The following is a 144,179-nucleotide window of genomic DNA, read 5'->3' as shown; positions in this document are numbered from 1 at the left end:
CACAGACAGACACCTTTAGTAGGCCGGAAAAGCCTATTGCATTTTTTAAAATGGTAATTTGGAGCAGAAGGTTGAAGCTCAGCTTTATTTAGTTGAGGACAACACCAGGCAGGGGCACACAGACAGACACCTTTAGTAGGCCGGAAAAGCCTATTGCATTTTTTAAAATGGTAATTTGGAGCAGAAGGTTGAAGCTCAGCTTTATTTAGTTGAGGGCAACACCAGGGAGGGGCAGAAGCCGTTAGTAGGCCCTAACCACCATTTTTTTTTTTTAAAACCACTTAATGAGAGCCGGAAGGTTGAAGCTCAGCTTTATTTAGTTGAGGACAACAACAGGCAGGGGCACACAGACAGACACCTTTAGTAGGCCGGAAAAGCCTATTGCATTTTTTAAAATGGTAATTTGGAGCAGAAGGTTGAAGCTCAGCTTTATTTAGTTGAGGACAACACCAGGCAGGGGCACACAGACAGACACCTTTAGTAGGCCGGAAAAGCCTATTGCATTTTTTAAAATGGTAATTTGGAGCAGAAGGTTGAAGCTCAGCTTTATTTAGTTGAGGACAACACCAGGCAGGGGCACACAGACAGACACCTTTAGTAGGCCGGAAAAGCCTATTGCATTTTTTAAAATGGTAATTTGGAGCAGAAGGTTGAAGCTCAGCTTTATTTAGTTGAGGGCAACACCAGGGAGGGGCAGAAGCCGTTAGTAGGCCCTAACCACCATTTTTTTTTTTAAAACCACTTAATGAGAGCCGGAAGGTTGAAGCTCAGCTTTATTTAGTTGAGGACAACACCAGGCAGGGGCACACAGACAGACACCTTTAGTAGGCCGGAAAAGCCTATTGCATTTTTTAAAATGGTAATTTGGAGCAGAAGGTTGAAGCTCAGCTTTATTTAGTTGAGGACAACACCAGGCAGGGGCACACAGACAGACACCTTTAGTAGGCCGGAAAAGCCTATTGCATTTTTTAAAATGGTAATTTGGAGCAGAAGGTTGAAGCTCAGCTTTATTTAGTTGAGGACAACACCAGGCAGGGGCACACAGACAGACACCTTTAGTAGGCCGGAAAAGCCTATTGCATTTTTTAAAATGGTAATTTGGAGCAGAAGGTTGAAGCTCAGCTTTATTTAGTTGAGGACAACACCAGGCAGGGGCACACAGACAGACACCTTTAGTAGGCCGGAAAAGCCTATTGCATTATTTAAAATGGTAATTTGGAGCAGAAGGTTGAAGCTCAGCTTTATTTAGTTGAGGGCAACACCAGGGAGGGGCAGAAGCCGTTAGTAGGCCCTAACCACCATTTTTTTTTTTTAAAACCACTTAATGAGAGCCGGAAGGTTGAAGCTCAGCTTTATTTAGTTGAGGACAACACCAGGCAGGGGCACACAGACAGACACCTTTAGTAGGCCGGAAAAGCCTATTGCATTATTTAAAATGGTAATTTGGAGCAGAAGGTTGAAGCTCAGCTTTATTTAGTTGAGGACAACACCAGGCAGGGGCACACAGACAGACACCTTTAGTAGGCCGGAAAAGCCTATTGCATTTTTTAAAATGGTAATTTGGAGCAGAAGGTTGAAGCTCAGCTTTATTTAGTTGAGGACAACACCAGGCAGGGGCACACAGACAGACACCTTTAGTAGGCCGGAAAAGCCTATTGCATTTTTTAAAATGGTAATTTGGAGCAGAAGGTTGAAGCTCAGCTTTATTTAGTTGAGGGCAACACCAGGGAGGGGCAGAAGCCGTTAGTAGGCCCTAACCACCATTTTTTTTTTTTAAAACCACTTAATGAGAGCCGGAAGGTTGAAGCTCAGCTTTATTTAGTTGAGGACAACACCAGGCAGGGGCACACAGACAGACACCTTTAGTAGGCCGGAAAAGCCTATTGCATTTTTTAAAATGGTAATTTGGAGCAGAAGGTTGAAGCTCAGCTTTATTTAGTTGAGGGCAACACCAGGGAGGGGCAGAAGCCGTTAGTAGGCCCTAACCACCATTTTTTTTTTTTAAAACCACTTAATGAGAGCAGGAAGGTTGAAGCTCAGCTTTATTTAGTTGAGGACAACACCAGGCAGGGGCACACAGACAGACACCTTTAGTAGGCCGGAAAAGCCTATTGCATTTTTTAAAATGGTAATTTGGAGCAGAAGGTTGAAGCTCAGCTTTATTTAGTTGAGGACAACACCAGGCAGGGGCACACAGACAGACACCTTTAGTAGGCCGGAAAAGCCTATTGCATTTTTTAAAATGGTAATTTGGAGCAGAAGGTTGAAGCTCAGCTTTATTTAGTTGAGGACAACACCAGGCAGGGGCACACAGACAGACACCTTTAGTAGGCCGGAAAAGCCTATTGCATTATTTAAAATGGTAATTTGGAGCAGAAGGTTGAAGCTCAGCTTTATTTAGTTGAGGGCAACACCAGGGAGGGGCAGAAGCCGTTAGTAGGCCCTAACCACCATTTTTTTTTTTTAAAACCACTTAATGAGAGCCGGAAGGTTGAAGCTCAGCTTTATTTAGTTGAGGACAACACCAGGCAGGGGCACACAGACAGACACCTTTAGTAGGCCGGAAAAGCCTATTGCATTTTTTAAAATGGTAATTTGGAGCAGAAGGTTGAAGCTCAGCTTTATTTAGTTGAGGACAACACCAGGCAGGGGCACACAGACAGACACCTTTAGTAGGCCGGAAAAGCCTATTGCATTTTTTAAAATGGTAATTTGGAGCAGAAGGTTGAAGCTCAGCTTTATTTAGTTGAGGACAACACCAGGCAGGGGCACACAGACAGACACCTTTAGTAGGCCGGAAAAGCCTATTGCATTTTTTAAAATGGTAATTTGGAGCAGAAGGTTGAAGCTCAGCTTTATTTAGTTGAGGGCAACACCAGGGAGGGGCAGAAGCCGTTAGTAGGCCCTAACCACCATTTTTTTTTTTTAAAACCACTTAATGAGAGCCGGAAGGTTGAAGCTCAGCTTTATTTAGTTGAGGACAACACCAGGCAGGGGCACACAGACAGACACCTTTAGTAGGCCGGAAAAGCCTATTGCATTTTTTAAAATGGTAATTTGGAGCAGAAGGTTGAAGCTCAGCTTTATTTAGTTGAGGACAACACCAGGCAGGGGCACACAGACAGACACCTTTAGTAGGCCGGAAAAGCCTATTGCATTTTTTAAAATGGTAATTTGGAGCAGAAGGTTGAAGCTCAGCTTTATTTAGTTGAGGACAACACCAGGCAGGGGCACACAGACAGACACCTTTAGTAGGCCGGAAAAGCCTATTGCATTTTTTAAAATGGTAATTTGGAGCAGAAGGTTGAAGCTCAGCTTTATTTAGTTGAGGGCAACACCAGGGAGGGGCAGAAGCCGTTAGTAGGCCCTAACCACCATTTTTTTTTTTAAAACCACTTAATGAGAGCCGGAAGGTTGAAGCTCAGCTTTATTTAGTTGAGGACAACACCAGGCAGGGGCACACAGACAGACACCTTTAGTAGGCCGGAAAAGCCTATTGCATTTTTTAAAATGGTAATTTGGAGCAGAAGGTTGAAGCTCAGCTTTATTTAGTTGAGGACAACACCAGGCAGGGGCACACAGACAGACACCTTTAGTAGGCCGGAAAAGCCTATTGCATTTTTTAAAATGGTAATTTGGAGCAGAAGGTTGAAGCTCAGCTTTATTTAGTTGAGGACAACACCAGGCAGGGGCACACAGACAGACACCTTTAGTAGGCCGGAAAAGCCTATTGCATTTTTTAAAATGGTAATTTGGAGCAGAAGGTTGAAGCTCAGCTTTATTTAGTTGAGGACAACACCAGGCAGGGGCACACAGACAGACACCTTTAGTAGGCCGGAAAAGCCTATTGCATTTTTTAAAATGGTAATTTGGAGCAGAAGGTTGAAGCTCAGCTTTATTTAGTTGAGGGCAACACCAGGGAGGGGCAGAAGCCGTTAGTAGGCCCTAACCACCATTTTTTTTTTTTAAAACCACTTAATGAGAGCCGGAAGGTTGAAGCTCAGCTTTATTTAGTTGAGGACAACACCAGGCAGGGGCACACAGACAGACACCTTTAGTAGGCCGGAAAAGCCTATTGCATTATTTAAAATGGTAATTTGGAGCAGAAGGTTGAAGCTCAGCTTTATTTAGTTGAGGACAACACCAGGCAGGGGCACACAGACAGACACCTTTAGTAGGCCGGAAAAGCCTATTGCATTTTTTAAAATGGTAATTTGGAGCAGAAGGTTGAAGCTCAGCTTTATTTAGTTGAGGACAACACCAGGCAGGGGCACACAGACAGACACCTTTAGTAGGCCGGAAAAGCCTATTGCATTTTTTAAAATGGTAATTTGGAGCAGAAGGTTGAAGCTCAGCTTTATTTAGTTGAGGGCAACACCAGGGAGGGGCAGAAGCCGTTAGTAGGCCCTAACCACCATTTTTTTTTTTTAAAACCACTTAATGAGAGCCGGAAGGTTGAAGCTCAGCTTTATTTAGTTGAGGACAACACCAGGCAGGGGCACACAGACAGACACCTTTAGTAGGCCGGAAAAGCCTATTGCATTATTTAAAATGGTAATTTGGAGCAGAAGGTTGAAGCTCAGCTTTATTTAGTTGAGGACAACACCAGGCAGGGGCACACAGACAGACACCTTTAGTAGGCCGGAAAAGCCTATTGCATTTTTTAAAATGGTAATTTGGAGCAGAAGGTTGAAGCTCAGCTTTATTTAGTTGAGGACAACACCAGGCAGGGGCACACAGACAGACACCTTTAGTAGGCCGGAAAAGCCTATTGCATTTTTTAAAATGGTAATTTGGAGCAGAAGGTTGAAGCTCAGCTTTATTTAGTTGAGGGCAACACCAGGGAGGGGCAGAAGCCGTTAGTAGGCCCTAACCACCATTTTTTTTTTTTTAAACCACTTAATGAGAGCCGGAAGGTTGAAGCTCAGCTTTATTTAGTTGAGGGCAACACCAGGGAGGGGCAGAAGCCGTTAGTAGGCCCTAACCAAAGTTGAAGGCCAAATGCAGTTTAATTTCTGATACTATAGGCCGAAAGCCAGAAGGTGGAAGCTCCAATTTAGACAGTGGAGGACAATTTGAATTAGGGACTGCAGACAGACTTAGTAGGCTGTCCCCTGTGGACCATGCATCCACCACATTAACCCATTGCGCCGTAATGGACACGTAATCTTCCGTGGCCATGCCTACAGGTCCATGCATCTGTTGTCAGGTGCACCTTTGTACTCACAGATTGCCAGAGTGCATGGACAATGCGGTCTTCTACATGCTGGTGGAGGGTTGGGATGGCTTTTCTCGCAAAAGAAGTGTCGACTGGTTAGCTTGTAGCGTGGTACAGCGTAGTCCATCATGGCCTTATTAATAGTAAATAAAATATATAACTAGGCTCTATGAACTTTTAAATAGGTTCCAGGGGTACACGGGCAGCATTGGTGTGGTCAGTGGAGGAGTATTGCAAGTAGGGGCTGCAGACAGGCTATCAAAGGCCTAAAATAACAAACAGTAGGCAGTCATGGCAGTTTTACATCGGTTACATGGATACACAGGCAGGCACTCCAGGCAGCATTGTGGTCAGTGGAGGAGTATTGCAAGTAGGGGCCGCAGACAGGCTATCAAAGGCCTAAAATAACAAACAATAGGCTCATTGCAGTTTTACAGCGGTTACATGGATAGACGGGCAGGCAGCTTGGTGGTGAGTGGAGGAGTATTTAAAGTAGGGACCGCAGACAGGCTATCAAAGGCCTAACATAACAAACAATAGGCTCATGGCAGTTTTACAGCGGTTACATGGATACACGGGCAGGCAGCTTGGTGGTCAGTGGAGGAGTATTTAAAGTAGGGACCGCAGACAGGCTTCAAAGGCCTAACATAAGAAAATGGGCTGGCTGTAGGCACTTTATAATTGGTTCCAGGGGTACACGGGCAGCAGTGGTCTGGCCAGTGGAGGACTAGTGGAAGGAGGGACCGCAGACAGGCTTCAAAGGCCTAACATAAGAAAATGGGCTGGCTGTAGGCACTTTATAATTGGTTCCAGGGGTACACGGGCAGCAGTGGTCTGGTCAGTGGAGGACTAGTGGAAGGAGGGACCGCAGACAGGCTTCAAAGGCCTAACATAAAAAAATGGGCTGGCTGTAGGCACTTTATAATTGGTTCCAGGGGTACACGGGCAGCAGTGGTCTGGCCAGTGGAGGACTAGTGGAAGGAGGGACCGCAGACAGGCTTCAAAGGCCTAAAATAACAAACAATAGGCTCATGGCAGTTTTACAGCGGTTACATGGATACACGGGCAGGCAGCTTGGTGGTCAGTGGAGGAGTATTTAAAGTAGGGACCGCAGACAGGCTTCAAAGGCCTAACATAAGAAAATGGGCTGGCTGTAGGCACTTTATAATTGGTTCCAGGGGTACACGGGCAGCAGTGGTCTGGCCAGTGGAGGACTAGTGGAAGGAGGGACCGCAGACAGGCTTCAAAGGCCTAAAATAACAAACAATAGGCTCATGGCAGTTTTACAGCGGTTACATGGATACACGGGCAGGCAGCTTGGTGGTCAGTGGAGGAGTATTTAAAGTAGGGACCGCAGACAGGCTTCAAAGGCCTAACATAAGAAAATGGGCTGGCTGTAGGCACTTTATAATTGGTTCCAGGGGTACACGGGCAGCAGTGGTCTGGTCAGTGGAGGACTAGTGGAAGGAGGGACCGCAGACAGGCTTCAAAGGCCTAACATAAAAAAATGGGCTGGCTGTAGGCACTTTATAATTGGTTCCAGGGGTACACGGGCAGCAGTGGTCTGGCCAGTGGAGGACTAGTGGAAGGAGGGACCGCAGACAGGCTTCAAAGGCCTAAAATAACAAACAATAGGCTCATGGCAGTTTTACAGCGGTTACATGGATACACGGGCAGGCAGCTTGGTGGTCAGTGGAGGAGTATTTAAAGTAGGGACCGCAGACAGGCTTCAAAGGCCTAACATAAGAAAATGGGCTGGCTGTAGGCACTTTATAATTGGTTCCAGGGGTACACGGGCAGCAGTGGTCTGGTCAGTGGAGGACTAGTGGAAGGAGGGACCGCAGACAGGCTTCAAAGGCCTAACATAAAAAAATGGGCTGGCTGTAGGCACTTTATAATTGGTTCCAGGGGTACACGGGCAGCAGTGGTCTGGCCAGTGGAGGACTAGTGGAAGGAGGGACCGCAGACAGGCTTCAAAGGCCTAAAATAACAAACAATAGGCTCATGGCAGTTTTACAGCGGTTACATGGATACACGGGCAGGCAGCTTGGTGGTCAGTGGAGGAGTATTTAAAGTAGGGACCGCAGACAGGCTTCAAAGGCCTAACATAAGAAAATGGGCTGGCTGTAGGCACTTTATAATTGGTTCCAGGGGTACACGGGCAGCAGTGGTCTGGCCAGTGGAGGACTAGTGGAAGGAGGGACCGCAGACAGGCTTCAAAGGCCTAAAATAACAAACAATAGGCTCATGGCAGTTTGACAGCGGTTACATGGATACACAGGCAGGCAGCTTGGTGGTCAGTGGAGGAGTATTTAAAGTAGGGACCGCAGACAGGCTTCAAAGGCCTAACATAAGAAAATGGGCTGGCTGTAGGCACTTTATAATTGGTTCCAGGGGTACACGGGCAGCAGTGGTCTGGTCAGTGGAGGACTAGTGGAAGGAGGGACCGCAGACAGGCTTCAAAGGCCTAACATAAAAAAATGGGCTGGCTGTAGGCACTTTATAATTGGTTCCAGGGGTACACGGGCAGCAGTGGTCTGGTCAGTGGAGGACTAGTGGAAGGAGGGACCGCAGACAGGCTTCAAAGGCCTAAAATAACAAACAATAGGCTCATGGCAGTTTTACAGCGGTTACATGGATACACGGGCAGGCAGCTTGGTGGTCAGTGGAGGAGTATTTAAAGTAGGGACCGCAGACAGGCTTCAAAGGCCTAACATAAGAAAATGGGCTGGCTGTAGGCACTTTATAATTGGTTCCAGGGGTACACGGGCAGCAGTGGTCTGGCCAGTGGAGGACTAGTGGAAGGAGGGACCGCAGACAGGCTTCAAAGGCCTAACATAAAAAAATGGGCTGGCTGTAGGCACTTTATAATTGGTTCCAGGGGTACACGGGCAGCAGTGGTCTGGTCAGTGGAGGACTAGTGGAAGGAGGGACCGCAGACAGGCTTCAAAGGCCTAAAATAACAAACAATAGGCTCATGGCAGTTTTACAGCGGTTACATGGATACACGGGCAGCTTGGTGGTGAGTGGAGGAGTAGTGCAAGGAGTGTCTGTCCCAGTACTCCCAAAATATAAATAGATGTTAATGTCTCGCAAAACAACCAAAACAAAAAAAAAGGTGGCATACTTAGGTACAGGGGTGGGCTCATCTGCTGAGTTTCTGACATAGTAATTTGGCAGTAACTATTTAATGGTGCCAATATAGGACACAGACACAGACTACTTTAAGTTGCATCGTAGATGTCTACAAATTTGTATTGTCAGTGCCAGACATTGAATGATGTCAGCGAATAGACTAAAGATTGGTGGAGCTGTGCGACATAATTTTGCATGTGGTAGAGCACATTTTGAGCTGGGGTAGGGGGGAACTCTCTAGAGGCCGGCGGGACCGCCCCAGGGCCCCTCATGTTACAACGGTGTGTCTGACGTTGGGTGTGCACCACCACCGCCAGAGACACTACATTGTACTATGAGGGACCCAGTAGCAATGCCGTCAACCAAAAGCGAGCACACCCACCTCTTCAGACAAACAGCAGTCTCACGGGTGCTTGCGCCAAGTCGCGATACCACGGCCCCGTGTGGGGAGTTTGGCCATTTAGGGAGGTGTAAACATGTCGTATGCTGTACAATCAGCTGCAGCAAATTAGACATTAGAAAAGTAATTCACAGGCAAGAGCCTTTCATAGGAAAGCTAGGTGTCGGCCGGGCAAGGTGGGGCAAAAGATTTCGAAATCCAGTTGTGGTTCATTTTAATGAATGTTAGATCGTCAACATTTTGGGTAGCCAGACGAGTCCTTTTTTCGGTTAATATTGAAACTGCAGCACTGAATACTCTTTCTGATAGGACACTTGCTGCCGGGCAAGCAAGCTCCTGCAATGCATATTCTGCCAATTCTGGCCAGGTGTCTAATTTGGAGGCCCAGTAATCAAATGGGAATGACGGTTGAGGGAGAACATCGATAAGGGATGAAAAATAGTTAGTAACCATACTGGACAAATGTTGTCTCCTGTCACTTTCAATTGATGCAGCAGTACCTGTCCTGTCTGCGGTCATAGCAAAATCACTCCACAACCTGGTCAGAAAACCCCTCTGTCCAACGCCACTTCTGATGTGTGCACCCCTAACACTCCTAGTCTGCTGCCCCCTGGAGCTCGTGTGAGAACGATCACGTGCGCTGTGTGCTGGGAATGCCTGAAGCAAACGGTCAACAAGAGTTGATTGTTTGGTTGCTAATATTAGTTCCAAGTTCTCATGTGGCATAATATTTTGCAATTTGCCTTTATAGCGTGGATCAAGGAGGCAGGCCAACCAGTAATCGTCATCGTTCATCATTTTCGTAATGCGTGTGTCCCTTTTTAGGATACGTAAGGCATAATCCGCCATGTGGGCCAAAGTTCCAGTTGTCAAATCTCCGGTTGTGATTGGTTGAGGGGCAGTTGCAGGCAAATCTACGTCACTTGTGTCCCTCAAAAAACCAGAACCCGGCCGCGACACGCAACCAATTTCCTGTGCCCCCGGGAAAGGTTCGGCATTAAAAATATACTCATCCCCATCATCCTCCTCGTCCTCCACCTCCTCTTCGCCCGCTACCTCGTCCTGTACACTGCCCTGACCAGACAATGGCTGACTGTCATCAAGGCTTTCCTCTTCCTCTGGTGCAGACGCCTGCTCCTTTATGTGCGTCAAACTTTGCATCAGCAGACGCATTAGGGGGATGCTCATGCTTATTATGGCGTTGTCTGCACTAACCAGCCGTGTGCATTCCTCAAAACACTGAAGGACTTGACACATGTCTTGTATCTTAGACCACTGCACACCTGACAACTCCATGTCTGCCATCCTACTGCCTGCCCGTGTATCCTCCCACAAATAAATAACAGCACGCCTCTGTTCGCACAGTCTCTGAAGCATGTGCAGTGTTGAGTTCCACCTTGTTGCAACGTCTATGATTAGGCGATGCTGGGGAAGGTTCAAAGACCGCTGATAGGTCTGCATACGGCTGGCGTGTACAGGCGAACGTCGGATATGTGAGCAAAGTGCACGCACTTTGAGGAGCAGGTCGGAGAACCCAGGATAAGTTTTCAATAAGCACTGCACCACCAGGTTTAAGGTGTGAGCCAGGCAAGGAATGTGTTTCAGTTGGGAAAGGGAGATGGCAGCCATGAAATTCCTTCCGTTATCACTCACTACCTTGCCTGCCTCAAGATCTACTGTGCCCAGCCACGACTGTGTTTCTTGTTGCAAGAACTCGGACAGAACTTCCGCGGTGTGTCTGTTGTCGCCCAAGCACTTCATAGCCAATACAGCCTGCTGACGCTTGGCAGTAGCTGGCCCATAATGGGACAACTGGTGTGCAACAGTGTCATCTGCCGATGGAGTGGTTGGCAGACTGCGTTCTGTGGAAGAGCTGTAGCTTCTGCAGGAGGACGAGGAGGAGGAGGAGGAGGGGGTGCGAACGCCTACAGCCAACTGTTTCCTAGACCGTGGGCTAGGCACAACTGTCCCTAAATTGATGTCGCCTGTGGACCCTGCATCCACCACATTCACCCAGTGTGCCGTGATGGACACATAACGTCCCTGGCCATGCCTACTGGTCCATGCATCTGTAGTCAGGTGCACCTTTGTACTCACAGATTGCCTGAGTGCATGGACGATGCGCTGTTTAACATGCTGGTGCAGGGCTGGGATGGCTTTTCTGGAAAAAAAGTGTCGACTGGGTAGCTCGTATCGTGGTTCAGCGTACTCCATCAGGGCTTTGAAAGCTTCGCTTTCAACTAACCGGTAGGGCATCATCTCTAACGAGATTAGTCTAGCTATGTGGGCGTTAAAACACTGTGTATGCGGATGCGAGGATAAGTACTTCCTTTTTCTAACCAGAGTCTCATGTAGGGTGAGCTGGACTGGAGAGCTGGAGATCGTGGAACTTTCGGGTGTGCCGGTGTACATGGCAGACTGAGAGACGGTTGGAGACGGTATTGTTTCCGCCGGTGCCCTAGATGCAATATTTCCTCCTACAAAACTGGTGATTCCCTGACCCTGACTGCTTTTGGCTGGCAAAGAAACCTGCACAGATACTGCCGGTGGTGCGGAAAATGGTGGCCTTACAGTGACGGAAGGGATGTTGCGTTGCTGACTAGCTTCATTGGCCGAGGGTGCTACAACCTTGAGGGACGTTTGGTAGTTAGTCCAGGCTTGAAAATGCATGGTGGTTAAGTGTCTATGCATGCAACTAGTATTTAGACTTTTCAGATTCTGACCTCTGCTTAAGCTAGTTGAACATTTTTGACAGATGACTTTGCGCTGATCAGTTGGATGTTGTTTAAAAAAATGCCAGACTGCACTCTTCCTAGACTCGGATCCCTTTTCAGGGATTGCAGACTGAGCTTTAACCGGATGGCAACGCTGTGCTCCAACAGGTTTTGGCTTTGACACGCGTTTTGGGCCAGATACGGGCCCGGCAGATGGAACCTGTTGCGATGTTGATGCCTGCTGCGGCCCCTCCTCCACCTCCGCTTCTGAACTACTGCCGCCTGCACCCTGTTCCCCCAATGGCTGCCAATCGGGGTCAATAACTGGGTCATCTATTACCTCCTCTTCGAGCTCGTGTGCAACTTCGTCTGTGTCACTGTGTCGGTCGGTGGTATAGCGTTCGTGGCGGGGCAACATAGTCTCATCAGGGTCTGATTGTGGATCTGTACCCTGAGAGGGCAATGTGGTGGTCTGAGTCAAAGGAGCAGCATAGTACTCTGGCTGTGGCTGTGCATCAGTGCACTCCATGTCAGAATATACTTGTAATGGGCATGGCCTGTTAAATGTTTCACTTTCTAAGCCAGGGACGGTATGTGTAAAGAGCTCCATGGAGTGACCCGTTGTGTCGCCTGCTGCATCCTTCTCTCTTGTTGTAGTTTTTGCTGAGGAGGACAAGGAAGCGACTTGTCCCTGACTGTGAACATCCACAAGCGACGCGCTGCTTTTACATTTACCAGTTTCGGAAGAGGAGGCAAAAGAGCTAGAGGCTGAGTCTGCAATGTAAGCCAAAACTTGCTGTTGCTGCTCCGCCTTTAAAAGCGGTTTTCCTACTCCCAGAAAAGAGAGCGTTCGAGGCCTTGTGTAGCCTGATGACGAAACTGGCTCCACAGCTCCAGACTTAGGTGGAATATTTTTATCCCCACGACCACCTGATGCTCCACTACCACTACCATCATTACCAGCTGACAATGAACGCCCACGACGACCTCTTGCACCAGACTTCCTCATTGTTTTAAAATCTTAACCAAAGTAACTTTATTTGTTGCTGTCAAACAACTTACACGGTGAGCTATAACTTCAGTATGATTTCAATATCCCTTAACAGGTTGGTGAGACCACAAGGAAAATCAGGCACAATGTTACACACTCTGTTTTCTGTGGCACAAAATCACAGAGATGACACACACGCAGGACTGTCACTCAAGCACTAATGTCAATATTAATCTCCCACCTAATTTATTTTTTTTTTTTTCTCAGGGAGACTTTAGAAACCAAATAATATTAAAAAAAAAAAAAAAAAAAGGCTTTCTATGGCCCACAATTAGAGGGAGAGAGGTGGCACACCCAGGAGTCAAGACTGGCGCACAAGCTGAAAGGGCAATATTACTCTCCCACTGTTTTTTTAAGTTTTTTTTTTATTTCAGGGAGACTTTAGAAACCAAATAATATTAAAAAAAACAAAAAAAAAAATGGCCTTTCTATGGCCCACTGAATGAGAGACAGAGGTGGCACACCCAGGAGTCAAGACTGGCACACAAGCTGAAAGGGCAATATTACTCTCCCACTGTTTTTTTATGTATTTTTTGTTTTTTAAGGGAGACTTTAGAAACCCAATAATATTTAAAAAAAAAAATAAATAGGCTTTCTATGGCCCACTGAATGAGAGGGAGAGAGGTGGCACACCCAGGAGTCAAGACTGGCACACAAGCTGAAAGGGCAATATTACTCTCCCACTGTTTTTTTATGTATTTTTTGTTTTTTAAGGGAGACTTTAGAAACCCAATAATATTTAAAAAAAAAAATAAATAGGCTTTCTATGGCCCACTGAATGAGAGGGAGAGAGGTGGCACACCCAGGAGTCAAGACTGGCACACAAGCTGAAAGGGCAATATTACTCTCCCACTGTTTTTTTATGTATTTTTTGTTTTTTAAGGGAGACTTTAGAAACCCAATAATATTTTAAAAAAAAAATAAATAGGCTTTCTATGGCCCACTGAATGAGAGGGAGAGAGGTGGCACACCCAGGAGTCAAGACTGGCACACAAGCTGAAAGGGCAATATTACTCTCCCACTGTTTTTTTATGTATTTTTTGTTTTTTAAGGGAGACTTTAGAAACCCAATAATATTTAAAAAAAATAAATAAATAGGCTTTCTATGGCCCACTGAATGAGAGGGAGAGAGGTGGCACACCCAGGAGTCAAGACTGGCACACAAGCTGAAAGGGCAATATTACTCTCCCACTGTTTTTTTATGTATTTTTTGTTTTTTAAGGGAGACTTTAGAAACCCAATAATATTTAAAAAAAATAAATAAATAGGCTTTCTATGGCCCACTGAATGAGAGGGAGAGAGGTGGCACACCCAGGAGTCAAGACTGGCACACAAGCTGAAAGGGCAATATTACTCTCCCACTGTTTTTTTATGTATTTTTTGTTTTTTAAGGGAGACTTTAGAAACCCAATAATATTTAAAAAAAAAAATAAATAGGCTTTCTATGGCCCACTGAATGAGAGGGAGAGAGGTGGCACACCCAGGAGTCAAGACTGGCACACAAGCTGAAAGGGCAATATTACTCTCCCACTGTTTTTTTATGTATTTTTTGTTTTTTAAGGGAGACTTTAGAAACCCAATAATATTTAAAAAAAAAAATAAATAGGCTTTCTATGGCCCACTGAATGAGAGGGAGAGAGGTGGCACACCCAGGAGTCAAGACTGGCACACAAGCTGAAAGGGCAATATTACTCTCCCACTGTTTTTTTATGTATTTTTTTTTTTTCAGGGAGACTTTAGAAACCCAATAATATTTTAAAAAAAAATAAAATAGGCTTTCTATGGCCCACTGAATGAGAGGGAGAGAGGTGGCACACCCAGGAGTCAAGACTGGCACACAAGCTGAAAGGGCAATATTACTCTCCCACTGTTTTTTTATGTATTTTTTTTTTTTCAGGGAGACTTTAGAAACCCAATAATATTTAAAAAAAAAAATAAATAGGCTTTCTATGGCCCACTGAATGAGAGGGAGAGAGGTGGCACACCCAGGAGTCAAGACTGGCACACAAGCTGAAAGGGCAATATTACTCTCCCACTGTTTTTTTATGTATTTTTTTTTTTTCAGGGAGACTTTAGAAACCCAATAATATTTAAAAAAATAAATAAATAGGCTTTCTATGGCCCACTGAATGAGAGGGAGAGAGGTGGCACACCCAGGAGTCAAGACTGGCACACAAGCTGAAAGGGCAATATTACTCTCCCACTGTTTTTTTATGTTTTTGTTTTTTTTTTCAGGGAGACTTTAGAAACCAAATAATAAGAAAAAAAATAAATAAATAAATAGGCTTTCTATAGCCCACTGAATGAGAGATAGCACACACAGCAGTGGCACACAAGCCCTGACTGAGGCCAATATTTTTCTCCCACTGATTGATGTAGTGTTTTTGTGTTGAGGTAGATTTTAGAACACAAATCAAGGAAAAAAAAAAAAATGCTTTCTATGGCCCACTGAATGAGAGAGAGGTGGCACACCCAGGAGTCAAGACTGGCACACAAGCTGAAAGGGCAATATTACTCTCCCACTGTTTTTTTATGTATTTTTTGTTTTTTAAGGGAGACTTTAGAAACCCAATAATATTTAAAAAAAAAAATTAATAGGCTTTCTATGGCCCACTGAATGAGAGGGAGAGAGGTGGCACACCCAGGAGTCAAGCCTGGCACACAAGCTGAAAGGGCAATATTACTCTCCCACTGTTTTTTTATGTATTTTTTGTTTTTTAAGGGAGACTTTAGAAACCCAATAATATTTAAAAAAAATAAATAAATAGGCTTTCTATGGCCCACTGAATGAGAGGGAGAGAGGTGGCACACCCAGGAGTCAAGACTGGCACACAAGCTGAAAAGGCAATATTACTCTCCCACTGTTTTTTTATGTATTTTTTGTTTTTTAAGGGAGACTTTAGAAACCCAATAATATTTAAAAAAAAAAATAAATAGGCTTTCTATGGCCCACTGAATGAGAGGGAGAGAGGTGGCACACCCAGGAGTCAAGACTGGCACACAAGCTGAAAGGGCAATATTACTCTCCCACTGTTTTTTTATGTATTTTTTGTTTTTTAAGGGAGACTTTAGAAACCCAATAATATTTAAAAAAAAAAATAAATAGGCTTTCTATGGCCCACTGAATGAGAGGGAGAGAGGTGGCACACCCAGGAGTCAAGACTGGCACACAAGCTGAAAGGGCAATATTACTCTCCCACTGTTTTTTTATGTATTTTTTGTTTTTTAAGGGAGACTTTAGAAACCCAATAATATTTAAAAAAAAAAATAAATAGGCTTTCTATGGCCCACTGAATGAGAGGGAGAGAGGTGGCACACCCAGGAGTCAAGACTGGCACACAAGCTGAAAGGGCAATATTACTCTCCCACTGTTTTTTTATGTATTTTTTGTTTTTTAAGGGAGACTTTAGAAACCCAATAATATTTAAAAAAAAAAATAAATAGGCTTTCTATGGCCCACTGAATGAGAGGGAGAGAGGTGGCACACCCAGGAGTCAAGACTGGCACACAAGCTGAAAGGGCAATATTACTCTCCCACTGTTTTTTTATGTATTTTTTGTTTTTTAAGGGAGACTTTAGAAACCCAATAATATTTAAAAAAAAAAATAAATAGGCTTTCTATGGCCCACTGAATGAGAGGGAGAGAGGTGGCACACCCAGGAGTCAAGACTGGCACACAAGCTGAAAGGGCAATATTACTCTCCCACTGTTTTTTTATGTATTTTTTTTTTCAGGGAGACTTTAGAAACCCAATAATATTTAAAAAAAAAAATAAATAGGCTTTCTATGGCCCACTGAATGAGAGGGAGAGAGGTGGCACACCCAGGAGTCAAGACTGGCACACAAGCTGAAAGGGCAATATTACTCTCCCACTGTTTTTTTATGTATTTTTTTTTTTCAGGGAGACTTTAGAAACCCAATAATATTTAAAAAAAAAAAATAAATAGGCTTTCTATGGCCCACTGAATGAGAGGGAGAGAGGTGGCACACCCAGGAGTCAAGCCTGGCACACAAGCTGAAAGGGCAATATTACTCTCCCACTGTTTTTTTATGTATTTTTTGTTTTTTAAGGGAGACTTTAGAAACCCAATAATATTTTTTAAAAAAAAATAAATAGGCTTTCTATGGCCCACTGAATGAGAGGGAGAGAGGTGGCACACCCAGGAGTCAAGACTGGCACACAAGCTGAAAGGGCAATATTACTCTCCCACTGTTTTTTTAGGTATTTTTTTTTTTCAGGGAGACTTTAGAAACCAAATAATATTAAAAAAAAAAAAAAAAAAAATAGGCTTGCTATAGCCCACTGAATGAGAGATAGCACACACAGCAGTGGCACACAAGCCCTGACTGAGGCCAATATTTTTCTCCCACTGATTGATGTAGTGTTTTTGTGTTGAGGTAGAATTTAGAACACAAATCACGGAAAAAATAAATAGGCTTTCTATGGCCCACTCAGTGAGAGATGGCACACACAGGGATGGCACTGTAGCAGAAATGCCAATCTTAATCTCCCACAAAAAAAACAAAAAAAAAACAGGGACTGTCCTACAATTACTATCTCCCTGCAGTAATGTAAGCCAGGTATGGCAGGCAGCAATAGGAGTGGACTGATGCACAAATTAAATAAAAAGTGTGGACAAACAAAAAAGATAGCTGTGCAGAAAGGAAGGAACAAGAGGATATGTGCTTTGAAAAAAGCAGTTGGTTTCCACAGTGGCGTACACACAGCAATACAGCTATCACGGAGCCTTCTAGGGCAGCCCAATGAGCTACAGCGCTGAGGGGAAAAAAAAAAAAAAATAGCTTCCACAGTCCCTGCACACCGAAGGTGGTGTTGGACAGTGGAAATCGCTGCAGCACAAGCGGTTTGGTGGTTAGTGGACCCTGCATAACGCTCTCCCTGCTTCTGACGAAGCGGCAGCAACCTGTCCCTAAGCTCAGATCAGCAGCAGTAAGATGGCGGTCGGCGTGAACGCCCCTTTATAGCCCCTGTGACGCCGCAGACAGCAAGCCAATCACTGCAATGCCCTTCTCTAAGATGGTGGGGACCAGGATCTATGTCATCACGCTGCCCACACTCTGCGTTCACCTTCATTGGCTGAGAAATGGCGCTTTTCGCGTCATTGAAACGCGACTTTGGCGCGAAAGTCGCGTACCGCATGGCCGACAAGCACAGGGGTCGGATCGGGTTTCATGAGTCGCCGACTTAGCCAAAAGTCGGCGACTTTTGAAAATGATCGACCCGTTTCGCTCAACCCTACCTATAATATCTAATGTTTGCAATTTCAGTGCTCTAAAAGTGATCAGTGACCTTCATAGGGATGTAATAAAAGAGACTACACATAATCAGTTGCAAAAAAAAACATTTACTTAACATAAAACTAATAACTATGAAATACAAACTTTTAAAAACTCCCGCCAAATAGTCCCCAGTTCGACTCTCTCAAAAAAATGTACAAAGAAAATTTTTGAACACAAACTTAATTTTAAGGTACCTTAAGTACTATTAAAAACATATTCAATCAGAAGTAGATGCTGAGGTTTCCCCAGAAAAGTCACACTTGCAGAGCAAATAGCAAGAATTACACACCATTTTTGCATGTGTCAGGCAAATTGCTTTATGACATTTGAGACATTCATAATTTGAAAGCCTTCTGGTTCCGCTTTCCGTTTGGCAGGTGGTGCATCTCCTTCTTTTGTGAGGTGGTGCAGATGGTGACTTTTCACCATCATCTTCTGGGCGGAACCTTTTGAGCTGAACTTGAAGGCGAGAGGGGATACCAATTGTTTTCACGCTTCTCCTGCGTAGCTCTCCAAGTACTAGTTCATGGGCCAATTTTTTCAGATACAATCGTCTACGGAGTGGTTCAAGCTTGTTTTCAAGATAAATCACTTGTGAATTTATACCACCCAAATTCAACATAGCAAAAAATATGACCATTGGCCAGCGTTTGATGTTTCTGCTGACGTTGAAAGTGGAGCACATCTGATCTGCTGTATCCACACCCCCTTTGGTGGCATTGTAAAATGTAATTATCTCCGGGTTTTCTGCCCCAGTCCCAGGATCGATGGCAGCATCATCATGAAGTGTTGATAGAAGAAGTACGATTTTTTTGGCATGTGGTACATAGGAAACTAAAGCCTTTCCATTATGGAATGCAAACATACTGCTGTACTGTTGTCTCTCTTTCACACTTACCTACTGTGGCGGCAATTCCCTTTTGTTTTTTCTTACAGTTCCCACATATGACAGCTTCTGAATTTTCAGATAATCAATCAGATCACAACTTGTAAACCAATTGTCAGCTGTAATATTGCGACCCGATCCAAATAAGGGTTCAGCCAGTCTTTTTACAACATCAATGGGTTTGTTGCTCACACAGTAAGGACCTTCTGGTTGTTTTCCTGCATAAACTTCCAGGTTGTAAGTGTAGGTCTTACTGGCATCAACAAGGGCATACATTTTTATTCCATATTTGTTTGGCTTTGATGGAATATATTGACGAAAGGCACATCTACCACGAAAACCAGGGAGCATTTCGTCAATAGTGAGATTCTCTCCAGGGTAATAACTTTGTTTACAGTTTACAACAAATCTTTGAAATATATCACGAATTGGAGCAAGTCGGTCATGTGTTTTGCGTTCGGTTCGGGTAGTTCTGTCGTCAAACCGAAGGCAACGAATTAGAATCTTGAATCTGTTTATGGACATAACAAGGCTAAATTTTTCAACTCCATCCCCATCTGTACCCCAAAGTTCCTCCAAACTTTGTCTATTTGCCCTATAAGCTCCTGCAAGGTACAGTAATCCAAAAAAAGCACGCAGTTCTATTTCATCTGTGGGCTTGATGGGTCTGTTGCAGATGTACTTGTCCTTTATAATGTCTATATATTGGTTGGTATATGTGACAATAGAGTCCAGAATGTCATCTGTAAATATACTGTTCCAGCATTCAACTGTAGTTTTTGCATTACGTTCAGTTCCTATTACTGCAGGAAGGTGAGTAATAATGTTTAAAGGTTCCCTACGTTTTTTCTGGAATGGCTTCTTGTTCCATTTAGTATTTTTATCTTTTCCAATATAATATGATCCAACTTCTTCATCCTCACCACTGTCACCATCTTGCTCTGTTTCAGAATCCAGGACACATTCTTCCACCTCATCATGAGAATCAATCTCACTTTCCTCTCCTAAATCCTCATTCAGTGTGAGCTCTCTATCATCTAACAGCATGTTTGTTACTTCCTCAACATCAAGTTGTTTGGATAAATTGTACATTTTCCTCTCCATTTCAGCAGATAATCTGAAGCAAGAGAAGGAATATGTTAGGGAACTACTGTATATGCCTGAGCAGCACACTTTCTTTTATAAAATCTCCCTTATTTCTATGAAATATCCTCACATTTTGTGCTATACATTCATAAAACAAGCTAAATAAACTATTGTGATGAATAAAAACATAAAATACCAACCTTACTGAATGTGACGTATTCACATACAATGAGCCTGAGAGATCTGTGAAGCTATATCCTCTCCCCTGAAGCTCTGAAATCCAACTGTGATATCAGGTTTCACAGACCTTCAAGAGACAGGAGACTACCTGGAGGGAGGGGCTTTCCTCACAATCTGGTGAGGAAGGAGAAATGAAAGTAAAAGAGAAGCGCCTGTCAGATCAGTTGTATGTGACGGAGGGATATTGAAACAGTTCATAGATATGGAGTGTGATTGTTTTATTGTCCTGTGATTGGGGTCTGGTTCTGTGTTGTGATGCCCCCACAAGGTCTGAGGGGCAAATTCCTTAATTGATGTAAAAAGACATAGATCCATGTGACACATTCATTCCTGCAGTTAGAGTGTCAAAGGTTGTTATAAGTTTATACTCCCAGACTCTTCTGTCTCTCTGAGATTTGAAGTTACCTTTTAATACAAGTAATCTCATGTCCATGGTGCTGTGATCTGGGATACAAAAATGTATTTCCACAGGTAGAGCCATTCTTTTTTCTCCTATTGTGTGGCGGTGAGAATTCATCCTTGTTCTAAGCTTTTGCCCTGTCTCCCCTACATACAGACCCCCAGCTGGACATTTAGTACAAATAATTAGGTACATGACATTAGATGTGATGCAGCTGAAAGCACCTGGGATCTTGTAGTCCTGATGTGAATTGGGGATCTTTATCTTGTCCATGGTCATTATAAATGGACAGGTTTTATATATTTTTCTGGTTGAAAGGAAAGGTTCCTGCAGCTGTTGGAGAGGACTAGGAGCTTCTGACAATGATGCTTCTTAGATTTGGGGGCTGCCTAAAACACAGTAGTGCGGGGTCTGGAAAAATGGATTGTAATCGGGCATCTTTTTGTACTAAAGGTTGTAATTTCCATGCAGCTGCCCTTAGCACCTCTATATTTGGATTGTAGGTGACTACTAGAGGCACCCGCTTATTTTCTCCTTTAGCTTTGTAATGTAGCAGGCGATTCCATGATATTCTAGTTGCTCTTGTAATTTGTTTTTGAATTGTTTTTGGATGGTAGCCCTGATTCAAAAAGGTCTTTCTGAGGTGACCAAGTTGTTCATCAGTATCCATGGGGTTGGAACATATATGATTGTATCTGATGACTTGGCTGCTTGGCTGTAGACAATAGAGTTTTTTATGTGTTTTGGATGGAAACGGTCCCATTTAAGGTTTGTTGGACGGTTGATTGGCTTCAGATACAGGGATGTCTCTATTTCATTGTTCTGCAGTCAGTTCTCCAGATATCTCAGGATCTGAATGCAGTTATCATTGCAAGCAGTGCTTTACTTGTGTGTGACCAGAAAGCCTCTTTTGGGCAATCTAACACTAAGCAATCACCCCCTCCATGAATTGTTGTGAGTGGTTGTCTTATCAGTATTTTGCCCCTGTGGTGTCGCCATCTTTATTACATGGGTTTGTTGCATTCTGGGAGTGCATTAGTTCTGTGACCTGTGCTGTATTAATTCTTGAACTTTTGGAGGATTTTTAGTCTTCTTTTTGTGGATTTTCTATAAAGTTTAGTGTTAGGACTGACAAATGTGAGGACCCTTGACGCAGGTTGCAAGCTTACAAATCTTGGCCAAAATATTGACCAATACCTCATATATTATTTATACAGTGCCTTGCGAAAGTATTCGGCCCCCTGGAACTTTTCATCCTTTTCCCACATATCATGCTTCAAACATAAAGATACCAAATGTAAATTTTTGGTGAAGAATCAACAACAAGTGGAATACAATTGTGAAGTTTGAATGAAATTTATTTAGTATTTTACATTTTTGTGGAAATTCAAAAACTGAAAAGTGGGGCATGCAATATTATTTGGCCCCTTTAACTTAACCCCTTCCCGACATGTGACGGTATAGTACGTCACATGTCGGGACCCCCGCTTTGATGTGCGCTCCGGCGGTGAGCGCACATCAAAGTCGCGACATGTCAGCTGTTTTTTACAGCTGACATGTGCGCGCAATAGCGGCGGGTGAAATCGCGATCACCTGCCGCTATTAACTAGTTAAATGCCGCTGTCAAACGCAGACAGCGGCATTTAACTACCGCATCCGGCCGTGCGGCCGGATATGAGCGCATCGCCGACCCCCGTCACATGATCGGGGGTCTGCGATGCTCCTCCATTGTAACCATAGAGGTCCTTGAGACCTCTATGGTTACTGATTGCCGGTGGCTGTGAGCGCCACCCTGTGGTCGGCGCTCACAGCACACCTGCAAATCTGCTGTGTAGCAGCGATCTTATGATCACTGCTGCATAGCAGAGCCGATCGGGCTGTGCCTGCTTCTAGCCTCCCATGGAGGCTATAGAAGCATGGCAAAAGTAAAAAAAAAAGTTTTTAAAAATGTGAAAAAAATAAAAAAAATATAAAAGTTTAAATCACCCCCCTTTCGCCCCAATCAAAATAAATCAATAAAAAAAAACCCAACCTACACATATTTGGTATCGCCGCGTTCAGAATCGCCCGATCTATCAATAAAAAAAAAGCATTAACCTGATCGCTAAATGGCGTAATGAGAAAAAAATTCGAAACGCCAGATTTACGTTTTTTTGGTCGCCACGACATTGCATTAAAATGCAATAACGGGCGATCAAAAGAATGTATCTACACCAAAATGCTATCATTAAAAACGCCAGCTCGGCACGCAAAAAATAAGCCCTCACCTGACCCCAGATCACGAAAAATGGAGACGCTACGAGTATCGGAAAATGGCGCAATTTTGTTTTGTTTTGTTTTTTGCAAAGTTTGGAATTTTTTTTCACCACTTAGGTGAAAAATAACCTAGTCATGTTAGGTGTCTATAAACTCGTAGTGACCTGGAGAATCATAATGGCAGGTCAGTTTTAGCATTTAGTGAACCTAGCAAAATAGGCAAGCAAAAAACAAGTGTGGGATTGCACTTTTTTTGCAATTTCACTGCACTTGGAATTTTTTTCCCGTTTTCTAGTACACGACATGCTAAAACCAATGATGTCGTTCAAAAGTACAACTCGTCCCGCAAAAAATAAGCCCTCACATGGCCAAATTGACGGAAAAATAAAAAAGTTATGGCTCTGGGAAGGAGGGTAGCGAAAAACGAAAATGGAAAAACGGAAAAAGCTCCGGGGGTGAAGGGGTTAATACTTTGTTGCGCCACCTTTTGATGCGATTACAGCTGTAAGTCACTTGGGGTATGTCTCTATCAGTTTTGTACTGTACATCGAGAGACTGAAATTCTTGCCCAGGGTATAGGTCGGGTCATTATGGACGCGGTGATACTAAATATGTATACTTTTATTGTTTTTTTTATTTAGATAAAGAAATGTATTTATTGGAGCAATATTTTTTTTCATTATTTAGGAATTTTTTTATTTTTTATTTTTACATATGTACGGTAAATATATATTTTTTTTACTTTTTTACTTTGTCCCAGTGTGGGACATCACAGTATTGTGTCAGATCACTGATCTGACACTTTTCAGAGCACTGTGTCAGAACAGCAATCTGACAGGCAGTGCTCCAGGCTTGCCGGCACCTGCTCTGAGCAGGCGCTTGCAAGCCACCTCCCTGCAGGACCCGGAAGGAGCCCCGCAGCCATTTTGGATCCGGGCCTGCAGGGAGGAGGACGTAGGAGACCCTCTGAACAACGCGATCACATTGCGTTGTTCCGAGGGTCTCACTCAGGGAAGCACACAGGGAGCCCCCTCCCTGCGCAATGCTTCCCTATGCCGCTGGAACGCTGCGATCATGTTTGATCGCAGTGTTCCGGGGGTTAATGTGCCGGGAGCGGTCTTTTACCGCTCCTGACACATAGTGCTGGATGTCAGCTGTAATAATCAGCTGATACCTGGCGGCGATTGGCCGCGCTCCCCCGGTGAGCGTGGCCGATCGCCTATGACGTGCTATCCCGTTCCTGGGAATTAAGTCCCAGGTCACCTCAAATGGATAGTGCATCATATGGGATTAAGGGATTAAAGTTTTGGAAATCATTTTGTATCCAAATCTGGCTTTAAACTTCTCCACAACAGTATCACGGACCTGCCTGTTGTGCTCCTTGGTCTTCATTATGCTCTCTGTGATACAAACAGAACCCTGAGACTATCACAGAGCAGGTGCATTTATACGGAGACTTGATTACACACAGGTGGATTATATTTATCATCATTAAGCATTTAGGACAACATTGGATCATTCAGAGATCCACAATGAACTTCTGGAGTGAGTTTGTTGCACTGAAAGTAAAGGGGCCAAATAATATTGCACGCCCCACTTTTCAGTTCTTGAATTTCCACAAACATTTAAAATAACCAATAAATTTCGTTCAACTTCACAATTGTGTTCCACTTGTTGTTGATTCTTCACCAAAAATGTACATTTGGTATCTTTGTGTTTGAAGCATGATATGTGGAAAAAGGTTGAAAAGTTCCAGGGGGCCGAATACTTTCGCATGGCACTGTATATATGTTTTTTGCACTTCATTTTTCAGGGTGCAGCCATGCCCAATGTAATTGTCCATCAGTTGTGTGTGGATGAGGTGGAGCCCAGTGTAATATGACATGTTGGGAGAAAGAAGCCTGTAGACGATGGCAAGTGGGTAACTTGACAGTGATCGTTAGAAGAGAGGAGGCGCCGGATCAAGACCAGAGACGCCCATTGGACAAGACCATCTGTAAGTCTAATAAAAGCTATTTTTTGTGCCTTGCAGAGTGGATTGGGGACGTATATACAGTATTATAGTTTGCTGTAACAGAGGGCGTAAAGGCGCTGTGCTTTATATGAGAAAAACATGGTGACAAGTTCAGTTTAAGACTGGCACACAAAATACCAGTCTTGATGAATCAATGGCCTACATGTTTTATAAGTAAGCAATTCTTAAAGTGTACCTCTTGCTTAAGGTATCTTTTCAGAATAAGTTCTGTGTATGTACATGAGGAATAACACAATTTCCATCCGTTATATATGACTTAGAGGCTGCAGAGGAGAAACTGTTAAAAAATACAGGATACATCCCTTATTTTCAGTTCAATTTAAACCATTGTGTGGAAACTAGGTGCTATGCTGTCTCCTATACACAGTACACACAAACACTGGGATTTCTTTCTCTGCAGCACACAGACAAAAGCAGATGAAGCATGGAGGACACTATAAAGCAGTACTGATCAGTGTGACAGTGAATTCTTCCCTCTCCATGAAATTTAACCTACTGTGCATTGGCATTCTGCCTTGCTTTGACCAAAATGAATTTGAGCTCTTTTTCTGAATGGTTGATGAGTTTGAGATGCAGTGGGGGAGAGAAACATGTGGCTCAAAAGTGGAGAAAGAAGCATATTTCTCTAATAAGCTATAATACAAAAATTCTTACATTTACCTGTATTTATATTTGCCCTACTTATGCAAACTTTGTTGAAATTTTGTACAATCCCAATTCCAAAAAAGTTGAGACACTATGTAAAATGTAAAGAAAACAAAAATGCAATGATTTAGAAATCTTTATAGAGTTTTGGGAGAGGAATGTTGCCCCATTCTTGCCTGATGTATCTATCTAGTCGCTCAACAGTCCTGGCTCTTCTTTGCTGGATTTTACATTTTATAATGCACCAAACGTTTTCTATTGGTGAAAGGTCTTGACTGCAGGCAGCCGATTCATCACCCAAACTCTTCTTCTGCGAAGCCATGCTGTTGTGATGGATGCAGTATGTGATTTAGAATTATGTTACTGAAATATGCAATGTCTTACCTGAAATAGACATTGTGTGGATGGGAACATGTGTTGTTCTAAAACCTTTATACAATGCTTAGCATTGATACTAATGCTAACTTTTGCTGTCAAGGAGATCGCAAAGATATCCAACTGCTGCTACCTAATTGTCAGCGACTGGCACTAGCGATCCCACCACTGCCACCAAATTGTCAGGATAACCCCCCAGTTGACCTATGATTGATGGACGAGACAATGACTTTTATTGCTACTAGGCAGGTTATTGAGCGGTTTCACAGTGAATGTAAAGTACACTGCTCAAGAAAATAAAGGGAACACTTAAACAACAGAATATAACTCTAAGTAAATCAAACTTATGTGAAATCAAACTGTCCACTTAGGAAGCAACACTGTTTGACAATCAAATTTCACATGCTGCTGTGCAAATGGAATAGACAACAGATGGAAATTATTGCAAATTATCAAGACACACTCGATAAAGGAGTGGTTCTGCAGGTGGGTACCACAGACCACATATCAGTACCAATGCTTTCTGGCTGATGTTTTGGTCACTTTTGATTGTTGGTTGTGCTTTCACACTCATGGTAGCATGAGATGGACTCTACAACCCACACAAGTGGCTCAGGTAGTGCAGCTCATCCAGGATGGCACATCAATGCGAGCTGTGGCAAGAAGGTTTGCTGTGTCTGTCAGCGTAGTGTCCAGAGGCTGGAGACTCTATCAGGAGACAGGCCAGTACACCAGGAGACGTGGAGAGGGCCGTAGGAGGGCAACAATCCAGCAGCAGGACCACTACCTCAGCCTTTGTGCAAGAAGGAACAGGAGGAGCACTGCCAGAGCCCTGCAAAATTACCTCCAGCAGGCCACAAATGTGCATGTGTCTGCACAAACGGTTAGAAACCGGCACCATGAGGATGGTCTGAGTGCCCGACGTCCACAGATGGAGGTTGTGATCACAGCCCAACACTGTGCAGGACGCTTGGCATTTGCCACAGAACACCAGGATTGACAAATTCGCTACTGGCATCCTTTGCTCTTCACAGATGAAAGCAGGTTCACACTGAGCACATGTGACAAACGTGACAGTCTGGAGATGCCGTGGAGAGTGATCTGCTGTCTGCAACATCCTTCAGCATGAACGGTTTGACAGTGGGTCAGTAATGCTGGGGGTGGCATTTCTTTGGAGGGCCGCACAGCCCTCCTTGTGCTCGCCAGAGGTAGCCTGACTGCCATTAGATACCTAAACGAGATCCTCAGACTTTTTGTGAGACCATATGCTGTTGTGGTTGGCCCTGGGTTCCTCTTAATGCAGGACAATGCCAGACCTCATGTGGCTGAAGTATGTCAGCAGTTCCTGCAAGATGAAGGCATTAAAGCTATGGAGTGTCTCGCCCGTTCCCCAGACCTGAATCCAATTGAACACATTTGGGACATCATGTCTCACACCATCCACCAACGTCACGTTGCACCACAGACTGTCCAGGAGTAGTCCACAGTCCAGGGTACCAGGCACGGATGGTGATGTGGTCCGGCCGGCTTGGAGGCAAAGGTGATCTCTCTCCCAGGTGAGGTCCATAAGGCTTTCCTACTTGTGCTAAGATGTTGAGGTCCCTGCTGCTTGTAGCTTGCTGGCCAGGAATCCTCTCTCTCCTGTCCTGGGACAGTTGCCTGCTTGGTAGGCAGTTTGAGCCTTTTTAAAGGGTCTCTACCACAACCCGGGCTCTTAGAATACTGCTGTACCTCATGATTGGTGCAGGCATTTAACGTGTAGTCTAGTGCCCTCCGGTTCTGCTCTGTGTCTTAAAGTCCCACAAAAGCCTTGGGCTCCCGGTACCCGGTTTCTGCACTCTGGCTCAGAGGGTGCCCAGTCACAGTTCCCCTCTGAGCCCTGTTCCACTCCTGTACTCCTTTCCTCAATGCTCCACTGCATGCAACAACCTTTCAGGTTATCTCTCTTCCCAGCGGCTGCATTTCACACGTGGCTGCTAGGCCTCTCTGTCTGTTCCACATGTCCTTCCTCTATCTCTCCCTCCTGGAGACTCACTAGCTCCTCCTCCAGGCCAGGATACATAAAGCTGAGGGAAGCTCCCCTGAATCCGGGTCCTGGGCTCCTCCTCCTGGCCTGAATTCAGAATGTGTTGCATGTGTGTGCTTACCTGGTAAAGAGAATCCTCTTTGCCTCCATGCATGATATCACCCTCCCCGAAAGGAAGGTAACATCACTGTAACAACTGGTTACCTGAGGTGTTATACTTATAAAAATATACAAAAGATGTTGCAAATGGGACAAGACAATACACTATACATAGTCACATAACTATAAAAAGGATAAACAAAAGACCTGTTGTCATAGGAACGGCGCAGATCTTGCCAACGGTAGAAAATAGTACAGTCCTTACAGCACGCTGTATCTCTCAGCACTGAACAATGTTTTTAGGTCAGAACCTGCTTTTTTCCAAGTAATAGCCACTCCCACCTACCTCCCCAGTGACTTCAGATGGCGGCTGGCAAATAAGATGCGGGCTCAGGTACCAAAAATTGATATCCTCACTCTTAAGTATATTTGCTCCCCTGGAGGTCCCAGGTGGAAGATATTAATGCCATATTTCCTATCACCATGTTATCTTTCTTTACATACCACACATGAATAGGACATACAGTATCCACATGGTGATATTGCGTTCCTGTGGGTTTCCAACTACCAAAGCTTTTATAATTTTATGTGCCGATACGAATATGTTACCTGATCATGGATATATCAATGGATTGTGAAACTCAGATTATATAGATATTGTTTGGAAAATATTGTACTTTCATTGCCATATAACGCCTTCTTACATGGAGCGAATATGTCTGCCTGCGAAGCAGTGTTTGTCACCTTGCATTGATTAGCACATTTATAACTACACTTATGACTTATGACATATGCCATCAATGATGCAGACTTTTGAAATGTGTGCTGATAAACTGGATAGTCCCTTTCTTTTTCAGTCAGCAGGACATGACATTCATGGTTTCCATAAAGAATTTCACATTTTGATTAATCTGACCAAAGAAAAGTTTTCCATTTTGCCTCAGACTATTTTAAATGAGCTGTGGCTCAGAAAAGACGGCAGCATTTCTGGATAGTGATAGGCCAAACCCCAATGATCGGGATCGGCGAGTTCACCCAAGTTTTTTTGTAAAGTTCGAACTGGAGGCCGGAGATGACACGAACTCGCATCCGAACCCCAAGCTTGGACTTTACAGATATGTGATGGGGAGGGGGGGGGGTGTTATGACCCCAATGGCAGAGGATCTCAGAGGTTACAACAAAGTCTGCAAACACAAAAAACCAGCTCATAGGGAAGTGGTAACTAGGCTGACCGTATACCTGATCCTAGCACAACAACTAGCAGTAGCCGGGGAACGTACCTACGTTGATTCTAGACGTCTCGCGCCAGCCGGAGAACTAACTAACCCTATAAGGGAAAATAAGACCTTTCTTGCCTCCAGAGAAAAGACCCCAAAGTTGAATACAAGCCCCCAACAAATAATAACGGTGAGGTAAGAAGAAAAGACAAACGTAAGAATGAACTAGGTTTTAGCAAAGAGAGGCCCACTGACTAATAGCAGAATATAGGAAGATGACTTATACGGTCAGCAAAAAACCCTATCAAAATATCCACGCTGAATATTCAAGAACCCCCGAACCGACTAACGGTGTGGGGGGAGAATATCAGCCCCCTAGAGCTTCCAGCAATATCAGGAATCACATTTTGTACAAGCTGGACAAAAATTAGAACAATGCAAATAACCAAAAAATAAGGAAGCAGGACTTAGCTTATCTTGCAAAGAACCAGGACCAGCAGACAGGAGCAAACAGAAATGAACTGATTACAACGATGCCAGGCACCAGACTGAGAATCCAGGAAGTTTAAATAGCAACACCTCTGGCCTAACGAACCAGGTGGGTACCAAGCTGGGGAAAGACAATCCCAGTGCCATACCACTAGAGACCACAAGAGGGAGCCAAGAAGTATAGTTCACAACAGTACCCCCCCTTTAAGGAGGGGTCACCGAACCCTCACCAAGACCAACAGGGCGATCAGGATGAGCAGCGTGAAAGGCACGAACCAAATCGGCCGCATGAACATCAGAGGCGACCACCCAGGAATTATCCTCCTGACCATAGCCCTTCCATTTGACCAGATACTGAAGCCTCCGTCTAGAGAGACGAGAATCCAAGATCTTCTCCACCACGTACTCCAACTCGCCCTCAACCAACACCGGAGCAGGAGGCTCAACAGAAGGAACCACAGGCACAACGTACCGCCGCAACAAAGACCTATGGAACACGTTGTGAATGGCAAACGACACCGGAAGATCCAAACGAAAGGACACTGGATTAAGGATTTCCAAAATCTTATAAGGACCGATGAAGCGAGGCTTGAATTTAGGAGAGGAGACCTTCATAGGAACAAACCGAGAAGACAGCCACACCAAATCCCCAACACGAAGTCGGGGACCCACACCGCGGCGGCGGTTGGCAAAACGCTGAGCCTTCTCCTGTGACAACTTTAAGTTGTCCACCACATGATTCCAAATCCGCTGCAACCTATCCACCACGGAATCCACCCCAGGACAGTCAGAAGGCTCAACATGTCCCGAGGAAAAACGAGGATGAAAACCAGAGTTGCAGAAAAATGGCGAAACCAAAGTAGCGGAACTAGCCCGATTATTAAGGGCAAACTCAGCCAATGGCAAGAAGGTCACCCAATCATCCTGATCTGCAGAAACAAAACACCTCAAATAAGCCTCCAGTGTCTGATTAGTTCGCTCCGTTTGGCCATTAGTCTGAGGATGAAAGGCAGACGAAAACGACAAATCAATGCCCATCTTAGCACAAAAGGATCGCCAGAACCTGGACACAAACTGGGATCCTCTGTCAGACACGATATTCTCAGGAATGCTGTGCAAACGAACCACATTCTGAAAGAACAAAGGAACCAGATCGGAAGAGGAAGGCAACTTAGGCAAGGACACCAAATGGACCATCTTGGAAAAACGATCACACACCACCCAGATGACAGACATTCCTTGAGACACCGGAAGATCTGAAATGAAATCCATGGAAATGTGTGTCCAAGGTCTCTTCGGGACAGGCAAGGGCAAAAGCAACCCGCTGGCACGAGAACAGCAAGGCTTAGCCCGAGCACAAGTCCCACAGGACTGCACAAATGACCGCACATCCCGTGACAAGGAAGGCCACCAAAAGGACCTAGCTACCAAATCTCTGGTGCCAAAAATCCCCGGATGCCCTGCCAACACCGAGGAATGAACCTCGGAAATGACTCTGCTGGTCCATTTATCAGGAACAAACAGTCTGTCAGGTGGACAAGAGTCAGGTCTACCAGCCTGAAATCTCTGCAACACACGTCGCAAATCAGGAGAAATGGCCGACAAGATTACTCCCTCTTTAAGAATACCAGCTGGCTCTGAGACTCCAGGAGAGTCAGGCACAAAGCTCCTAGAAAGAGCATCAGCCTTCACATTCTTCGAACCAGGCAGGTACGAGACCACAAAGTCAAAACGGGAGAAAAACAATGACCAACGAGCCTGTCTAGGATTCAGGCGCTTAGCAGACTCGAGATACATCAGATTTTTGTGATCAGTCAAGACCACCACACAATGCTTAGCACCCTCGAGCCAATGACGCCACTCCTCAAATGCCCACTTCATGGCCAACAACTCCCGATTCCCAACATCATAGTTTCGCTCAGCAGGCGAAAACTTCCTAGAAAAAAAAGCACATGGTCTCATTACAGAGCAACCAGAGCCTCTCTGCGACAAAACAGCCCCTGCACCGATCTCAGAAGCATCCACTTCAACCTGAAAGGGAAGCGAGACATCAGGCTGACACAAAACAGGCGCCGAAGTAAACCGGCGCTTCAGCTCTTGGAAGGCCTCCACGGCTGCAGGAGCCCAATTAGCAACATCAGAACCTTTCTTGGTCATATCCGTCAAAGGTTTAACAACGCTAGAAAAGTTAGCGATAAAACGACGGTAGAAGTTAGCAAAACCCAAGAACTTCTGAAGACTCTTAACCGACGTGGGTTGAGTCCAATCATGAATAGCTCGGACCTTGACTGGGTCCATCTCCACAGCAGAAGGGGAGAAAATAAAACCCAAAAAGGGAACCTTCTGCACTCCAAAGAGACACTTTGAGCCCTTCACAAACAAAGCATTCTCACGCAAAACCTGAAACATCATCCTGACCTGCTTTACATGAGAGTCCCAATCATCAGAAAAAAACTGAATATCATCCAGATAAACAATCATAAATTTATCCAGATACTTCCGGAAGATGTCATGCATAAAGGACTGAAACACTGAAGGAGCATTAGAGAGCCCAAAAGGCATCACCAAGTACTCAAAATGACCTTCGGGCGTATTAAATGCAGTTTTCCATTCATCTCCCTGATTAATGCGCACAAGGTTGTACGCACCACGAAGATCTATCTTGGTGAACCACCTGGCACCCTTAATCCGGGCAAACAAGTCCGACAATAGAGGCAAAGGATACTGAAATTTAACAGTGATTTTATTCAGAAGCCGATAGTCTATACAAGGTCTCAAAGATCCGTCCTTCTTGGCCACAAAAAAGAATCCCGCACCAAGAGGGGAAGAGGATGGACGAATATGCCCCTTCTCCAAGGACTCCTTGATATAAGAACGCATTGCGGCATGCTCAGGTACAGACAGATTAAATAATCTTCCCTTAGGAAATTTACTACCCGGAATCAAATCTATAGCGCAGTCACAGTCCCTATGAGGAGGAAGAACACTGGACCTGGACTCACTGAATACATCCTGATAGTCAAACAAATACTCAGGAACTTCTGAAGGAGTGGAGGAAGCAATAGACACCGGCGGGGAATTGCAATGAATTCCCTGACAGCCCCAACTAGACACAGACATAGCCCTCCAATCCAAAACTGGATTATGGGTCTGTAACCATGGCAGACCTAAAACGACCAAATCATGCATTTTATGCAGAACAAGAAAACAAATCACCTCCCGATGTTCAGGAGTCGTGCACATGGTCACTTGTGTCCAAAGCTGCGGCTTATTTTCCGCCAATGGCGTAGCATCAATTCCTCTAAAAGGGATAGGATTTACTAAAGGCTCCAGAACAAAACCACAGCGCTTGGCAAACGACAAGTCCATAAGACTCAGGGCAGCACCTGAATCCACAAACGCCATAACAGGGTAGGAAGACAATGAGCAAATTAAAGTCACAGACAAAATAAATTTAGGTTGCAAATTACCAATGGCGACAGGACTAACAACCTTTGTTAGGCGTTTAGAGCATGCTGATATAACATGTGTAGAATCACCACAGTAAAAACACAACCCATTCTGACGTCTATGATTTTTCCGTTCGATTCTAGTCTGAATTCTATCACATTGCATTAAATCAGGTGTCTGTTCAGACAACACCACCAGAGGATTAGCGGCTTTGCGCTCCCGCAAACGCCGGTCAATCTGAATGGCCAGCGCCATAGAATCACTCAGACTTGTAGGAATGGAGAAACCCACCATCACATTCTTAATGGCTTCAGAAAGGCCATTTCTGAAATTTGCGGCCAGAGCACACTCATTCCACTGAGTAAGCACGGACCATTTCCGAAATTTTTGGCTATACACTTCAGCCTCATCCTGGCCCTGAGAGATAGCCAGCAAAGCTTTTTCTGCCTGAATTTCAAGATTGGGCTCCTCATAAAGCAATCCGAGCGCCAGAAAAAACGCATCAATATTTGCCAACGCCGGATCTCCTGGCGCCAACGAGAAAGCCCAATCCTGAGGGTCGCCACGCAAAAAGGAGATAACAATTTTAACTTGCTGAGCAGAGTCTCCAGACGAACGAGGTCTCAAAGATAGAAACAATTTACAATTATTCCTAAAATTCCTAAATTTAAATCGATCTCCAGAGAACAGCTCAGGAATAGGTATTTTAGGTTCTGACATAGGACTACTAGTAACAAAATCCTGAATGCCCTGCACACGTGCAGCAAGCTGATCCACACTAGTAATCAGAGTCTGGACATTCATGTCTGCAGCAAAGCTTTAAGCCACTCAGAGAAAAAGGGGAGGAAGAAAAAAAAAACAAAACTCAGAATTTCTTTTCTTTTAATCCCACTTCTGCAATGCATTAACTATTCACTTAGGCCTGGCATACTGTTATGACCCCAATGGCAGAGGATCTCAGAGGTTACAACAAAGTCTGCAAACACAAAAAACCAGCTCATAGGGAAGTGGTAACTAGGCTGACCGTATACCTGATCCTAGCACAACAACTAGCAGTAGCCGGGGAACGTACCTATGTTGATTCTAGACGTCTCGCGCCAGCCGGAGAACTAACTAACCCTATAAGGGAAAATAAGACCTTTCTTGCCTCCAGAGAAAAGACCCCAAAGTTGAATACAAGCCCCCAACAAATAATAATGGTGAGGTAAGAAGAAAAGACAAACGTAAGAATGAACTAGGTTTTAGCAAAGAGAGGCCCACTGACTAATAGCAGAATATAGGAAGATGACTTATACGGTCAGCAAAAAACCCTATCAAAATATCCACGCTGAATATTCAAGAACCCCCGAACCGACTAACGGTGTGGGGGGAGAATATCAGCCCCCTAGAGCTTCCAGCAATATCAGGAATCACATTTTGTACAAGCTGGACAAAAATTAGAACAATGCAAATAACCAAAAAATAAGGAAGCAGGACTTAGCTTATCTTGCAAAGAACCAGGACCAGCAGACAGGAGCAAACAGAAATGAACTGATTACAACGATGCCAGGCACCAGACTGAGAATCCAGGAAGTTTAAATAGCAACACCCCTGGCCTAACGAACCAGGTGGGTACCTGTTATGGTTCTCAATGGCAAGAGAACATAGCCCCGCAAACATAAGAACTAGCTCTTGGAAGGATGGAAACTAAACTGACCATGAACTAAACCTGCCGCACAACTAACAGTAGCCGGGTAGCGTAGCCTGCGTTTTATCCCTAGACGCCCAGCGCCAGCCGGAGGACTAACTAATCCTGGCAGATGAAAATACAGTCCTGGCTCACCTCTAGAGAAATTTCCCCGAAAGGCAGACAGAGGCCCCAACATATATTGGCGGTGATTTTAGATGAAAATGACAAACGTAGTATGAAAATAGGTTTAGCAAAATCGAGGTCCGCTTACTAGATAGCAGGAAGACAGAAAGGGCACTTTCATGGTCAGCTAAAAACCCTATCAAAACACATCCTGAAATTACTTTAAGACTCTAGTATTAACTCATAACATCAGAGTGGCAATTTCAGATCACAAGAGCTTTCCAGACACAGAAACGAAACTGAAGCTGTGAACTGGAACAAAATGCAAAAAACAAACAAGGACAAAAGTCCACTTAGCTGGGAGTTGTCTAGAAGCAGGAACATGCACAGAAAGGCTTCTGATTACAATGTTGACCGGCATGGAAGTGACAGAGGAGCAAGGTTAAATAGCGACTCCCACATCCTGATGGGAACAGGTGAACAGAGGGGATGATGCACACAAGTTCAATTCCACCAGTGGCCACCGGGGGAGCCCAAAATCCAATTTCACAACAGTATCCCCCCCTCAAGGAGGGGGCACCGAACCCTCACCAGAACCACCAGGGCGATCAGGATGAGCCCTATGAAAGGCACGGACCAGATCGGAGGCATGAACATCAGAGGCAGTCACCCAAGAATTATCCTCCTGACCGTATCCCTTCCATTTGACCAGATACTGGAGTTTCCGTCTGGAAATACGGGAGTCCAAGATTTTTTCCACAACGTACTCCAACTCGCCCTCAACCAACACCGGAGCAGGAGGCTCAACGGAAGGCACAACCGGTACCTCATACCTGCGCAATAATGACCGATGAAAAACATTATGAATAGAAAAAGATGCAGGGAGGTCCAAACGGAAGGACACAGGGTTAAGAATCTCCAATATCTTGTACGGGCCGATGAACCGAGGCTTAAACTTAGGAGAAGAAACCCTCATAGGGACAAAACGAGAAGACAACCACACCAAGTCCCCGACACAAAGCCGAGGACCAACCCGACGCCGGCGGTTGGCAAAAAGCTGAGTCTTCTCCTGGGACAACTTCAAATTGTCCACTACCTGCCCCCAAATCTGATGCAACCTCTCCACCACAGCATCCACTCCAGGACAATCCGAAGATTCCACCTGACCAGAAGAAAATCGAGGATGAAACCCCGAATTACAGAAAAAAGGAGACACCAAGGTGGCAGAGCTGGCCCGATTATTGAGGGCAAACTCCGCTAAAGGCAAAAAAGCAACCCAATCATCCTGATCTGCAGACACAAAACACCTCAAATATGTCTCCAAGGTCTGATTCGTCCGCTCGGTCTGGCCATTAGTCTGAGGATGGAAAGCAGACGAGAAAGACAAATCTATGCCCATCCTAGCACAGAATGCCCGCCAAAATCTAGACACGAATTGGGTTCCTCTGTCAGAAACGATATTCTCCGGAATACCATGCAAACGAACCACATTTTGAAAAAACAGAGGAACCAACTCGGAAGAAGAGGGCAACTTAGGCAGGGGAACCAAATGGACCATCTTAGAGAAACGGTCGCACACCACCCAGATGACAGACATCTTCTGAGAAACAGGAAGATCTGAAATAAAATCCATCGAGATGTGCGTCCAAGGCCTCTTCGGGATAGGCAAGGGCAACAACAATCCACTAGCCCGAGAACAACAAGGCTTGGCCCGAGCACAAACGTCACAAGACTGCACAAAGCCTCGTACATCTCGTGACAGGGAAGGCCACCAGAAGGACCTTGCCACCAAATCCCTGGTACCAAAGATTCCAGGATGACCTGCCAACGCAGAAGAATGAACCTCAGAAATGACTTTACTGGTCCAATCATCAGGAACAAACAGTCTACCAGGTGGGCAACGATCAGGTCTATCCGCCTGAAACTCCTGCAAGGCCCGCCGCAGGTCTGGAGAAACGGCAGACAATATCACTCCATCCTTAAGGATACCTGTAGGTTCAGAATTACCAGGGGAGTCAGGCTCAAAACTCCTAGAAAGGGCATCCGCCTTAACATTCTTAGAACCCGGTAGGTATGACACCACAAAATTAAACCGAGAGAAAAACAACGACCAGCGCGCCTGTCTAGGATTCAGGCGTCTGGCGGACTCAAGATAAATTAAATTTTTGTGGTCGGTCAATACCACCACCTGATGTCTAGCCCCCTCAAGCCAATGACGCCACTCCTCAAAAGCCCACTTCATGGCCAAAAGCTCCCGATTCCCAATATCATAATTCCGCTCGGCGGGCGAAAATTTACGAGAAAAAAAAGCACAAGGTTTCATCACGGAGCAGTCGGAACTTCTCTGCGACAAAACCGCCCCAGCTCCGATTTCAGAAGCGTCGACCTCAACCTGAAAAGGAAGAGCAACATCAGGCTGACGCAACACAGGGGCGGAAGAAAAGCGGCGCTTAAGCTCCCGAAAGGCCTCCACAGCAGCAGGGGACCAATCAGCAACATCAGCACCCTTCTTAGTCAAATCAGTCAATGGTTTAACAACATCAGAAAAACCAGCAATAAATCGACGATAAAAGTTAGCAAAGCCCAAAAATTTCTGAAGACTCTTAAGAGAAGAGGGTTGCGTCCAATCACAAATAGCCTGAACCTTGACAGGATCCATCTCGATGGAAGAGGGGGAAAAAATGTATCCCAAGAAGGAAATCTTTTGCACCCCAAAAACGCACTTAGAACCCTTCACACACAAGGAATTAGACCGCAAAACCTGAAAAACCCTCCTGACCTGCTGGACATGAGAGTCCCAGTCATCCGAAAAAATCAGAATATCATCCAGATACACAATCATAAATTTATCCAAATAATCACGGAAAATGTCATGCATAAAGGACTGAAAGACTGAAGGGGCATTTGAAAGACCAAAAGGCATCACCAAATACTCAAAGTGGCCCTCGGGCGTATTAAATGCGGTTTTCCACTCATCCCCCTGCTTAATTCGCACCAAATTATACGCCCCACGGAGATCTATCTTAGAGAACCACTTGGCCCCCTTTATGCGAGCAAACAAATCAGTCAGCAGTGGCAACGGATATTGATATTTAACCGTGATTTTATTCAAAAGCCGATAATCAATACACGGCCTCAAAGAGCCATCTTTCTTAGACACAAAGAAAAAAACGGCTCCTAAGGGAGATGACGAAGGACGAATATGTCCCTTTTCCAAGGACTCCCGGAATCAAATCTATGGCACAATCGCACTCCCGGTGCGGAGGTAATGAACCAAGCTTAGGTTCTTCAAAAACATCACGATAGTCAGACAAGAATTCAGGAATCTCAGAGGGAATAGATGATGAAATGGAAACCAAAGGTACGTCCCCATGCATCCCCTTACATCCCCAGCTTAACACAGACATAGCTTTCCAGTCGAGGACTGGGTTATGAGATTGCAGCCATGGCAATCCAAGCACCAACACATCATGTAGGTTATACAGCACAAGAAAGCGAATAATCTCCTGATGATCCGGATTAATTCGCATAGTTACTTGTGTCCAGTATTGTGGTTTATTAGTAGCCAATGGGGTGGAGTCAATCCCCTTCAGAGGTATAGGAGTTTCAAGAGGCTCTAAATCATACCCACAGCGTTTGGCAAAGGACCAATCCATAAGACTCAAAGCGGCGCCAGAGTCGACATAGGCGTCCGCGGTAATAGATGATAAAGAACAAATCAGGGTCACAGATAGAATAAACTTAGACTGAAAAGTGCCAATTGAAACTGACTTATCAAGCTTCTTAGTACGCTTAGAGCATGCTGATATAACATGAGTTGAATCACCACAATAAAAGCACAACCCATTTTTTCGTCTAAAATTCTGCCGTTCGCTTCTGGACAGAATTCTATCACATTGCATATTCTCTGGCGTCTTCTCAGTAGACACCGCCAACTGGTGCACAGGTTTGCGCTCCCGCAGACGTCTATCGATCTGGATAGCCATTGTCATGGACTCATTCAGACCCGCAGGCACAGGGAACCCCACCATAACATCCTTAATGGCATCAGAGAGACCCTCTCTGAAATTCGCCGCCAGGGCGCACTCATTCCACTGAGTAAGCACAGACCATTTACGGAATTTTTGGCAATATATTTCAACTTCATCTTGCCCCTGAGCTAGGGACATCAAGGCTTTTTCCGCCTGAAGCTCTAAATGAGGTTCCTCATAAAGCAACCCCAAGGCCAGAAAAAACGCATCCACATTGAGCAACGCAGGATCCCCTGGAGCCAATGCAAAAGCCCAATCTTGAGGGTCGCCCCGGAGCAAGGAAATCACATTCCTGACCTGCTGAGCAGGATCTCCAGCAGAGCGAGATTTCAGGGACAAAAACAACTTGCAATTATTTTTGAAATTTTGAAAGCAAGATCTATTCCCCGAGAAAAATTCAGGCAAAGGAATTCTAGGTTCAGATATAGGAACCTGAACAACAAAATCTTGTAAATTTTGAACTTTCGTGGTGAGATTATTCAAACCTGCAGCTAAACTCTGAATATCCATTTTAAACAGGTGAACACAGAGCCATTCCAGGATTAGAAGGAGAGAGAGAGAGAGAAAGGCTGCAATATAGGCAGACTTGCAAGTGATTCAATTGGAAGCAGACTCAGAACTGAGAAAAAAAAAAAAAAAAAATCTTCAGCAGACTTCTTTTTTCTCTCCTTTCTCTGCCAATTAATTTAACCCTTTGCGGGCCGGTCAAACTGTTATGGTTCTCAATGGCAAGAGAACATAGCCCCGCAAACATAAGAACTAGCTCTTGGAAGGATGGAAACTAAACTGACCATGAACTAAACCTGCCGCACAACTAACAGTAGCCGGGTAGCGTAGCCTGCGTTTTATCCCTAGACGCCCAGCGCCAGCCGGAGGACTAACTAATCCTGGCAGAGGAAAATACAGTCCTGGCTCACCTCTAGAGAAATTTCCCCGAAAGGCAGACAGAGGCCCCCACATATATTGGCGGTGATTTTAGATGAAAATGACAAACGTAGTATGAAAATAGGTTTAGCAAAATCGAGGTCCGCTTACTAGATAGCAGGAAGACAGAAAGGGCACTTTCATGGTCAGCTAAAAACCCTATCAAAACACATCCTGAAATTACTTTAAGACTCTAGTATTAACTCATAACATCAGAGTGGCAATTTCAGATCACAAGAGCTTTCCAGACACAGAAACGAAACTGAAGCTGTGAACTGGAACAAAATGCAAAAAACAAACAAGGACAAAAGTCCACTTAGCTGGGAGTTGTCTAGAAGCAGGAACATGCACAGAAAGGCTTCTGATTACAATGTTGACCGGCATGGAAGTGACAGAGGAGCAAGGTTAAATAGCGACTCCCACATCCTGATGGGAACAGGTGAACAGAGGGGATGATGCACACAAGTTCAATTCCACCAGTGGCCACCGGGGGAGCCCAAAATCCAATTTCACAACAGGTACCAAGCTGGGGAAAGACAATCCCAGTGCCATACCACTAGAGACCACAAGAGGGAGCCAAGAAGTATAGTTCACAACAGGGGGGGCTGTAAAACAAAGCATAAAATGAATAATATACATTATAATTATACTTACTGGTCCAGCGACACGTCTTCCTGTCTCGCTGTCTCCCGCCTGCATTTACTTCTGGGGCCGCTCATTAACTTCTGGGTGATTCACTGCACTGCTCGACACTCAACAATTTTCGGCCGGCGTCAGCACTGTTCGTGCAATGACATCACCACACAAACACTGCCGGAAAAATCCGAAGAGTGCCGAGTGCAGTGAATACTGCCAGAAGTTAATGAGCAGCCCCGGAAGCAGATGCAGCTGGGAGAAGGTGGGATAGGAGGATGCGTCTCTGGACATGTAAGTATAATTATAATGTTTATTATTAATTTTATGCTTTTACAGGCCCAGGACCCGAACTGGACCCGAACTGTAACACGGGTTTCCCATGGAAACCGTTGTTCGGGACCTTGTGACTGAACACTATGTGTTCAGTACGGGTCCAGAACTTTACAGTTCAGTTTTGCCCATCCCTATTTCTGGATTGTGTTGATATATGGGTTTTTCTTGACTTGATATAACTTTAACTTACATTTGTGGATTGCAACTGTGTTTTAAAGGCGGTACTTAAGGGTGCTTAAACCACAGTCCGGTAATTAACGGCACTGTGGAAAAAGTGCATAGTACCCCCCCAGAGTCATATTTTCTCCAGGGTCTCAGCTGTTGGGGGTAGCCGAGACCCCAGAGGACATGATTCGGGTCGGTTTTTACCGACCCCAGGGTTGCGATCGCCGGTATTAGCCATATACTGGCGACCGCAAAAAAAAGCAATTTGCCATTTAATTTCTCTGTTCTCCAATGTGATCACACTTCAGAGGACAGATAAATAGGGTGTCTGATCGCCCCCCTATACTTACCAGTGTCTCCCGGTGTCCCTGGATCCTCCTGCTTCTCCCCACAGCCGCTGGCATCTTCTTCCGGTAAGAAAATGGCGGGCACAAATGGCCGGCACCCGGCAACAATAGGAAGATTTTTCCTATTGGTTCATTTTGGTCACTGTGATAGACCCTATTACAGTGATCAAAATAAAAAAAAATTGTAAATAACCCCCTTCTTTATCACCCCCTTAGTTAGGAAACAATAATAAAATAAAGAAAATATATTTATTTCCATTTTCCCATTAGGGTTACAGTTGGGCTAGAGTGAGTTGGGCTAAAGTTAGAGTTAGGGTATGTTTCAACGTTAAGTATTCGTTCAGGATTTGCTGCGGATTGGATGCTGCACACAGCCACAGCGTCCAATCCGCAGTGTCCAAATGTTACAGCATAGTGGAGGGGATTTTATGAAATCCTGTATCCACTATGTGTGCAGGGCCACATCCGGCGGCCTTGGGTAACCGGATATGCAGCGCATCTTTCCTGACTGCAGCATGTCTATTTATAGTGCGGAGACGCTCCATCTCCTCAAGATAAATAACCCAGTCTATGAATATGATGCGGTGATTCCGCATATGTTCAATAAACACATCCGGAACCACCTCACGTACAACAGGGGGTGGCGCTTTGGGCGGAGCAGGATATCCGCTGCATCCAAAGAACAGAGATTACACCCCATGGAAACATGCCCTTAGGTTTGGGGCTAAAGTTAGGGTTTGAGTTGGGATTAGGGTTAGGGTTGGGATTAGGTTAGGGTTGGGATTAGGGTTAAGGTTGGGATTAGGGTTAGAGTTGGGCTTAGGGTTTGGCGTAGAGTTAGGGTTGGGATTAGGGTTAGGGTTGGGATTAGGGTTGAGATTATGGTTAGGGTTAGGATTAGGGTTAGGTTTGTGGTTAGGGTTATGGTTAGGGTTGAGATTAGGGTTAGAGGTGTTGGGATTAGGGTTGTTATTAGGGTTATGTTAGGGTTGGGATTAGGGTTAAGGGTGTGTTGGGGTTAGGGTTATGGTTAGGGTTGGGATTAGGGTTAGGGGTGTGTTGGGGTTAGGGTTGTGATTAGAGTTATGGTTAGGGTGGGGATTAGGGTTAGGGGTGTGTTGGGGTTAGGTTGGAGTTAGAAGTGGGGGGTTTCCACTGTTTAGGTACATCAGGGGGTCTCCAAATGCGACATGGCGCCACCATTGATTTCAGCCAATTTTGCGTTCAAAAAGTCAAATGGTGCTCCTTCCCTTCTGAGCTCTGCTGTGCACCCAAAGAGTGGGGCATCAGCGTACTCAGAACAAATTGGACAACAATTTCTCCTGTTACCCTTGGGAAAATAAAAAATGCAGGCTAAAAAATCATTTTTGTGGAAAAAAATGATTTTTTATTTTCAAGGCTCTGCGTTATAAACTTCTATGAAGCTCTTGGGAATTCAAAGTGCTCATCACACATCTGGATAAGTTCAATGGGGGGTCTAGGTTCCAAAATGGGGTCACTTGTGGGGGGTTTCTACTGTTTCAGCATATCAGGGGCTCTGTGCTCACCACACATCTAGATAAGTTCCTTATGGGATCTAGTTTCCAAAATGGTGTCACTTTTGGGGGGGTTCCACCGTTTAGGCACATCAGGGGCTCTCTGAACGTGACATGGCGTCTGATCTCAATTCTAGCCCATTCTGCATTGAAAAAGTCAAACGGCGCTCCTTCCCTTCTGAGATCTACCATGCGCCCAAACAGTGGTTTACCCCCATCCGCGTACTCAGGACAAAGTGCACAACAACTTTGGTAGTCTAATTTCTCCTGTTACCCTTGTGAAAATAAAAATTTGGGGTCGAATAGATGATTTTTGTGGAAAAAATATGATTTATTATTTTCACGGCACTACATTATAAACTTCTGTGAAGCACTTGGGGGTTCAAAGTGCTCACCACACATCTAGATAAGTTCCTTTAGGGGTCTGGTTTCCAAAATGGTGTCAGTTGTGGGGGGTTTCCACTGTTCAGGCACATCAGGGGCTCTCCAAACACGACATGGCATCTGATCTCAATTCCATCCAATTCTGCATTGAAAAAGTCAAAACGGCGCTCCTTCCCTTCCGAGCTCTGCCATAAGCCCAAACAGTGGTTTACCCCCACATATTGGGTAGCAGCGTACTCAGGACAAATTGCACAACAACTTTCGGGGTCTAATTTCTTCTGTTACTCTTGTGAAAATAATAATTTGGGGAATAAAAGATCATTTTTGTGGAAAAAATTTTTTTTTAAAGACTATGTGCACACATTGCTGAATTGCAGCGGAAATTTCAGGGCCAATTCCGCAACTCACAGTCGTGGGTAAAACGCATAAGGAATTGACATGCATTTTCCCGCTAAACACTAGCGTTTTGCAAGCGTAATTAGCTTGCAGAATGCTAGCGTTTTTGAAGCGATCTGTAGAATTGCTTGGAAAACTGAATGACAGGTTGGTCATACTTGTCAAACATAACGTTTGACAAGTGTGATCAACTTTTTACTATTGATGCTGCCTATGCAGCATCAATAGTAAAAAGATATAATGTTAAAAATGATTTTTAAAAAAATCGTGATATTCTCACCTTCTGGTGGCCCCCGCAGCCTTCCCGATTCTCCCGATGCTCCTGGCAACTCCCGTTCCCAGTGATGCTTCGCGACAATGACCCCACATGACGTAGCATCACGTGAGACCGCTACGTCATCACAGGTCATTGTCGCAAAGCATCACTGGGAACGGGAGCTGCCAGGAGCATCGCTAAGGCCTGGGCTGGATCCGGGGGCCGCCAGAAGGTGAGTATATAGCTATTTTTTATTTTAATTGTTTTTTTTTACAGGGATATGGTACCCAGGGCCTGGAGGAGGGTCTCCTCTCCTCCACACCCGGGTACCATCCGCACATGATCCACTTACTTTGCGCATGGTGGGCATAGCCCCATGCGGAAAGTAAGAGGATCAATGCATTGCTATGTGTGCGGAATCGCCACGATTCCGCACAAAGAATGAGCATGCTGCGCATTTTTCCGCGATACGATTCTGCCGTGGAAAAATACGCAGCATTAGCACAGCAATGCGGAATCCCATTGAATTCAATGTGTTGTGTATGTGTTTTCGCAGCATTTTTGCCATGTTTTGGGGTCGAAAAATCGTAGCAAAAACGCATACAATCGGCACCGTGTGCACATAGCCTTATTTTTCTTCTGTGAAGCACTTGGGGGATCAAAGTGCTCACCACACATCTAGAAAAGTTCCTTAAGGGGTCTAGTTTCCAAAATGGTGTCACTTGTGGGGAGTTTCCACTGTTTAGGCACATCAGGGGCTCTCCAATCGCGACATGGCGTCCGATCTCAATTCCAGCCAATTCTGCATTGAAAAAAGTCAAACGGTTCTCCTTCTCTTCCAAGCTCTGCCGTGCACCCAAACATTGGTTTACCCCCACATATTGGGTATCGGCGTATTCAGGAGAAATTGCACAACAAATTTTGTGGTTCATTTTCTCTTTTTGTACTTGAGAAAATAAAAACAATTGGTTCTGAATAAAATGCTTGTAAAAAAAGTGAAATGTTAATTTTTTCCTTCCATATTGATTCAGTTCCTGTGAAGCACGTAAAGGGTTAATAAACTTTTTGAATGTTTTTTTAGCACATTGAGGTGTGCAGTTTTTAGAATGGTGTCACTTTGGGGTATTTTCTGTCATGTACACCCCTCAAAGTGACTTTAAATGTGAGATGTTCCCTAAAAAAATGGTTTTGTGAATTTTGTTGTACAAATGAGAAATCACTGGTCAACTTCTAACCCTTATAACTTCCTAACAAAAAAAATTTTTGTTTCCAAAATTGTGCTGATGTAATGTGGACATGTGGGAAATATTATTTATTAACTATTTTATGTGACATATCTCTCTGATTTAAGGGCGTAAAAATTTGAAGTTTGAAAATTGTGAAATTTTAAACTTTTTTGACATATTTCCGTTTCGATCCGTTCCAGAGTTATAACCTCATAAAGTGACAGTGGTCAGAATTGTAAAAATTGGCCTGGTCATTAAGCTGCAAATTGGCTCCGTCAAGGGGTTAAACACAGTCATGTGACATAGTTGAAAATTGACCACTTCCTTTTTGTTCACCATGTTCTAATGTTTTGGGATGTGCTGCTGCATTTCTAAATATATATATTTTTTCAAATGAAATGGAAAATATCTAACGTTCGTCTTCTGACACGGGTTCTGTTATGAATAATCTACGGCTACAAGAAATTTCCAAGTCACTGCATTCTTGTTTTCTTTACACAGTGATACTTTTTTGGGGAATTGGGGTTGAAGATGTAGCTGAGCAGCAGTACCGGACATAGCCCATAGACATTGTGTGTGAATGTTTAGGGACCAAATACATTAGCATTATAGGATGTATATGGTCCCTGTGGTGCAAGACAATAAATCTTTTAGATGTTTTTCCATTGTAAAAATTCTGTTTTTGCCGTTAAAGGATTTAGATACACCTAATAGCACGTTTTGGATGAACCTGAGGTGGGTTTGTCCTGAACAAGAAGAGCTTATGATGGGGGAAAGCAGCAGCCTTTTTCACAATAGGACACACATTTCTGATTTCGCATTACGCTTAAAAGCACAACCCACAGCAATCGCAGAAAAAAAATACACCCCAACTTGCTTTATTCTTTGTTTGCGCAAAACTTATTCTTTCAGTTATTTATAAAATAATCATTTACATAGATTTACATTTAGAGGAACAATAAAATAAGGTCTTGGTGGCATAACATAGTACAACCACACAACTAAGGACAGTTTAAAGGGAACCTGTCATGTTAAACCTGCAGTCCAAACTGCAGATATCATGTTATAGAAAGGAGGAAATGTGAAGATTTAAAAATAGCTTTTGTGAGTAAAGATTCTGTATAACTTCTAATTTATTGCTCTAGTTCTCTGCTCTATGATCAGGAGTCCAGTGGGTGGTCCTACATAGTGTCTAAGTGCTATATCTCTGTAGGCTTATTCATGCAGGTTGATGGTTCCTGAGCAGGACCACTCACTGGAATCTTGACCATAGAAAGTGCAGAAGACTTAAAGAATAATATACCAATTATGAAGAATATTAACCCATAAAACTATCAAGATATACTAAATATCAATCTTTTCGTCTCCACCTGCTCTATAAAATGCTAAGACTTTTTTTAATGTAACAGGTTCTCTTTAATTATTGTGAATTGGAGATAAAATACAAGCACACTTAAATTACAGTTTAACAAAGATGAACGTTATCAATGGTGTCTTTCTATAAATTCTTTGCAAGAACTAATAAAGGGAATAGAAATGGTGAGGTAAATTTGCAAAAATGTGTAGATTGCAGAAGAAAAAAGACATTTCTAATAAAATATGTTTTAATGACAATAGGGCCTAATGAAGAACATTTAGCTTTGACCTCCTAAAACACAGACTTCAGGGGCCTGACCTCCCACATCTTATCACATCCTTGAAGACATACAGTTTCATTTATTTCTAATACACAGACACAAGTTCACGAAGCACCTCCATTTCATCTCACTGCAAACTGGGACACAGCCACCCCTTACTATTTGGTTTTTACAGTATATCGGTAAAATCTACTTTGGCACATGCCATATATTTACAGATTGATTGCCTTCTTCTGAATGATTATTTCACATTATAATATTACAGCGACACATGAGGCATGTAATTCACATATATAATGACATTAAGCGAATTTGCATACACTATATAGAGTTAATGTATAGGCACAGACATTATGGCATGGGAAAGACAGTCAACATGGGGGAAGATGCCAAGCAGAATGAATAAAAACCTAAGCGCCTCCTAGTAGAGTACAAAAACACTGCACAACAAAAAAAGAGGAAAAGCAGAAGATTTCAAGCGACTTTATACACCAAATACAGTACGTACGCCACATTTTCCAAAAGGCATATAACAAAAAAGGCACGGAATTGTGACAATACGACAGGAAACACACACCTAGAAGCAAACTAAAGCACATAAAAAACACAAGGACCAGTAGACATGAAAGCAAGTCCAGACATGAAAAACTCAAGAGGACAACAGACATACAAAAGAAACATGTAGCACAAAGAAACATGTAACCACTGTAATACATTACTCTGTAGACACAAAGACAGGGACAAAAATGTCATAAGAACAGATAAAAGTAATACACATAACACATACAGGAGACAGCTGATACAGAACATAGCACACACATACAAAAGAAAACACAGATACATACATAACAAGACATGCACAAATCCTGCTAGAAGACTAAACAGCCATGCTTCACAAAGTCAGAAATTAGCATATAAGCACAAAAGTTAAGATTCTGTGCCTGTAATATTATCTCATGAAGAACAAATCTCAACAGAAGACATATCACATTAGTTACTCTCAGGAAATATATAATTCACAATTCTGAAAATATGCTAAGCTTCCTCACAATGGAAGAATCTCTAATACTGGTACAGAAAAGAAATATATCTTTGTACCGTGTTAGCCATTAGATAGAAAAATATTTAGATTTGGGAGTCCTCAGTGGTTGATACCTTTCAATGGCTCACTGAAAAGATGGTAATAAATAGCGAGCTTTCAGGACTACTCAGGTCAGGCATAGACTAATACAGCATCTGTAGAGTCACATATTTATACACAACACAGCACAGAAATAATGCAATAGATAAGACAAGTGACGTGAAGCAGAACTGTCATTATGGGAGAGGGATAAGCAGTGTTGGCCGTAAATATTGGAACAGTTCATAGATAAGGAGTGTGACATTTTTATTGTCCTGTGATTGGGGTCTGGTTCTGTGTTGTGATGCCCCCAAAATGGTCTGAGGAACAAATTCTTTAGTTGACATAGAAAGACAAAAATTAATGAGACACATACAGGAATGAATGTGCCACATCTTTCTACATCAACTAAGGAATTTGCTCCTTAGACCATTGGGGGCATCATAACACAGAATCAGACTCCAATCACAGGACAATAAAACTTTCACACTCCTCATCTATGAACTGTTCCAATATTTATGTCCAACACTGTTTATCCTTCTCCCATAATGATAGTTCTATTTCACGTCACCTGTCTTATCAATTGCATTATTCCTGTATCCTATTGTGCATAAATATGTGATTCTTCAGATTTTGTGCTTCACTATGCCTGATGAAGAGACCTGAGTAGTCTGGAAAGCTTGCAATTTGTTACCATCTTTTCAGTTAGCCATTAAAAGGTATCAACCACTGAAGACTCTGAAATCTAAATATTTTTCTCTAATACTGGTGCATCAATGGTGTAGCGCCCCAAAGTAACCAATTCAACTTAATGTGTCCAAAAATTGTGACTGTGGATATTGCACTTTTTTATTATGCACTAGTATCCCTCTATGCTCCACTGTTGGTTATTTAATTTCGTAGATATTACCCACTACTTGCAAATTGGACTAAATAAGTACTAAGGGTGGTCTGATATTACAGTGTCCAGGAGGTCATTCTCATAATGTTAGTTAAGTGCTTGCACATACTAATGCAGGTAAGCTTGGTCCTCTGATACAGATCTTTACTTTCTAGACATCACCTGAATTTAGCGGATAGGTGATTGCTACCATAACAGGTGTCCAGACTGTAAAAACAGCATAAACCACTCCTGAAATAAACCACATTTTGACTTATACTCCCTGAATAAATGATGGTGACTATAACTTGCCTGTCTGTGTCAGCTCATTTACAAAACATAGTGCTAAATGAAAAATCACAGAAATAAAGCAAAACCCATCATGACTTAAATAACATTTTTTTTTCAGCTTCAAAACCATTGTACATTGACAATTATGATTAAGACATTTCTTAACGCCCTTTAGTGGAGTGGGAAAATACAAGGGTGCACTATGGCTTCATTGAGGTCTGCAGTATCGGAAACAAACATACATTGCATTCTATGTCCGGTGGTGGGCATGACTCGGTGAATATACATCTTCCAAAGCCATAATTGAAGTCAGACACATCTTCACTTATCAAAAGAATGTGGAAAAGAAAGGAAAGTGTTGAGGTCAGTGTTTAGGAGGAAAGTGGTCGATAGTACATGGTCACTGAATAATTATAATGACTTCTAGAAATTGTCATCTGTTCCTCCCAAAGTTAATAGTTATGTTGCTCACAAAAACCTCCTCTCTGCTTGTAAGGACCCATTGGGATGGTTTATTTGGGGTGTGGGTCCATCCAGCAGGAAATTGCCTCCATATGATGTCAATTTTCAGTTTCTCTCTTAAGTCCTGGGAAATACTTTAAAAGAACAGTATTATCATTAACCTTTGATGGCGCCAGGTTCAGTTAGAGAGGCGGGAGCATATGCGGATGCTGCCAAACATGCTGCTGCTTCACAAAATCCTGTCAGACCTGGTGGTCCAGGCAAGCCAGGTCTACCAGGTTGGCCTGCAGCACCTTCTGGGCCTCTTTCTCCATCTTTTCCATCAATTGCATAACCAGGAATGCCAGGAAGACCTGAGAAAGAGAGAATTATCTATTAATCTGGTATTAAACATCTCCCGTCTTCATTCCAAAGAATTGCTGCTTATAAATGTAGCATAACCCTATGAGGTCTAGCTTGTTGGATGAGATTCAAATTTTGTCCGAAAAGAAGGTTGCAGAATAATCATAGTATAATCAGGCCAGACAACATCTGTACCAGTCTCACCTGTAATTCCATGAGGTCCAGGAAGACCTTGGTGGCCACGGCCCTGTTCTCCCCGGTCTCCCTTTTCTCCTCGCTTACCTGGAACAATTCAGAAAAGTCTTTACTATTATGCAAATATAGTAATTTCTCTATATTACATATCTGAACTGTAACTGATTAGGTTTTCCAGAGCGATTTCCTACTAGTAGCTCTGGTGCAAATGCAAATTGAAGAAGTGAAAATTGCACATTATTATTATTTATCCTGCAGGAATAACCAGACTATGCAAACAAAAAACAGCTTCTCTAGAGAATATCTGCTCACTCAACTTTATTGCTTCTTTGTTAGCATCAGGGACAACAATACAAATCTACAAAGATTAATTTATGAACATTAAATTACTATAATTTGTTTATTAGAAAACATGTTCTATCTTACCATAAATTCATTTAATTAGAACACTTATCTTGAAAACATATATTTTCTATATTTTTGTATTGTTTTGCCAATTCTAGGTACACAACTTTACAAACCTTTGGGTCCTGTATTTCCAATTTGGCCCATAACTCCAAAAATTCCAGGGATACCCCGAGGCCCATGTGGTCCATGTGGCCCTTGTTCTCCAGGTGGGCCTGGTGGGCCTGGAGGTCCAGGGGGTCCCATAACGCCAGCTCCACCAAGGGCTGCTCTCTTAGCACTGACGGCTACTGCTGATAGTTGTTCTATGGACAAAAAAGTTGCTTAAATAACACACAATATTGTCTTATCCCCTACGTCTACCTCCAGGTGAAGTGACATCAATCATTCTTGATAATTAAATGTTATGTTACTGAATATCAATACTAGAAACAAGACAAAATCTATGCTAAAAACCGTGACAAGAAATTGTGCCTACTATGCACTTAGATTTCATTACTCACCTACATATTCCCTATTAGTATGTATAACTTATCAAAAAAATGAAATAAAAAACAAAATGAAAACTGTCATTTTTATAAAGTAAAAATGTCAGTGTTTTTATGAAGCCTAAAAAGCATGCAAATGCATACATGATCATGGACAGATTCTATCAGAAATACTATTGAAGATTCTGAATCATCAATTCTGCACTAACGGTAGAGAAAATAGTAGACAGGAAATTGAAGGTCAACTTGCTGGATAATATGCCAGCCCCAGTAACAGGGGAAATCAGCAATAAAAAAATATTTAAATGTTGAATTGATCTTAAAAGACATTGTATCACATAGTAGATGGGGGGCACAATGGTTATGAATAATAACTAAGAAAGCAGAAAAAAATAAATGAAACAAAGTTAAAAAAAAGCCACTGCCAGTCTGAAAAAAGTGTCCAAAAATAAAAATAATTACAACAGGAAGGAGAACACACTTTTAAATGCATTTTAGTGTTTTGCCATGATTATAAAAATAAACTCTTAAAATGTGATAAATAGAAAAGCTCTTCTTTTTTTTTGTCTACTTTTTCCTGATATAGTAAAAAAAACTATAAATATCAGACATAAAAATTAAAAATATGTGCCTGGTCATGCACATATGAAAAGGGCCTGGTTTTGAACTAGTTAAAGGGAAGCTGTCATCAAATTTTTGCTACTTAATCTGAGGGCAGCATAATGTAGAGGCAGAGACCCTGATTCCAACGATGTGTCACGTACTGGGCTGCTTAGTATAGTTTTAATAAAATCACTGTTTTATCCACAGCAGATTATCATTAGAGGACTATTAAACCTGCTGCCATGTTGTCTTCCATATTCATAGGCTCTGTGTTACCCCACCCCATCATTGATTGGCAGCTTTTGTGTACACTGTGCATAGGCAGAAAGCGCCAGTTGTGTGGGTGGATTATACAGAGGTTAGTAATGAGAGAACTGGTAGATCTGCAGCAGAGAAAACCGTGATTTTATCAGCATAATAGCCAGCAGCCAGGTAAGTGACACATCGCTGCAATTAGGGTCTCTTCCACTATATTATGCTGCTCTCAGATGGGGTAGCAAAAATCTGCTGACAGAATCTCTTTAAAGAGTAACTACAGATTCACGAGAAAATTATTATAGTGCAAAACTCTGAAGTATACCTGAATCTGTGCAGAAAGTCACTTATAGGATCTTTGGATGTGACTTATTTTAGTAATACTCACCTTGCAACATTTTCAGCACAACTTCAATTATGTGTTGATCTCCTGCATCTCTTCCCTGAAATGAGAAAATATTACTGGAACCTTATCAGGCAGAATGCTGTGAAAGTCATGATGTCACTTTGAGATTCGCTTGTCCTAGACATGACTGTCTGGCTTCCTTACAGTCGGATTAATATTTATGAGAAATCACTTAAGATGATATTGTACTGGTCATTAAAGAACACTTTGATAATACTCACAGGAACCCCTGGGCGTCCGGGCATCCCAGGAACACCTCTTTCTCCATTAAGTCCTCTTGGTCCTGGTAGTCCAGCAAAGCCTTGTATTCCAGGCTGCCCAGGATCTCCAGTGGGTCCTGTATAACCAAGTTCTCCATATACTCCTTGCTATAAAGATGCATAAAAAACATTCAACATATGAGCTGCCATTGTAAGAAAAATATTAAACTAAATAACATTAAATGCCTTAACGAACTAACCTGCCCCTTGGGACCTGGTTCACCTGAGTCACCCTAAAAACAACAGAAATATACTTGAGACATATTTGAAAACACTGTTCAATGTTACCCATGTCGTTACTGTATATTATGAAAGTTCTGAAAGTTTACCTACATAATGCTGTATTAATTATAAAAAATTATACTTATAAATAAATGTTCTTTTCTATATAGGGATATGACCAAAACTTCTACTCCTAATTATAATGTCCAGATATTATGTGGCTAGAAAAAGTATTTGACTCCACTATTGCGATTTCTACGTATGCAACACCTATATCTAAAAGCATCTGCTACAGTTTACCTTTCATTCCATGTGACTTTAAGGCCTCTTTCACATGTCAGTGTGTCCAGTATGTGCGGTGACAGTTTTCACACGTACCGGAGACTCTTACACACGTAGTCCCATTCAAATGAATGGGTCTGTGTACATGTCAGTGTATTGCGACGGATCGTGTATCCATGGACAAAATACGCTGATATGTCCATTTTTTACCATCAGAACGGGCCACAAAACGTCCCACACACGGGCACACAGATGACACACTGGGATATCATCCATGTGACATGTCCCGGTGTCTGAGAAGCAGCGATTCAGTAAGCGCTGTACCCCGGCGCCAGGTGCTGAAGACGGCTCTCCTCATTCTCCCCTACTCTGCCGGCGATTAGTGCGAGCTGGGGAGAATGATGAGAGTTATATTCAAGTGACAACAATGACAGCAGGGGGCGGTTAATGGGATTATTACTCCCATCAGACAACACATACTGCCACTAATAACAGTGACAGTAGGAGCGGCTGATGGGAGTATTTATCACCAGATGCCTGCGCTATAAATAAATAAAAAATTTGGCGTGTGTTCCCCTCTCTTTCCGTGAGAATTTCTCTACAGTGAAGTCACTGAGCTGAACTGCGGTGACCTCATCACTGACTTTTTCCCACTGTGCTGAGGTCACCGCAGTTCAGCCTGGCTGGGAAGCCAGCCTCACTGACCGGTGGTAACCATGATGATGTCACTGCTGGTCAATGATGCTGCGCTCGCAGCAGTTCAGTCACCAGTGGTTCTCAGCCTGGACAGTTGCATCTTGGCACTGTCCAGGTTGAAAACTATTGATCCCCCAGACATGGATTACGGTGTGGGACAGGACAATGGACAGGTGAGGGATATTGTTGTTTTTTATTTTAGTTTTATTACAGGAGACGAGGGATTCAGTGGAATTAGGCATTAGGGGAGTATAACTGTGTTTATTATTTTTACATAAAAATGGAAAACTGTGTTTTGTTTTATTTTTAATAAAATACTTTATTCTGGTGGTGTATTTACAATACAACTATAGGATTAGTAATGGATGGGTGTCTTGTAGATAATTGTCCATTACTAAGCCGTGGGCTTCATGTCACCTGACAATACAAAGGTAACATCAACCCCACAAATATGAACCCCACTTGCCACCGCTACAGGGCAATTGGGAAGAGCCGAGCAAAGCACCAGAATTGGTGCATCTAATAGAAGTGCCTTTTCTGGACAGCTGTGGGCTGCTATTAATAGGCTGAGGGGTCAATAACAATGGACCCTTACCAGCCTGAGAATACCAGCCCCCCAGCTGTCAGCTCTAGCAGTAATTTAAAAAAACAGCGTGGGGACCTCTCTATTCTTGATAACCAGCCTTGCTTTGAAGCTGACAGCTGAAGGTTACAACCCCCAGCTGTGAGATTTTTATAGAAAATACAGGGGAACCCACACCAAATTTTTTATTTATTTATAGTGCAGGTGGCAGGTTCTGAACACTCTCATCAGGCGCTACTGCTGTCACTGCTATTAGCAGCAGCAGGTGTAGGCTGATGGGAGTAATAGTCTCATCAGCCGCGGTCTGCTGTCATTGTTATATATTTATATTTCATAAGATATTTTGTCTTTTGAATGCTCCGCACAGTCAGTCAGTAATGTGTGATGAAAACACTAAAGATGTAGCAAAGTTGAGTTTGTGTAATGTAGCAAAGCTAAGTAAGAAGGATACAGCAGGCTTGATAGTGGCCTTACATAGGTCAATAAACCTACTGATTTGTCTTGACTAAGCCTTGAAAACCCTGCTCTGCTTCATTAGCAAGTAACAAGGACAAAGAAATGTGAAAACTTTGTCTAACCCTGATGCAGAAGATTCACTCACCTTCTCTCCCTTGTCACCAGCTAATCCTGCAACTCCGGGATCTCCCTAAAAACATACATCATTTTATTGGCAACTGTGAACATTAACAAGGGAGAAGAAAATAATTATGGAATGTGTGCATGGTGCAATATGTGCATAAGGTTGTATTCACACATCTGACAAACATGGAGTATGTTCGATTCATAAGACTCAGCCAGACTGGCAGGTCTCCTCACCCGAGCGAACTGCCTCATAGGCAAACATGAGGCAATTACCTTGGGTCAGAAGACAGGCAGTCAGGTCAGGTTTTGCAATCTGAACATGGCCCGTGTCACGAATATGTGAAACCAGCCTAAGTACTACATATAAACAGTGAACCAGACACATAATTACATTTAAAAAAAAACCATGAAAACATACATACCAGTTCGCCCTTCGCGCCAACTTTTCCTGGGAAGCCCTATTGAATAAATGAAGCCATAAGTGGATAAAGGGCATCCAATGCATTTCAGGGTATTGTTTGTTAATATAATATATCATGCCCAGAAGCTTTGCTTCCTTTTAAAACCTTAGCTACATTTACTTACTAATTCTTTTAAACAATAGAGAAGTAAAGCAAATAAATGACAGATTGTCTGCACTCCATATAATCCCAACTTCCCACGTGTTTACCTTGTCTCCTTTTACTCCAGGAATACCCTGTGGTCCTGGTATGCCAGGAGGACCCTGTTCACCCTTTGCTCCCTAACAAAAAAAATAGAAAAACAAACAATTTAATTCAGCTCAGAACATAAAATATTTTAACTGCCAACTTTAGAGAATGGGAAAGAAAACATTTAACCAGTTTGATCGTCATCCGCATGATACCGTTATTCAGTGTTGTCATCGGTCACATATGCACCTGACTGTGAAGTGTTGGCTCAGTACTTATACAACCATACTCCCTTACCTACTGCACAGTATCTGCTTTATTCTGCAGATCACTTGTCATTAAAGGGGTTATCTGGTCTCGTGGTGAAAGCCCTTTTAGACTGTATCATATGGCTAACAATGCAGTGCAATTAGAAATGGTCAGAGGACATGTTTGAAAAGATGTTTTGATCTCCCCGAGGTCATTCATCCTTATGTTTATAGTCTTTTCACTAGGCACTGCTCCTAATAGCCAGTTTCCTACTCCACACTGATGAGGGGCAAATACCCCGAAACAGCTGTCTGTGGATGGATACCATGTTTTGGCATAGGTGGTTTTCCTTTATTGGATGCTGCCCTTCCCGTGGTTGTTCCTTCCCGGTGAAAGACCTGGCTATTCATTGCTTGCGTTGAGAAACAAGTGATGGTGTCTCCGCGGCTTTTCTACAAGTTTTTGGTTGATGACTTTTAAGTTTTGGGCAATGATAAAGTGGATAAAGAAACCCAATTTACTAAACATATAGAAAGAATTTTTTAATGAATTGATGACTTTTATACAATCTTTCAGGGTAAAATAAACAGAGCTTTTCATATAAGCAATGTTCACTTTCACAAGAAAACATGGCATTAGAACTAAAGGAAAGCGCGAGTATTCAAGTAGCTAGTCTAAGCAAACAGAGATAAATTAATCTTTTCAAATTGACATTCACCAGCTTCGAAGAATTTTCCCAGGAAATTTGATTGCAAATGTATCAATTCACAACAATTCAATAGTGAATTAAAAGTATTCCAGAGCCTCCAATTGCCGAGACAACACACAAATGACACTCTCTGGTCTCCTAGGGTTGTATCCATTCCCTTTTCAAGCCAATTAACACAAACACAGCCTTAGTAATGCCAAATTAACCTCAATGTATATGGCTAAATCAATGGAACCAGTGTTAACTAGCAGCCTTTTTAATAATATAGTGCACTTCAGACTTTTGATGCTTTTCAAAATTAAAAAAACATTCCAAAAGTGATCCATTTATGGTGGCAGATGCCTGCTGTTTACACACATGGGGTTAATACGGAGGAAGCGATGACTTTTTAACAACCAAACCAAAAAGTATCTTTTTTTTTAGGGAGTAGCAACTGGTTTGGCGTTTGCAAACTGAAGATGAAATGACTTGACTTCTTTTAGCTGACAAAACATTATTAATTATCTGATTTGTAGAGTAGCACAAGTTTCCTGCTTGTTCATAAAATAATTAAGCAGTGGGGAAGCAGAAAGCCCAGACAGTAGGGCCAATTAAGAAGCAATGGGAATGACCAGTTGAAGATATATACAACATATACATTAGATTAGTTGAAATGTGATAATTTTGAAAAAATATATATATTTTTTTGGCAGCAGTAAGGTTCACTAAAACTAGGGAAAGATGTCCTCTTTTTAGAATGACCAATTAATTTGTTGTTTGGAAAGTGAAAAACAATGTTTTTTACAAGCAAAAAAGATTCTTTTTTGGGATCAGCTACAGGCTTTTTGTTTAGAAAGTCAAAACACAATGACTATTCAATATACTATCCAAAACTTATTCTTTTTTTTAGGCCAGCATCAGGTATATTATTTTGAAAGTGAAAAGGAAATGGAATTTTACATGCTTTCCAATAATTATAATAATTATACCTTTTTGAGATCTGAAACAGGTTGGTTGTTTGGAAAGTGAAAAGGCCATGGCTGTTAAGGTCTCTTACATTCACCCAGCAATAGTACAGTATACATATAGAAAATAAATGTAAGGTTCCCACACTTAATCCACTTAAGTGAGATGGCATGTTATCTGTAAAAATACATTTTGCAACATCTCCAGATACAGTAATTGCTACTACTGTTGTGACTTCTTCCAGTAGTAGAGCAGGTACAGGTGAGAAAGCGTTGACCCAGCGTGGAGTGAAGAGGGGTCCTCTAGTCAGACTCGTGCTCGGTAAGCATCTGCTTGGCAAAAACTCCAACAAGCAGAGAACGCAGCTTATCCTGTTGATATACTAATTTTTTACTCCTTTTGCAAGTCAAAATAGATTCATTCATTTTGCTTTTACAGTAATGCATAGGAAAGCAGAGCAATCCAATAGTCATTCCTTCGCTTGATGCTAATGTTTAGCCAACAAGTAATTAAGCAAGCAGTTTGCCATGCATTGCTCACCAACATGATTGAGGTCCCTAATGGTTCACTTATATAACCATTACGTTAGTTGGTCACCATAGTAAGCATCATCAGCAATTTCACACTGGCTGTCAGCCCCGTCCCATACCTGTACCTTGAATAACTCAATGTCCCGCTTCACATCTCCCTTAGTATGTGCATGAAGAGTTGCTGCTCGTCCTTCACATACTGCTGAAATGTTACTGAGGGTCATCAGTAGCTCAGGTACGTAATGAACATGTGAATGTTACTAGTCCACTTAGAAGATTAGACAACAAATATAACATCTGATGACTGATGATTTACATCTGTTAGCCAGGCTAAGTACATGTGGGGGTAGCCTGGTTGCTAGGGAATCCCCACATGTAATCATTCAGCTGAGGCAATAAAAACTAAATCTCCAAGCACTAAAAAATACTCGGAGGTCACCCGAGCGTGCTCGGGAAATCTCGAGTAACGAGTATATTCTCTCATCACTATAAGGCTATGTCTCCACGTTAAGGCTACGCGGCGGTATCGCCGCAGCGGCGAAGCCGCTCGGCGCTAAGCCCCGCCCCCTTAATGGGACACGATGGTGCCGGATGTGTACAGTACACATCCGGGATCATCGCACCCCTCGCTATAGGGCCCTGTGACATGCCTTGCGGGGACGCTGCGTCCCCGCAAGGTGTACGGACATGCTGCGTTCTGAAAAGACGCGCAGCATGTCCGGAGTCGCAGGGCCGCCGCGTGCGGGTTTCCACGCATAGTGGAGACGGGATTTCATAAAATCCCCTCCACTATGCTGGAACATCTGGACGCTGCTTGTTTGACGCTGCAGCGTCAAACAAGCAGCGTTTACTGACCGTGGAAACATACCCTTAAAGACCTCTTCTAGGTGGTGCTTACACATAGAGTAATGGTATATTGCACAGACAAGAAGAAAATAAATGGAGCACTCACCCGGTCTTTCTTGTTGAATTCCTTTAATCCATATTAGATGATATCAACATCTCAATAAAGTGCAAGGTGCGGTGTGCAGCAGAAAGGGGAGTGAGCAGGCAAACAAGCCTGATGGACGATGGCCGTTTTGCGCTGTTACTGCGCTTCTATGGGTCCATATACTGCACAGTCCATAGTCATCCATAAAAAATAATGCACAACCCATAGTCCTCCATAAAGTATAATGCACTTGATCGTCATCGATAAAGTATAATGCAGAACCCATAGTCCACCATAAAGTATAATGCACCTCATTGTCATCGATAAAGTATAATGCAGAACCCATAGTCCTCTATAAAGTATAATGCACCTCATAGTCATCCATAAAGAATAATGTACCTTATAGTCATCCATAAAGTATCATGCACTGCCCAGGGTCATCCATAAAGTATAATACATGGCCCCTAGTCCTTCATAAAGTATAATGCCCAGCCCATATCCTCCATACAGCCCATAGTTATCCACAAATTATAATGCGCAGTCCATAGTCATCCATTAGGTATAATGCACAGCCCATAGTCATTGATAAAGTATAATGCACAGCCCATAGTAAACCATGTAGTATAATGCATAGCCCATAGTCAGCCATGTAGTAGTATGGCCACTGATTAAAAAATAAATAGTAATCTTCCCTTCGCTCCCCCCGCTGCATGGCATCCTTTTCTGAAGCTGGCAGCTGACTTCAGCTTGTGATGGAAGAGCATGATATCACTGTCATGTGTCCCCATTCACGTGCACGCCGATGTCAGTGAGTCAACTGCCAGGGCCGTTGGGTTCTCAGTACCGGGTCCGGTACTTAAAGGGGATGTTGCGGTGGCTGCCACCTGTGGTGTTTGGTCACTGGGGGCCGACGCTGCTTAAAGGTGTCCTCTGGGGTGATGTTATGGCAGCTAGATGGTATAACTTCCCACAGGTGAAGTAGGTCCCCAGAGCTCCCGGTGTATAGATGAGGATGGTGATTGGTGCAGTAAAGAACGGAGGACACAGGTTTGCAGTCTCTTTACCTGGTTTACTGAAGGCTTCAGGCAACCGCAGTCCAGGGCATCAGATTACAGGTACAGGCAGGGTCTGGCCAGCTTGGAAGTAAATTCAGAGTCCCCTTTACCAGGTGGAGTTAAAAGCCTTCCTATTAGCGCAGCGATGTTGTAGTCCCTGACTGCCTTTGGCTTCTGGCAAGATCCTCACAATTCTCTCTGTCTTCCATGAAGGTTAGGACACAAACCCGTATGACAGGTGGCTCATGCTTTTTTATAGGGTCTCTATCACTACACGGGCTCCATGTGCCACTGTGCCTCCTGGGTATTATGGCGGACAGGTTACTTGTAGTCTAGCTGTCCTGCCAGTTTCTGCTGTGCTTCCTAGAGTCCGACACAACCTCGGTATTCCGGCTACTGGTATCTGCGCTCTGCCAGGGGAGGTAACCCAGTCACAACTGTACTGCCCAAAGGTCACTCTCCTGTGCTTTGCCCTCATGCATGCTCACTAAACACTGCTCTCCCTTCCATACTCTCTCAATCCTGGAGCTGCAGCACCTCAGGCTGCACGACCCCTCACACGTCTCTCTGCCTCCGACTGCTCCATTATGCTGTCAGGCACTAACTAACTGAAACTCCTCTCACCAACTGCCTTTCCTCCCAGACCAGAATGTATTTATAGGGAAGTTCCCTCTAAACCAGGTTTAGAGCTCCCCCTTCTGGCCTGGAGTATGAACATGTTGTGTGCTTTGTGATTACCTGATAAAAGGAATCCTTCATCGCTTCCAAGCATGACATCACTCTCCCCGTGAGGAAAGCAATGCCACTGTGACAAGCAGGACCCTAGTGTGTCACATCAGCTACTGGCCTCTGATTGGCTGGCAACGTGTATTGCCGTTCAAGGACCAAGTGGGTCTGTGTGCTGCAGTTCACTTCAGCTGCATGTGTGCCCAAGGACGCATATCTAGTTTAAGCTTCTGTTGGTGTTGGAGATTTCTATACTTCATAACATTGACCAAGTTTGCTGTGAAATGCAGTGCTTAGCATACATGGTTACACCCTAACAGATTTGTAGAGAAAATCTTTAATTTCATTTCAGGATCAACATTTTCAATGGGATGCCATACTACAAAATATTTCCACAAAGGTATGCCATTGATTGCTAAGAAGATTTGTTATTTTGCACACCCAAAGAAGTAATTTTTCTAAAAAATTAATTCAAGATTATGTTGCAAAAATGAGTACACACCAATGAAATTTTTAGTAACAAAGGTAAATTTTCAACTAGAACATTCTAATTAACAAGAACTCAATCACAGGTAAGTCTAATTAATAATTACACAAGTGTCCAGCAAAATAGTTGACTTCAAAAGGTGCGTTACTTAACAAAGAAACCACTTCCCATTTAATACAGTGGCACCACATGGAAGAGAAATGTCACCAGAAAATAATTTATTTACGCTGCAAGAAGATCAGCAAAGCTTTACTTAGCAGTCAGAATACTGCAGCAAAACTGATTACCATTTACAGTTATATGAAAAAGTTTGGGCACCCCTATTAATCTTAAGCTTAATGTTTTATAAAAAAAAATTTCGCAACAGCTATTTCAGTTTCATATATCTAATAACTGTTGGACAAAGTAATGTTTCTGCCTTGAAATGAGGTTTATTGTACTGTAACAAAACACTCCGGGATCGCCTTTGCCGGGGTCAAAGGTCATGTGGTTTGTGCATTGAACTCTGAGGCGACAGCAGGTTTCCAAGTTAACTGACCTCAAGTCAGGTTTATTAAAGTGAAAGCAAATACAGAAAACAAAACATAAAAATAAATCCTAGCCTGTCCGGCGCTAACTAAACAAATACGTTCCTATCTAACAACTGGGGGGGCTTCTCCCTCCCAGCTAACATTACATAGATCATGAGCACAGCTCTCACTCACGTTTGTCTCACACAGACAGGCATTCTGTGTGCCCCAGGCTGACACCTGAAACCTCCAGCTGGTCAGCCTTTATTCCTGCACTTATTAACCCCTCGGTATCCTGAAGATACTGAGCGGCCTAATTCACATAGGACAAATACCTGGGTGAGATATACCTGCCCCCGACTACCAGACCGACATGACTCTTACAGTACTAACAGAAAAAGTGCAATCTGCATTCAAACAAAATTTGGCAGGTGCATAAGTATGGGCACCTCACCAGAAAAGTGACATTAATATTTAGTAGATCCTCCTTTTGCAAAAATAATAGCCTCTAGTTGCTTCCTGTAGCTTTTAAAGAGTTCCTGGATCCTGGATGAAGGTATTTTTGACCATTCCTCTTTACAAAACAATTCCGGTTCAGTTAAGTTTGATGGTCACCGAGCATGGACAGCCCTCTTCAAATGATCCCACAGATGTTCAATGATATTCAGGTCTGGGGACTGTGATGGCCATTCCAGAACAGTGTAATTGTTCCTCTGCATGAATGCCTGAGTAGATTTGGAGCGGTGTTTTGGATCACTGTCTTGCTGAAAGATCCATCCCCTGCGTAACTTCAACTTTGTCACTGATTCATGAACATTATTGTCAAGAAATCTGCTGACACTGAGAGGAGTGCGTTGTATAGTTGACCGATGCACAGTTACACCATCTGCAGCAAGTTGATGCTGCAGCTCTCTGGAGGTGGTCTGAGGATTGTCCTTGACTGATCTCACCATTCTTCTTCTCTGCCTTTCTGATGTTTTTCTTGGTCTGCCACTTCTGGCCTTAACAAGAACTGTACCTGTGTTCTTCCATTTCCTTACTATGTTCCTCACAGTGGAAATTGACAGGTTAAATCTCTTAGACAGCTTTTTGTATCCTTCCCCTGAACAACTATGTTGAATAATCTTTGTTTTCAGATCATTTGACAGTTGTTTTGAGGAGCCCATGATGCCACTCTTCAGAGGAGATTCAAACAGGAGAACAACTTGCAAGTGGCCACTTTAAGTAGCTTTTCTCATGATTGCATACACCTGGCTATGAAGTTCAAAGCTCAATGAGGTTACAAAACCAAAAAAAGTGCTTTAGTAAGTCAGTAAAAAGTAGGTAGGAGTATTTAAAACAAGAAAATCATAAGGGTGCCCATACTTATGCACCTGTCAAAATAAGGTTTGAATGCAGATTGCACATTTTCTGTTACAATAAACCTCATTTCAAGGCAGAAACATTACTGTGTCCAACAGTTATTAGATATATGAAACTGAAATAGCTGTTGCAAAAAAAACAATTTTTATAAAACATTAAGCTTAAGATTAATAGGGGTGCCCAAACTTTTTCATATAACTGTATTCTACAATACCCGATGCGTTAGAATCGGGCCACCATCTAGTATATCAATAATATCCCACAATACAAAAAAAATCCTATTTACTGAGAAATCTAAGCCCATGTGCACAAGTTGAGCATCTGGTGCATTTTTTACCTCAATATTTGTAAGCCAAAATCAGCAGTGGAACAATCAGAGGAAAAGTATAATAGAAACACGTCACCACTTCTGTATTTATCACCCACTCCTGGTTTTGGCTTACAAATACTGAGGTAAAAACTCATCAAATACTCAACATGTGCACGTAGTAAGAGTTATAGCTGTAGCAGAAGGATTACCAAACCATAGGCAGCATAAATTAGAACTTGTCTGAAAGATTGTAGCCAGGTATATTATTCTCTGAAATGTTCTGGCATTTTTAGAGAAGATATAGTTAGAAAATCTTGCAGGGAATCTGTCACATGATTCACGCAACCCAACCCACTCTAATAAACTCAAGATGAATTACCGTAGTTGCATCCACATGATTATCAGGTGGACCAAAAGGGATCACATCCTCAGAAAACCAGAATGCCAATTGTCCAGGATATTTGGGGACTGCTTGGCCATCATAAATCAGAGCCTGGCTGCATGATTGCATCCAGGTATGTTCTTCCCTGAAATGTTCCGATGTTAGAAGGTCCAGCTGGGGTCCATAGCCAGAGATGGGACTAGTCTGGCTCCATCTCTTTCTAAGAACCCCAGCTGGGGTCCATAGCCAGATATGGGACTAGTCTGGCTCCATCTCTTTCTAAGATCCCCAGCTGGGGTCCATAGCCAGAGATGGGACTAGTCTGGCTCCATCTCTTTCTATCGTCCCCACCTGGGGTCCATAGCCAGAGATGGGACTAGTCTGGCTCCGTCTCTTTCTAAGATCCCCAGCTGGGGTCCATAGCCAGAGATGGGACTAGTCTGGCTCCGTCTCTTTCTAAGATCCCCAGCTGGGGTCCATAGCCAGAGATGGGATTAGTCTGGCTCCATCTCTTTCTAAGATCCCCAGCTGGGGTCCATAGCCAGAGATGGGACTAGTCTGGCTCCATCTCTTTCTAAGATCCCCAGCTGGGGTCCATAGCCAGAGATGGGACTAGTCTGGCTCCATCTCTTTCTAAGATCCCCAGATGGGGTCCATAGCCAGAGATGGGACTAGTCTGGCTCCATCTCTTTCTAAGATCCCCAGCTGGGGTCCATAGCCATAGATGGGACTAGTCTGGCTCCGTCTCTTTCTAAGATCCCCAGCTGGGGTCCATAGCCAGAGATGGGACTAGTCTGGCTCCATCTCTTTCTAAGATCCCCAGCTGGGGTCCATAGCCAGAGATGGGACTAGTCTGGCTCCATTTCTTTCTAAGATCCTCAGCTGGGGTCCATAGCCAGAGATGGGACTAGTCTGGCTCCGTTTCTTTCTATCGTCCCCAGCTGGTTCTTTTAACTATGTATTCTCTGAAATGCATTTCAGATAAAAGATATACTTTTCTACAATCTTGCTGCCAGTTTCTGATTCATGCTTCCCATGGTATGGGCAGCATGAATAGCGTGATAGGTTCCCTTTAAGGTAAACATACATAATATATCAAAACAGTAGAAAGATAATGGAGCGAAAATTCAAGTGTGGAAGAAATTTACCAATTCTTGACTCTGTGAATTTGACTCCTGCAATTTTTCTTTCCCACATTTCTCTTAGGGTACGCTAACACTAGCTTAAACAAAATCGCTCCCATTCTCATCCAGAAGAGTGGTATGATTTTTTTTTCTCACTTGTCATCCGTATGCAATAGTTTTTTTTACTCAGCAGCTATTAATCATTTACAGGACCATTTATAGTTTCCTATATTACAGAACTGTAATGTATCCATAAAAATCAGATGCCGTACTGATGGTCCGTATGGCATGCAATTTGTTTTCTCACACCCATCAGATTTCGGAGTGAAATCTCAGCATACTGTGATTTTTTTTTCATGCCTAATACAGCTGAAAATACAGCCCGAGAGCAATACCTTTTTTATCAGTTTGAACTCATCTGATTTACACACTAGTATGAGCGAGCCCTTACACTCACTTTCCGCACCCTGCATTACTAATCCTAGAAAGGGGTCTAAGCACGCTGAGAGGACAGCGATCATCTTCCTTCGTCTTCTTCACCATCCATGAAATAGTGATAAATCTTTAAATCTTGCATGTGAAAGTGCTTTTATGAACACAGAATTTTACAGACACAGGTTGTGAGTTACTTTGCACTAGTTACAGCACCATAGGGAGGTGTCGTGGCTGCCAGCTTTTGTTACTTTTCAGTTTCCTGTTATTACACCCAAAAATACAATAATCTGCAATATATTTCAAAAACAGCCCTCATCAAATTTTTAGATAGTAGTAATATTTTATTGAGTTTTTACTTTATCTATACAAATATGAAGAGTCCAAAGTATTGTTTACTGTGTGTCCTCCTTATATTCATATCCCATACAGCTGCCTATTATCCTAAGGGGAGCGTACTGCTATAAATTCTTATCATAACAAGCTGTCTAGAGTTCTGGGAAAAGATGGCCTAGAAATATATTATTATGGTCTGTGGCCACCCGAAGTTACTTTGTGAAGTGTCCTAGGTGTACATAAAATACACATTCAAAAACTGAAAACAATGACATGATTGTAAAAGTGTCAGGAAATATTTTAGAAATTGGATGCATTTTTTTCTCGTATTTTTAGGATATTCATATATTGATTTGATATGTTTTGCCATATGTCCTCAAAGCTAATTCTTCTATACATCCTTCCCAATAAAGGCAGACAGTCTTTTATTTTAATGCAAAAATCTTTACACTGAAGGTTTCTTTAGCTACATGCCATCATTGCTGAAAATAAATTGGCAATGAAAAATTGGTAATATGGTAGATTTTCACACAAATAGCAATTGCGTAGGCTACAGCCCTTTAATACAGTATATTTGTATAAGTTAAAATTGACTAAGTAGTGCCCTCTAGTGGCAAACAGCACTGCAGCAGCAAATATGCATTGCCGCTAAAGAAAAGCTACGCGCTGCATCCTAAGGTCTGTTAGAATCACTGAATGTTGACTTGCAAAAATCTCCATCTAAATCCATCTGGCTGTCTATTTATCTATCTTGCCAACTTCATTTATTTTCTATTCTCCATATACAGATTTCAAATCAACAAATACTTACTACTTTCCCTTCCACTCCAATAGGCCCAACTGGCCCCCTTTCACCACGGTCTCCCTAAAAAGAAACACAACACTGAAAGTCAGCTTGCAATATCATTTATACCAATTTCTTCTTCTATTTTCAACCATATAGAGTCTAATGAAGACCAATTTTATTCATTGTTTAATCTCATCAAATATTATAAGAAAGTCAAGTTGTGCTAATCATGAGTTATGTATTTATTATAATGAATGTAATGATATTCACTTACCTTTAATCCAACAATGCCTCTGGGACCTGCTTCTCCCGGAGGTCCTCTCTCTCCCTAGTAAATACAGATGAACTAAAATTAATTATCCATTTTATTAGAGAGATGATGTTATGCGATGCTCCCTCTATTCCCTTGTAACGATTGGGCAGGATAGCGACCAGGGCAATCTTCTTTCTAAACTAGGTGATCAAAAACAGCAGCAGGTGATTACTACTAGTTTTGGAAATTGCTAGACCAGTTAAAGAAATTATAGTGGCATCCCAAGGTTCTAGGGTTTTGAAGGGTTGATGTCAGTATCCTTAGTGGTCTATGGCAGAAGAAGGGTTAATATTGCATACCTGGTAAAGGAATATTCACCTCTACACATACCAGCTACATGAAGGAAGGTTGAGACTAGAACCCCTCAAACAGTTATCTGCTTCTCAAAGTCCTCCATCTTTACAGTAGACAGTTTGCTCCCCATGACCCCTCTTCACACAAAATGCTCCCCATGATCCCCGCTGTACAGACTGCTCCCTCCTCTACCATTACAGACTATTCTCTATGGTTTAATCTCAAAGACTCCTTAACCCATTACTTGCCAAATTAGCAATTTTCATTTTTTTATTTTTTTTAATGACAGATTTTTAATGATTTGGGTCCTAATGAATCAGAAACATAATTTGCAAAAATTTTTCAAGTACGGATTTTTCAGAAAAGGGCGTCCCAATATTCAATTAAAAATGACAATGACATGATTTCCTATTTTGAAAACATTCATTTTACAAACACAACACAAAAAATTGGACCTACCGTATATACTCGAGTATAAGCCGACCCGAGTATAAGCCGACCCCCCTAATTTTGCCACAAAAAACTGGGAAACCTTATTGACTCGAGTATAAGCCTAGGGTGGAAAATGCAGCAGGTACCGGTGAATTTCAAAATTAAAAATAGATGCTCCATACCGTTCATTATGGCCCCATAGATGCTCCACATAAAGCTGTGCCACATATAATGCTCTGCACCGTTCATTATGGCCCCATAGATGCTCCACATAAAGCTGTGCCATATATACAATGCTCTGCACTGTTGCCCCATAGCTGTGCCATATATATAATGCTCTGCACCGTTGCCCCATAGCTGTGCCATATATATAATGCTCTGCACCGTTGCCCCATAGCTGTGCCATATAGTGCTCTGCACCGTTGCCCCATAGCTGTGCCATATAGTGCTCTGCACCGTCGCCCCATAGCTGTGCCATATAGTGCTGTGCACCGTTGCCCCATAGCTGTGCCATATAGTGCTCTGCACCGTTGCCCCATAGCTGTGCCATATAGTGCTCTGCACCGTTGCCCCATAGCTGTGCCATATAGTGCTCTGCACCATTGCCCCATAGCTGTGCCATATAGTGCTCTGCACCGTTGCCCCATAGCTGTGCCATATAGTGCTCTGCACCGTTGCCCCATAGCTGTGCCATATAGTGCTCTGCACCGTTGCCCCATAGATACTCCACATAAATCTGTGCCATTGCTGCTGCTGCAATAAAAAAAAAAACACATACTCACCTCTCTTGCTTGCAGCTCCTCAGCGTCCCGTCCCGGCGTCTCTCCGCACTGACTGATCAGGCAGAGGGCGGCGCGCACACTATATGCGTCATCGCGCCCTCTGACCTGCACAGTCAGTGCAGAGAGACGCCGGGAAGATGGTGCGCGGCGTGTGGATCGCGGACAGGTGAATATGACATACTTACCTGCTCCCGGCATCCCGCTCCTTCCCCTGGACAGCTGGTCTTCGGTGCCGCAGCCTCTTCCTCTATCAGCGGTCACCGTTACCGCTTCATTAGAGAAATGAATAGGCGGCTCCGCCCCTATGGGAGTGGAGTCCATATTCATTTCTCTAATGAGCGGTCCCACGTGACCGCTCAGGGGAAGAGGCTGCGGCACCCGGAGACCATGTGACGGGCAGGGGGAGCGACAGGAGCGCCGGAACTAGGTGAGTATATGACAGTCCTCACCCGCCGACCCCACCACCGATCATGACTCGAGTATAAGCCGAGAGGGGCACTTTCAGCCCAAAAATTTGGGCTGAAAATCTTGGCTTATACTCGAGTATATACGGTAATTATAAAAATTACAAAATCTTAGTTGCTAGAAGCTAAAGGTTAGGCATTCCCAAAAAAAGGACATTGGTAGTTAATGGGTTAATATGTAGCTCCTTCTCCACATAGACATTCTATTGTATCCATGGTCTGTAGGAAGCAGAACAGTGATAGTTTAATTTCCTATTTTCTGCATCTTAATATATACTTACCTTGTAATGTCTTCACATCCTGTTCTGTCCAGATGTGTCCGGATCCCAGAATTCCAAATGGCGGAAGTTCACCGACCGCCATATTGGGACACCCAAGTGTTGGGTATCTCAATATGGAAACTGCTGGTGGTACCAGCCTCTTACATGGTGCAACCAGTGGAACACCGTCGCACCACACACACACACTGTATACACATAGGCACCACACAAACACACACGGTATATGCCGTACGCACCACACACACTGTATATGCCGTTGCAGCCTCTTGTGCGGTACCTCCAGCGGAACACAGTCGCGAACACGCCGCCGCCGGGATTAGCCGAATGATTCACTGACCATCGCCATCTTTGTACAGAAGTAGCGCATGCTCAGTTTTAATGTGACTGCCGCTATCTGTCTGCACAAAGATGGCGGCGGTCTGATTTACTGCGCTTGCGTGAATTCCGCGTGAATCATTCTGCTGATCTTGGCGGCAGATGCACAATGTGTCTACAGGCAGAGGAAGCCGGTCACATTAAAGGGGTTTTCCCACGAACGAAAGTTCATTTTAAAAATTGTCTGTTTCTGACCGTGTACAGAGCATACCACATCTTCTGGGTAGGGGAGGAAGCAAAAGACAATACTGACATTAAAGCAGGGGATCACAGAGGATTCATTGTGTCAGGTAAAATATTTCACTGACTGTTTTTAAACAATATTTTACCTCACAAAATGTATCCTCTGCGATCTCCTGCTGTAATGTCAGTATTGTCTTTTGCTTCCTCCCCTGCCCAGGAGCTCTGGTATGTTCTGTACACGGTCAGACACAGACAATTTTTAAAATGAACTTTCGTTAGTGGGAAAACCCCTTTAAAAAAATATCAACGCCAAAATGGCTCTTCCTAAAAAGTACACCAATGACAATGAAAGGAAAGCAGCAAAGGCACAACATTGAAGACAACAACGGGCAAATGAGACTCTTGAAGAGCAACAGCATCGCTTGGACAAAAACAATGCATATAAGAGTAGGAGTCAAGCACATGAGTTCCCTGATGCAAAACAACACAGCACAGGAAGGAGAAAGACAGCAGACAAGGGGGATAGCACATGGGGTAGACAGGTCATAGAAGAGAGCACAGACGGGAGAAGTCAGCACATGGGGAAAGAGAGAGTGGATTAGTGGGTGAGCACATGGGGGAGAGATTCTCAATGCTGCAAAGCCTGCTCTCATCGTGACATTACCGCCCTCCCGATGCGATAGCATAGGGCCTCCATCTAGTACACTTATAATATAGGTGAGCACAGAGAGTCAGAGAGGATTGTGATTATGACTGGGAGAGTGCACTAGATGGCAATGCTAAGCTGCATTCTAAAATACGGTAGAATGTGACCAATTTGATGTCCTTGACAATATATTTCTCATGAAAGGAAATAGCAATAAGATGTAAAATAAAACATATAAAACCAATGTCTACACTTACCTCCTTCCCCGGTGCTCCAATAAATCCTGGTTCTCCACGAGATCCTGGCTCTCCCTTTAAAAAATAATTATATGGCAGGTTACAGTTGACAGTCTATAAAATTTTGCTTGGAATTTATAATATTGTTAACATGCTTTACAATGTCAGTTACCTTCTTATTAGAGTTGCACAAAACAATTCACAGGACCCTGGTGCAGCACCCATGTTGGTACTTTGTGGCAGCCAGACCATAGTACTGTGAACTTCGTATTGCCTGCTGGCATCCCAAGGGCTTCTTCTGGTGAGTAGGCTCCAGTGAGGTCATCATGACTTTGCAGGACGCACTAATTAAAAGAGGCACCCAGGATGACACCTTGATCTGGCTGCCACAATGCGCCAATATTGCTTGGCTTAAAAGGGTTGTCCACTATTAGGACAAACCCTTCTCGATCTGAATGTTTTCCCACATTATAATAAAAACACTTATACTCACCTCCCATGCCGACACTGTTCCTGAGGTGTCGATACTCATGTTCCCGGGGCTCAAGAGCAGTTGTTGTGAGATGTGAGCCCTGCACCCAATCAGAGCTGGCGTCATTGTCCTTGCCTCAGATGTATTAGTAATCAAGTGGAGGTGAGCAACCAGCCATAGCTCTCATTTCCTATTGATTACATATACATAGACAGTGACACCAGCATTGATTGGGTGCCGTGCTCACATGTTAGAACAGCTTCACGGGAGCCCCGGAAACAGGAGGTGAGTATAAGTGTTTTTGTTTTCCCATGGGGAAACATTTAGATTGAGCAGGGGTTGTCCTAGTAATAGGCAATCAAAATTAATGCTATTTCTCACTAATTAAATACAATTATTAAGAGTTACAATAACATTTTTGTTAAGTGTCAATTAAGTGAGTCAAGTGAGCACATTGAAAAAGCTAACAAAAACTCTTTGTCACTTATCCTCTAACTTACTAATCCTACAAATATAAAACTTGATTTGATATTACATTAAAATACACTAAAAGCTAAGGTAATAAAACTCGAAACCTCAAGTAAATCTAGAATGATAATAAAGTGTTTTTTTTAATAAAATCAATATAAGGTAACATAAGATTGCACTGATCAGCTATGAAATTCAAACCTAATATTTTGTAGGGCAAAATAACTGTGACTCAACAGGATATGGACTTCATAAGACCTCTGTAGGTGTCCTTTGTTATTCAGCCAAAGATGTTATGAGGTTAGACATCCATGGATTCTAGTTATTTTCCAGCAAATGCCACAAATGCTTAATTGGATTAAGATTTATAGGAGGTCAAGTTTACACCGTCCTTGTAGTCTCCAAACTTTTTCTGAACAATGCAGTGTGGCAGGGAGCATAAATCTTTTGAAAAGCAGTCATGGTCATTAGTGAATACTGCTGCGTTGAAGGACTATACTTGATTTGTAAAAATGTTCAGGTACTGTAAGTGGTCCATGTCAATGTACGATCTACATGAATGCCAGGAACCCATTAGAAAATTGCCAAGAGCATTACACTTCCTTCACCAGCTTGCCTTCTTCCCTTCAACCTCTACCATGTGTAAGCAACGCAAACACAAGTTATTAGTCCAGACCACAATCTTCTATCAGTTCATGATCTAGTTCTTATGTGAACATGCCCTCTTACGTTGCAGCAGTGGGTTCTCATGGTGAACTGCGGGGAACTCTTTGCTGAGACTGTTTCTCATGGTGCTAGCGGAGATCTCACTGAGGTCACCGTAGCTCAGGGGCAATAACTGAGATTAAGCCACCATTAGTCACCATAGCTTCAGAGGAATGGGCATTACGTGAGTATAACTGTGTTTGCTATATTAAATAAAAAAGTAATAGTGTGTTTTTTAATTTCAAATACTAGACTTTATTCTGAATGTGTGGTTTTTTACAATGCAACTATAGGATTAGTAATGGAGAAGCATCTTATAGATGACTCTCCATTACTAATTTATGGACTTGATCTCACCAAACAATACAAAGGTGACATCAACTGCACAAATATTAACCCCTTTACCCCCGAGGGTGGTTTGCATGAAAATGACCAGGCCAATTTTTACAATTCTGACCACTGTCCCTTTATGAGGTTATAACACTGGAGCGCTTCAACGGATCCTGGTGATTCTGACATTGTTTGCTCGTGACATATTGTACTTCATGACAGTGGTAAAATTTCTTTGATATGACTTGCGCTTATTTGTGAAAAAAAAAACAGAATTTTGGGGAAAATTTTGAAAATTTCGCAATTTTCCAACTTTGAATTTTCATGCCCTTAAATCACACAGATATGTCACACAAAATACTTAATAAGTAACATTTCCCACATGTCTACTTTACATCAGCACAATTTTGGAAACAATTTTTTTTTTTTGTTAGGGAGTTTATTAACCCTTCAGGTGCTTCACAGGAATTTTGGGAATGTTTAAAAAAATGAACATTTAGCTTTTTTTCACAAAAAATTTACTACAGATCCAATTTGCTTTATTTTACCAAGGGTAACAGGAGAATTTGCACCCCAAAAGTCATTGTACAATTTGTCCTGAGTACGCAGATACCCCATATGTGGGGGTAAACCACTGTTTGGGCGCATGGCAGAGCTCGGAGGGGAAGGAGCGTTTGACTTTGCAATGCAAAATTGTCTGGAATCGAAATCAGATGCCATGTCGCATTTTTAGAGCCCCTGATGTGCCTAAACAGTGGAAACCCCCCACCATTTTGGAAAGTAGACCCCCTAAGTAACTTATCTAGAAGTGTGGTGAGCACTTTGAACCCCCAAGTGCTTCACAGAAGTTTATAATGTAGAGCCGTAAAGATAAAAAATCATATTTTGTTTATAAAAATTATCTTTTCACCCCCAATTTTTTATTTTCCCAAGAGTAACAGGAGAAATTGGATGCCAAAACTTGTTCTGCAATTTGTCCTAAGTACGCTGATACCCCATGTGGGGGGGGCACCATCGTTTTGGCGCATGGCAGAGCTCGGAAGGGAAGGAGGGGCGTTTTGGAATGCAGACTTTGATGGAATGGTCTGCGGACGTCATGTTGCATTTGCAGAGCCAATGATGTGCGTAAACAGTAGAAACCCCCCACATGTGACCCCATTTTGGAAACTAGACCCCCCCCAAGGAACTTATCTAAAAGTGTTGTGAGAACTTTGAACCCCCAAGTGTTTCACTAAAGTTTATAACGCAGAACCGTGAAAATAAAAAATCATTTTTTTACCACAAAAATGATTTTTTAGCCCCCAACTTTTTATTTTCCCAAGGGTAACAGGAGGAATTGGACAGCAAAAGTTGTTGTCCAATATGTCCTGAGTACGCTGATACCCCATATGTGGGGGTAAACCACTGTTTGGGTGCACGGCAGAGCTCGGAAGTGAAGGAGCACTGTTTTACTTTTTCAACGCAGAATTGGCTGGAATTGAGATCCTTATTGGCTTCAGAAGGAGTAATGTAAGCAAAAATAATAACTGCAAATCCTAAAATGTCTATTAGGATAGGTTAATGCTAAATGACTTTTCCTCATCCTAGAATGCAGGCATGAAAAATAATGGTTAAATATACCAAACCTTTTGTCCAAGACCGCCTTTAGAGCCAGACTGGCCAGGTAAACCCTAGAAAACATATATAAGGCAACTTATATTATGAAAAGACCACCAAAGTATAACTTCAGAAAAGCATGATTACCAAGAAAATATATCACATTCACAATAGATTTAGAGAAATAGAACTAGGTGTGTTATTTAGCAATGTATGCAGAAGCCTTACTTACAGATAACCCTTGATGACCAGGAGCACCATGAATGCCATTTTGGCCAGTGCTGCCCTAGACATGAAAAAAAGAAGAATTAAAAAAAATACATAAAGGCAAAAAATCATTGTGATATTACTAATAAAAGATTGATTACATAAATAACCCACCTTTGATCCAGGAATTCCTGGGGTACCATCCTTGCCATCAATACCTGGTAGGCCCTGTAGTGGCAGAAAAAGAGTTGCTAATGTTACTTTCATCTCCCATCAAAAACTTCAATACTACCCTACTTCAGCACTCATTGGTCAAGTGGATTTGATGTTTACTTATGCTTACAAGTGCCTGAAACCTCTTATAAACTATTGCTTGAAGAACTTGAAGGGCAGTGGTACATAATTATATTCCACTATTTCCTATTGATCCCTATTGCTATGTTAAACAAAAACTTACATTGTTGCCCTTTGGTCCCATTGCTCCAATCTGTCCAATACCTCCCCGAGCACCCTGCAATAGAAATTGGTTGATGACTTAAGAAACACTTAGATGGAAACACAAACTGCATGCATAGAATTAGACTTTGAATCATAGCATAGCTGCCTGCATGTGGCGCATTTGGTCCGTGGAACCAGTGTGCCAAAGGGCTGCACCTGCCTAGGAAGGAGTGAAACTTAGAGGCTACCTGGTGTTCACTGGGGCTTCTGAAGCTGGAGACAGATTGTGCTGCAGTTAGCCCCCAGGTACCACTGCTAGGCTGGCGTCGGTACTGCAGCTGCCAATCCCAGGGGTCGGGTTCGCTGACACTCGAAGACATGACTGAGGTCACTGACTAGCTGAAACTGGATACTCACAGATTGTACTGACAATGTGGATGGAGGAGATAGGTTCTTATTCACACCCATAGATATCAGGAACAGTTCTGGAGCTGGCCACACTAGGACCAGGAACAACAGACACAGGCCTGTCCACACCAGGACCAGAGTTTGGGTATAGATACCGCAGATGCGGCTTCAGGAATATGATGCCACTGAACATGAACATGGGCAAACTATACTGGAATAATGGGACACATAATGTGGGAATAACTTTATAATAAGTTAATCAATATGGAATAAATGGAGCTACAATAATAAATAATAATAATATACTATGGGAACGTAGGATACAGGAATAGTACTAACAGATAATCCACCTAACCATAACTATAAAAGTTGCTCAGGCACCTCCATATTGGGGAGGGTGCCTTTTGTACGAGATGCCTCCCAGGTATTGACTGGGAGACATCTAGCAGATGTTCACATTAAGTAAATGCCTCCCAGCTGTCAGCTGGGGGCATTTCACCATGTTCGCATACTGCGCCGTTAAAAGCAGGGTGCGCGCGCACATACTAGACACTGCGGCACGCACACAGACCAGGAAGCAGGAGCACACCATGGACCACGCCGGAGCAAGGGCGGTGAGTAAGCCTGAGTCTCCACATGGTGGGAGGAGGGGAACCATGCGGAGGCGCCGACAGACGCTACAGTAGATTTAATAATGTATTTACATATTTTTGGTTACAAATATGTTGGGAAGATAAATATTATCAATTATTGTAGGTTCATTTGTACCATATTAGGTTTGTGTAATGAAAATAGCCGAATTTGGGATTTTTTTAGGTGTAAAATTGTTAAAGAAGAACATTATTATTATTATACATTGATACATTATCATCCCTGTCCCCATTGGGGCTCACAATCTAAATTCCCTATGAGTATGTCTTTGGAGTGTGAAAGGAAACGCACACAAACAGGGAGAAAATGAAAACTCTTGCAGATGTTGTCCTTGGAGGGTTTTAAACCCAGGACTCAAGTGCTGCAACGTAACAGTGCCAACCACTGAGCCATTGTGCTGCCCATCAACATGAAAATAATTTAGGAATAATCCTTTATCAAACGAGGGAAACTAACAACTTAACCTTTAAATATGGAGTTGTTATATGTATTTTACATTTAAATAAGCACAATTTCATAGGACATTAATATCGCTTCCATACCTATAAGAAGGGTCCAATGATAAAGGTAAGCAATTCTAGACCATAACTGGTGCACACTATAAAAAGGTGGATATACTAATTTCCTAACTCACTTCTTCTTATTCCAGATGTTTGTGCATATAAATAAGAAACAAGAATATCGAAGACACAGTGACCATGTTCACAAAATGATAGTGCAGCTCTCTTAAAATATGCATCAGTGAATTCTTCATGGATCAGGTATCTAATGTTAAATATAATTATAATATTAAGTCACATATTAATATTAAACAGAAGATGAAACAAGTTTGACTCACCCCGTCTCCTTTCTCACCCGGCTCTCCTGGAGGCCCTTTTGGCCCCTCCTCACCCTGCAACAGACATAAAGGAGTAAAGACTTTGCAAGGCCGGACTCATTAAGGATAATAACCATCCTAAGTGCAGTTTAATTAAACACTCTTACTCTCCGGGGGATTCTGTAATGAGGACTGAGAAATCCGCACTAACAGGATGTGGGATTTCACCTTTGTGTTCCCTGCTGTAGTAAAATGTAATGTTCTGAACATGTATCCAAACTAGCAAAAATCACTGTATAACGATAGACAGCATTGTATAATACCGGATGCACTACTTGTATAATATTTCATACACACAAATACAGTGCTGTGTTATGTTATGTCAACTTACAGGCTTCCCTGCTGCACCGACTGATCCGATCATTCCCTTATATCCGATGGGACCCTAATAAATTGACAGGAAAAAGTTTACTGTTAGAATCAATCACAGATCTGTATATTAATGCTTTTCTCCAAAAACTCTATTTCTATCCATGGCATGGTCGCATCCGCATGTAGACAAAACTTAATAATTCACTGTTTTGGAATGTGTTCAAACACTAAATAGTTGCTGACAGTAGATGTAATTTTGGAAACAACAGTGCTGTGAATTTCCTGAGTACAAAGGCATCACATATAAAATTCTAGTCTAAAAACTGATACACCTTAGCTTTAATTTAACAGTACCATTTCCATAAACAGGTACAGAGATACACAACGGGAACCTCTTAACTCTGTAAACTCTGTCTTTTGTCTGCAATGGTGATCCCATCATAAAACAATAACAGGATCAGGAAAATTATTAAAACAAGAATGTAGCCATCCAGACAACACAAAATCTAACGCAAAAATATGTCCATTTTGGATTTACAGAGAAGTTCTGGTCATAAAACTGATTTACCGTCTCTCCTTTGGGTCCACTGTTTCCTGGAAAACCACGAATACCCTGTGGGCCCTGTAATAAAAAAATAAAATAATGTACAACATACTGTATATACAAAAAATGGCACATATACTGTAGATGAAATCAAAAGTGTTATATACCAGGGGTGGGCAATTAATAAGATGCCACATGAGAAACCAAGATTGTAGCGAAGAATCAAACCAAACGGCTGAAATTAATTCTGTATTGTATTCAATATTAATATTATTGCTATTATTATTATTTAATATGAATTGTAATGCTTACTATTGAGCTTAAGTATGTTGTCTAGCTGTTACTGCCAACAAATGTTATGTGAGTGTTTATTGTAACATGCTTTATTTACCTGTAGCAGCTAATGAAAACTATATAATTTACTGCTTTTAATAAAGTTTATAGAAAACAGTAAATCATACTGCTTGTTATTCAGCCGTTACACCATGTTCAACAGCTCCCAACACACATTATAAAGCCTCCACAACCCCTCAAGTAGTATGATACCCCCCAGTCACCCACACAGTATGATTCCCTTCAAACCCCCACACACAGTATGATGGCTCCCACAGCCCCCTACACACTATGATTTCCCCACAACCCCCCCACACTCAGTAGGATGGCCCCGACAGATCCCCAAACACCTGATCCCCACACAGTGTAATGCCCCCACATCCTCCAACACACAGTATGATCCCCAACGGTCCCCTCACACAGTGTGATCATTCACAGTATCTACACACAGTATGATCCCCCATCACCTCCATACACAGGCTAACACAACTCTTCAACACAGTATAATCCCCTACAGCCCTCCACACAGAATGATGCCTCTATAACCCTCACACATTATGATGCCCTATCACACATACAGTATAATCCACTACATTCCCCCCATACAGAGTGTGATGTCCCCTCAGCTCCCCACACACAATATGATGTCTCCACAGCTTTCCACACACAGTATAATATCCCCTCTCTCCCCCCCACAGACACAGTATGAAAGCCCCTATTGATCCCCACTCAGTATAATTCCCCAGAACCCCCACAAAGGATGATGAACCACACTTCTCCCAGAACACAGAACAATTTCCCCAGCCCTCCTCACAGAATGATTTTAACCAAAGCCTATAACAATGTATCATTTCCCCAATAACATCACCACAAAATATGATGGGTCCCACAGTCCCCAAAACCGTATGATCACCCACAATTCCCCTTTCACACAGTATGATGTCTCCACTGCCATCCACACACCGTATGATGGTGTGGAACCCCTGAGGGTCCAGTCGCCACAGAAGTACTGCACCTCAGCCAGAGGTGTGGTACTCCGCTCTCAGGTAAGGAGGGGGCACTACCCAGAACCCACACAAGCATCCAACACTAGACCTCTATAGGCCTGGGGGGAACTAGGTAGAGGGTGTGGGAGGAGAGAGTGGAGTTGTCATAGAAACAAGAGGGAAGAGTCAGTTAGGGAGTTAGACAGTTGGAGGTGGGGTCTTGAGCAGTGAGGAGCTCATCCCAGCACCAGAGAACAGAGAGAGAACAAGGAAGATAGAGAGAAGCTCCTGACAGAAAGAAGAGAGAGAAGGGGTCCTAGGGGCACGGATAGTGAGAAATCCACCCATGCGGCCCGAATCCACGCCAACTGTAGTTGGATAGAGGGACAAGGTCGCAGTGGGGGAACCGGCCCCCAGACTAGTGGAGAACTACAAGGCTCAGCTAGCCAGCCAGAGGCTGTGGTATCTGTACGTGCCACAACCACACACACTCGCTGAAAAGGCAGCCACATAGGATCAAGGGGACCAGAAGGACATCGCCCGACAGGATCCGAGGCTGCTGGCTTGGGACACTGTGTGTGAAGGCACAGGGCAGGAGAGGCTGAAGCCAGAGCAGTGAGACGGCCAGGAAAGGAACATAAGAAGGGGATCCTGGCTAAGTGTACTCCAAATCACCTGAGAGCTGGCTGGACCACAAACCAGGAGGACACAGCACCCCGGCTGGGGACTGCTTCTAAGAACTGTGAGTAAACTATGGAAAACTGCACCATGCTGTGTCCTCTGAATTATTACTGCATCACCTGCCCTGCATCACAACATTCGCCATCATTGACTTTAACTCTGTAACTGCCCTGGGTTCTAGCTCTACCCGTGGAGAGCTGAAACATCTCTGCTGCATCACCATCTTCCCCAGTGGACCTGAACCGCAGCGTTGGCCATTTCCCTATTGCCGAACACCACGGGTGGCATCACGAACAATTCCCCTACAAACTTTATTTTCCCCTTTCATTAATTTTATTGGAAGCCCAGGGCCATGGACCGGGTCACTGCTGCTGTGACATCCCTTTCAAGAACCGTCGGACCCCGTTCGAGTACCCCACAGTTCTGGCGGGCACTCCAATGGATCCCCACAGCCTTCCACACAGTATGATGGCCACCCCACAGTCCCTGAACACACAATATGATCCCAGACAATATGATACGCCTACAGCTTTCCTAACAAGTATAAACTGACAATAAGAAAAAGGATGGCAAAAACTACCTGCTCCCCTGTTCCACTGCGGTCTGTGCTGTATGTGGGTTGTGGTTGTGTGCAGCAGGTGCAGTCTAGTGACATCATTAATACATTTTTAAGCCATTTATTTACAGAAAATTACTAGAAATTACCGGGGGTCCTGGGATTCCTTGTTCACCAGAAATGCCAACATCTCCCTTTGGGCCCTGTAATTAAGAATATAGAACGATACAATTTACTTACTGAAATGTACTGTATGTACTGTTTTAATTTATAGTAACTCAGTAAGGGGTCACACATGAAGAATATGTTACTATTGGTCATGTTTAATTCACTCACCAAATAGATTCTAAAGACAGTTCCTAACGATCCCTCTTGTCATTTAAATTACCCATAAATCTTGCATACGACCAGTCAATGTAAATGACATTTTTGTATGCAGGTATGCATTAATACCTGCATGCAGCCATCTCCCCATAAATAATTATTTACTTACTGTTATTCCTTGTTTTCCTGACTCACCAAGGGGACCTGGGCGTCCTTTGTGGCCCTAGAAATCAAGAAATCTGATTATTAAAAACAATTTCATAGTTTTGGTATCATTAATAAAAGGTTTGGTATCAAATTGCTAAATATAAAATGTTATATAAATAAAAGACAAACCGCTATAATACAAAAATGCTATAATACAGTAACAGGATGTGAATTAGTTCTAACATGGCTTAATGCTACTTGGATGTTAAAGAATAATCCCTGCCAGTATTGTGCCTTAACGTGCTACAATATAGGCATCAAAAAGGGCAGTCAGTTTCTTCTATGCTATGGTTAAATAATAAATTGATGCTTAAGGCTAAACAGGGGAACACTGTTGTCTTGCTGTAATAAACATGACCAGGGCAAATGTTTGCAAGAATTAGCTGTGGGTTTTCTCCCATACCACAGTCCACGTAGATACTGTTGAGCATCCAAAGTCATATGTATATATATATATATATATATATATATACAGTATATATATATATATATATATATATATATATATATATATATATATATACAGTATAAATACATATACAGTTATATGAAAAAGTTTGGGCACCCCTATTAATCTTGAGCTTATTGTTTTATCAAAATAGTTTTTTTTGCAACAGCTATTTCAGTTTCATATATCTAATAACTGTTGGACACAGTAATGTTTCTGCCTTGAAATGAGGTTGATTGTACTAACAGAAAATGTGCAATCTGCAAATTTGACAGGTGCATAAGTATGGGCACCCTTATCATTTTCTTGTTTTAAATACTCCTACCTACTTTTTACTGACTTAGGCTGGTTTCACACTTGCGTTTTTGTCTGCAGCGTTTTTTTCTCCTATATTTAACATTGAAAACGCATGCGTTTTTTTGCACATGCGTTTGGTCGCGTTTTCAAACGCATGCGTTTTTTGTCTGCATGCGTTCATTTTCAAAAATGCTACCTGCAGTATTTTCTTGCGCGTTTTTTTGCCGCGAAAAAACGCATGCGTTTTTTCGCGGCAAAAAAATGCATTGCTGTCTATGTAAACGCATGCGTTTTTAAGCACATGCGTTTGTTTGCGCTAAAAACGCATGCGTTTTTATAGAAATTTTCCCTTCATCTCTAAACTCCTGGAACGCCTGGTCCACTCCCGTCTTACCCGCTATCTCTCAGATAATTCTCTTCTCGACCCTCTTCAATCTGGTTTCCGCTCTTTACACTCTACTGAAACTGCCCTCACTAAAGTCTCTAATGACCTACTAACAGCTAAATCTAATGGTCACTATTCCATGCTAATTCTCTTGGATCTCTCCGCAGCATTCGACACTGTGGATCATCAGCTCCTCCTCACTATGCTCCGCTCCATCGGCCTCAAGGACACCGTTCTCTCTTGGTTCTCCTCCTATCTCTCTGGCCGATCCTTCACTGTTTGTTTTGCTGGTTCCTCCTCCTCTCACCTTCCCCTTACTGTTGGGGTTCCTCAAGGATCAGTCCTAGGCCCCCTCCTCTTCTCTTTGTATACTGCCCCTATTGGACAAACAATCAGTAGATTTGGTTTCCAGTACCATCTCTATGCTGACGACACCCAATTATATACCTCTTCTCCTGTTATCACGCCGACCTTTTTAGAAAACACCAGTGATTGTCTTACCGCTGTCTCTAACATCATGTCCTCCCTCTATCTGAAACTGAACCTGTCAAAAACTGAACTCCTCGTGTTCTCTCCCTCTACAAACCTACCTTTGCCCGACATTGCCATCTCTGTGTGCGGTTCCACCATTACTCCAAAGCAACATGCCCGCTGCCTTGGAGTCATCCTTGATTCCGAGCTTTCATTCACCCCCCATATCCGATCACTGTCTCGCTCTTCTTATCTGCATCTCAAAAACATTTCCAGAATTCGCCCTTTTCTTACTTTCGACTCTGCAAAAACTCTTACTGTCTCACTTATTCATTCTCGTCTGGACTATTGTAACTCTCTACTAATTGGCCTACCTTTTACCAGACTCTCCCCGCTCCAATCTGTCCTGAATGCTGCTGCCAGGATCATATTCCTCGCCAACCGTTACACCGATGCCTCTACCTTGTGCCAGTCATTACACTGGCTACCCATCCAATCCAGAATCCAGTACAAAACTACTACCCTCATCCACAAAGCACTCCATGGCTCAGCACCACCCTACATCTCCTCTCTGGTCTCAGTCTACCAACCTACCCGTGCCCTCCGCTCTGCTAATGACCTCAGGTTAGCATCCTCAATAATCAGAACCTCCCACTCCCGTCTCCAAGACTTTACACGTGCGGCGCCGATTCTTTGGAATGCACTACCTAGGTTAATACAATTAATCCCCAATCCCCACAGTTTTAAGCGTGCACTAAAAACTCATTTGTTCAGATTGGCCTACCGCCTCAACGCATTAACCTAATTATCCCTGTGTGGCCTATTAATAAAAAACAACAACATAATTACGTTCCTCCATCATGTTCTCATACACTTTATGCAGTTAATAGCCTCTGTGTCTGTACTGTTACATACTTAGGCAGTTAACTGGTTCATGCAGCTTTACATGAACACTAGAGCCTTACACTATGGCTGGTCCAAATAACTAAAGCAATTGTTACCATCCACCTCTTGTGTCTCCCCTTTTCCTCATAGATTGTAAGCTTGCGAGCAGGGCCCTCATTCCTCCTGGTATCTGTTTTGAACTGTGATTTCTGTTATGCTGTAATGTCTGTTGTCTGTATAAGTCCCCTCTATAAGTTGTAAAGCGCTGCGGAATATGTTGGCGCTATATAAATAAAATTATTATTATTATTATTATTATTATAGAAAAAAACCAGAAAACACACTGAAAAGCCACCCACCACCATCAAGGTGATAAAGGGATCTAAACCCTAACCCTAACTCTACCCCTAACCTCACCCCTAACCGTTTAATGAACATTTTCTGACAGTCATATTGCCACGTATTTAAGTGCCACGTATCACGTATTTCAGTGCCACGTGCCACGTGCCACGTATTTAATACGTGGCACGTGGCACTTAAATATGTGCCACGTGGCACTTAAATATGTGGCACGTGGTACTTTAATACGTGGCACGTGGCACTTAAATACGTGGCACGTGGCATACGTGGCACTGAAATACGTGGCACGTGGCACTTTAATACGTGGCACGTGGCACTTAAATATTTAAGTGCCACGTGCCACGTATTAAAGTGCCACGTGCCACGTATTTCAGTGCCACGTATGCCACGTGCCACGTATTTAAGTGCCACGTGCCACGTATTAAAGTGCCACGTGCCACATATTTAAGTGCCACGTGCCACGTATTTAAGTGCCATGTGCCACGTATTTCAGTGCCACGTATGCCACGTGCCACGTATTTAAGTGCCACGTGCCACGTATTTAAGTGCCACGTATTTGAGTGCCACGTATTTAAGTACCACGTATTTCAGTTGCACGTATTTCAGTGCCACGTATTTCAGTCACGTTTAGGGTTAGGGTTAGGGGTAGGGGTAGGGTTAGGGTTTTCTTGTTTTTTCTTGTGTTTTCTTGTGTTTTTCTATAAAAACGCATGCGTCTAAAAAACGCATGCGTTTTACCGCGTTTACATGCGTTTTTCACACATGCGTTTTTTTTAAAAAACGCATGCAGACAAAAACGCAAGTGTGAAACCAGCCTTTAAAGCACTTTTTTTGGTTTTGTAACCTCATTGAGCTTTGAACTTCATAGCCAGGTGTATGCAATCATGAGAAAAGCTACTTAAAGTGGCCACTTGCAAGTTGTTCTCCTGTTTGAATCTCCTCTGAAGAGTGGCATCATGGGCTCCTCAAAACAACGGTCAAATGATCTGAAAATAAAGATTATTCAACATAGTTGTTCAGGGGAAGGATACAAAAAGCTGTCTCAGAGATTTAACCTGTCAATTTCCACTGTGAGGAACATAGTAAGGAAATGGAAGAACACAGGTACAGTTCTTGTTAAGGCCAGAAGTGGCAGGCCAAGAAAAACATCAGAAAGGCAGAGAAGAAGAATGGTGAGATCAGTCAAGGACAATCCTCAGACCACCTCCAGAGAGCTGCAGCATCAACTTGCTGCAGATGGTGTCACTGTGCATTGGTCAACTATACAACGCACTTTGCACAAGGAGAAGCTGTATGGGAGAGTGATGCGAAAGAAGCCGTTTCTGCAAGCACGCCACAAACAGAGTCGGCTGAGGTATGCAAAAGCACATTTGGAGAAGCCAATTTCTTTTTGGAAGAAGGTCCTGTGGACTGATGAAACCAAGATTGAGTTGTTTGGTCATACAAAAAGGCGTTATGCATGGCAGCAAAAAAGCACAGGATTCCAAGAAAAACACTTGCTACCCACAGTAAAATTTGGTGGAGGTTCCATCATGCTTTGGGGCTGTGTGGCCAATGCCGGCACCGGGAATCTTGTTAAAGTTGAGGGACGCATGGATTCCTCTCAGTATCAGCAGATTCTTGACAATAATGTTCATGAATCAGTGACAAAGTTGAAGTTACGCAGGGGATGGATCTTTCAGCAAGACAATGATGCAAAACACCGCTCCAAATCTACTTAGGCATTCATGCAGAGGAACAATTACACTGTTCTAGAATGGCCATCCCAGTCCCCAGACCTGAATATCATTGAACATCTGTGGGATCATTTGAAGAGGGCTGTCTATGCTCGGCGACCATCAAACTTAACTGGACTGGAATTGTTTTGTAAAGAGGAATGGTCAAAAATACCTTCATCCAGGATCCAGGAACTCATTAAAAGCTACAGGAAGCGACTAGAGGCTGTTATTTTTGCAAAAGGAGGATCTACTAAATATTAATGTCACTTTTCTGGTGATGTGCCCATACTTATGCACCTGTCAAATTTTGTTTGAATGCAGATTGCACATTTTCTGTTAGTACAATAAACCTCATTTCAAGGCAGAAACATTACTGTGTCCAACAGTTATTAGATATATGGAACTAAAATAGCTGTTGCAAAAAAAACAATTTTTATAAAACATTAAGCTTAAAATTAATAGGTGTGCCCAAACTTTTTCATATAACTGTAATATAGTGCTTTTCACTAAATTGGAACATCATCAAAAAGTTAATTTATTTCAGTTCTTCAATGCAAAAAGTCATATATTATATAGAGTCATTACAAACAGCGTGATCTATTTCTTTTATTTGTGTTAATGTTGATGATTATGGCTTACAGCCAATGAAACCCCAAAAGTTGTTATCTCAGTATATTAGAATACTTTATAACACCAGATTGAAAAATGATTTTAAAATCAGAAATGTTGACCTACTGAAATGTATGTTCAGTGAATGCACACAATACTTGGTCGGGGATCCTTTTTCATCAATTACTGCATCAATGCGGCGTGGCATGGAGGCATCATCCTGTGGCACCGCTGAGGTGTTATGGAAGCCCAGGTTGCTTTGATAGCAGCCTTCAGCTCGTCTGCATTGTTGGGTCTGGTGTCTCTCATCTTCCTCTTGACAATAACCCATAGATTATTTATGGGGTTAAGGTCTGGCGAGTTTGCTGGCCAATCAAGCACAGTGATACTGTTGTTTTTAAACCAGGTATTGGTACTTTGGGCACTGTAGACAGGTGCCAAGTCCTGCTGGAGAATTAAATTTCCATCTCCAAAAAGCTTGTCGGCAGAGGGAAGCATGAAGTGCTCTAAAATTTCCTGGTAGATGGCTGCGCTAACTTTAGTCTTGATAAAACAGAGTGTACCTACACCATCAGATGACATGGCTCCCCAAACCATCACTGATTGTGGAAACTTCACACTAGACCTCAAGCAGCTTGGATTTTGTGCATCTCCACTCTTCCTCCAGACTTTAGGACCTTGATTTCCAAATGAAATGCAAAATTTACTTTCATCTGAAAACAACAGCTTGGACCACTTAGCAACAGTCCAGATCTTTTTCTCCTTGTCCCAGGTAAGACGCTTCTGGAGTTGTCTATTGGTCATGAGTGGCTTGACACAAGGAATGCGACACTTGTAGCCCATGTCCTGAATACATCTGTGTGTGGTGGCTCTTGAAGCAGTGACTCAAGCAGCAGTCCACTCCTTGTGAATCACCCCTAAATGTTTTAATGTCCTTTTCTTAACAATGCTTTCAAGGCTGTGGTTATCCCGGTTGCTTGTGCACGTTTTATACCACACTTTTTCCTTCCACTCAACTTTGCATTAATATGATTGGATACAGCACTCCGTGAACAGCCAGCTTCTTTAGCAATGACCTTTTGTGGCTTACCCTCCTTGTGGAGTGTGTCACTGACTGCCTTCTGGACATCTGTCAAGTCAGCAGTCTTCCCCTTAATTGTGGAGCCTACTGAAACAGACTAAAGGACCTTTTTAAGCGCTTACGAAGCCTTTGCAGGTGTTTTTTGTTAATTATTCTAATTTACTGAGATAATGACTTTTGGGTTTTCATTGGCCATAATCATCAACATTAACAGAAATAAACACTTGAAATAGATCACTCTGTAATGACTCTATATAATATACGAGTTTCACTTTTTGTATTGAAGAACTGAAATAAATGAACTTTTTGATGATATTCTAATTTAGTGAGGAACACTCGTAAGTATGCATGTGTGTGTGTATGCATATATATATATATATATATATATATATATATATATATATATATATTTATACATATATTTATATATATATTACTATCGTATTTTAACTCCTTATTGCCATGTTTTTGGAGAAAGAGTGCTGCCATCTTTGAACTCTGAAATGTTAATAATATATGCTGTTTTTAAAAAAAGTTACAAAAGCAGAAAAGTGTGTGCAACAAAATCTTACCTTAACCCCCTGTAGACCCTGAGGACCCTTTGGACCAGCTGGGCAATTTGATGGGCACTAGAAAATAACAGCAGACTGAGCAGTTTAGTCATTAATTTGATAAATGTTACACTGTACAAAACATTTAAACCAGTAAGTGCATTGAAAAAATAGAATATGTAGAATAAATATTAGACAGTATGTCCAATGTCAGGAAAGGGTTAGTATCAGAGTATGTGAGTGTGCAACCTACATTAGATGGAGGTGCATATTTACAGCTACCATAGCAATAGTGGAGCTGGAATTTCAGCAATGGATGCAGTATTTTGGGGGGATTTATTTTCTGATAGTTATGCTATGCGTTTTAGTACTAGCCTGGTGAAAGTAACTGGAACGAATAAGGGAATTTATTTGAATGTTAAATTTGGCCACTTAGGTGTTTTTAATAACAATAGATCTAAAATTATATTTTTGATAAATGATAATGAGGGATGATAACACAGGTCTACAAAAAAAAATTTCTGGTGCCAAAGTTTTTTGAATGGATATAGAATAATTTGAGGGTGCGGAATTAAAAAATCCATTACCGTTGGGGAAGTGGTTCTAGTTTTTGAGATAATTCTTCCATGAAAATAATGCATTTCCCCAATGCAACTTGTGTGTGACAACAAATGCAATATATTTTGGTCTTTTGACTCTTTAACAGTGTCTTAGGTAATGAAATGTCCCATATAATTATTTTGCATTTGAATTTGTAGTCTTACAATGCTATAAAAGCCAGAATTCTCCTGTGATTAATTATTAAATATCTCAGATACTAGAGCCAATCTGGCAAAACCGAAGTCATATTATTAAGCAGCACCACAAACTTAATATAAAACCGTTCAAACATCGTTGGCACCAAAATCACTGTGTACCAGTGTAATATATGTAATCCTTGTGATAGTGTTCTTTAAACATTGAAATTTTTCCTTTTAGGATGAAGCATTATTGTGGCCTTATTTACCTAAAGGCACAGAAGATGTGCTTGTAAGCAGTCCTGGGATCGCTGCTACATGTGGATAAAGTCTCAGAGTAAGGTCACTCTTGAAATGTAAGTCTGGCAATTTTTATTTTTGAATTGTAAAGCTATTCCATATATGGCATGAAAAAGCTGAGTGAGGGCAAAAAGTGACAGCCACATTTCTGTTGAAAAAATGTTGTTTAAGTAGTTGTCACTCCAGCTCATCCCCAAACTCTTTCATTATCAAAGAAAGCAAGTACGATATTGAAATCTGTACTTCATTATAATTAAGAACCATGCCCCTGAAGAAGCAGAGAGTGCGAAACCCTGGGTCAGGAAGGATAATATGCTGTTGTTTTCATGTTTGAATGAAGTGCTATTTTACTGATGTTCCCTGTGAGCACCATGATTACGCTTGGGGAATAAAAGTGGTTTCCTAGTTCACATTGTGTTTCGCTTTTCTCTTTCTATCTCATAGACTAGACCAGTGTTCCCCAACTCCGGTCCTCAAGAGCCACCAACAGGATTTCCTTACTATTGCACAGGTGATTGAATGCTTGCCTGTCCAGGTGATGCAATTATCACCTGTGCAATACTAATGAAATCCTGAAAACATGACCTGTTGGTGGCTCTTGAGGACCGGAGTTGGGGAACACTGGACTAGACCAATGATTCATTTTTATTTTTAAGACGGACTAAGACCATTTCATGTTGGTTTAAAAGAACATCTATCTCAAATTCTGAAATATACTGAACATGTATGGTCTGGTTCACAAGTGTCCTTTATTAAAAGAATATCTTACTGCAGCGCTCAGCTATATTTCATATATTAAGAAGTATGTATAATTACAAAAAGTAACATTTACATAAGACTTTCCTAACAAACACTGCATGGTATGACATTGCCATTTCAGCCAATAAAGTGCTCGGTCTCATTGTCTAATTCTGTCTGGAAGATAAAAGAAACATCTGATCAGCTGCCTTAAGAAACAAAGTGACTTTTGCTTTTTAGCATTTTTCATAAATGTCCCCAATTATTCTCAGTAGAATGCTATTATCTGTCTTTTTGTTTAGCCAACATAAAAGTATTTACTGATTGTCAAGCTGTGAATATTTCCAGACAGCCAATTTCAAGACAGACTACACAACTCCTAATATTGTACTGGGTTTATATTTCCTCTTTGATCACTCGGTTGTCAGCACTCATTTATTTTGCTTCAAAGCAAATTTCCCTGTGCAGCAAGTTCAGAATAAAGAAACCTCAATTATAAAGGAAATATTTGGGGAATCAAATAAAAACAATGGAAGCTCCAGCATAGTAAATGGATCACCCCCCAAGAAGGTCACTCACCAGGAAATCGGCACTGCCTTCCAAGCCTTGGAAGCTCACTGATGGACCCTAAAACATAAAGGAAATCCCATAGTACATTTCATGCACTGAAACTACTGGACTAATCCATAGAGGAATGCTACCGTCTTATTAGCTATTTATGCTCTATACTCGTAAAGTCACATAATTACAGACTCAGCATTTACTGTTCATTCTGCAATTTAGGAACTGCACAGGGACAATGTGTTACACAGATAGTACTGAGGAAAGAAAAAAGAACGCTGATAATAAGTTTCGCATAATGAATGTCAATGCAAATAGCAAAACACAGACTATAGAAAGAAGAATGCACTCTCAGGAATTACAGATCATACCCTAGAGGTAAATGGTGAAAGGTGACAGTTTCATAGAACATCTTGAGAATATATGCGAACAATATGCTAAAATAAGTCTCTATGGAGGTCAGTTATTAATGGGAGATTCAGCTAGAGGAGTTGCACAAGTGACTATTTACATTGTCAGCGCAGTCAGACTAATACGCACTGGGGGACATTTATAAACCAGCAATGAAAGAGAAAAGATTCATAATGAAAATGTAGCAAAATCGTAACAAATATAAAAGTAACAATGTACGTAAATAAGAAAAATGCAGTGCTTAAAGGGGCTGTCCTGATATAGGCAACTATTTACCGATAGCCAACTACTGCAGCCCGGTTATGCTGAAACAAGACCAGTAACAGCATCTACAACACTCAGCAGCTCCGATCAAAACATTTACATATGGCGACAAAAACAGCTGATCACTCAACACAAGAAAAAAAGAATATGCACACAGTGGGATCAACCTGATATGATAAATTTTATTTTATTATAGAATAACACCTCACTACACATAAAGGCAAAGCAGGAAGGAACATACATTTAAAAACATCTAAAAACCAAACAGACCTACCCTCAACCCCCCACATATACAATCAAGGGCCTATAAATGAAAAAATTTTTTGCATGTACAAATACCGTAGAGAGCATAACATACAATTGGACAAATGAGAAACAATACAGGTATATAAATTTAATTTCTAATGCAGCCAATTGGCATAATGCCCCTACACAGACAAATGTATTAATAGAGCCCTAAACAATAGCCCTACCTCCCAGTCCTGTTACAGGCCTGTGGTAAAAACACAATACCATATACCAGGTTAATATCTGGTGTAACCACAGCCTGTCCTAAGTCTAACACCCCAAGTAATACATTACCAAGCTAAAGGTGAAGTATCCTGCCACCAAAGATGATAATGTGTCTAAGTCCAAGAAGTGCCTATGGGGCAGGAACACAATAGGCTGGTAGAGGTATATATACCTAAGTGCGGCTGGGGTAGATGAAAGAGTCCAGGACCGGATCCAAGGCAGCAGAGAGGAGGGGGGGAGGAGGGACAAGGCCCCACGCGTATCGACGCTGCTAGAGCGTCTTCGTCAGGGGACCTTCCCCTGACGAAGACGCTCTAGCAGCGTCGATACGCGTGGGGCCTTGTCCCTCCTCCCCCCCTCCTCTCTGCTGCCTTGGATCCGGTCCTGGACTCTTTCATCTACCCCAGCCGCACTTAGGTATATATACCTCTACCAGCCTATTGTGTTCCTGCCCCATAGGCACTTCTTGGACTTAGACACATTATCATCTTTGGTGGCAGGATACTTCACCTTTAGCTTGGTAATGTATTACTTGGGGTGTTAGACTTAGGACAGGCTGTGGTTACACCAGATATTAACCTGGTATATGGTATTGTGTTTTTACCACAGGCCTGTAACAGGACTGGGAGGTAGGGCTATTGTTTAGGGCTCTATTAATACATTTGTCTGTGTAGGGGCATTATGCCAATTGGCTGCATTAGAAATTAAATTTATATACCTGTATTGTTTCTCATTTGTCCAATTGTATGTTATGCTCTCTACGGTATTTGTACATGCAAAAAATTTTTTCATTTATAGGCCCTTGATTGTATATGTGGGGGGTTGAGGGTAGGTCTGTTTGGTTTTTAGATGTTTTTAAATGTATGTTCCTTCCTGCTTTGCCTTTATGTGTAGTGAGGTGTTATTCTATAATAAAATAAAATTTATCATATCAGGTTGATCCCACTGTGTGCATATTCTTTTTTTCTTGTGTTGAGTGTATACATTATATATGCACGTGGCTGATCCCTGGAGCTTACATATCTTTTATGCGGTGCCCGCCTTTCTTTGCTTTAAAAACAGCTGATCAGTGGGGGTGCCGGGAGTCAGAACCACATTGATCTGTATTCTGTAGATGGGTTATTGTTATGTCCCATGAATGAGACATTTACAGACTGTCCTGTACATTTTACATGCTGTATTGCAGTCTCTCATATTGTTATTGTTGCTATGTGTTCCTGTGTTTTGCATAGCTGAAATCCTTCCTTTCCATGAAGTTTGTCCCTTCTGTCTCTCTGTCTCCCTCTTCTGGGTGTCATGTCACTTCCTTCTTCTTCTCCCTGTGTCTCAGTCTCCATCTTGGCTTCATTAGAGGCACATGTGCTTTCAGCCTGTCTAAAGAAAGTCTTCTTTACCTGCTGCTGTTTGTATGCATTCAACAGGAATTCTTAAAGAAATCAAAGTCTCTTCTGGATTTTTCATAACATGTGTGCCTGCAGCTGAGTTAAGCTATCTGTGACCGTCGCCAATTGTAAGTAAGGTGAAGAGATCCAGCATCTCACAGAGCCATATTTGCAGCCACAGGCCCCGGGGACGGAATGGTTATAAAATACCTATGCCCGGACAACTCATCAAGGGCAGAAGATTTTACCAACTGCATAGTCTTGCTTCTACTCACCTTATGTTGTCTCATTTTATAACTGTCCTTAGTTATCAATTACAAAGCCTAGAACTCATGGCCTCTTTTTTTCCTTTTTTTGTCTTTTAGTATTCTGTGCTATTTTTTGCCTTAAATTCTTCAAAATGGCACAGACTGGTTCATAAATTTTAACAAAACGAAGCAGAAACTTTTTTTCGGATATCCTACTTTTTACTTTATTTTGCACCTTTTTTGCAACTCTTTTAGAGTAAAAAGCCACAAGATGCTTTAAAATGTTGCAGAAAAATAAAATTAGGCAAGTATTGTACTCTATGATACTGAAGTACAGTTGCACAAAAATTTCTGACATTTGAAAAAGTCACAAAAGATACATTAGGCTAAATCATCTTGAAAAGTTAAACTAGGTCCAGAAAGCAGAATAAAAAAAACGGATGAAACCAAGTAGTATTAATTTAAAAAGGTAGTAATGTTAACTTTAAAAAGGCGCCATGTCATTAATGAATCGGCTAAAAAAAGTGTTAGAACCCTTTTTACTGCAGAAAAAAAACAAAGTCAATAACAAATCAGAGCCTGTATGTGTACAGTTATACACTTAATTGCTTATGCAGTGCAATTGTGGAGTGTTAGTGGGATTGAGGAACAGGTACGCAGACTATTAAATATCAAACATTTTAACTTTTTTTATTTGTTATTTAAAAGCTATAACAACGCAAACAAAATATACATACTTGTATTTCATATGGTGTTAATTGTAATGACCCCTAAAAAGTGTTAATATGTTCCTTTTACAACACCGTGAAAAAAATGAAACCATTGATTTGTCTTCCTTTTATGCCCAAATATTTATATTTTTAAAGGAAACACGCCAGCAAGAATTTGTAATGTAAAGTAAAGATATGTCTGTAATGATGCAGTAATACTGATTACATTGATACCTTTGGTGAAGAAATCTGCTTTGTGGTTCTTCTTCAATCGCCATTTGAAGTTTTCTGCTAATTAGATTTCGGTGCACAGGGGCCGGATTGTACCCGGGGTCTACTCCCTGTCTGCAATTCCCTGGCCCGTCTGCCTGCCTCCGGTCTGTGTGATGACCTGCTTCCTCTGTTTGAAATCTCAGCAGTGACCTGTCATCCACAAATCAGAGGCCAGCGAAGGAGCACAGATAAGGAGGTGAAGACCCCGGCTACAGTTCGGCGATCTGACAGGCAGTTCAGGAGGCTTGCCGGCGCCTGCTCTCAGCAGGCACTGACAAGCCACCTCCCTGCAGGACCCGGAAGGATTCCGTGGCCATCTTGGATCTGGGGACCTGCAGGGAGGAGACCGGAGGAACAACGTGACCACATCGTGTTGTTCTGAGGGTCTCAGGGAAGCACACAGGGAGCCCCCTACCTGCGCCATGCTTCCCTATGCCACCAGAACGCTGCGATCTTGTTTGATAGCAGTGTTCCGGGGTTAAAGTGCCGGGAATGGTCCGTGACCACTCCTGGCACATAGTGCCGGATGTCAGCTGTGATAATCAGCTGACACACGGACACGATCGGCCACACTCACTGATCGCGTATGATGTACTATCCCGTCGATGGTCATACGGGCCCGGGTCACCTCGATGGGATAGTATGTCTGATGTCAGAAAGGGGTTAAAGAAGAACCACAAAGCGGATATCTTCACCAACGGTATCAATGTGATCAGTATTACCATATTATAGCGCCATTACAGTCAGGTCTTTACTTGACATGACAAAATGGTACTGACAGGTTCTCTTTCACAATACAAGAATATTTTAATCACAGTTTTCCTTCAGTGTTAAAGGGGTTGTTCAGCACTTTTATATTGATGGCCTATCCTTAGGGCGTAGTCAGATGGCCATATAAATCAGACTGATATCAGAACGCAGTGCATGTATTTCTATGCAGCTCTCACACTTGTGTCGGGAGAGCCACCGGCCAGTCTGTGCACTGTGTTCCAATCTCGGTCTGATTTATAAGGCCACATGACTGTGCCTTTGGGATAGGTTATTAATATCAGTTCCATGGAGGTCCAACACCCAGCTGTTCCTGCTGTTGAAGGCAATCAGATGTGGTCAGTTATAGAAATATACAGCACAGTTCTGTCAACAGTATAGTGGCTGGAGCAGGTACTGCGCATCCATCCCCTATTCAAAATGAATACAGTTGTATCTGCAGAACCCTGCTGCGGCCACTCTATAGTTGAAGGAGCTATGCTGTTGGACTTCCCAACTGATCACCTTCAGTCGCCACCGGCACCAGGATCAGTTGATTGATGGGGGATATCAACTATCTGATATTGATGAACTATCCTACGAATAGGTCATCAACATAAAAATACTTGATAACTCCTTTTAGAATATATCTGTACATACTGGTTTTCCAGGGGGCCCAGGAGGTCCAACAGGTCCAAGCGGTCCTTTAATGCCCTGAAAAAAAAAGAAACAAACTAATATACTTAATGTAAAAAGAAAGAATTTACTTTTACCCCCAGAATATTCCCCATAAATTGACCTAACAGGAAACAACTAAGTAGCGGTCAGAATAGTAATGGAAAAAGCAATATGAGTTAATTTAAAGACTATCACAAAATAAAATAAAAAATGACTGGATGTACTGATAAGCCAATAAAATAAAAATGTAATGTACATATATGCATCAAATAAAAAGCTGTGTGTTTGTGCAATATTCTAACTCTATACTGGACTTCATACCAATATTGGCATTATTGTGTAGTAAGTATGCACTAAATTTTGAGCAACAGCTCTCGCTCCATTTGTTGAGATCCATGGCGAATTTATTCACTGAAAATCGAATATTTTGAAAATATGTGGTAAAGCTGACAAACTCATGAGATTTTTCATAAAAAGAAAATGAAAGCGACTTCTTTGAGGCAGGTCCCTTGTGGAATCCGCTCCAAACTTGACAGCGTCAAGCCAAAAGGCTGCCAAACACAGTTTAGAAAACAAAACACGCTTCAACAACCTCTTTAAAAATGCTTAAAAAAATCTCAGGGATAAAAAGCTTCCAAAAAACAATAAAAGAGCAGCATTTCCTAAGGTTGATTACTCTTGTAAAACTCGTCAGATTTTCCCCTCTCCTCAAATCTCTGTGAATTAAACCATTATTTTAATTAACTCGATTTGATAAAGGTATATTAGACTTGGCTCATTTTCTTAAAGCTACTTTAATATACCTATATGCCAGATGGCATAAAAAAGAAATGTCTACTTAGCTGCACTAAATACAGTACAACAAGCTCACTACTGATCTACAGTTTCTCTCATTGATAAATTCTTGCATCTTACATAAATATGCTAAATTTCCCCCATTTCAAGGATTTGCATATATTTAGCCATGAGAACATTAAAGGTTCTTAAGTTTATAGACAATAAATAAAGATAGTCAGCCAAGAAATGGAAATATACAATAAGCCTTTGTAAATATAAACCTTCTTTCCATTGTTCACAATTTCCCAGTTTTATGAATGCAGCCATCAGTGAAAACAATGGATATTGTTTATTCTTAGGCTGTGTGACAAGTTGGATGATAAAATCTCATAGCTAGCATTCTCATTTGTAACAAAAGTGATTAGATGACTTCAGGGCTTTGTGCAATCCAGTCTAGTTCTTCACATGTACAGTTGAAACCAGAAGTTTACATAAACTATATAAAAAGACACATATTCATGTTTTTCTCAATATCTGACACGAAATCACAATAAACCTTTCCTGTTTTAGGTCAATTAGGATTACCATAATTATTAATATTTGCTAAATGCTAGACTAATGAGATAATGTTTTAAGGCATTTTTATTACTGCAAAGTCAAAAGTTCACATACATTTCAGTAGTATTTGGTACCATTGCCCTTAAACTGAATAACTTGGGTCAAACGTTTGGGATATTCTTCCACAAGCTTCTCATAACAGTTGGTCAGAATTTGGGTCCATTCCTTCTGAAAAAACTGGTGTAACTGATCCAGGTTTGTAGGTCGCCTTGATTACACCTGCCTTGCTCGCACACATAAATTTTCAATAGGATTGAGATCAGGGCTTTGTGATGGCCTCTCCAAAACATTGACTTTGTTATTCTTAAGCCACTTTAGTAACATTTTGGCAGTATGCTTTGGGTCATTGTCCATTTAAAAGACCCATTTCCACCCAAGCTTTAACTTCCTAACTGATGTCTAGTGATGTTGCTTCAGTATTGCCACATCTTGTTTTCTCATGATGCCATCTATTTTATGAAGTGCACCAGTCCCTTTTACAGCAAAACAACTCCACAACATGATGCTGCCACCCCCATTTCACAGTTGGGATGGTGTTCTTAGGCTTCCAAGCTTCTCCCTTTTTCCTCCAAATGTAATGATGGACATTATGCTCAAAAAGTTCAATTTTAGTTTCATCAGACCACAGGACATGTCTCCAAAAATTAAGGTCTTTGTTCCTGTGTGCATTTGTAAACAATCTGGCTTTTTTTATGTTCCTTTTGAATAATGGCTTCTCCCTGGCAGAGTGGCCTTTCAGCCCATGTTGATACAGTAGTTGTTTCACTGTGGATATTGACACAATATTACCAGCTTCTGCCATCATCTTCACAAGGTCTTTTGCTTTTTGTCCTTGGGTTGATATGCACATGTCGGACCAAAGCACATTCATCTCTGGGACACAGAACCCGTCTCCTTCTTGAGCAGTATGATGGCTGAACATTCCCATCTTGTTTGTACTTGCATATAATCATTTGTACAAATGAATGAGGCACCTTCAGATATCTTGAAATTGTACCCAAGGTTGAGCTAAAATTGTTCAAGTCCACAATTCTCTTGCTAGTATCTTGGCTGATTACTTTAGACTTTCCCATGATGCTACACAAAGAAACAGTGTGTTTCAGGTGTGCATTAAAATACATCCACAGGTGTGTCTCTAATTAACTCAGATGTTGCCAGGTTTTCAAACACATGACATCATCATATGGGCTTTCCAGAATTGTTTATAGGCATAGTAATCTTAGTGTATGTAACAAGGTGGCATGGGGTGGTAGTTACGGGCAAGTCTACTGCAGTCAGTCAGTCCACACCCTGACCCCTTACACATAAAATAACAGTTCTGGTTACCTCAGTTCTGCAGCTGTTTTCCATGACAGGACAGCATCCTCTGGATGAACCACACTTAACACTGTATAGGGCCCAACAGTGGCAACTTGTATTTTAATGATGAAGAAGAAGAAATAAACAAGAGACGTATAATTCCTGTTCTGTCCCTAATCACAGCAATGGCTGCAGCAGCAAAGTCCATGACTCTCAGCAAGCTCTCTGGAGCTAAAGTCTCTGGTGGGGCACAAATCCAGTTATTGTGACTAACAGTCTTAGCAGCCATTATTCTCCCCAGCCGGGGGTCCCTTCTGTCCCAGAAGGAGGCTCCTTCTGTCCCAAGTGGGGACACACCTGTGCCCCCAGATGGGGACACACACCCTGCCTCAGGCCGTCCTCTGAACAGGAAGCAGGAGCTTCCTGCTCCCTTAAGGCTGCAAGTCCAGCCCCCTAAATTAACCCCTTCTGTCTCTGCCTCTATCCTGTGCATAATAAACACATCACAACAATTATACATGGCAGACACAGCACATAGATTCAGTACAGACATATTAATACATATTAATGATTACATACAGGGGAGGAGAGAGGGAGCAACCGAGGGTCTCCGCCACCTCCTTACATGTATGTAAACATTTTACTTTGCAGTAACGAAAATGCCTTAAAACATTCTCTCTCTCATTATTCTGGCATTTGGCAAATATTAATAATTATGGAAATCCTAATTGACCTAAAACTGGAAAGGTTTATTCTGATTTCATGTCAGATATTGAGATAAACATGCATATGTGTCTTTTTATATAGTGTATGTAAACTTCTGGTTTCAGCTGTACATGTCTACTGTACATGTACCATCTGTTTTTACACATACCAGAGACATGTATCCACACGTAGCCATTAAATCCTATGGAAATCTTCACATGCCCGTGTTATTTTCACCACCTCCAGGTCATGCAGCGCTGAGTGACTCAGAAAAGCGGTGATATTAGAAATGTTACAGCTCTTCAGAGTCGCTGTGCGTGATCCGAAACATCTGAAAAGTGGTAAAGTTACTGATGTCGGATTCGTTTCGACTACGTCGGACCTACTTGGATTTTAAAAAAAAAGTGGTGAACGAGGGAACGTGTCTTTGTTTTATTTCTCTGTACTTTGTGTATATGTCCTTTTCAGATTACCATTCACCGGACTATGCTGGATTCGCTGGACTATGTTGAACAGGTGTGGAATTCATTTTTTTTAAGTGGTGAACCAGGGAAAGTGTCGGGGAGTGTTTCCTTTTTTTGCTGGGTTAGTAATGGGGGTGTCTCATAGAAATTTCACCATTACTAACACTAGGGCTTGATGTGAGCTGTACTTTTGGACAAGTCACAGCTGACATCAAACCCAAGCCACATTATCCTGATTGGCAATGCACCAGGGCATCGGTAAGAGCCAAGGCAATGCACCAGAATTGGAGCATCTCATGTGATATACCACTTCTGGGGTGGCTGCAGGCTTCTATTTTTAGGCTGGGAAGAGCCCAATAGCCATGGACCTTCCCAGCCTGATCATATCAACTCACAGCTGTCTGCTTTACCTTTGCTTGTTGCAAAAGTGGGGCTGACCCCATGTTAATTTTTTTTCAACTATTTATTTAATTGGTTAATACAAAGCTGTACAATAAACTCCATATGCAAGGCACTGGAGTTTATCTATCTATCTATCTATCTATCTATCTATCTATCTATCTATCTTTCATCTTTGCACATCTTTGACACATAAAAACAAGTTTTTTTTTCTGTTCTACGTTTGGTACACACTTACACATTGATGGCCAACAGAAAACCACACTGTTAATAAAAATATGCATACATTTTTTTAAGCAGACATGTGAAGGGGCCTAAACGAGTGGTTCAAAACTAACATTTATTTTAATCCTAAATATCTGCCTATTTCATGTCATAATCTAAGCCCTTTTCTAATATACTTTAATTAAAAAGTCTCTACCATACCATCACTACACTATCTGCTTTATTTTTTTTTTTTTACCTATTTCCTGTTTGATGACATTTTATGTGAGAACCCCTAGTGCATGCTGCGATTTTCAAACAAGTCTACATCAGCGGGCAGCCTCTGCCCACACCCTGAAATAAAGCATAATCAGTGACATCCTTTTCAGAGGCTGGGCTAGTCTCTGGTCTACTGAGCATGCATCTGTTTTCAATTCAAGCGTATGCTCAGTAGGATCTTGTCACTGTGCAATATGCAGAGTGGCAATGCACTCCCTTGTCAGCTCTGATGAGAAGTGACGAGGTCTCACAAGAGCGCACTGTTAATGCGCATTGTAGTTAGAACAGGGACTAGTTACGCCACTGCAAGTGACATTAAAAAAAAGTCACCAAGTATATCAATTGGTGGTCATATTGTGCCGCCGATTGTTCCATATTAACAGATCTTTAATCATTGGCAAACTTTTATAATAGCCCTCCATTTGTTTAACAGGTTGGCCATCCATATATTTTAATACAAAACATACAACACTATCATAGATGTTTTATAGGTACTGCCCAGGATTGGAAAAACATGAGTGCTTTGGATTAGAAATAAAATACCCCACACAAACTGTTGACATGTGTGGCTATATTTCTGAAAAATAAACATTTTTTCTGTTATCCTGGGCAACTCCTTTACATTTTTTTATTCATTAGAAATACGTGACTTCTGTAAAAAAAATACCTGTAATTGCTATTTCATCTGCATGAACACAATAGCATTTCATCTATGAGAATTTGATCAGAAAGCCGTTTTTCATTTGTAGATAAATTGGTAATCATTAATCTTGCTGCTGAATTTGACAAGTATTGTATCACAAATCTTACCTTTTGTCCTGTTGCTCCAATTTCTCCAGGAAGCCCAACAGGTCCTGGATTACCCTAAAAAAGCCATATTGTCAACCCTTTTACAAATAAGGTTGTAATATTAGTAATAATGAGTTAGGCTACACTTACTGGAAGTCCAGCAACGCCAGGGCCCTAATATGAAAATAGTGAGATAAATAAATAGTTTATATTGTTCCCATAAAAGTACATTTCAGCGATCAAAGAAACATTCATACTCACTGGTTTTCCAGGTGGCCCTGGAAGTCCTGGCTGGCCCTATGTAACACAATTTAAAAAATACTATTAAATGTAAAGAAATTGCATGCGTCTTGTAATTCATGAACTATCTATAACCAATACTGTATATTCTATCTGTCTTCCTTCCACTCTGTTCCTTCAGATGTCCCTGCTATTTCTTCCATCCCTAGTAATAAAGCCTTGTTCACACATCCATGTCCATTCTGCAAAAAAATAGACTGTTTTATGTGTGATGAATGATCTGTTTTTCAACTGCTTGTTAGTTTAAGTCACTGGACATTACACAGATGACGAACACTGACCTCTCAGTGAGGCCTGATTCACAAGTCAGTATTTCACGTGCGAGTGCTGTTTTTTTTAGGGATAGCCCTTGTATATATGGAAAGTACGGGGTTAAGTATAGGACAGATGTATAGCATAGAGAAGGAAAAGTGCATTTGTGGTCACATTAGTTACAGGAAGTAAGTTGCACAGGTTTAGGAACAGTTAAATGGTTGGGAACAGCTCACCCAAGGGAGGGGGCAGGGTTAGATAATAAGGGTTAGCACTTCCTGATTTTAGTCAGACAGATGAGAGTTGGAGATTAGACCTGAGATAGGTAAAGTGTTAGCAGGAATTAAAGGCCAGAGAGATGAAGGGTAGGAGAAAAATGGACGATTTAGCAGTATAAGAACCTCGGCAACTGTTTTCAGCGGTCAGTCCTGTAACATCCAGGGCCTAGGGCCCAAACTAGGTGTCATGTCGGACGCTATTCACACTAGGGCGTCCGACAGACAGCGGTAATTCCACATTTGTCCACTATATGCTCAGTGGCGCCGGCTAGATCTTTATCCAGGCTGCTCAGGGTTAATCTAGCTGGTACTCGGGTTGGAGGCTGGGTCACGCCCACGGCCTTTAAATAGTATTGCTGGACTTTCGGCGTCGCCGATTATAGCTTGTGCTTTGTGCCTTGTGATTCCGGTCTGGAGTGGTGGTCTTGGAGAAGTAATATCGCATCTGGTGGTGTATTATCCTTTGTGATATTTCTCCTTCCTATATTTGTATTTGTTTTGCCCTGTGCACGTTATAGTGTTTTCCTGTGTGTCTGCGGCGTGGTGTGTTTTTAGTTTCCCATGTCTGTGCTTTCTGTGGGGGTTGGTGTGAGGTCTGTTCACTGGGCGGCAGGTGGTGGTTTCAGCATATGGCTGAAACAGGAGTCAGGGCCAGGCCTGGTGGCCCAGACAAGCACACCATTAGTGTAAATTCTGGGAGAGGGACAGACAGGATTCTCCCTAGTCTGAGGGATAACGCAGGGGCCCGGGTAACCAGCTTTAGCTTACCTAGTCTCCCCGTGACATTATAATCGGCCCCAAAATTTTGTATTCCATGGATCCCATGACTTCCATAACCCGCCAGTTGGAGGTGCTGTCCTTACAGGTCACCGAGTTGAAGGGGGCGGTTCAGCAACAGGGTCTGGTAGTATCTAATGTGCAAGCTGAAACTGCAGATAGAGTTGCAGAGCCAAAGATCCCTTTACCTGAGAGGTTTGCTGGAGAAAGCAGTAAATTTGTTATTTTTCGTGAAGCTTGCAAATTATATTTTCGTATGCGCCCGATCTCAGGTAATGAGGCTCAGCGTGTGGGTCTGGTGTTGTCATTACTGAAAGGGGACCCCCAAGCATGGGTATTTTCTTTACCATCTGATTCAGCAGCATTTAACCTAGTGGAGAGTTTTTTTCTGCTCTTGGGCTCATTTATGATGATCCTGACAGAATGGCTCAAGCAGAATCTAAAATTCGGGCTCTCCTCCAGGGGGAGAGAATTGCAGAGGATTACTGTTCTGAATTTCGCCGCTGGGCGGTGGACACACAATGGAATGACCCTGCGCTGCGGAGTCAGTTTGTTCATGGGGTTTCGAGAAGGGTTAAACAAGCCCTTCTGATGTATGAGACTCCTGCTTCTCTAGAGTCTGCTATGAGTCTTGTTGTCCGCATTGATCGCCGTTTGCGTCAGGGGGCACAAGAGATGCCGTCTATGGGGGAGGGCGTAGGTGCACATGAGGTTGCTGCAGGTGAGCCCACGGAGCCTATGCAAATCGCAGGGGTGTCACATCATCGAGCCCCCTCTCTCAGGAAGCAGGGAGTCTGTTTTTGCTGTGGTAAAAATGGGCATTATGTAAATACTTGTCCTCTGTTGTCTAAGAAAAATGCAACGGCGGAAAACTACTAAGCTCAGAGGGTGTGGAAGAGGCCAATCTGAGCTTATGCATATCTTCCATGGTGGTCTCTCAATGTATGCTCCCTGCCAGAGTTATGGTCGCTGGGAGAGAGCTGCCAATCACTATTTTTGTGGATAGTGGTTCTGCCACCAATCTCATTCATGAGGAGTTTGGCGCACAGCCGGGTTCGGGATCGAAAAACTGCCTCATCCTATCCGGGTGGTCACCATCAATGCCACTCCTGTCCCACAGGGGGAGATTACTGAGTTTGTGGCTGAGGTGAAACTCCATATTGGGGTCCTACATTTTGAGCAGGTTACATGTAGGGTGCTCAGTAATCTTCCTGCACAAATGGTTCTGGGTTTTCCATGGTTATCTATGCACAACCCGGTGATTGACTGGAAAACTCAGGACATAATCCAGTGGAGTGGATTCTGCCAGGAGAATTGTCTGGCCACAAGTGTGTCCGCTGTGACTCTTAACATCAATGAGTCACTGCTGGATTTTGCGGATGTGTTCTCTGAGAAGGGTTGCTCAGAGTTGCCTCCACATCGACCCTATGACTGTACTATTAGGTTAAAACCAGGGGCCAAATTGCCGAAAGCAAGGATGTTTAACATTTCTGGTCCTGAGAGGCAAGCTTTAAAAGACTACATTGCTGAGAGTCTGAGCAAAGGGCACATCAGGCCTTCGTCCTAGCCTGTTGCAGCGGGGTTCTTCTTCATTAAGAAGAAAGATGGCGGGTTACGCCCGTGTCTGGATTTCAGGGAGTTAAACCAGATTACGGTTCGTGATCCATACCCTATGCCGCTGATACCTGATTTGTTCAACCAGGTGGCTGGTGCTAAGTGGTTCTCCAAGCTTGACCTCAGGGGGGCGTACAACCTCATAAGCATCCATCAAGGGGATGAGTGGAAGACGGCTTTTAATACTCCTGAGGGTCATTTTGAAAATTTGGTGATGCCATTTGGATTGACAAACGCGCCTGCTGCATTTCAACATTTCATAAATGATGTGTTCTCGCATGTCCTGGGGAAGTTCATTATTGTATATCTAGATGACATTCTCATCTATTCATGCGACCGTGATACTCATTTAGAGCATTTTAGGCACGTGTTACAGCTACTCAGAGAAAATAAGCTCTATGCAGAACTTGAGAAATGTGTATTTTCGGTTCAGGAGTTACCTTTCTTGGGTTATATTGAGTCTGCTTCAGGGTTTAAAATGGACGTCGCTAAGGTGCAAGCGGTGCTGCGTTGGGAACGGCCTGATAACCTAAAAGCGATCCAGCGGTTCCTTGGGTTTTCTAATTATTATAGAAAGTTTATCAAAAATTTTTCTATCATTGCTAAACCGCTCACTGACATGACGAAAAAAGGTACCAATTTCTCCGCCTGGTCTAAGGCTGCTGTGTTGTGGATTCTGTTTGTGGGCTCCCTCTGGTGGTTACTGCTGGTACTGGGTGACTTTGGTGGGTTGCGGCCTTTGGTTTCCACCTGTCCATCAGAGGCTGGGTGTTTCCTATTTTACCTGGCCTTTCTGTCATTTCCTTGCCGGCTATCAATGTATTCAGATGTGCTCTGTTTTGTTCCTGCCTACCTGCTCCCAGATCTTTCAGGATAAGCTAAGTGCTGATTTTCAGTTGTTTGGTTTTTTTTTGTCCAGCTTGCTTATTATGTCTCTATGCTAGCTGGTAGCTCTAGTGGACTGAGGTTCTCCCCATGTACCATGAGTTGGCACATGGGTTCTTGTAATCTCAGGATGGTTTTTTGATTAGGGTTTTTTGCTGACCGCTCAGACCCCTTTTGTATCGTTCTGCTTTCTAGTTTACAGCGGGCCTCTATTTGCTAAACCTATATATATCATCTCTATGTGTGTGCTTCCTCTCATTTCACCGTCAATACATGTGGGGGGCAACTATACCTTTTGGGGTTCGTTCCTCTGGAGGCAAGTGAGGTCTTTATTTTCTCTGCAGTACTAGTTAGCTCTTAGGCTGGTGCGTGGCGTCTAGAACCAACGTAGGCACGCTCCCTGGCTATCTCTAGTTGCGTTTGTCAGGCGTAGGGCAGCGGTCAGCCCAGGTTCCATCACCCTAGAGCTCGTCCGTTATATATTTGTACCTTGCTTGTCCTGTGCTATCCCTAGCCATTGGGATTCATGACACTGCTGTGCGCACATTCGATTTCCTGAAGAACAGTTTTGCTTCGACTCCCATTCTGGTGCAACCGGACGTATCAAAACCATTTACCGTGGAAGTCGATGCATCTGAGGTCGGAGTGGGGGCTGTGCTGTCACAAGGCTCATCCTTGGGCGCGTTGCGTCCATGCGCTTACTTTTCCAAGAAGCTGTCGCCCGCCGAACGTAACTACGATATCAGCAACAGGGAGTTGTTGGCTATCAAGTTGGCATTTGAGGAATGGCGACACTTCTTGGAGGGGTCGGTCCACCAGGTTACAGTTATCACCGATCATAAAAATCTGCTTTATTTAGAGTCAGCCAAGTGTCTGTCCCCCAGGCAGGCTCGCTGGGAATTGTTTTTCAACTTTTTTGTTACTTACCGACCGGGGTCTAAGAACACTAAGGCGGATGCTTTGTCCAAGTGTTTTCCGGGGGGAGAACCTCGGGAAGATCCGGTACCCATCCTCCAGGCTGAGATTGCCGAGGCTTAGGAGGAGGTACCACCAGAGCTTCCCATTAACAAATCATTTGTACCGCTCCATCTTCGCTTAAAGGTGCTGGGTGAGCATCATGATGCTGTCCTGGCTGGCCACCCAGGGGTTAGGGGTACCTTGGAGTTGGTGTCGCGTCGGTTCTGGTGGCCCAAAATCCGACAGGACGTGGTCTCGTATGTGTCAGCATGCACCATGTGCGCTAGGGCTAAGACGCCCCGCTCCCGTCCTGCTGGCATACTACATCCTCTCAGGGTACCCAGTAGGCCATGGACAGAGATCTCTATGGATTTTATTACAGACTTGCCCTCCTCTGCTGGGAACACGGTCATCCTGGTGGTGGTTGATCGGTTCTCAAAGATGTCGCACTTTGTGTCCCTGCCGTCGTTGCCTAACGCGAAGACTCTGGCTCAGGTATTTGTTCAGGAGGTGGTCAGACTTCACGGGGTCCCGTCTGACATCGTGTCTGATGGGGGTACTCAGTTTGTGGCAAAATTTTGGAAACCATTTTGCTCACGGCTGGGGATAAAGTTGTCGCATTCTTCGGCGTTTCATCCTCAGTCAAATGGTCAGACCGAGCGTATGAACCAGAATTTGGAGCAGTATTTACGCTGCTTTGTTTCTGACAATCAGGAGGAGTGGTTGTCGTTCCTTCCTTTGGCGGAGATTGCCATAAATAATCACCATCAGGAATCGTCTGGGGAGTCCCCGCTCTTTTGTGTTTACGGGCACCATCCTCAATTTTGTACTCTGTGTCAGGGGGGCTCTGCTGGCATACCGGAGGAGGACCAGCTAGGAGCACAACTGTCATCTGTCTGGAGGAGAGTGAAACAGCGCTTGTTGAGCGTGGGTGCTAGGTACAAACGTGTGGCTGACAGTAGACGTGTGCCAGGTCCGGACCTGGGTGTGGGTGACTGGGTGTGGTTGTCCACAAAAAACATAAGACTCAAAATACCATCCCTGAAATTAGGTCCAAGGTTTATTGGTCCATTTAGGGTTGCCGCCATCATTAACCCGGTAGCCTACCGATTGGAGCTCCCTACCTTATATAAGATACACAATGTGTTCCACAGATCTTTATTAAAAAAGGTGGTGGGTTCCGTGGACGCGGTGCCTATGCCACCTCCGGTCTTGGTGGATGGCAGTTTGGAATTTGAAGTCTCCAAGGTGGTTGACTCTCGAGTAGTGCGCCGCACTTTACAGTACCTGGTACACTGGCGGGGTTATGGGCCGGAGGAGAGGTCTTGGGTACCAGCCTCGGACATACATGCGGACCGGCTGGTCAGTATGTTTCACCGCCACCATCCAGACAAGCCGGGTCCTATAAGTCGTGAGGGCCCTGGGGTCCCTCTTAGAAGGCGGGGTACTGTCATGTCGGACGCTATTCACACTAGGGCGTCCGACAGACAGCGGTAATTCCACATTTGTCCACTATACACTCAGTGGCGCCGGCTAGATCTTTATCCAGGCTGCTCAGGGTTAATCTAGCTGGTACTCGGGTTGGAGGCTGGGTCACGCCCACGGCCTTTAAATAGTATTGCTGGACTTTGGGCGTCGCCGATTATAGCTTGTGCTTTGTGCCTTGTGATTCCGGTCTGGAGTGGTGGTCTTGGAGAAGTAATATCGCATTTGGTGGTGTATTATCCTTTGTGATATTTCTCCTTCCTATATTTGTATTTGTTTTGCCCTGTGCACGTTATAGTGTTTTCCTGTGTGTCTGCGGCGTGGTGCGTTTTTAGTTTCCCCTGTCTGTGCTTTCTGTGGGGGTTGGTGTGAGGTCTGTTCACTGGGTGGCGGGTGGTGGTTTCAGCATAGGGCTGAAACAGGAGTCAGGGCCAGGCCTGGTGGCCCAGACAAGCACACCATTAGTGTAAATTCTGGGAGAGGGACAGACAGGATTCTCCCTAGTCTGAGGGATAACGCAGGGGCCCGGGTAACCAGCCTTAGCTTACCTAGTCTCCCCGTGACACTAGGCACTGGGAAGCATGCATTGTTCCCTTCCAACAAGAGGAAGCCGGGCGTGAAAACGTAAGAGGGAGAAGAGACGGGACTCATGGAAACTGTGAAGCTGGATGGAGTATCTCAGGGGCGGAGGGAGCCTTTAAGCGAAGGGATAGCTCAGGCAGAACTTACAGAGAACGTGGAAACATACTGTGCGTATCATCAATTGAACTTGAGATACTAAGTAAAGTTAAACTGTTTGTTATGAAGCAAGTGACTCCTGATTTGTGTGCAGATGTTCCTGGATCCGGAAGTGTGGAGACAGAGGTGGATTGCAGCTGAAACATGAGTGTTCTGCACCACACGCACAACACATGGGAATTGGGATACTGTTTATTTGTAGGGTGCCAGAGTGTGGGAACACAGCAGCCCCTAGCCCATGACTACTGCCCTGTGCACCTTACAGATAGGTGGAGAAGCTTTCAAAAACTGATGAAATTCTGACCAAACTCCGATAAAAATCTTATGATACACTGATTAAAATCACTGATGAAACGGTGTCCGTTTTTCTCTTACGAAAAAAAAACCTGACATCTGAATGAGAACTAATGTAGTGATTTTAATGGATTCAGAGCAAGAAGTGAGAATATTCACAGTGTTTTTGATGCATTTTTTCCTGCATTAAAAACGCAGACTACAGCCAGAAACCTGCAGAGTTGATTAATTTAGTTTTTCTTTTATGCTGTTTTCAGCACTAAGTTATTTTGACCTCAACTAGGGAAAAAGTGTAGTAATAACCCTGAGGGTATGTGCACACATTTTTTTAGCGGTTTTTTTCCGCGTATTTTTGCGATAAAAATGCTATAAAAACGCATTCAAAATGCATACATACATACATATGCATCCTATCATTTAGAATACATTCTGCTATTTTCGTGCACATGATGCGTTTTTTTAAGCGAAAAAAAACATATCGCGGTAAAAAAGCAGCATGTTCATGAATTTTGCGGATTTTTCGCGTTTTTCCAGCTAGTTAATGCATTGGGAAAAAACGACTTGTGCGAGTTTCTCGCATTGCACCCGCAAGTGTGACTGCAGCCTAATGGTGATGAGTGCTAGTGATCATTACTCAGGTTTGCCCAGTGTTCTCGGGTATGCCCCAAGTATCACAGGTCTAACAGCCATGAAGCATGTGGGCATGGGGTTGTGAACATGTCACTTGAGGACCCGCGATACTCGGTGCATATCCGAGCAGCACCCTAGATAAAGTCAAGTAACGAGCACTTGCGCTCATCACTAGTTAGTAATAAACAGATGTTTAACATGAATCAATGGTCTTCTTTTACTGTGGTGTACATTGCATGGAAGGACCTTTCTACTTTTGATTTTTTTCTGCACTGGTGCTGCAATGTAATGGAAGGAGATACCTCTGCCTGGAGCCCAAGCAGCAAAGCAGCCTATGCTCTTACTGTTGGATGTGCCAAATTACCAATCATGCAGGGTTATTTTTCCATTATTTTTCTTCATTTTGATGTAACAAAGAGGAGCCCAGTTTAAGAAGGCTGCCAATGGATGCACTGTAGATAAAGTCAGGAGTGTGCATTTGTACAAGTTAAAAAATAGCCCTCAATAAAGGCTATGAAAACACAAAGTTCATCAGTTACTTACCTTTGCTCCATAACGACCTGGTGGACCAGGATCTCCCTTAGCGCCAATTAGTCCCTGCAAGAAAAGTGAATTTGTTGTCATGACAAACTATAGTATAATGGACCAGGCTGTATGTAATGAGGTCCATGGTGGATTGTTCTTGGTGTAATTAGAAAGCTTACTCATGTCTATTATTTATTTATAATGCTTAGTATCAACAAATTTCGCAGTGCTTCACAGACATCATCACTGTACCCATTGGGACTCACAATCTAAATTCCCTATCATTATGTCTTGAAAGTGTGAGAGACCCACGCAAAGAGCATACAATCTTTTTGCTGATGTTGTCCTTGGTCAGACTTGAACCCAGAACCTCAGCGCTGGTAAACAATGAGCCACCATGCTACTATATTTTGACCCTAGATTTTCACTTTGGACTGTACATTAATTGTATTTCCACTGTTTTCTGATAATAAAAACACAACATTTAAAAAAAACACTTATTTGCCGTTTACTCAGCGGAAGCAGAAACATAAGTGATGGAGTATAGTTCTTGGTAAAGGTTGAACTTTTTACCTAACGTGCCATTAAATGGTGGCTCAGTAAGCAGCACTACAGCATTGCAGCTCTGGGGTCCTGGGCTCAAGTCTCACCAAGGACAATATCTGCAAGGAGTTTGGTGGGTTTCCTCTAGATACTTTGGTTTCCTATCACACTACAAAGACATACTACTAGGTAATTTATATTGTGAGCACCAATGGGGACAGTGATGTCTGTAAAGCACTGTGGAATTAAAGACAAATATAAGTGAGTAAAATAAATATATTTGTTATATTCATTATTCAAGGGTGAATTGCCCCAAGACAATCATTATGTGACAAGATCCAACCAAGTGACTACAGAATATATTGTTAGAAAAGAAGGAATAAAATAATTTTCTTTAAAGTGATTGTCCAATGACACGAAAACTTTTCTTTGGTTTTCAAATGTAAATTAAATTAACCTACCAATGTATGTTAATACTTTTAGATATCTTGACAAACTAGTTGTGTGAGCGCCACTTTCACTCTAAAACAGGAAGAGAGCTTGCTCTACCTCTCTTTGTTGATGATATGCTTAAGGGGTTGGCCATCCAGCTCAGTTCATTAACTAAGCCAGCCTCCTTTTCCATCATGGCTGATTTAGTGCTGTCTGTCTGGCACAATTCATTAGCCAGCCCCCTTTAAGCAAATCTCCAACAAACAGGAAGTAGAAAGTATATACATACGTTAACAATTAACAGTATACATAAGGTTCAGCTTTACCAAAGCCGTCCATCAGACAATGGCTAAATACAATTTTTAACAGACCAAATAGCAAAACTTAATACTTTGAAAAGTCCAAAAATGTGGACGCAACTTGGGAGTTTCAGCAAAATTTTGTGACTTTTGGTGTTTTCAAGCCAGTTTTCTCCCAGCTCAGCTCAAATGGCTGGAGATGGGATGGAGCTGGGGCAGAGCTTGAGAAGGGCAGGTGCACCACGGGGGCAAGTGGCCACAGCTTGTTTAATTCATGGTGAGCTGTGGTGCTCTGCTCCTTATGCCAGAAATCTCACACCCGTCCCTAACGAAGCTGCACACTTGTCAGACACTCCTTATTCATGAGGAGGCGTGCACCTCTTCTTGAATCAGTAGCATATGACTCCAGCACGCCGGCGTGAACAATGCCAGTCTTGATGAATCGAGTCTTTTGTATCTACTTATTATTACTTTTGATGGAAATGTACCTAAACCGGCTTTAGGCCAAGTCACTTTTTGTCACTTTGGCAAGTATAATGATCCCATTTTTTAAAAATGCCCCAAGTTCTTAATGGCGTTTTCCAGGCCTATGAGAAATTAAAAAACTTTATCATTTACTTACTTCCTGAGCTGTCACATGTGGTGATGTGACCTACTGCTCCACACTATCTGCCACAGAAATTGCTCGGCAGCTGCTCTCCAGTTATCACTGAGCAGTGATATCAAAGAGTACGTGTCCTGTGGTCCTCAGGAAGTTTACAGTGACGATGGATGTGTAGGAAGAAAGAAGAGCAAAAAAGCAGACAGCAAATAATCTTATTAACTTGAGATGGAAAGGTGCTGGGCATTTTAGAGTGCTAGATTATATTATTACTCATGAATACATTATAGTACTCATGATCCTTTGCAGTACACTGAGCCTGTGTTGAGCTAATGTCAACACGTGTATTATTACTGACTATAGGAATATGTCAGCATAGCACATACTAGGTGAAGTAGGAGGAAAGTTATGAAGAGAAAACTGTGTGTACAGCAATTTATCCATCTTGAGACTGTTTAAGAGTTTCAAGATGGTACTTTGCAGCTGAAGTGGAAAAATACAGAATTTTGAAGGGTTAGAGCTGTGGGACAGTTACAGCTCTGCCTTATTAAAAAGTATAGTCTACAGGCCTAGAAGGAGAGCTGGCAGGAAGTTCAGAATGCAAACAATAACAAACCACTGGAATGACTGCAAGGTGTGCTGGTGGGCTGCATTTTTGCAACGGGGGTTTAAAAAAAATGTTGCACCATTAGCCTCTTCACGACCTGTGATGTACTTGTGCATCAAAAGTCACGTCTCTGCCTTTGATGTGGGCTCGCACAACAAATCCGGATCTTCCCAGCACATGACAATTGATTTAATAAGCCATCATGTTCCTCCAACAGGCATAGGGGGAGTAAAGCTCTGCCTGCGGCTGTTAACCTGTTAAATCCTGCTGTCAATCTCTTTAACAAGAGCCGGTAGGTGTGCCCTTCATTCCAGGCTCGCATCGGCGTGCCCACAATAAGATCACTGTGCGCTGATGTGTTGCCATGACAGCTGGGGGTCGGTCTGCAGAAGACCTATGTACCTGTCATTACGATCCTCCTGTGAAAGCTAGCCCATAATTTTAGCTATATAAAGCACAGATTGCACAGTTGTTGCTACTAAGGGTGGCCCAACCAGTGATTAGGTTTAGAGGGCAATCACTTTTTCACTCAGGGCCCTGTAGGTTTGGATTTCTTTTTCCCATAATAATAAATAATTTTATTTACAAACTGCATTTTGTGCTTACTTGTGTTATCTTGTTTTAATATTTAAATTTTTTGGCGAATTGAAACATTTCAGTGTGACAAACGTAAAAAAAATTAGGAAATCAGGAAGGGGCAAACATTTTTTCACACAACTGTATACAGTATATACACACTCTGCACACATGCATATACAACATATCTACACACTGCACACATACATACAGTCATGTTCAAAAGTGTTGGCACCCTTGAAATTGTTCCAGAAAAATAAGCATTTCACCCAGAAAATTATTGCAATTACACAGGTTTTGTTATACACATGTTTATTACCTTTGAGTGTATTTGAACAACACAGAGAAAAAATGGCAAATTGGACATATTTTCACACAAAACCCCCAAAATGGTCTGGACAAAATTGTTGGCACTTTTCCAAAATTGTGGGTAAAAAACTTTGTTTCAAACATGTGACTCTTGTTCAAACTCACCTGTGGCAAGTAAATGGTGTGGGCAATACGAAAATCACGAATGAAACCAGATAAAAAGGGAGACGTTGACTCAATCTTTGCATTGTGTGTCTGTGTGTGCCACACTAAGCATGAAGAAAAGATAGAGGAAAAGAGAAGTGTTAGGGTATGTGCACACGTCCGGATTTCTTGCAGAAATTTCCTGAAGAAAACCGGAAATTTTCTGCAAGAAATCCGCATTTTTTTTTTGCGTTTTTTTTCCGTTTTTTTTCGCGGTTTTTTTAGCATTCTGCAAGCGTAATTAGCTTGCAGAATGCTAAAGTTTTCCAAGCGATCTGTAGCATCGCTTGGAAAACTGACTGACAGGTTGGTCACACTTGTTAAACATAGTGTTTGACAAGTGTGACCAACTTTTTACTATAGATGCTGCTTTTGCAGCATCTATAGTAAAAGATAGAATGTTTAAAAATAATTAAAAAAAAAAAAAAATGCTTATACTCACCCGCAGACAGCTGATCTCCTCACCGGCGTCCGTTCCGTATAGATGGTGTGTGCGCGCAGGACCTTCCATGACGTCGCGGTCACGTGAGCGGTCACGTGAGCGGTCTCGACCAATCACAAGATGGCGACGTCATCGGCAGGTCCTTCACCGCACACCAGCTACAGGAACCGAAGCGACAGCGTGCAGTGGAGAGGCGGGAAGACATCGAAGGTGAGTATAGGACTATTTTTTATTTTAATTCTTTTTTTTTTGACCAATTATATGGTGCCCAGTCCGTGGAGGAGAGTCTCCTCTCCTCCACCCTGGGTACCAACCGCACATAATCTGCTTACTTCCCGCATGGTGGGCACAGCCCCGTGCGGGAAGTAAGCAGATCAATGGACTCCTAGGTGTGCGGAATCCCCTGCAATTCCGCATTTTAATGAACATGTTGCTTTTTTTTCCGCGATGCGATTTTTTCGCGGAAAAAAAGGCTACATTTGCACAAAAAATGCGGAATACACTGAAAATAATGGGAGGCATATGTAAGCGTTTTTTTCGCGTTTTTATCACGTTTTTATAGCGAAAAAACGCGAAAAAAACGCAAAAAATACTGAACGTGTGCACATGGCCTAAAGGACTGGAGATCCAAAATTGTTTAACAATATCAACAATCTCTAGGTTACAAGTCCATCTCCAGAGATCTAGATGTTCCTTTGTCCATGGTGCACAACATAATCAAGATGTTTACAACCCATGGCACTGTAGCCTAAGCTGAAAGGTTGCAACGCAGGATAGTCTGGATGGTGGATAAGCAGCCGCAATCAAGTTACAAAGAAATTCAAGCTGTCTTGCAGACTCAGGGTGCGTCAGTGTCAGAACGAACTATTCATTGATATTTGAATAAAATTAAATGCTATGGCAGGAGACCCAGGAGGACCCCACTGTTGACTCGGAGATATAAAAAAAGCTAGACTCCATTTAAGCAAAATGTACATGAGTAAGCCAAAATCCCTCTGGGAAATCATCATGTGGAAAGATGAGACCAAGATAGAACTTTTTTTGGTAAAGCACATGCTACTGTTTACAGAAAACGGTGAGAGGCCTACAAAGAAAAGAACACAATATCTACAGTCAAATATCATGGAGGTGCAAAGTCATTTTGGGGTTGTTTTTCTACCTCTGGCACTTGGTGCCCTGACTGTTTGTAAGGCATCAAGAAATCTGAGTATTACCATAGGATTTAGGGTCGCAATGTAGTTCCCAGTGTCAGAAAGCTGGGTTTGTGTTCTAGGTCAATAGGTCTTCCAGCAGGACAATGACCCCACACATACTTTAAGAAGCACCCAGAAATGGATTGAAACAAAGCAGTGGAGAGTTCTGATGTGGCCAGCAATGAGTCTGAATCTAAATCCCATTGCACACCTGTGGAGAGATCTTAAAATTGATGTTGGGAGAAGGAACCCTTCAAATATGAGAGACCTATAGCAGTTTGCAGAAGAAGAGTGGTCCAAAATTCCAGTTTAGAGGTGTAAGAAGCTTGTTGATGGTTATAGGAAGTGATTGATGGCAGATATTTATTCCAAAGGGTGTGTAGTAGTGATGAGCGAATATACTCGTTACTCGAGATTTATCGAGCATGCTCGGGGGTCCCCCGAGTATTTTTTAGTGCTCGGAGATTTAGTTGTTCTTGCCGCAGCTGAATGATTTACATGTTAGCCAACATAAGTACATGTGGGGGTTGCCTGGTTGCTAGGGAATCACCCCATGTACTTTTGCTGGCTAACAGATGTAAATCATTCAGCTGCGGCAAGAAAAACTAAATCTCTGAGCATTAAAAAATACTCGGACCCCCGAGCATGCTCGAGAAATCTCGAGTAATGAGTATATTCGCTCATCACTAGTGTGTAGCAAATATTAAGTTGAGGGTGGCAATGATTTTGTTTAACGAATTTTGGGGGTTTGGGGTTTGTGTGAAATTATGACCAATTTGCCTTTCTTGCTCTGCTTTTTGTGTTGTTCTAATACACACAAAATAAATAAACTTTTTTATAACAAAACGTGTAAACTGCAATCATTTTCAAGGAGAAAATACTTAATTTTCTGGAACAATTTTTAAGGGTGCCAACACTTTCGACCATGACTGTATACAGTATATACACTCTACACACATACATATACACTCACCGGCCACTTTATTAGGTACACCATGCTAGTAACGGGTTGGACCCCCTTTTGCCTTCAGAACTGCCTCAATTCTTCGTGGCATAGATTCAACAAGGTGCTGGAAGCATTCCTCAGAGATTTTGGTCCATATTGACATGATGGCATCACACAGTTGCCGCAGATTTGTCGGCTGCACATCCCAAAGATGCTCCATACAAGGCAGGATGGATCCATGCTTTCATGTTGTTTACGCCAAATTCTGACCCTACCATCCGAATGTCGCAGCAGAAATCGAGACTCATCAGACCAAGCAACGTTTTTCCAATCTTCTACTGTCCAATTTCGATGAGCTTGTACAAATTGTAGCCTCAGATTCCTGTTCTTAGCTGAAAGGAGTGGTACCCGGTGTGGTCTTCTGCTGCTGTAGCCCATCTGCCTCAAAGTTCGACGCACTGTGCGTTCAGAGATGTTCTTAGGCCTACCTTGGTTGTAACGGGTGGCGATTTGAGTCACTGTTGCCTTTCTATCAGCTCGAACCAGTCTGCCCATTCTCCTCTGACCTCTGGCATCAACAAGGCATTTCCGCCCACAGAACTGCCGCTCACTGGATTTTTTTTCTTTTTCGGACCATTCTCTGTAAACCCTAGAGATGGTTGTGCGTGAAAATCCCAGTAGATCAGCAGTTTCTGAAATACTCAGACCAGCCCTTCTGGCACCAACAACCATGCCACGTTCAAAGGCACTCAAATCACTTTTCTTCCCCATACTGATGCTCGGTTTGAACTGCAGGAGATTGTCTTGACCATGTCTACATGCCTAAATGCACTGAGTTGCCGCCATGTGATTGGCTGATTAGAAATTAAGTGTTAACAAGAAGTTGGACAGGTGTACCTAATAAAGTGGCCAGTGAGTGTATATTTTGTAGACACACATACAGTGTATACACACATTACATACACATACATACACACTGCACACATACATGAACAGTATTTATACACACATAGATAATATATACACACACTGCACATATATAGTAAATACACACATTACACAAACATATATGCACAACTCAAAGTTGCCCCAAAATGTTGAGACTTTTTGCATTTTCATGCCAGTTTCTCCAAGCTCTGCCAAAATATGATAAGCTGGATTGGGATGGGGGCGCAGTGAGGGTGTCACGCCACAGCTCATCTAATTAATTAAGTGATCTGACAGCAGCAAATATGCCGCCCCCTATCCTCTGCCATCTTAGGCATGTGCTCATTGGTGCCTAATTGTAAATACGGCCTTGCAGGTAAATGATGTATCGTAAGTGATCACTGCAGGAAGTATAAAAAGACAGTTAGAGACAACTGGACCGGTGAAGACTACATTTTGTTAACCCATGTCTTTCTTTTGGTTACAATGTCAAAAATCCTGGAAACCGTTTTACTTTTATGTGCATTGTTCACAAAGATTTACAAACATAGCACATGTGTCATAGTAACATAGTAACATAGTTAGTAAAGCCGAAAAAAGACATTTGTCCATCCAGTTCAGCCTATATTCCATCATAATAAATCCCCAGATCTACGTCCTTCTACAGAACCTAATAATTGTATGATACAATATTGTTCTGCTCCAGGAAGACATCCAGGCCTCTCTTGAACCCCTCGACTGAGTTCGCCATCACCACCTCCTCAGGCAAGGAATTCCAGATTCTCACTGCCCTAACAGTATAGAATCCTCTTCTATGTTGGTGGAAAAACCTTCTCTCCTCCAGACGCAAAGAATGCCCCCTTGTGCCCGTCACCTTCCTTGGTATAAACAGATCCTCAGCGAGATATTTGTATTGTCCCCTTATATACTTATACATGGTTATTAGATCGCCCCTCAGTCGTCTTTTTTCTAGACTAAATAATCCTAATTTCGCTAATCTATCTGGGTATTGTAGTTCTCCCATCCCCTTTATTAATTTTGTTGCCCTCCTTTGTACTCTCTCTAGTTCCATTATATCCTTCCTGAGCACCGGTGCCCAAAACTGGACACAGTACTCCATGTGCGGTCTAAGTAGGGATTTGTACAGAGGCAGTATAATGCTCTCATCATGTGTATCCAGACCTCTTTTAATGCACCCCATGATCCTGTTTGCCTTGGCAGCTGCTGCCTGGCACTGTCACTTATACATTACAAATTTGGTGCATGTATTTTGTTTATTCAGCCAAACAAAGGAATTATCCAAAATAAATGAAACAGCTTTTATTTCCTTTTTCTTCCTGAGTCTGAGTTTGATTAGAACAATGTGTATAAAAACTGCACTTCATAAACCTCGTGCTTAATTATCCATGTAGTCTCGCTAAATACATCTCGCAATGCATTAAAGGTCTGTAACATTAGAAATCAGAGTCTTATTCCCCCAGTGCATTCAAATAAAAAACAAAGAAGCTTTGCAAATCTTAACCTTCAGACAGTTGTGACAAAACACTTATACTATTAGCTGCTTGGGGTCCATAGTACCCCAGTGTTCATATGGAAAAATAAGCAACATATATTAAAGACGAAGTGCCCCGGAGCTAGGAAGCTACTGAAATGGATGGTTGCATACCTTCCATACTTGTGGAAAAATGATGAAAACAAATTCCCTTGGGGTTCAATAGACCCATGCGACTGTTTAAACATTCAAGAGGTTTTTTTTTCTATAATATTGATTATCTATCCAACATCAATCAATGAGAGCCGAGACCTGACACATCCACTGAACCGCTGTTACCAGCTGCGGCAGTGGCCGGATGTGAATAGTGTACGGAATAGAACAATACAGCTCCATTACAATGACTAGTGGCCACTCATGGGTGAGGCATTAAATCTCCTAGTCAAATATTAAAAGCTTATCTGCAGTCCATGGCAATAGCTACTAATCACTGTAACTGATATATCCGTGCAACAAACATTAGTCCAAAATCCACATTTTACTTACATCAATTCCAGATTCACCAGAGAGTCCATCTGGCCCAGGAAGACCTGGTTCTCCTTTTGCACCCTGAATCAATAAAGTGTGACAGTTATTAGAGGTTGTTACTAGCCAACAAAAAATATGTAATATAGTTCTTTCTTTGAAAATATTCAAAGTCCTCTGGGGAAGCCACGCTTTCAGGTGGCGATACGCGTGGGGTCCTCCTCCCTACCATTATAATGGAGGTTTTGTGCCTCTAACTGCTTTGGGCATATTCCTTTGAAACCATTGTATTTTATATGCCTTAACCCTTTATTGCAATTACCTAAAACCTTTTTTGCTTCCATTTTTGCCTTTATTTCATGTTCAATCTGCATGTGGAGTTTATATTTTATTTATTTTTATACAAAATCATTTGTTTACAAGAATATCTTTAGGTTCCAGGTTATTTTGGGTATCATTATGCCAGAAAACAATTTATTTTGGCACAATTAATTCAGATTGAGAGGAGGTCACTGACTGGTCCTTACACGGACTGTCTAGTGGTTATTGTTCAGCCATTTTTTGGCTTTTTTAAATGTTTTTATCTTGCATGTTGCTCAAATTGTGTTGCATAATAAAGGTTATTCATTTATTGTGGGTGATCTTGACCAATCGACACACACTTCTTTCCTTTCTTGTCTTGTTCCCAATCACACAGGTAAGTCCGCATGTGTTCAATGAACAATGTGGATTAACCGCATCCAAATACATTCTATTGTGGAGGTTTCTGACACACTGTGGCTCGTAAAGCAGTGCCGCGGGTGAGTTTATGCAGCGGTACATAGAAGCACAGTGGGCGTGGGATTTCTATATGTCCCATTCACTGTGCTTCTAATGTAGAAGGCAGTGTTTTGGATGCAGCACAGGGGAGCTATGTCAATAACCCTGTTATTCCGGATCATAGACACGTAGTCTTAGGGATAAGCCACCACCAGCAGTATACGGCTACTAAGCCGGACAATATGCATGCATGTTTGGCTAATTGCACAGTCACGTCCAGCTCACAGGTATCAAATATGTATGGTCAGCCATAGTCTAGAACTAAAATTATACATACAACAATGTGGTGTGATCCTTTTCTGATTATGCTTCAATTTAGGTTTCATTCTTAACTCCACTCATAAAATGGCCAAAAAACATCAATTTAAGTAATATAAAATATCAAAAGTGAACCTTTTTAAACAAAGGTCTAAGGCTAAGGTAAAACTTTCTGTGTTCTGAAGGATTAAATCAGTTGTTTTATTGGTACTCACCGCAGGTCCGATTCCTGGAGGCCCTTTATCACCCTGTAGAGAAGCAGACGTCAATTAGCAAACCATCTCTTAATTCATCCTGAACTCTCCAAGGGTAATAGTATACATAATTTACCAGAGAACAAATTAAACATATTGTAGAAAAATTGCTGGTTGATTAAGAAACATTTACAATAAATCTGTATAAGAAAAAGCCTTTTTGTGAAGGCAAAATGTAATTTCTATTCTGTAAAGATGGAAGGTTGCATCTTAGAAACAGGTCATTTCATAATATCGGAGTGATTGTCATAAAATGGAATTAACTTTATTAGATCGTTTTAACCATCAGTCATATCATTACATTTACTATTGAGCATTTTAATACGCTTTGCATGCTGCGGGCTTAGCTTTGGTTTTTGGAAGAGAATAGTATAGTGTGCTCTGTAGGTGCGAAAAATCTGAAAGCTCACTTTAATCTTTGTAGGGATGTATGTCATCAGTATATAGCAATTGGTAGGAGGATAGGAGTATTCAAATTAGACCCAACTTCTTCCCCAGGAGAACTACAATATAGGTTTAATATTGAGGTTCTCCTGAAGAAGAAGTAGGCTCAACTTTGAAATGCATTGAGAATAACTCATGATCTAATCCCTTACTACATCCTCTGAACTTCTTGAATCTTGCACAGCAGTGCAGACTACGACTCCTATACTCCTACCAATTGTTCCACAATGCAGAATCTCCCGACCAGAGAGAACTACATACTTTGATTCCTCAGTTGTGGGTTAAACAACCCCAAAAGGGGAGCAATTTCTATACCTCTACCCTAGACCAATTTCTCCACCGGATAAAACCCTATTGCGCTTGATGTCTCCCCCTCTCTCTAATCAATATATAGTAATAATAATTATAGTAAAAATATAGATATATTTGTATTAGTAGATTAATTATCCATGGTGAACTTATTTTCTAGGAGCTCTTTAGAAAATAGCAGCTGCTCCATTTTTACCTTAGCTTTAATAAGTTTCCCAACTTGGCTGGTGTCAGCTTTTAAGGTTGTAATAATGTAATCTCAATCTATGATAAATGACATTCCACTTTTAATAGGAACTTGAGTCCCTGTGTGTCCCCATGGCTTTTGTCATGTTGTTATGTTCCTCTTTCGAAAACCAGTAGAATTTTGTTAATCACCCCCACACCATGATTTAGCATGGATGGATGTGAAAACAAGTCCAGTGAAGTAAGCAATGAACCAAAACATCTCTAGGAAAGGAAATAACTTAATTACATACATATAAATCTCATTAGTGAAGAAGAAGAGAAGCCATCTGTGCAATCTAGGAATATCCCTAACTTTTCTTTATTGTTATCAAAGCTTATCAGATGCCAAAAAAGTATGATAATTATCAGTGTGAAAATCCATTAATTAGTAAGGTATGCTTATATACACTCCTCAATATGGAAATTGCAACACCAAGAACAAAAGTTTTGGAATTATGGAAATTACAGAATTGATAGATATGTTAATGATATGTAAATGATGAAAAAATGGAATCAACATTTTCAAAGCATCTAGATTTGTTTGGTATCAAGTCTGAGCACCATGTGCAGAAGTAGACACATTTACAAACCTTGGCCGTTATCACTGTGGTTATTGATGGTTGTTCTGGAGTTGCCCTGCTTGAATGAAATGATGGTCCTGCATGGCACTCACTACTTAATGTACTGACTATAGGATAGCGGAGTATGAATTAACTGACAACTGGCTGTTACCATTCCTATGTGTCTCAACACCAGGGGTCTCCAAACCATGGCTTCTGGGCCCTAATATGTGGCTCACTGCTGTCTTCTGTGGCCATGCTGACAAATGAAAGTTGCTTGTAAAGTTACTTATAAAAAGTGGTGAAGAAGGAAGAGAAGGAACCAGGATAAGGATGCTGGATCATTGCCGCTTTTGTCTTCACCTTGCAAGTGATGTCACCCTACTGTCTGCACCCTGGCTCCCTGCCCCCCGCTTGGTATAGTTACATATAATATATGTCAGCCCACATTGCTCCCAAAATGTGAGATCTAGCATCAGCCAGTAAGTATCTACATAGGATCAAAGTTCAAGTGTCATTATAATGGCGTACATGACATACACACGCTGTTATCTAAGGAAGTGTACACTGTACTAAGATGTGGGCACGTCATGTTCATTTTGGTGAAATAATACATTTAACAATTAAATAGGTTTGCAAAAGATCGAAATCATAGCGATTTTCTGTAACTTGTGCATCACATCAACTTCAGGTCATAATACAACAGCATTCACTTCTGACATTATGTTGCAATGTAGCAGTGGCATATCAAGATCTTTGGCTGAAAGTCACTGTGTAGCTCCAGCCTCGGGACATTTCATTCTTAGACAAGTCCACCAGTCTCATAGATGCTTATGGATCAGTTGATTTTCGTCAGGAGACCTACATCCGGTCTGTGCATTACAGTTTATATAGACAGTGAAATATGCTCCATGAAATAATGTAACCTAATGTGGCTTAGGTATATCGAACTCTACAGGGTCAATGGTAACCCCCCAAAAAACATTGCGATATATCTGTTCTGGGCTATGCTGAATAGTTTAGCATGTAAAGATGACCAGTTTTTACTTTTTTGTATATCATGTTCAACCTTCTTACAAGCTGACAGGTCCTCAGTAGTGTCAGATATGCATATTTGCTGAAATTCTGAATCAACTAAATGAGGGAATACAGATTATTATCTGTATTATATTTATGTTTGGAATTTGTCTATCTGTATTTTGTTATGTAATTACAAACATCCATATTTTGGGGGTTCCAAGCTTCTACAAGAATATGGTACCATATATATTATAATGACAAGCCCACTAATGTACAATTTTGTAGCTTCATTAAAGGGATATTCTCAAGTTCTTAAATTGCATTAATTAGTTAAACAGCAAGAACATAAGAAAGTTTGCAATTAACTTGCTTTTTCTATCTATTCCATTTTTATAGTGTATAGCTGATTTCCATGTAGTTTGGCCTCCAGATAATGGCTCAGTAGTTACATCCCAGGAGAGGAGTTAACTCTTAACATCCAAGTCAGCTATCTACTGCTCACTGATTTTTATTTAGCAGTTAGCTCACCTCCCTAATCTTCCTCTCATCTTCTAAATAGATGCAGTTATAAATCACCAGCCCAGCAGATTTCAGAGTAGGTCTGCTAAGCACATCTCTGGTCTCTCGCAGTCCAGAGCTGTGTGCTTGTTGACATGCCCTGTTATCTCTGTGTCAATGCAGTGATAGCAATGTAGACTCCAGAACAAACCACTGATAGCTGAATGTGTTACAGCAGAACTTGTGCTGAGCTTTATAGTTCTACTAATACTACAGTTCTACTATTCACCAGAGCTGTCACTCAAGGAGGAGAGCCTGCCATGTTAGAACCCAGAAAGTAAGGAGATTACATTGTTCTGAACCACTCAAGAGATAACTTGAGAATACCCATTTTATAGCTAGTAGGAAACAGTTCATTAGAATTATTACTGTTACGGTTACTGAGTTCAGTGCTTCTTTCCTCTATCCATGCCCTCCTGGTATAATTGTTCTATTAAGGACTTGTTTTTATGAAGAATATATATTTTATTGCATATTACTGGTATCCCACTTAAATAAAGGTGCTTCTTAATCTTTTCTGTGTATAGAAGATGTTTTCAACCCTGCAATAGATAACATCATTATTTTTTTCTGATTACATATACAAAAAATGAAGTTGTGATCATGCTAGTGTAACACCCCAGGTAACCGGGTGTTACAGTGATGTTACCTTTCTTTTGGGGAGGGCGATATCATGCTTGGAGGCAAGGAGGATTCTCTTTACCAGGTAAGTACCTACACACAACACATTCTGAATCCAGGCCAGAAGAGGGAGCTCAGGACCCGGATTCAGGGGAGCTTCCCTCAGCTTTAAGTATTCTGGTCTGGAGGAGGAGTTAGATTACTTCTAGAGAGACACTGAGGAGAAAGGAAGTCTGGAGCAGAGTGCAGACTACGGAGTTGTGCAGCCAGGAGTGAGCTGCAGCTCCAGGAAAGGACTAGAACCCGAGGGGTTGTTGTATGCAGTGGAGCAATTGAGGGAAGAAGCACAGGAGTGGAAAAGTGCTCAGAGGGGAACTGTGACCGGGCACCCTCAGAGCCGAGGCACAGAGACCGGGCACCGGGAGCCCGAGGCTTTAGTGGGACTCTAGGACACTTAGCAGAACCGGAGGGCTTAGAACCTTATGTGATTTGCCCACAGCACACCTGGAGGTGAAGCAGCACCTGAAGAGCCTGGGTCGTGATAGAGACCCTGTAAAACGGCTCAAGCTGCCCATCATACGGGTACCTGTTATAGGATGGGAGTGAGAGGACTTGCCAGCAAGCTACAGGCAGTAGGGACCTCTCATATTAGCACAGTAGGAAGGCTTACGGATCTCACCTGGGAGAGGGATAACCTTTGCCTCCAAGCCAGCCGGACCACATCACCACCCATGCCTGGCATCCTGGAATGTGGACTGCTCCTACCAGTAAACCAGGTAAAGACTTAACAACTCTGTGTCCTCCACTTATTTGCCGGCATACACCATCTTTGCCATATACTTTGGGAGCCCTGGGGACCCCACTTCACCTGTGGGAAGCATCACCATCTTGCTGCAACAACATCACCCCAGAGGACCCCTTTAAGCAGCGTCGGTCCCACTGACCGAGAACCACAGGTGTTGTCACGAATAGACTTTATTACCAAATTCCCTTTAAAGACCTTGACACCTGCTTTAAGAGCGACCGGTACCGAGTATCTCCATTGCCCTGGTGGGCGACTCACTAGCCTGTGATAGAATTGAGTTAAAGGGGCTTTTAGAATTGTAATCCACAGGGTTACTCCAAATTATATGGACTAAAAAATGCATTAAAGAGGTTATCCAACAAATGACTACATCATAATTGATAAGTGTTTGATTACTGAAGACACTACCACTGATAACTTTACTGATCACTGGAAGAGGGATTACAAGACCCATGTTTTGCTCACTATGCAACCAATATCAGGAGTTGGGATTTTTCAAACATAGCAAACACAGCTGATCACTGTACTGAGTTGTTGCTAGACTACATAGGCCAAGGCTATCCTGGTATTACCACCTGACCTCCATTAAGATCCTGCAGTGTTAGGGTACCGTCTCAAAAAACGATTTACCAACGATCACGGCGATACGACCTGGCCGTGATCGTTGGTAAGTCGTTGTGTGATCGCTGGGGAGCTGTCACACAGACAGCTCTCCAGCGACCAACGATGCCGAGGTCCCCGGGTAACCAGGGTAAACATCGGGTTAGTAAGCGCAGGGCCGCGCTTAGTAACCCGATGTTTGCCCTGGTTACCGTCGTAAATGTAAAAAAAAAAAAACAGTACATACTCACATTCCGGTGTCCGTCAGGTCCCTTGCCGTCTGCTTCCCGCACTGACTGACTCCCGGCCGTAAAGTGAAAGCAGATCACAGCGGTGATGTCACTTTACGCGGCCCTGCGCTTAGTAACCCGATGTTTACCCTGGTTACAAGCGAACGCATCGTTGGATCGGTGTCACACACACCGATCCAACGATGACAGCGGGAGATCCAGCGACGAAAGAAAGTTCCAAACGATCTGCTACGACGTACGATTCTCAGCAGGGTCCCTGATCGCTGCTGCGTGTCAGACACAGCGATATCGTATGGATATCGCTGGAACGTCACGGATCGTACCGTCGTAGCGACAAAAGTGCCACTGTGAGACGGTACCCAGATGTCCTCATGAACTGCAGCCTGGGAACTTTTTCCCACGCTCGAGGTCATATGAGGAGATCCAGCAGGGGGCGCATCACCGCGACTGAAGGTAACTATAGGTCATTGACCTACATTTCCTTCATTCGCCGGGGTTTACAGGCACGAGCACAGCTGCATTATAGCAGAGCTCCTGCCTGTAAACTATTTTAACCCCTTCAGATGGATTTACATTGTGGGACGTGACAGTTCATCAGAGGGTATGTATATTGTTATTTTATTATTTTTCCAAGCGAGGGTCTTCAGGTGGAGTGAGAGAGCAATAAAATATTAAAACAACTGGTGTGTTTATTTCATTAAAATACTTTTTAATAATGTGTGTGTGTTTCTTTAACCCTTTCAGACAATTGGATTAATAATGGATAGGTGTCATAATTGACGCCTCTCCATTATTAATCTGGCTTAATGTCACCTTACAATAGCAAGGTGGCATTAACCCTTCATTACCCCATATCCCACAGCTACACGGGAGTGGGAAGAGAGTGGCCAAGTGCCAGAATAGGTGCATCTTCCAGATGTGCCTTTTCTGGGGTGGCTGGGGGCAGATGTTTGTAGCCAAGGGGGGCCAATAACCATGGACCCTCTCCTGGCTATTAATATCTGTCCTCAGTCACTGGCTTTACCACTCTGGCGGAGAAAACGCCAATTTTTTCCGCGATTAACCCTTTATTTTAGCAGCTACAGCGCCGAAATTTTGCACATACACACTACTAACATTAGTAGTGTGGAATATGCAAAAAAAAGGGGGATATGACATGGTTTACTGTATGTAAACCATGTCTCATATCATGTCGGGTTTAGGCAGGAGAAATGAAAAGCTGGCAATTGAATTACCGGCTTTTCACATATATCGCGCTGAAGTAAATATAAATATATATATATATATATATGTGTCTCAATGACATATATATATATATATATATATATATATATATATATATATATATATATAAACGAAACCTGACTTTGGAGCGAAGATCGCCGACGGCCGACCCGATCCCACAGTGAGATCGGGTCGGGTTTCACGAAACCCGACTTTCCCAAAAGTCGGCGACTTTTGAAATTGGCCGATCTGTTTCGCTCAACCCTAGTAGCGACATTTACCTGCAGATTAACCCTATATCTGAAGCTAAATAGCATTTTTCAAGGTGACATGTTTCCTTTAATTATTATTTTTAAAAATAACACTAACATCAATATAAGTAAAAATATATGAATAATGTGCATGGTTATATCAACATCTAGTGGTTGAGATGGATACTGCAGTCACTTTCCCTCCTTTCCAAAATTATTGATAGCTAATTCACTAGTAATATTCTCATATCGTCAATTAGTGATGAGCGAGCATGCACGAAAAAGGTGTAATCCGAGCATGCTCACGTTCTGAGTATCTTTGGCATGCTCAAAAAATATGTTAAAGTCCTCGCTGCTGCATGCCTCACAGCTGTTAGACAGCCGCAACACATGAAGGGATTGTCTGTTTGTTAGGCTATCCTTGCAAGTATTGTGGCTGTTGAACAGCCATAAAACATGCAGCAGAGAGGACTCGAACATATTTTTCGAGCATGCCGAAGACACTCGGTTAGACCCAAGCATGCTCAGATAACTCTTTATTCGAGCACGTTCGCTCATCACTATCGTCAATCCTTATCTCCTGAGTTGCATACATACATCAATAAATAAATAATCATGGGTGGATCTGTCACGTGATTGCCACTCAAACAACTAGCATAGAGCAAACTCTACTGTCTCTCTTGTGTAAGTCACCTACTACAGGGTAATATTCTCACCCGTCAAATTCATGGCAGCCCTTAGACACCTCTCTGCCCATCCAGCTACATCCTTCCTGTTCTTCTTTATGTCCCTCTATGCAAAGAGTACTGCTGTTGAGCAGTTATATAATTGGGGTCTTTATAGTTTATCTGCAGAGCTACAACCTCCTCAACTCATACTGTCTGCCTTTATTACCTGTATGTGCTGCATAAAAACCTATAAAGAAATCTGTGTAGCCAAGATAAAAGTAGAAATATAAGTTTCTTGTACCAATATTTCAAAACACAAATGCTGTACACTAGAGGGCGACAGACCTAGCAGGAGGAGATTAAAAATATAATGTGTAAATATGGACGGATGATGCAAAACAAGTGAACAAAGTATGGGAAGATGACAGAAGGTAAGGTATGTAAATGGGGATAGTGTGGTGGGTGTGCAAATATGGATATGCACAGCAAGTGTTAAATAATGTGTATAAACATATTAATCTGCATATATACAGGTGCTTCTCACAAAGTTAGAATATAATCAAAGAGTTAATTTATTTCTGTTGTTCAATACAAAAAGTGAAACTCCTATATTGTATAGAGTCATTACAGAGTGATCTATTTCAAGTGTTTATTTCTGTTAATGTTGATGATTATGGCTTACAGCCAATGAAAACCCAAAAGTCATTATCTCAGTAAATTAGAATAATTAGCAAAAACACCTACAAAGGCTCCCTAAGTGTTTAAAAAGCTCCCTTAGTCTGTTTCAGTAGGCTCCACAATCATGGGGAAGACTGCTGACTTGACAAGATGTCCAGAAGGCAGTCATTGATACACTTCACAAGGAGGGTAAGCCACAAAAGGTCATTGCTAAAGAATCTGGCTGTTCACAAAGTGCTGTATCCAAGCATATTAATGGAAAATTGAGTGGAAGGAAAAAGTGCGGTAGAAAAAGGTGCCAAGCAACCGGGATAACCGCAGCCTTGAAAGGACTTTTAAGAAAAGGCCATTCAAAAATTTGTGGGAGATTCACAAGGAGTGGACTGCTGCTGGGGTCATTGCTTCAAGAGCCACCACACACAGACGTATCCAGGACATGGGCTACAAGTGTCGCATTCCTTGTGTCAAGCCACTCATGACCAATAGACACGTCTTACTTGGGCCAAGGAGAAAAAGAACTGAACTGTTGCTCAGTGGTCCAAGGTGTTTTCCAATTAAAGTAAATTTTGCATTTCATTTGGAAATCAAGGTCCTGGAGTCTGGAGGGAGAGTGGAGAGGCCACAAACCAAGCTGCTTGAGGTCTAGTGTGAAGTTTCCACAATCAGTGATGGTTTTGGGAGCCATGTCATCTGCTGGTGTAGATCCACTGTGTTTTATCCATACCAAAGTCAGTGCAGCCGTCTACCAGGGAATTTTAGAGCACTTCATGCTTCCGTCCGCCAACAAGCTTTTTGTAGATAGAAATTTCATTCTCCAGCAGGACTTGGCACCTGTCCACTCTGCCAAAAGTACCAATATCTGGTTTACAAACAACAGTATCACCGTGCTTGATTGGCCAGCAAACTCGCCTGACCTTAACCCCATAGAGAATCTATGGGGTATTGTCAAGAGGAGAATGAGAGACACCAGACCCAACAATGTAGATGGGCTGAAGGCTGCTATCAAAGCAACCTGGGCTTCCATAACACCTCAGCAGTGCCAATGGCTGATCGCCTCCATGCCACGCCGCATTGATGCAGTATTTGATGCAAAAGGAGCCCCGACCACGTATTGAGTGCATTTACTGAACATACACTTCAGTAGGCCAACATTTTGGATTTTAAAATCATTTTTCAAGCTGTTGTTATAAAGTATTCTAATTTACTAAGATAATGACTTGTGGGCTTTCATTGGCTGTAAGCCATAATCATCAACATTAACAGAAATAAACACTTGAAATAGATCACTCTGTTTGTAATGACTCAATGTAATACAGGAGTTTCACTTTTTGTATGGAAGAACTGAAATAAATTAACTTTTTGTTGATATTCCAACTTTGTGAGAAGCACTTGTAGTAATAAAAATAATAAAATAACAAACAGAATCCAAGATCAGAGTCATCTTTACCCATGTACTCCTCCTGCTGGACATGTGCCCTCTAGTGTTTCTCCTATTTATAACATTTGTCTTTGGAAATATTGTTACAATAAACTTATATTTATACTTTTATCTTGACAAGAAGCAGTTTTTTGCCAGGGAGACTTTGCCCTCACATTCTTTCTGGTGCTGCTGCTTTTTTTCTTTTTGTGTTTTCATCTTGGCTACGCACATTTCTTTATAGTTTTTTTTTTTTCAATTTAATCAGGTGTTTTATGGCCGGTACACTGTCTTATATGCTTCTTTTATGTGCGCTGTTACTCTTTTGTAAACATTTTCTGATACTCATCATTAGTACTTTTTATCGTAACTTTCATATACTGCTTTTTGCACCATTTTTTGATAGCTGGTTTGTTTGTCTACCTGAATGTGCTGTGCGCAGAATCTCCAGTGTATTCCTGATAGGCAGTGCTATACAATGCTGTCGTTTGGGGTAGACAATAGTACCAAATGTGCATAACCCTAAAGTGAATTTCAACTTTTAGGATTTAAAGGTTCTCGAAACACAATTCCTATCTGTATTACGGCTGCTGCGGTGGGGACAGGCATAACCGCACAGGGGCCCAATAGGTAGGGGGCCTACTTTGACCTCTAAAGCAGTTAGCAGACCTGTCACAGACCCATAAAGGACTGGACCCATATACCGCCCTTGTACTTCTTCTGTGTCCACCTCTATGCAGAGGTGACGTCACGTCAACAGTTCACATCACTGCTGCAGCCAATCATTGAGCTCACCAGCTTGGCCAATGTAGACGTGATCCCACTGTTACAACTGTGGAGAATTACTGCTGGAGCGGGGGCAGACGATTACTATTTAAAGGGAACCTGTCACCCCCCAGGGCGTTTTTAAGTAAAAGAGCCACCTTCAGCAGCACTAAGGCTGCATTCTGTAAAGGTGGCTGTTATGTTTCTTATCCCTAGGAACGCTGAAAGAATCACTTTTGTAAATTTCCCGCCATACTGCTATTGTGTCCCGGAGATATGTCTTCTCCCCCGGTGTCACCTGCCTCAGAGCCATCAATCATCTCCCTCTTGCGTCTGTACGGTAACCCACTCCACTGCGCAGGCGCCAGATTCCCAGCCCCGCAGCATGAATACATCATAACAAACCGGAGGGCGGGATCTGGGGCCTCCGTTACACGCAGGCGCGGTATCGTTACATCACCTGATGTTAGTTCCCGGGCAGCACGCACGGCGCATGCCCGAGAACTGATTGCAGAGCACAGGCGCCAGGCACGTAACAGGAACACAGGAGGCGGCGCACAGACGCAAGAGGGAGATGATTGATGGCTCTGAGGCGGGTGACACCGGGGGAGAAAACATACCTCCGGGACTCAATAGCGGTATGGCGGGAAATTTATAAAAGTGATTCTTTCAGTGTTCCTAGGGATAAGAAACATAAGAGCCACCTTCACAGAATGCAGCCTTAGTGCTGCTGAAGGTGGCTCTTTTACTTAAAATCGCCCTGGGGGGTGACAGGTTCCCTTTAATATAGTAATTTCACATCACAAGAACCATTTGGGGTCCACTTTTTTAAATGCAGAAAACCCCTTTAAATGACACCACAGATGGTCATAGATTATAAAATGATTCAGCCAACATTTAAGAACCTCAAGCAGCTTTATAAAGTAATATTAAACAGCACTAATAGTAAGCGTTACTGTATTTTGGACGCATGATATTGGTCTTCACCTTCTAATACCTTAAAGTGTAATTGTCATTTTCATTTTTATCTTGTAAATCAATAGTACACTTGATAATAAGAATTTTTTTTTTATTATATCTCATCAGAGAAATCTGCTTCTTTTTTCACCTGGACTGATCATTTATTCACAAAATTCTGAATTCATGGGTAAAATCTGTACTCAGTGAAGGCAGATTGTAACAGTACTGAGATAGGAGAAGAAAAGGTACTACCGATGAGATGCTACAGGTACCTTTACACAGGAGAGGTACGCTGCACATTATCAGGATTTTCTGGGTGTAAAATCTGCATGGTATGACTGTAGCAGCAAGTTAGATGAGATGTTAGCAGATCTCATCCTTATGCTGTTAAAAATATCCACACATTATTGGAAACTCTCCTGTGGAGTGGATTTTCAATACAGAACATGTCGATTTGTTCCTGAGATTTTTATTGTGGATTTTACCCTTGGCCACATCAAAATCTGTGAGAAATGTGCAAGTAACTGGATCTTGCCAAGGAATCAAGGAAAAATCGGTGCCAGATTGTCTTCTGCTCAGCTTACATGCTGGGTTGCCCTAACCCCTAAAAGGTAAAAGGAGGCCTAAAAATACTTGGAATCTGGAACTCTAAAAATTAATGAAGACCCGTTTTTTTTATTTTTAATGGCTTAAAATGTGAAAGTAGTGCATGTAACCCAATAAAAACAATAACTTTTTTTTAAAGGTCCATTTTTCCATAGAAATGTGGCATATAATCCATATGCAAATCAAGAAGGAAGTGCAAGGGGGAGGGGATGTTAAAACACTTGAAAGAAGCTGTCAAAGTGCACTGACACGCCCCCAGTGCACTTCCAGCCTGATTTGCATTTTTTTTTTTGCTAGCTTTCCCATGATGACTGGCTCATTGGATCTCTACAGTAAAGTTATCATTTTAAAAGAGCGCAAGCTCTTATACAGCCATACCGCTATTTCTGTATGTCAGAACGTGCTGACATGTTTCCTGCGCTTTGCAAATCACCATGATGTCTGTGATCTATCTGGATAGCCCAGTTGCCAGGTCAGTACAACTAATGGCCTACACCCAAAAAAGTGACAAAAATAAGCACATTTCTAAACATCAGTGGCAAGACGCCAAAGGTTTGGACCAAGGATCTTCTTTACCCACTGTTTAAGCAAATGTCCTGGAAGTTGAAACAGAAAAATACAAGTAGAGGGCATAACACCCTTGCTATTACTTTAACCCTTGCATATTTAAGATAATACCCATAGTAGTAATACAGACATTAAAAAAAAATCGAAGCCTAAAGATTTTGTAAAGATGTTTTCATTAAAATAATGTAAAAGAAAGCCGTAATCACTACTACCATGTTGGTAGATTTTTACATTCACTAAATCGAGCAGAATTCTGCAGCCATACTAGGAAGGATAACGCTACCCTCGCCATCTAGTGGTAGTGTTTAGGAAGTGTTCAGATTCTGACTGGTACACACAGTGGCTCTTTGTTCCAGGTTTGTATACTCACATCTATGCCATCAGATCCCGGGATACCTGGGAGGCCAGGAGGACCAGGAGGCCCTGGTGGACCTGGAGGACCAGTCTGTAGGAGAAAGAAATCAGAGGTTAGATAAAAGTATATGTGTGCATCATTTCATTAGTTATTTTACTGCAGTGGATTACAGATGCAATATATGTGTAAAACGGAATATTCATAAAATCTAAAACATATTCATACTCATGAGTTTAGAGACTTTTAAGCTTTATCCTTCAGAATAATGACCTAGGTGAGCTCCGCAGAGCAATCTATCCCAATGCCATCCCCGTTATGGTGACATTTCTACCAACATAAATGTGTAGATAATTCTTCATATTGATATAATACTATACAGAACAATGTAAAAAAAATGTGGTGACCCCCAAATGACTACAATCTCTGCAGAGGTCTGTGCCCACCAAAGAGTACATGGTAGGAAGGAGAGAGGCCGTACATGAAGGGTAGGGTTAACAAACATGAGAAAAACAGAGGACCACCCCGAGGAAGTCACCATTGTGACAAAACTCATGGGATTGCCTCATACACCCTTATTCTCCTTTAGTATTCCTTCTTATTTTTTTATGAAGTAATAATTTTGGTAATATTTATGATTTTTTACATATTTATTCCTCTATTGTATTCTTTATTTGGATACTTTATGTGGTTCATTTACTGTTTCGAACTTTCATGCATTGAAAAGATCCTTTTTGCACTTTACATGCTGTATTCTCTATGCTTTGCCAACTTATATGGTGAGATGGGGGCTATTTTTGACCCCAACACTTATTAAGGTATTTTTTGAGGGTTTTGTATTTAGCTTTATTTTTTTATGTTTTTTTGTGTTACGTGAATTATTTGTATTAATCTAATAAATGATATTAATTATTATTCAGTGTGCTTAATCCATTCTATATCACTGTCTTTTTCTCTAATATATAAATGTCATATAATATAGTTGCTACTACTGTGCTATGCTGTCTTTTGTGAATACTTATGGTACTGCAGTGTGAATATGGGGTAATGAGCCATATACAAAATGGCTGCTCCTACTGCGGTTGTCTGTCAGGTATGAATACCTATTATAAAGCACATTGGTGGATGATAAGAGACAATCCTAGATTAAGGCTACGACCAGACAGACGTAGATTCTCTCATCCAAGAGAATAGGGACAATTATGAAGCTGACACTCTGATCAAACTCTGATCAGAGATTAATCAGTGTCAGTATAGGGTGATCCAATTCTCCCAGATGAGAGAATCAGAGAGGAGAAGATGGGAAACAAAATTTCTCCATCCTTTCCATTGTGTGAGCCGACGGAAATCAGATGACATCCAAGTGCAGTCCAATGTTTTCCACGCACCCAAAAATTTTAATGGGTGAGTGACATCTGATATCAAAGTGAAATTGCAACATGCTGCGATTTTTTTCCACCTACAAACATCGATCATCAGCATTGCCTAATTGAATACCGATAAAGCCGATAAAAAATTGGATAGTACTCATCCGATGTATACGCTCATGTGAGCAAGCTCTAAGAACGTTTGGCACATTTGAAATGCATTGTCCAAAATTCGGTGCATTAGTGTTTCAACCAGATGTTAATCAATGTTGGATTTTAGCCCTTAGTTCAAGCGGTAAGTTGGACCGATTGTGACTAATGTGAATATCCAAAGATGGGCAGTGTTGAGGTTCCATGCTTCTGATTGTTCTTATTCCAGGACAGGTGAGCTGTCCTCTATTTTGTATACTATTATTATTATTATTTATTTATATAGCACCATACATTCCATGGTGCTGTACATGAGAAAGGGGTTACATACAGGGTTATAGATATCGTTTACAGTAAACAAATTTACGATGACAGACAGGTACAGAGGGGAGAGGACCCTGTCCTTGCGGACTTACATTCTACGGGATATATACAGTAAATACCTAGAGCATTGTGTATAAGTATATGCAATAGATACATAGGGCATTACCTATACAGTACATACCCAAGGCATTGGGTGACAGCACATACATAGTGCATATATCTAAACAGTCCATACGCAGGGCATTGTGTATAAGTATATACACTACATACCCAGGGCATTTTGTATAAATATATACAATAGATACTTACAGCATTACCTATACGATATATACCCAGATCATTGAGTAGCAGTACATACATAGTGTACATACCTAAACAGTCCATATGCAAGGCATTGTGTATAGGAATATACACTACATACACAGGGCATAGTGTATAAGTATATGTAATAGATACATAAGGCATAACTAATACAATACATATCCAGGGCATTGTGTATAAGCACATGTAATATATACATAAGACATAACCTATACTACACATACCCAGTGCATTATGTATAAGTATATGCAATATATACATAAGGCAATACCTACACAATACATACCCAGGGCATTGTGTATAAGTACATGTAATAGATACATAAGGCATAACCTACACAATACATACCCAGGGCATTGTATATAAGTATATGTAATGGATATATAAGGCATAACCTATACAATACATACCCAGTGCATTATGTATAAGTATATGCAATATATACATAAGGCAATACCTATACTATACATACCCAGGGCATTGTATATAAGTATATGTAATGGATATATAAGGCATAACCTATACAATACATATCCAGGGCATTGTATATAAGTATACACAATAGATACATAAGGCAATACCTATACAATACATACCCGATGCATTGTGTATAAGTATATGCAATATATACATAAGGCAATACCTATACTATACATACCCAGGGCATTGTGTATAAGTATATGTAATGGATATATAAGGCATAACCTATACAATACATACCCAGGGCATTGTATATAAGTATACACAATAGATACATAAGGTAATACCTATACAATACATACCCGGTGCATTGTGTATAAGTATATGCAATATATATATAAGGCATAACCTATACAATACATACCCAGGGCATTGTGTATAAGTATACACAATAGATACATAAGGCAATACCTATACAATACATACCCAGGGCATTGTGTATAAGTATATGCAATATATACATAAGGCATAACCTATACTATACATACCCAGGACATTGTATATAAGTATATGTAATGGATATATAAGGTATAACCCATACAATACATACCCATGGCATTGTATATAAGTATACCCAATAGATACATAAGGCAATACCTATACAATACATACCCAGGGCATTGTATATAAGTATACCCAATAGATACATAAGGCAATACCTATACAATACATACCCAGGGCATTGTGTATTGTACATACCTATGCTGCACATACCTGTGGCATAGTGTATAATTTACTGTCAAGAGTTCCATGGTTAATAAAAATGATCACAATTTGCAGCAATATCAATGTGGATGATTAATATGAGATACAGGCCTAATTTGTTCTCTGAAACCGTCGACTGTTCATTTATTTCTGGCATACATCTAAACAGGCTAAAAACTAAAGCTCAATCCCCAGAATGTGCAGCCTTCCCTGCAGGATACTGTAAGAAAGACTAGCTAAGCATTCATGTCGGCAAGCAGCAGTGGCTCTGTCCTTTCATTTGTTTGTGTTCAGGGGCTCTGTGACTGTGTGGGGAACAGGATCAGACTCCTGACTCCTGAATGGCAAACTTTGTTCTCACATATGAATGCCAAATGTCTCAGGATTCTGCATTCCTCCTGCCTCCTGACCTACAATCACCTTCACATATCCAGCCCACTCCCTCTCTGTCTCCAAGTCTCCATCAGCATAAGGGTCCCTTACTAGAAGCTACACACCGGCACTGCTAACTTTTTATATATAAGGATCTATGTCAAATCTGTATATTTTACATATTGTTCCCTAGTAATTAAAATTGCCTTCACGTGTATCTAGGTTACATCTGTGGCAGGCAGAGTTGGGTGACGGTGAAAATGGCAGCAATTACAGCACCCACATGCATTGTCACCCAACTTTTCCAGGTCCCTGAACAGCGCGTTTTCTTAATTATTCAATGATGCCCTGGTAGACATATGAAAAGGTTGCTTTTCACTCTGGCAAAGCTGGGTGCAATCTCTATGGAGGGCTGTATTGGTGGTCTTTTAGATTGTCAAACAAATCTCCCAACTAGAAATACATATAGATACTGTAAAATTACCGAGCACATTTTTAACAATTTGAAAGAATACTAATTATCATTATATGTATATAGCATATATATAGTCCTGGGCTCAATTCCCACCAAGGACAACATCTGCAAAGAGTTTGTATGTTCTCCCCGTGTTTGCGTGGGTTTCCTCCAGGCACTCCAGTTTCCTCCCACGTTCCAAAGACATACTGATAGTGAATCTAGATTGTGAGCCCCATTTGGGGACAGTGATGATAATGTCTGTAAAGCGCTGCGGAATATGTTAGCGCTATATAAAAATAAAGATTATTATTATTATATATATATATATATATATATATATATATATATATATATATATATATATATATATACAATGTTCTTATTTTAAATGGAAAGGCTAGTAAGATTGAAAGTTGCTACTTTAAGGCTAGAGAGATGTTCCTTTACAGGCCCAGTGTGCCACGATGTGTAAGAGTACAGGTATATGGGAGTATAACATAACAACTAAGTAGTTAGGTAACAAATGACATAAAACAAATACATGTATGTGTCTGAGCCATGAGACTAAGGCCTCATTCAGACATCACTTTTTTGTGTACAGGTTCTATCTGTAGTTTTTTCCCCATAGAAAATGAACCTATTATAGTCTATGGTGTAGTTCCCATGTTCACGTATTGTTGTGGAACAAGTGGTCAGCGAGATATCTTGGACACATGTCCAATATTGATCAGATTGATCAGTCCGTGGGTCCGTGAAAAATCGGACAGCACTCAGATGCCTTCCATGTACTGTCCTTTTTCACGACTGTTTCATAGGAGAGGCTTGAGTAACCTTCAACAGTTTTTTTTTTTCATTTAAGAAAAACTGGTGAAAGTCTGACCCAACTGATGGTAAAAACTGACACAACTATACTCTGATAATAAAAAACAGCCATAAAACTTCTTACATGGGCTCACAATGAACCCCTTAAGCGTCAAATATTGACTAGTATCACCTTATGGCCACCATGGGCCTCCATTCTCTCAGACATCCTTGAAGTATATTTACAGATTTGATCTCTCTTCTGCCATCAGAAGTATGAAAATAGTAAGAGGTAAAACTATAAGGTCATTTCTAAGAACAAAACCAACTCCTACACAAGATTCAAGCTACACATCCAAGGACAACACACCAATGCAGCCTCGAAATGTCATTATCATTCCCAAAAATGATCCACAAGATGTAAAATAGACTTACAAACTGTGCCAAGGAAAGGCAGACGAGATGAACAATCACAGAGAGCTGCAGGCTTCCCCATACACTGGCCATGGTGCTAGCTTCAGGTTGCCAGAGGACCTGCAGGGAGGGGAGGGGAAAGCCACACGGGCCTTTCAAAAAATCCTTCTAGCAAGGCTAGAGCTCCAGCTAGCCCTGTGTTGCCAGACCCCAAATACTGGAAGATATGGGATGAAGACCACTGACACACTGAGATGGGGTACGGTTAGAGGGGGGAGGAGAATCCAAGAATATTCAATAGGCTGCTAGGTGGGAAAAGTGGGCAATTGGCTGGTGGGAGAAAGAACCCTCCCTTCATCCCTTCCTAACATCAAGTCAAGGCTTCAGGTACCAGGTCCTAATTCCCACAGCCCCTTCCTGTGCTCCTAAAATACTTTACAAAACCTACCTTTAGCTTAGCTGACTAAAAGACTGTTATTGTACTGAAATTAAGTGAGGTCCCTGTGTATTCAGATTTATATAAATTCATATTTCATTATCTAGCAGTGCACATCATTAGAATAAATTATAAACGTAGCAGAACTGGTCTCTAGACCTCCACGAATGAGAATTTACTTGTATTTTTCACGGTGATGAAGCAAGATCATGCACACAAAGGATGGGTGAAGTAGCCCAGAGCAAACATTTGCAGAACTCCTCAGTAGGACGGAGAGGGCACTGAATGGCTCCTTGTTCAGAGCAGACAGCTACCCCTCTATCTACTTTACATGCTTCTTCCCTGCACGCTCCTCACAGACTTCCTGTTTAATTGACTCCGGCCTGGTCTTATAATGTACCCCATTGTGCAAACTCAAGCTATACATGAGAAGAACTGAGGGAAATACTAGGTAACCCTTAGTGTGCTGACAGGGAATTAACAGAAGGAAAAGAGCAAATTTGTACATGGTACTTGGGGTTGTTTGCGTCACTAGGGGGCACTCATGCCCAGTCAGAAAATCCCATCATTTCCATCAAGATGCTACATTGTCTGACTGTTGAGAATGTAATTGTTTAATTGCTTGGTGTAGTTAATGACAGGCAATTAAAGGGAATGTGCTAACAGGTTTGTGCTACCTCATCTGAGAGCAGCATGATGTAGGCAAAGAGACCCTGATTCCAACAATGCATCAGCTGGGTTACTGGGTGCAGCGGTTCTGACAAAATCAGAGCTTTTAGATGTAGGATGCAGCAGAGCTGAGAAAGCTAACCCCGCCCACAACAGGCTCTCCTTGTATTTGTGGATAGACAGGGAGCTACTAATCACAGTAGGGAGGTGGAGTGAGTGCTGTCCACCAGCTAGTCATAGCAATGATAATGTCCTAGTGATAAAACCTTCAGTGTAAGTAAACAACAGCACACAGCCTGACATGTGTTACATAGTTCAATATTGTGTTTTAACCCCTGCCTTATTCTCTCCTCAGATTTAAACTATACATTGTCTATGTCTGCATTTATAAACATAAAAAAATTATAGTCAGCTTTAATTAGAATGCCTTGTACAACATTTATTATGTGTTTTTGCTTTGTGAAAGGAAAAGAACAAAGTCACACATGTTCTGATAGATGTACTATAATTTATGACAGAAAGTGGTGCAAATTATAGTGCAAATTTATGTGATACGTACTGTATGTCATGAACTGGGGTTGTTTGGTTGCCCAGTTCTTTTCTGAAGGGAATTTATCTACATCCCACCTCCCAGTTCCGGTTTGGAACTTGCAGCTCTCTGGTTCCCCCCTTACCCTCAGGTCAGACAGGGTACTGCTCCTAGGATAACTAGTCGCCAAAAAGGCTGCCTTACTTTGTACTGGCTTATGGGCACGCTGCAGGGCAATATAGCTACTCCCACACAGGCGGGAACAATAATTATCAACGCCATCTGTCGCTCCCAGGTCTCCCAAAGGCACAGGACAAATCAGCTGCCACCAGCTCCGATTCCTTAATTAATAACGGGTCCAGAGCCAACCCAAATTAGTAGCATAATTCACTTCAGAGAACGTGACAGTACATTATAGAGCAAGGAGGAACAAAGCTAGTAATTTTATATATTTTACTCCAAAAGATAGGCAGTGTTTACAAAAGGATAAAAAGATATTATAAAATGGAATGATTATGTGTATACAGATGATTACAAACATAAAGGGATTAAAGCTGTAAAAACCACAGTTCGTTCATATCATTCAATAGTACGCCATGCGGTGGCAGGGAGGGGACCTTCCCCACTTATCTTTAGGTCAGATTGCACAGCCTGTCGTAGTTGAATCCCCTGGCAAAAGACCCCCCTTTGTCTGGGCCTCTGCGTTTTATACCTTTGCCCAAAACTAAGGGTCTCTCCCCCTGGATGACCTCATGGGGTGGGCAGAGCTATGGAATGCACTCCTCTTTCTTGAAGATATGAAAAACCATCATCTCTCATATTTTGGCATATGAACCTCGTAGAAAGATGACACAATCATCATGATGCTCCCCACGTCATGGGGGTTCCTATAAGTGTAAACATGAGGTAGATATATGACCCGCTTAAACTGCAATCCGTCTCTCGATCCCTGCAAGGCACTGCACTCAGAAAATGCACCGGCGTGTAACCCTATTGTCGCACATACCAAATATATAACTTTCATATCTCTGTCACTAATTGGGTTCGAGTTATACCTTACTATTAAGTTTCTACAGGAACAAAAGAGCACATGGTACTATGGCTGCCTTTCCCAGCTTAAAGTCATAAACTGCTCAGTGAAGGTTGCTGGCACGCTGGTCTCACATTACAGCTATATAGCAGGGGGAGGGAGGGGGAAAGGTGAACTTGCACACAGGCACATGCAGGCAGAGGAAACTGCAGCTGAGAGCTCTGTATGTGTAATTGAAGTAATAAGAAATTCTTCCTATTTCCTGACACCTCCCCCTTTTGGACTGTGCTACGGAGGCAGTACCTCTCGGTACTCCTACATGCGCACCTCTGCATGTTCGCCCCAGCGGGACAACCCATCTGCAATGTCATGCTCGCTGCCCTTTTTGTGTTTCACAGTAAAGTCTTACTGTTGGAGGGCAAGGCTCCAGCGTAGCAACCTTCCGTTGGTTCCACACATGACTTGTAGCCAGCGCAGAGGATTGTGGTTGGTCACCACATTGAAGGTGCGACCATACGGGTAGGGTTGCAACTGTTGCAGGGCCCAGACCATTGCCAGGCACTCCTTCTTGATGGTGTAATAGGCCACTTCCCTCTGCAGAAGCTTCCGGCTCAGGTACAAAACGGAGTGCTCTTGGTGCCCCGAGTCGACCTGGCTGAGCACAGCACCGAGGCCAAACTTGCTGATGTCAGTGTGCACCAGGAATGGTTGACTGCTGTCTTCTGCTTTTAACAGGAGAGTTGCACAGGGCTGTTTTCAAAGCCTGGAAGGCCCCCTCACAGCTGTCGGTCCAATCGACTATTTGGGGTAGCTTCTTCCTGGTGAGGTCCATCAAGGATTTTGCTAGGGTACTATAGTTCTGTACCAAGTGCCTATAGTACCCTGAAGTGCCCAGGAAGGACATCACCTGCTTTTTGGTCCTGGGGATGGACCAGGACTTGATCGCGTCCACTTTCACAGGAACTAGCCTCATGGAGTTTCCACCTACCAGGTGTCTCAGGTAGTGGACCTCTCTTGTGCCCATCTGGCACTTTCCCACCTTGATGGTCAGACCTGCTTGGTGAATTCGCCTGAGCACCTCCTGAAGATGCTGCAGGTGTTCAACCCAGGAGGAACTGAAGATGGCAATGTCATCCAAGTACTTCTCCAGTCCCTGAAGCAGGTGGTTGACAATCCACTGGAAAGTGGCAGGGGCATTCATTCTTCATGCCGAAGGGCATGACCATAGACTCAAACAGTCCGAAGGGTGTGATAAAGGTCGACTTCTCCTGCGCGTCGGGGCTCAGGGGATTCTGCTCCTCTTCCCAGGATTCCCTTACCAACCCAAAGGGTCCCCGGAGTCGCCTGCCGTACAGGAGCTTGAAGGGGGAGAACCTTGTTGAGGCGTGCATAACCTCTCGGTAAGCGAATTGCAGATGTGGGAGGTACCGCTCCCAGTCGTGTCCTTGGGTCTCAACCAACATGTGTAGCATCTGTTTGAGGGTACCATTGAAGCGCTCACACAAAACATTAGTCTGTGGGTGATACACTCAATACCAGACGCTTCACCTGCATTATCTTACAGAGAGCTTCCATTAGGCGAGACATGAATTGGGTCCCTTGATCAGTAAGCATCTCCCTGGGAAATCCTACCCGTAAAAAATAGCCAACAGTGCATCCGCCACCTTATCCGCCCTGGTTGAGGACAAAGCCACTGCCTCTGGGTACCGAGTAGCATAGTCTACCACAGTGAGGACATATTGCTTTCCAGAGCTGCTGGCAGGGGCGTAACTACCGCGGTCGCAGGCGTCGCCAGTGCGACCGGGCCCGGCAGGTCAGAGGCACCCAACACCATGTTGCAGTGCAGGAGATTCCTCCTGCATGGCAAGAGTATCTAGGGGGCAGCCGGGGCACGTGAGAGACAGGAAGCAGCTCCAGTCATCATGGTGAGACTGTCAGCTTCTGCTCTGCAGCCCCTGGACAGAAGGTGAGAGCAGGGGGGAGGTGCGGGACAGAGCCGCAGTCAGGAGAAGCTGAGGAGCTGCGGAGCTGCAGCCGATTTACATCAGCCACCCCTGTAACAGAGAGGAGATTGTGAGTTGTGTATATGAGCTGGTATCTGGTGTGTGTGTGTATGTGTGTTATCTGTGGTGTGTGTGATATCTGTAGTGTGTGTGATATCTGTAGTGTGTGTGTGTGTGATATCTGTAGTGTGTGTGTGTGTGTGTGATATCTGTAGTGTGTGTGTGTTATCTGTAGTGTGTGTGTGTGATATCTGTAGTGTGTGTGATATCTGTAGTGTGTGTGATATCTGTAGTGTGTGTGTGATATCTGTAGTGTGTGTGAAATCTGTAGTGTGTGTGTGATATCTGTAGTGTGTGTGATATCTGTAGTGTGTGTGTGTGTGTTATCTGTAGTGTGTGTGATATCTGTAGTGTGTGTGTGTGTGTGATATCTGTAGTGTGTGTGATATCTGTAGTGTGTGTGATATCTGTAGTGTGTGTGTGTGTGATATCTGTAGTGTGTGTGTGTGATATCTGTAGTGTGTGTGTGTGTTATCTGTAGTGTGTGTGTGATATCTGTAGTGTGTGTGTGTGATATCTGTAGTGTGTGTGTGTGTGTGTGATATCTGTAGTGTGTGTGTGTGTGTGTGATATCTGTAGTGTGTGTGTATGTGTGAGATATCTGTAGTGTGTGTGTGTGTGTGTGTGTGTGAGATATCTGTAGTGTGTGTGTGTGTGTGTGTGTGTGTGTGATATCTGTAGTGTGTGTGTGTGTGTGTGTGTGTGATATCTGTAGTGTGTGTGTGTGTGTGTGATATCTGTAGTGTGTGTGTGATATCTGTAGTGTGTGTGTGTTATCTGTAGTGTGTGTGTGATATCTGTAGTGTGTGTGTGTGATATCTGTAGTGTGTGTGTGTGTGATATCTGTAGTGTGTGTGTGTGATATCTGTAGTGTGTGTGTATGTGTGAGATATCTGTAGTGTGTGTGTGTGTGTGTGAGATATCTGTAGTGTGTGTGTGTGTGTGATATCTGTAGTGTGTGTGTGTGTGTGTGTGTGTGTGATATCTGCAGTGTGTGTGTGTGTGTGTGTGTGTGTGTGTGTGATATCTGTAGTGTGTGTGTGTGTGATATCTGTAGTGTGTGTTTGTGATATCTGTAGTGTGTGTGAGGCAGGGGCGTAATTACCACAGTCGCAGCGGTCGCCGCTGCAAGCGGCTCTGGCAGGTCAGGGGCCCGTGTGTCCCCTTGAGCCTGTCTCCCTTGTCCCCTTATGCTTGTGTCCCTTGTCCCCGTGTGCCAGTCTCCCTTGCCCATTAGTCCCTGTGTGTCCCCATGTGCCTGTCTCCTTTGTCCCCTTGTGCTTGTGTCAGTCTCCCTTGCCCACTAGTCCCTGTGTGTCAGTCTCCCTTTCCCACTTGTCCGTGTCCCCTTGTGCTTGTATCCCTTGTCCACTAGTCCCCGTGTGCCCCTTGTGTCAGTCTCCCTTGCCCACTTGTCCCCGTGTGCCCCTTGTGTCAGGCTCCCTTGCCCACTAGTCCCCTTGTGTCAGTCTCCCTTGTCCCCTTGTGTCAGTCTCCCTTGCCCACTAGTCCCCTTGTAACCTTCTCCCCTGCCTCCTAGCCCCCATGTGTCCCCTTGTGCCTGTCTTCCTTGCTCCCTAGCCCCCCTATGTTACCCTTGTGCCTGTCTCCCCTAGCCCCCTTGTGCCCTCTCCCCTGCCCCCTCGTCACCATTTGCTCGTGTCTTTCTCACTGCCCCTGTATGGAGGGGCTACATTATACTATGAGGGAGGCTGCGTTGTATTCTATGGGG

General features: G+C 42.5%; 1 protein-coding gene across 1 annotated transcript; it reads right to left on the bottom strand.

Annotated features, from left to right (window-relative positions):
* Positions 1–48,503: 48,503 nt before the first annotated feature.
* COL9A2 (collagen type IX alpha 2 chain) lies at positions 48,504–137,930 on the bottom strand. Its single transcript, XM_077296069.1, has 32 exons — positions 137,742–137,930; positions 132,348–132,422; positions 119,407–119,439; positions 118,136–118,198; positions 109,037–109,090; positions 100,545–100,580; positions 100,434–100,457; positions 100,305–100,358; positions 94,732–94,785; positions 89,542–89,589; positions 87,209–87,265; positions 80,345–80,398; positions 80,001–80,054; positions 77,320–77,373; positions 76,771–76,824; positions 76,401–76,454; positions 74,523–74,576; positions 74,240–74,293; positions 74,091–74,144; positions 73,888–73,932; positions 70,309–70,362; positions 66,556–66,609; positions 66,306–66,359; positions 55,428–55,499; positions 55,180–55,215; positions 54,777–54,821; positions 52,593–52,625; positions 52,354–52,500; positions 52,115–52,169; positions 50,497–50,685; positions 49,985–50,062; positions 48,504–49,791 (listed from the first exon to the last, which is right to left on the bottom strand). The coding sequence occupies exons 1-32, from the start codon at positions 137,811–137,813 to the stop codon at positions 49,595–49,597; spliced, it is 2,061 nt and encodes a 686-aa protein (XP_077152184.1). The 5' UTR covers positions 137,814–137,930; the 3' UTR covers positions 48,504–49,594.
* Positions 137,931–144,179: the final 6,249 nt, after the last annotated feature.

Source organism: Ranitomeya variabilis, chromosome 3 (assembly GCF_051348905.1).
Source record: "Ranitomeya variabilis isolate aRanVar5 chromosome 3, aRanVar5.hap1, whole genome shotgun sequence".
Lineage (NCBI taxonomy): Eukaryota > Metazoa > Chordata > Amphibia > Anura > Dendrobatidae > Ranitomeya > Ranitomeya variabilis.
The sequence above is the reverse complement of the archived record's forward strand: the minus strand, read 5'-3'. Positions and strand labels throughout refer to the sequence as shown.

What these genes read in the sequence shown, in the direction of transcription:
- COL9A2 (XM_077296069.1), bottom strand. Translation starts at nt 137,813, where the DNA reads ATGGCCAGTGTATGGGGAAGCCTGCAGCTCTCTGTGATTGTTCATCTC. An exon ending in CAGGTCGTTATGGAGCAAAG is followed by an intron (nt 100,581 to 109,036) that starts GTAAGTAACTGA and finishes TGTGTTACATAG; the next exon opens with GGCCAGCCAGGACTTCCAGG. An exon ending in TTGGAGTGGAAGGGAAAGTA is followed by an intron (nt 55,500 to 66,305) that starts GTAAGTATTTGT and finishes TTTTTTTGTTAG; the next exon opens with GGAGCAAAGGGTGAACAGGG.